Here is a 144,179-nt window from a genome sequence, read left to right on the forward strand (position 1 = left end):
ATTTTATCTTAAAATACAAGAACTTTTCGTGGTTCTTGTCAATTTTTGTTGGTTTTGATCGAATGAACTTATTTCAACCGTCGAGATCTTTCTTCTTCAAAGCAAAAAGATTTTATCTTCAAATACAAGAACTTTTCGTGGTTTTGTTGGTTTTCAGCAAATGAACATATTTCAGCGAGCTGGAAGTTTTTTCTTTAATAGCGTCAGATTTTATCTTAAAATACAAGAACTTTTCGTGGTTCTTGTCAATTTTTGTTAGTTTTCAACCAATGAACTTATTTCAGTCAGCTGGATCTTTCTTCTTCAAAGCAAAAAGATTTTATCTTCAAATACAAGAACTTTTCATGGTTTTGTTCTTTTTCAGCAAATGAACATATTTCATCGAGCAAGAAGTTTTTTCTTCAATAGCGTAAGATTTTATCTTAAAATACAAGAACTTTTCGTGGTTCTTGTCAATTTTTGTTGGTCTTCATCCAATGAACTTATTTCAGTCAGCTGGATCTTTCTTCTTCAAAGCAAAAAGATTTTATCTTCAAATACAAGAACTTTTCGTGGTTTTGTTGGTTTTCAGCAAATGAACATATTTCATCGAGCAAGAAGTTTTTTCTTTAATAGCGTAAGATTTTATCTTAAAATACAAGAACTTTTCGTGGTTCTTGTCAATTTTTGTTGGTTTTGATCGAATGAACTTATTTCAGTCAGCTAGATCTTTCTTCTTCAAAGCAAAAAGATTTTATCTTCAAATACAAGAACTTTTTGTGATTTTGTTGATTTTCAGCAAATGAACATATTTCAGCGAGCTGGAAGTTTTTTCTTTAATGGCGACAGATTTTACCTTAAAATACAAGAACTTTTCATGGTTCTTGTCAATTTTTGTTGGTTTTCATCTTATGAACTTATTTCAGTCAGCGAGATCTTTCTTCTTGAAAGCAAAAAGATTTTATCTTCAAATACAAGAACTTTTCGTGATTTTGTTGATTTTCAGCAAATGAACATATTTCAGCAAGCGAGAAGTTTTTTCTTTAATAGCGTAAGATTTTATCTTAAAATACAAGAACTTTTCGTGGTTCTTGTCAATTTTTGTTGGTTTTGATCGAATGAACTTATTTCAGTCAGCTGGATCCTTCATCTTCAAAGCAAAAAGATTTTATCTTCAAAAACAAGAACTTTTCGTGATTTTGTTGATTTTCAGCAAATGAACATATTTCAGCAAGCGAGAAGTTTTTTCTTTAATAGCGTAAGATTTTATCTTAAAATACAAGAACTTTTCGTGGTTCTTGTCAATTTTTGTTGGTTTTGATCGAATGAACTTATTTCAGTCAGCTGGATCCTTCATCTTCAAAGCAAAAAGATTTTATCTTCAAATACAAGAACTTTTCGTGGTTTTGTTGGTTTTCAGCAAATGAACATATTTCAGCGAGCTGGAAGGTTTTTCTTTAATACCGTCAGATTTTATCTTAAAATACAAGAACTTTTCGTGGTTCTTGTCAATTTTTGTTAGTTTTCAACCAATGAACTTATTTCAGTCAGCTAGATCTTTCTTCTTCAAAGCAAAAAGATTTTATCTTCAAATACAAGAACTTTTCATGGTTTTGTTGGTTTTCAGCAAATGCACATGTTTCAGCGAGCGAGAAGTTTTTTCTTTAATAGCGTCAGATTTTATCTTAAAATACAAGAACTTTTCGTGGTTCTTGTCAATTTTTGTTGGTTTTCATCTAATGAACTTATTTCAGTGAGCTAGATCTTGCTTCTTCAAAGCAAAAAGATTTTATCTTCAAATACAAGAACTTTTCGTGGTTTTGTTGGTTTTCAGCAAATGAACATATTTCAGCGAGCTGGAAGTTTTTTCTTTAATAGCGTCAGATTTTATCTTAAAATACAAGAACTTTTCGTGGTTCTTGTCAATTTTTGTTAGTTTTCAACCAATGAACTTATTTCAGTCAGCTGGATCTTTCTTCTTCAAAGCAAAAAGATTTTATCTTCAAATACAAGAACTTTTCATGGTTTTGTTCTTTTTCAGCAAATGAACATATTTCATCGAGCAAGAAGTTTTTTCTTCAATAGCGTAAGATTTTATCTTAAAATACAAGAACTTTTCGTGGTTCTTGTCAATTTTTGTTGGTCTTCATCCAATGAACTTATTTCAGTCAGCTGGATCTTTCTTCTTCAAAGCAAAAAGATTTTATCTTCAAATACAAGAACTTTTCGTGGTTTTGTTGGTTTTCAGCAAATGAACATATTTCATCGAGCAAGAAGTTTTTTCTTTAATAGCGTAAGATTTTATCTTAAAATACAAGAACTTTTCGTGGTTCTTGTCAATTTTTGTTGGTTTTGATCGAATGAACTTATTTCAGTCAGCTAGATCTTTCTTCTTCAAAGCAAAAAGATTTTATCTTCAAATACAAGAACTTTTTGTGATTTTGTTGATTTTCAGCAAATGAACATATTTCAGCGAGCTGGAAGTTTTTTCTTTAATGGCGACAGATTTTACCTTAAAATACAAGAACTTTTCATGGTTCTTGTCAATTTTTGTTGGTTTTCATCTTATGAACTTATTTCAGTCAGCGAGATCTTTCTTCTTGAAAGCAAAAAGATTTTATCTTCAAATACAAGAACTTTTCGTGATTTTGTTGATTTTCAGCAAATGAACATATTTCAGCAAGCGAGAAGTTTTTTCTTTAATAGCGTAAGATTTTATCTTAAAATACAAGAACTTTTCGTGGTTCTTGTCAATTTTTGTTGGTTTTGATCGAATGAACTTATTTCAGTCAGCTGGATCCTTCATCTTCGAAGCAAAAAGATTTTATCTTCAAAAACAAGAACTTTTCGTGATTTTGTTGATTTTCAGCAAATGAACATATTTCAGCAAGCGAGAAGTTTTTTCTTTAATAGCGTAAGATTTTATCTTAAAATACAAGAACTTTTCGTGGTTCTTGTCAATTTTTGTTGGTTTTGATCGAATGAACTTATTTCAGTCAGCTGGATCCTTCATCTTCAAAGCAAAAAGATTTTATCTTCAAATACAAGAACTTTTCGTGGTTTTGTTGGTTTTCAGCAAATGAACATATTTCAGCGAGCTGGAAGGTTTTTCTTTAATACCGTCAGATTTTATCTTAAAATACAAGAACTTTTCGTGGTTCTTGTCAATTTTTGTTAGTTTTCAACCAATGAACTTATTTCAGTCAGCTAGATCTTTCTTCTTCAAAGCAAAAAGATTTTATCTTCAAATACAAGAACTTTTCATGGTTTTGTTGGTTTTCAGCAAATGCACATGTTTCAGCGAGCGAGAAGTTTTTTCTTTAATAGCGTCAGATTTTATCTTAAAATACAAGAACTTTTCGTGGTTCTTGTCAATTTTTGTTGGTTTTCATCTAATGAACTTATTTCAGTGAGCTAGATCTTGCTTCTTCAAAGCAAAAAGATTTTATCTTCAAATACAAGAACTTTTCGTGATTTTGTTGATTTTCAGCAAATGAACATATTTCAGCGAGCTAGAAGTTTTTTCTTTAATAGCGTCAGATTTTATCTTAAAATACAAAAACTTTTCGTGGTTCTTGTCAATTTTTGTTGATTTTCATAAAATGAACTTATTTCAGTCAGCGAGATCTTTCTTCTTCAAAGCAAAAATATTTTCTCCACAAATACAAGAACTTTTCGTGGTTTTGTTGGTTTTCAGCAAATGAACATATTTCAGCGAGCTCGAAGTTTTTTCTTTAATAGCGTCAGATTTTATCATAAAATACAAGAACTTTTCGTGGTTCTTGTCAATTTTTGTTAGTTTTCAACCAATGAACTTATTTCAGTCAGCTAGATCTTTCTTCTTCAAAGCAAAAAGATGTTATCTTCAAATACAAGAACTTTTCGTGGTTTTGTTGGTTTTCAGCAAATGAACGTATTTCAGCGAGCTCGAAGTTTTTTCTTTAATCGCGTCAGATTTTATCTTAAAATACAAGAACTTTTCGTGGTTCTTGTCAATTTTTGTTGGTTTTCATCTTATGAACTTATTTCAGTCAGCTAGATCTTGCTTCTTCAAAGCAAAAAGATTTTATCTTCAAATACAAGAACTTTTCGTGATTTTGTTGATTTTCAGCAAATGAACATATTTCAGCGAGGGCGAAGTTTTTTCTTTAATAGCGTCAGATTTTATCTTAAAATACAAGAACTTTTCGTGGTCCTTGTCAATTTTTGTTGGTTTTCATCCAATGAACTTATTTCAGTCAGCTGGATCTTGCTTCTTCAAAGCAAAAAGATTTTATCTTCAAATACAAGAACTTTTCGTGATTTTGTTGATTTTCAGCAAATGAACATATTTCAGCGAGCTAGAAGTTTTTTCTTTAATAGCGTCAGATTTTATCTTAAAATACAAAAACTTTTCGTGGTTCTTGTCAATTTTTGTTGATTTTCATAAAATGAACTTATTTCAGTCAGCGAGATCTTTCTTCTTCAAAGCAAAAATATTTTCTCTACAAATACAAGAACTTTTCGTGGTTTTGTTGGTTTTCAGCAAATGAACATATTTCAGCGAGCTCGAAGTTTTTTCTTTAATAGCGTCAGATTTTATCATAAAATACAAGAACTTTTCGTGGTTCTTGTCAATTTTTGTTAGTTTTCAACCAATGAACTTATTTCAGTCAGCTAGATCTTTCTTCTTCAAAGCAAAAAGATGTTATCTTCAAATACAAGAACTTTTCGTGGTTTTGTTGGTTTTCAGCAAATGAACGTATTTCAGCGAGCTCGAAGTTTTTTCTTTAATCGCGTCAGATTTTATCTTAAAATACAAGAACTTTTCGTGGTTCTTGTCAATTTTTGTTGGTTTTCATCTTATGAACTTATTTCAGTCAGCTAGATCTTGCTTCTTCAAAGCAAAAAGATTTTATCTTCAAATACAAGAACTTTTCGTGATTTTGTTGATTTTCAGCAAATGAACATATTTCAGCGAGCTAGAAGTTTTTTCTTTAATAGCGTCAGATTTTATCTTAAAATACAAAAACTTTTCGTGGTTCTTGTCAATTTTTGTTGATTTTCATAAAATGAACTTATTTCAGTCAGCGAGATCTTTCTTATTCAAAGCAAAAATATTTTCTCTACAAATACAAGAACTTTTCGTGGTTTTGTTGATTTTCAGCAAATGAACATATTTCAGCGAGGGAGAAGTTTTTTCTTCAATAGCGTCAGATTTTATCTTAAAATACAAGAACTTTTCGTGGTCCTTGTCAATTTTTGTTGGTTTTCATCCAATGAACTTATTTCAGTCAGCTGGATCTTTCTTCTTGAAAGCAAAAAGATTTTATCTTCAAATACAAGAACTTTTCGTGGTTTTGTTGACTTACAGCAAATGAACATATTTCAGCGAGCTGGAAGTTTTTTCTTTAATAGCGAAAGATTTTATCTTAAAATACAAGAACTTTTCGTGGTTCTTGACAATTTTTGTTGGTTTTCATCTCATGAACTTATTTCAGTCAGCTAGATCTTTCTTCTTCAAAGCAAAAAGATTTTATCTTCAAATACAAGAACTTTTTGTGGTTTTGTTGGTTTTCAGCAAATGAACATATTTCAGCGAGCTGGAAGTTTTTTCTTTAATGGCGACAGATTTTACCTTAAAATACAAGAACTTTTCATGGTTCTTGTCAATTTTTGTTGGTTTTCATCTTATGAACTTATTTCAGTCAGCGAGATCTTTCTTCTTAAAGCAAAAAGATTTTATCTTCAAATACAAGAACTTTTCGTGGTTTTGTTGATTTTCAGCAAATGAACATATTTCAGCCAGCTCGAAGTTTTTTCTTTAATCGCGTAAGATTTTATCTTAAAATACAAGAACTTTTCGTGGTTCTTGTCAATTTTTGTTGGTTTTGATCGAATGAACTTATTTCAGTCAGCTGGATCTTTCTTCTTCAAAGCAAAAAGATTTTATATTCAAAAACAAGAACTGTTCGTGATTTTGTTGATTTTCAGCAAATGAACATATTTCAGCGAGCAAGAAGTTTTTTCTTTAATAGCGTCAGATTTTATCTTAAAATAATAAACCTTTTCGTGGTTCTTGTCAATTTTTGTTGATTTTCATCAAATGAACTTATTTCAGTCAGCTGGATCTTACTTCTTGAAAGCAAAAAGATTTTATCTTCAAATACAAGAACTTTTCGTGGTTTTGTTGATTTTCAGCAAATGAACATATTTCAGCGAGCTGGAAGTTTTTTCTTCAATGGCGACAGATTTTATCTTAAAATACAATAACTTTTCATGGTTCTTGTCAATTTTTGTTGGTTTTCATCTTATGAACTTATTTCAGTCAGCTGGATCTTTCTTCTTCAAAGCAAAAAGATTTTATCTTCAAATACAAGAACTTTTCGTGGTTTTATTGATTTTCAGCAAATGAACATATTTCAGTGAGGTCGAAGTTTTTTCTTTGATAGCGTAAGATTTTATCTTAAAATACAAGAACTTTTCATGGTTTTGTTCTTTTTCAGCAAATGAACATATTTCATCGAGCAAGAAGTTTTTTCTTTAATCGCGTCAGATTTTATCTTAAAATACAAGAACTTTTCGTGGTTCTTGTCAATTTTTGTTGGTTTTGATCGAATGAACTTATTTCAACCGTCGAGATCTTTCTTCTTCAAAGCAAAAAGATTTTATCTTCAAATACAAGAACTTTTCGTGGTTTTGTTGGTTTTCAGCAAATGAACGTATTTCAGCGAGCAAGAAGTTTTTTCTTTAATAGCGTCAGATTTTATCTTAAAATACATGAACTTTTCGTGGTTCTTGTCAATGTTTGTTGATTTTCATCCAATGAACTTATTTCAGTCAGCTAGATCTTGCTTCTTCAAAGCAAAAAGATTTTGTCTTCAAATACAAGAACTTTTCGTGGTTTTGTTGGTTTTCAGCAAATGAACATATTTCATCGAGCAAGAAGTTTTTTCTTTAATAGCGTAAGATTTTATCTTAAAATACAAGAACTTTTCGTGGTTCTTGTCAATTTTTGTTGGTTTTGATCGAATGAACTTATTTCAACCGTCGAGATCTTTCTTCTTCAAAGCAAAAAGATTTTATCTTCAAATACAAGAACTTTTCGTGGTTTTGTTGGTTTTCAGCAAATGAACGTAATTCAGCGAGCAAGAAGTTTTTTCTTTAATAGCGTCAGATTTTATCTTAAAATACATGAACTTTTCGTGGTTCTTGTCAATGTTTGTTGATTTTCATCCAATGAACTTATTTCAGTCAGCGAGATCTTGCTTCTTCAAAGCAAAAAGATTTTGTCTTCAAATACAAGAACTTTTCGTGGTTTTGTTGGTTTTCAGCAAATGAACATATTTCATCGAGCAAAAGTTTTTTCTTTAATAGCGTAAGATTTTATCTTAAAATACAAGAACTTTTCGTGGTTCTTGTCAATTTTTGTTGGTTTTGATCGAATGAACTTATTTCAACCGGCGAGATCTTTCTTCTTCAAAGCAAAAAGATTTTCTCTTCAAATACAAGAACTTTTCGTGGTTTTGTTGAATTTCAGCAAATGAACATATTTCAGCGAGGGAGAAGTTTTTTCTTTAACAGCGTCAGATTTTATCTTAAAGTACAAGAACTTTTCGTGGTTCTTGTTAATTTTTGTTGGTTTTCATCCAATGAACTTATTTCAGTCAGCTGGATCTTTCTTCTTGAAAGCAAAAAGATTTTATCTTCAAATACAAGAACTTTTCGTGGTTTTGTTGATTTTCAGCAAATGAACATATTTCAGTGAGTGAGAAATTTTTTCTTTAATAGCGTAAGATTTTATCCTAAAATGCAAGAACTTTTCGTGGTTCTTGACAATTTTTGTTGGTTTTCATCTAATGAACTTATTTCAGTCAGCTGGATCTTTCTTCTTCAAAGCAAAAAGATTTTATCTTCAAACACAGGAACTTTTCGTGGTTTTGTTGGTTTTCAGCCAATGAACATATTTCAGCGAGCTGGAAGGTTTTTCTTTTATATTTTCAGATTTTATCTTAAAATACAAGAACTTTTCGTGGTTCTTGTCAATTTTTGTTAGATTTCAACCAATGAACTTATTTCAGTCAGCTCGATCTTTCTTCTTCAAAGCAAAAAGATTTTATCTTCAAATACAAGAACTTTTCATGGTTTTGTTGGTTTTCAGCAAATGCACATGTTTCAGCGAGCGAGAAGTTTTTTCTTTAATAGCGTCAGATTTTATCTTAAAATACAAGAACTTTTCGTGGTTCTTGTCAATTTTTGTTGGTTTTCATCTAATGAACTTATTTCAGTGAGCTAGATCTTTATTCTTGAAAGCAAAAAGATTTTCTCTTCAAATACAAGAACTTTTCGTGGTTTTGTTGATTTTCAGCAAATGAACATATTTCAGCGAGCGAGAAGTTTTTTCTTTAATAGCGTCAGATTTTATCATAAAATACAAGAACTTTTCGTGGTTCTTGTCAATTTTTGTTAGTTTTCAACCAATGAAATTATTTCAGTCAGCGAGATCTTTCTTCTTCAAAGCAAAAAGATTTTATCTTCAAATCCAAGAAATTTTCGTGGTTTTGTTGGTTTTCAGCAAATGAACGTATTTCAGCGAGCTCGAAGTTTTTTCTTTAATCGCGTCAGATTTTATCTTAAAATACAAGAACTTCTCGTGGTTCTTGTCAATTTTTGTTGATTTTCATCCAATGAACTTATTTCAGTCAGCTGGATCTTTCTTCTTCAAAGCAAAAAGATTTTATCTTCAAATACAAGAACTTTTCGTGGTTTTGTTGATTTTCAGCAAATGAACATATTTCAGCCAGGTTGAGGTTTTTTCTTTAATAGCGGCAGATTTTATCTTAAAATACAAGAACTTTTCGTGGTTCTTGTCAATTTTTGTTGGTTTTCATCAAATGAACTTATTTCAGTCAGCTGGATCTTTCTTCTTCAAAGCGAAAAGATTTTATCTTCAAAAACAAGAACTTTTCGTGATTGTGTTGGATTTCAGCAAATGAACATATTTCAGCGAGCTGGAAGTTTTTTCTTTAATAGCGTCAGATTTTATCTTAAAATACAAGAACTTTTCGTGGTTCTTGTCAATTTTTGTTGATTTTCATCAAAAGAACTTATTTCAGTCAGCTGGATCTTTCTTCTTCAAAGCGAAAAGATTTTATCTTCAAATACAAGAACTTTTCGTGGTTTTGTTGATTTTCAGCAAATGAACATATTACAGCGAGCGAGAAGTTTTTTCTTTAATAGCGTCAGATTTTATCTTAAAATACAAGAACTTTTCGTGGTTCTTGTCAATTTTTGTTAGTTTTCAACCAATGAACTTATTTCAGTCAGCTAGATCTTTCTTCTTCAAAGCAAAAAGATTTTATCTTCAAATACAAGAACTTTTCATGGTTTTGTTCTTTTTCAGCAAATGAACATATTTCATCGAGCAAGAAGTTTTTTTCTTCAATAGCGTAAGATTTTATCTTGAAATACAAGAACTTTTCGTGGTTCTTGTCAATTTTTGTTGGTTTTCATCCAATGAACTTATTTCAGTCAGCGAGATCTTTCTTCTTCAAAGCAAAAAGATTTTATCTTCAAATACAAGAACTTTTCGTGGTTTTGTTGGTTTTCAGCAAATGAACATATTTCATCGAGCAAGAAGTTTTTTCTTTAATAGCGTAAGATTTTATCTTAAAATACAAGAACTTTTCGTGGTTCTTGTCAATTTTTGTTGGTTTTGATCGAATGAACTTATTTCAACCGTCGAGATCTTTCTTCTTCAAAGCAAAAAGATTTTATCTTCAAATACAAGAACTTTTCGTGGTTTTGTTGGTTTTCAGCAAATGAACGTATTTCAGCGAGCAAGAAGTTTTTTCTTTGATAGCGTCAGATTTTATCTTAAAATACATGAACTTTTCGTGGTTCTTGTCAATGTTTGTTGATTTTCATCCAATGAACTTATTTCAGTCAGCGAGATCTTGCTTCTTCAAAGCAAAAAGATTTTGTTTTCAAATACAAGAACTTTTCGTGGTTTTGTTGGTTTTCAGCAAATGAACATATTTCATCGAGCAAAAGTTTTTTCTTTAACAGCGTAAGATTTTATCTTAAAATACAAGAACTTTTCGTGGTTCTTGTCAATTTTTGTTGGTTTTGATTGAAAGAACTTATTTCAACCGGCGAGATCTTTCTTCTTCAAAGCAAAAAGATTTTCTCTTCAAATACAAGAACTTTTCGTGGTTTTGTTGAATTTCAGCAAATGAACATATTTCAGCGAGGGAGAAGTTTTTTCTTTAATAGCGTCAGATTTTATCTTAAAGTACAAGAACTTTTCGTGGTTCTTGTCAATTTTTGTTGGTTTTCATCCAATGAACTTATTTCAGTCAGCTCGATCTTTCTTCTTGAAAGCAAAAAGATTTTATCTTCAAATACAAGAACTTTTCGTGGTTTTGTTGATTTTCAGCAAATGAACATATTTCAGCGAGCGAGAAATTTTTTCTTTAATAGCGTAAGATTTTACCTAAAATACAAGAACTTTTCGTGGTTCTTGACAATTTTTGTTGGTTTTCATCTAATGAACTTATTTCAGTCAGCTAGATCTTTCTTCTTCAAAGCAAAAAGATTTTATCTTCAAATACAAGAACTTTTCATGGTTTTGTTGGTTTTCAGCAAATGCACATGTTTCAGCGAGCGAGAAGTTTTTTCTTTAATAGCGTCAGATTTTATCTTAAAATACAAGAACTTTTCGTGGTTCTTGTCAATTTTTGTTGGTTTTCATCTAATGAACTTATTTCAGTGAGCTAGATCTTTATTCTTGAAAGCAAAAAGATTTTCTCTTCAAATACAAGAACTTTTCATGGTTTTGTTGATTTTCAGCAAATGAACATATTTCAGCGAGCGAGAAGTTTTTTCTTTAATAGCGAAAGATTTTATCTTAAAATACAAGAACTTTTCGTGGTTCTTGTCAATTTTTGTTGGTTTTGAGAAAATGAACTTATTTCAGTCAGCTCGATCTTTCTTCTTCAAAGCAAAAAGATTTTCTCTTCAAAAACAAGAACTTTTCGTGATTGTGTTGGATTTCAGCAAATGAACATATTTCAGCGAGCTGGAAGTTTTTTCTTTAATAGCGTCAGATTTTATCTTAAAGTACAAGAACTTTTCGTGGTTCTTGTCAATTTTTGTTGATTTTCATCAAATGAACTTATTTCAGTCAGCTAGATCTTTCTTCTTCAAAGCAAAAAGATTTTATCTTCAAATACAAGAACTTTTCGTGGTTTTGTTGATTTTCAGCAAATGAACATATTTCAGCGAGCGAGAAATTTTTTCTTTAATAGCGTAAGATTTTATCCTAAAATACAAGAACTTTTCGTGGTTCTTGACAATTTTTGTTGGTTTTCATCTAATGAACTTATTTCAGTCAGCTGGATCTTTCTTCTTCAAAGCAAAAAGATTTTATCTTCAAACACAAGAACTTTTCGTGGTTTTGTTGGTTTTCAGCCAATGAACATATTTCAGCGAGCTGGAAGGTTTTTCTTTAATATTTTCAGATTTTATCTTAAAATACAAGAACTTTTCGTGGTTCTTGTCAATTTTTGTTAGATTTCAACCAATGAACATATTTCAGTCAGCTAGATCTTTCTTCTTCAAAGCAAAAAGATTTTATCTTCAAATACAAGAACTTTTCGTGGTTTTGTTGGTTTTCAGCAAATGCACATGTTTCAGCGAGCTCGAAGTTTTTTCTTTCATAGCGTCAGATTTTATCTTAAAATACAAGAACTTCTCGTGGTTCTTGTCAATTTTTGTTGATTTTCATCCAATGAACTTATTTCAGTCAGCTAGATCTTTCTTCTTCAAAGCAAAAAGATTTTATCTTCAAATACAAGAACTTTTCGTGGTTTTGTTGGTTTTCAGCAAATGCACATGTTTCAGCGAGCTCGAAGTTTTTTCTTTCATAGCGTCAGATTTTATCTTAAAATACAAGAACTTCTCGTGGTTCTTGTCAATTTTTGTTGATTTTCATCCAATGAACTTATTTCAGTCAGCTAGATCTTTCTTCTTCAAAGCAAAAAGATTTTATATTCAAATACAAGAACTTTTCATGGTTTTGTTGATTTTCAGCAAATGAACATATTTCAGCGAGCGAGAAGTTTTTTCATTAATAGCGAAAGATTTTATCTTAAAATACAAGAACTTTTCGTGGTTCTTGTCAATTTTTGTTGGTTTTCATCTTATGAACTTATTTCAGTCAGCTAGATCTTGCTTCTTCAAAGCAAAAAGATTTTATCTTCAAATACAAGAACTTTTCGTGCTTTTGTTGATTTACAGCAAATGAACATATTTCAGCGAGCTGGAAGTTTTTTCTTTAATAGCGAAAGACTTTATCTTAAAATACAAGAACTTTTCGTGGTTCTTGTCAATTTTTGTTGGTTTTGATCGAATGAACTTATTTCAGTCAGCGAGATCCTTCTTCTTCAAAGCAAAAAGATTTTATCTTCAAATACAAGAACTTTTTGTGATTTTGTTGATTTTCAGCAAATGAACATATTTCAGCGAGAGAGAAGTTTTTTCTTTAATAGCGTCAGATTTTATCTTAAAATAATAAAACTTTTCGTGGTTCTTGTCAATTTTTGTTGATTTCATCAAATGAACTTATTTCAGTCAGCTGGATCTTTCTTCTTCAAAGCAAAAAGATTTTATCTTCAAATACAAGAACTTTTCGTGGTTTTGTTGGTTTTCAGCAAATGAACATATTTCAGCGAGCTGGAAGTTTTTTCTTTAATGGCGACAGATTTTACCTTAAAATACAAGAACTTTTCATGGTTCTTGTCAATTTTTGTTGGTTTTCATCTTATGAACTTATTTCAGTCAGCGAGATTTTTCTTCTTGAAAGCAAAAAGATTTTATCTTCAAATACAAGAACTTTTCGTGGTTTTGTTGATTTTCAGCAAATGAACATATTTCAGCCAGCTAGAAGTTTTTTCTTTAATCGCGTAAGATTTTATCTTAAAATACAAGAACTTTTCGTGGTTCTTGTCAATTTTTGTTGGTTTTGATCGAATGAACTTATTTCAGTCAGCAAGATCTTTCTTCTTCAAAGCAAAAAGATTTTATCTTCAAATACAAGAACTTTTCGTGATTTTGTTGATTTTCAGCAAATGAACATATTTCAGCGAGCAAGAAGTTTTTTCTTCAATAGCGTAAGATTTTATCTTAAAATACAAGAACTTTTCGTGGTTCTTGTCAATTTTTGTTGGTTTTGATCGAATGAACTTATTTCAGTCAGCTGGATCCTTCATCTTCAAAGCAAAAAGATTTTATCTTCAAAAACAAGAACTTTTCGTGATTTTGTTGATTTTCAGCAAATGAACATATTTCAGCGAGCAAGAAGTTTTTTCTTTAATAGCGTAAGATTTTATCTTAAAATAATAAACCTTTTCGTGGTTCTTGTCAATTTTTGTTGATTTTCATCAAATGAACTAATTTCAGTCAGCTGGATCTTACTTCTTGAAAGCAAAAAGATTTTATCTTCAAATACAAGAACTTTTCGTGGTTTTGTTGATTTTCAGCAAATGAACATATTTCAGCGAGCTGGAAGTTTTTTCATCAATGGCGACAGATTTTATCTTAAAATACAATAACTTTTCATGGTTCTTGTCAATATTTGTTGGTTTTCATCTTATGAACTTATTTCAGTCAGCTGGATCTTTCTTCTTCAAAGCAAAAAGATTTTATCTTCAAATACAAGAACTTTTCGTGGTTTTGTTGATTTTCAGCAAATGAACATATTTCAGCCAGGTGGAGGTTTTTTCTTTAATAGCGGCAGATTTTATCTTAAAATACAAGAACTTTTCGTGGTTCTTGTCAATTTTTGTTGGTTTTGATCGAATGAACTTATTTCATTCAGCTAGATCTTTCTTCTTCAAAGCAAAAAGATTTTATCTTCAAATACAAGAACTTTTCGTGGTTTTGTTGATTTTCAGCAAATGAACATATTTCAGCGAGCTGGAAGTTTTTTCTTTAATAGCGTCAGATTTTATCTTAAAATACAAGAACTTTTCGTGGTTCTTGTCAATTTTTGTTAGTTTTCAACCAATGAACTTATTTCAGTCAGCTAGATCTTTCTTCTTCAAAGCAAAAAGATTTTATCTTCAAATACAAGAACTTTTCATGGTTTTGTTCTTTTTCAGCAAATGAACATATTTCATCGAGCAAGAAGTTTTTTCCTCAATAGCGTAAGATTTTATCTTAAAATACAAGAACTTTTCGTGGTTCTTGTCAATTTTTGTTGGTTTTGATCGAAAAAACTTATTTCAGCCGGCGAGATCTTTCTTCTTCAAAGCAAAAATATTTTATCTTCAAATACAAGAACTTTTCGTGATTTTGTTGATTTTCAGCAAATTAACATATTTCAGCGAGCTAGAAGATTTTTCTTTAATAGCGTCAGATTTTATCTTAAAATACAAGAATTTTTCGTGGTTCTTGTCAATTTTTGTTGGTTTTCATCCAATGAACTTATTTCAGTCAGCTAGATCTTTCTTCTTCAAAGCAAAAAGATTTTATCTTCAAATACAAGAACTTTTCATGGTTTTGTTGGTTTTCAGCAAATGCACATATTTCAGCGAGCGAGAAGTTCATTCTTTAATAGCGTCAGATTTTATCTTAAAATACAAGAACTTTTCGTGGTTCTTGTCAATTTTTGTTGGTTTTCATCGAATGAACTTATTTCAGTCAGCTCGATCTTTATTCTTGAAAGCAAAAAGATTTTATCTTCAAATACAAGAACTTTTCGTGGTTTTGTTGATTTTCAGCAAATGAACATATTTCATCGAGCAAGAAGTTTTTTCTTTAATAGCGTCAGATTTTATCTTAAAATACAAGAACTTTTCGTGGTTCTTGTCAATTTTTGTTGGTTTTGATCGAATAAACTTATTTCAGCCGGCGAGATCTTTCTTCTTCAAAGCAAAAAGATTTTATCTTCAAATACAAGAACTTTTCGTGATTTTGTTGATTTTCAGCAAATGAACATATTTCAGAGAGCGAGAAGTTTTTTCTTTATTAGCGTCAGATTTTTTCTTAAAATACAAGAATTTTTCGTGGTTCTTGTCAATTTTTGTTGGTTTTCATCCAATGAACTTATTTCAGTCAGCTCGATCTTTCTTCTTGAAAGCAAAAAGATTTTATCTTCAAATACAAGAACTTTTCGTGGTTTTGTTGATTTTCAGCAAATGAACATATTTCAGCGAGCAAGAAGTTTTTTCTTTAATAGCGTCAGATTTTATCTTAAAATACAAGAACTTTTCGTGGTTCTTGTCAATTTTTGTTGGTTTTCATCTCATGAACTTATTTCAGTCAGCTAGATCTTTCTTCTTCAAAGCAAAAAGATTTTATCTTCAAATACAAGAACTTTTCGTGATTTTGTTGATTTTCAGCAAATGAACATATTTCAGAGAGCTAGAAGTTTTTTCTTTATTAGCGTCAGATTTTTTCTTAAAATACAAGAATTTTTCGTGGTTCTTGTCAATTTTTGTTGGTTTTCATCCAATGAACTTATTTCAGTCAGCAAGATCTTTCTTCTTGAAAGCAAAAAGATTTTATCTTCAAATACAAGAACTTTTCGTGGTTTTGTTGATTTTCAGCAAATGAACATATTTCAGCGAGCAAGAAGTTTTTTCTTTAATAGCGTCAGATTTTATCTTAAAATACAAGAACTTTTCGTGGTTCTTGTCAATTTTTGTTGGTTTTCATCTCATGAACTTATTTCAGTCAGCTAGATCTTTCTTCATCAAAGCAAAAAGATTTTATCTTCAAATACAAGAACTTTTCATGGTTTTGTTCTTTTTCAGCAAATGAACATATTTCATCGAGCAAGAAGTTTTTTCCTCAATAGCGTAAGATTTTATCTTAAAATACAAGAACTTTTCGTGGTTCTTGTCAATTTTTGTTGGTTTTGATCGAAAAAACTTATTTCAGCCGGCGAGATCTTTCTTCTTCAAAGCAAAAATATTTTATCTTCAAATACAAGAACTTTTCGTGATTTTGTTGATTTTCAGCAAATTAACATATTTCAGCGAGCTGGAAGATTTTTCTTTAATAGCGTCAGATTTTATCTTAAAATACAAGAATTTTTCGTGGTTCTTGTCAATTTTTGTTGGTTTTCATCCAATGAACTTATTTCAGTCAGCTAGATCTTTCTTCTTCAAAGCAAAAAGATTTTATCTTCAAATACAAGAACTTTTCATGGTTTTGTTGGTTTTCAGCAAATGCACATATTTCAGCGAGCGAGAAGTTCATTCTTTAATAGCGTCAGATTTTATCTTAAAATACAAGAACTTTTCGTGGTTCTTGTCAATTTTTGTTGGTTTTCATCGAATGAACTTATTTCAGTCAGCTCGATCTTTATTCTTGAAAGCAAAAAGATTTTATCTTCAAATACAAGAACTTTTCGTGGTTTTGTTGATTTTCAGCAAATGAACATATTTCATCGAGCAAGAAGTTTTTTCTTTAATAGCGTCAGATTTTATCTTAAAATACAAGAACTTTTCGTGGTTCTTGTCAATTTTTGTTGGTTTTGATCGAATAAACTTATTTCAGCCGGCGAGATCTTTCTTCTTCAAAGCAAAAAGATTTTATCTTCAAATACAAGAACTTTTCGTGATTTTGTTGATTTTCAGCAAATGAACATATTTCAGAGAGCTAGAAGTTTTTTCTTTATTAGCGTCAGATTTTTTCTTAAAATACAAGAATTTTTCGTGGTTCTTGTCAATTTTTGTTGGTTTTCATCCAATGAACTTATTTCAGTCAGCTAGATCTTTCTTCTTGAAAGCAAAAAGATTTTATCTTCAAATACAAGAACTTTTCGTGGTTTTGTTGATTTTCAGCAAATGAACATATTTCAGCGAGCAAGAAGTTTTTTCTTTAATAGCGTCAGATTTTATCTTAAAATACAAGAACTTTTCGTGGTTCTTGTCAATTTTTGTTGGTTTTCATCTCATGAACTTATTTCAGTCAGCTAGATCTTTCTTCTTCAAAGCAAAAAGATTTTATCTTCAAATACAAGAACTTTTCGTGATTTTGTTGATTTTCAGCAAATGAACATATTTCAGAGAGCTCGAAGTTTTTTCTTTATTAGCGTCAGATTTTTTCTTAAAATACAAGAATTTTTCGTGGTTCTTGTCAATTTTTGTTGGTTTTCATCCAATGAACTTATTTCAGTCAGCTAGATCTTTCTTCTTGAAAGCAAAAAGATTTTATCTTCAAATACAAGAACTTTTCGTGGTTTTGTTGATTTTCAGCAAATGAACATATTTCAGCGAGCAAGAAGTTTTTTCTTTAATAGCGTCAGATTTTATCTTAAAATACAAGAACTTTTCGTGGTTCTTGTCAATTTTTGTTGGTTTTCATCTCATGACCTTATTTCAGTCAGCTAGATCTTTCTTCATCAAAGCAAAAAGATTTTATCTTCAAATACAAGAACTTTTCATGGTTTTGTTGGTTTTCAGCAAATGCACATATTTCAGCGAGCGAGAAGCTCATTCTTTAATAGCGTCAGATTTTATCTTAAAATACAAGAACTTTTCGTGGTTCTTGTCAATTTTTGTTGGTTTTCATCGAATGAACTTATTTCAGTCAGCTACATCTTTATTCTTGAAAGCAAAAAGATTTTCTCTTCAAATACAAGAACTTTTCGTGGTTTTGTTGATTTTCAGCAAATGAACATATTTCATCGAGCAAGAAGTTTTTTCTTTAATAGCGTCAGATTTTATCTTAAAATACAAGAACTTTTCGTGGTTCTTGTCAATTTTTGTTGGTTTTGATCGAATAAACTTATTTCAGGGGGCGAGATCTTTCTTCTTCAAAGCAAAAAGATTTTATCTTCAAATACAAGAACTTTTCGTGATTTTGTTGATTTTCAGCAAATGAACATATTTCAGAGAGCAAGAAGTTTTTTCTTTATTAGCGTCAGATTTTATCTTAAAATACAAGAATTTTTCGTGGTTCTTGTCAATTTTTGTTGGTTTTCATCCAATGAACTTATTTCAGTCAGCTCGATCTTTCTTCTTGAAAGCAAAAAGATTTTATCTTCAAATACAAGAACTTTTCGTGGTTTTGTTGATTTTCAGCAAATGAACATATTTCAGCGAGCGAGAAGTTTTTTCTTTCATAGCGTCAGATTTTATCTTAAAATACAAAAACTTTTCGTGGTTCTTGTCAATTTTTGTTGGTTTTGATCGAATGAACTTATTTCAGTCAGCTAGATCTTTCTTCTTCAAAGCAAAAAGATTTTATCTTCAAATACAAGAAATTTCGTGATTTTGTTGATTTTCAGCAAATGAACATATTTCAGCGAGCGAGAAGATTTTCTTTAATAGCGTAAGATTTTATCTTAAAATACAAGGACTTTTCGTGGTTCTTGTCAATTTTTGTTGGTTTTCATCCAATGAACTTATTTCAGTCAGCTAGATCCTTCTTCTTCAAAGCAAAAAGATTTTATCTTCAAATACAAGAACTTTTCGTGGTTTTGTTGATTTTCAGCAAATGAACATATTTCAGCGAGCGAGAAGTTTTTTCTTTCATAGCGTCAGATTTTATCTTAAAATACAAAAACTTTTCGTGGTTCTTGTCAATTTTTGTTGGTTTTGATCGAATGAACTTATTTCAGTCAGCTAGATCTTTCTTCTTCAAAGCAAAAAGATTTTATCTTCAAATACAAGAACTTTTCGTGGTTTTGTTGATTTTCAGCAAATGAACATATTTCAGCGAGCGAGAAGTTTTTTCTTTCATAGCATCAGATTTTATCTTAAAATACAAACACTTTTCGTGGTTCTTGTCAATTTTTGTTGATTTTCATCAAATGAACTTATTTCAGTCAGCTGGATCTTTCTTCTTGAAAGCAAAAAGATTTTATCTTCAAATACAAGAACTTTTCGTGGTTTTATTGATTTTCAGCAAATCAACATATTTCAGTGAGGTAGAAGTTTTTTCTTTGATAGCGTAAGATTTTATCTTAAAATACAAGAACTTTTCGTGGCTCTTGTCAATTTTTGTTGGTATTGATCGAATGAACTTATTTCAGTCAGCTAGATCTTTCTTCTTGAAAGCAAAAAGATTTTATCTTCAAATACAAGAACTTTTCGTGGTTTTGTTGATTTTCAGCAAATGAACATATTTCAGCCAGGTGGAGGTTTTTTCTTTAATAGCGGAAGATTTTATCTTAAAATACAAGAACTTTTCATGGTTCTTGTCAATTTTTGTCGGTTTTCATCGAATGAACTTATTTCAGTCAGCTAGATCTTTCTTCTTCAAAGCAAAAAGATTTTATCTTCAAAAACAAGAACTTTTCGTGATTGTGTTGGTTTTCAGCAAATGAACATATTTCAGCGAGCTGGAAGTTTTTTCTTTAATAGCGTCAGATTTTATCTTAAAATACAAGAACTTTTCGTGGTTCTTGTCAATTTTTGTTGATTTTCATCAAATGAACTTATTTCAGTCAGCTGGATCTTTCTTCTTCAAAGCGAAAAGATTTTATCTTCAAATACAAGAACTTTTCGTGGTTTTATTGATTTTCAGCAAATGAACATATTTCAGTGAGGTCGAAGTTTTTTCTTTGATAGCGTAAGATTTTATCTTAAAATACAAGAACTTTTCGTGGTTCTTGTCAATTTTTGTTAGTTTTCAACCAATGAACTTATTTCAGTCAGCTGGACCTTTCTTCTTCAAAGCAAAAAGATTTTATCTTCAAATACAAGAACTTTTCATGGTTTTGTTCTTTTTCAGCAAATGAACATATTTCATCGAGCAAGAAGTTTTTTCCTCAATAGCGTAAGATTTTATCTTAAAATACAAGAACTTTTCGTGGTTCTTGTCAATTTTTGTTGGTTTTGATCGAAAAAACTTATTTCAGCCGGCGAGATCTTTCTTCTTCAAAGCAAAAATATTTTATCTTCAAATACAAGAACTTTTCGTGATTTTGTTGATTTTCAGCAAATTAACATATTTCAGCGAGCTAGAAGATTTTTCTTTAATAGCGTCAGATTTTATCTTAAAATACAAGAATTTTTCGTGGTTCTTGTCAATTTTTGTTGGTTTTCATCCAATGAACTTATTTCAGTCAGCTAGATCTTTCTTCTTCAAAGCAAAAAGATTTTATCTTCAAATACAAGAACTTTTCATGGTTTTGTTGGTTTTCAGCAAATGCACATATTTCAGCGAGCGAGAAGTTCATTCTTTAATAGCGTCAGATTTTATCTTAAAATACAAGAACTTTTCGTGGTTCTTGTCAATTTTTGTTGGTTTTCATCGAATGAACTTATTTCAGTCAGCTCGATCTTTATTCTTGAAAGCAAAAAGATTTTATCTTCAAATACAAGAACTTTTCGTGGTTTTGTTGATTTTCAGCAAATGAACATATTTCATCGAGCAAGAAGTTTTTTCTTTAATAGCGTCAGATTTTATCTTAAAATACAAGAACTTTTCGTGGTTCTTGTCAATTTTTGTTGGTTTTGATCGAATAAACTTATTTCAGCCGGCGAGATCTTTCTTCTTCAAAGCAAAAAGATTTTATCTTCAAATACAAGAACTTTTCGTGATTTTGTTGATTTTCAGCAAATGAACATATTTCAGAGAGCTAGAAGTTTTTTCTTTATTAGCGTCAGATTTTTTCTTAAAATACAAGAATTTTTCGTGGTTCTTGTCAATTTTTGTTGGTTTTCATCCAATGAACTTATTTCAGTCAGCTAGATCTTTCTTCTTGAAAGCAAAAAGATTTTATCTTCAAATACAAGAACTTTTCGTGGTTTTGTTGATTTTCAGCAAATGAACATATTTCAGCGAGCAAGAAGTTTTTTCTTTAATAGCGTCAGATTTTATCTTAAAATACAAGAACTTTTCGTGGTTCTTGTCAATTTTTGTTGGTTTTCATCTCATGAACTTATTTCAGTCAGCTAGATCTTTCTTCTTCAAAGCAAAAAGATTTTATCTTCAAATACAAGAACTTTTCGTGATTTTGTTGATTTTCAGCAAATGAACATATTTCAGAGAGCTCGAAGTTTTTTCTTTATTAGCGTCAGATTTTTTCTTAAAATACAAGAATTTTTCGTGGTTCTTGTCAATTTTTGTTGGTTTTCATCCAATGAACTTATTTCAGTCAGCTAGATCTTTCTTCTTGAAAGCAAAAAGATTTTATCTTCAAATACAAGAACTTTTCGTGGTTTTGTTGATTTTCAGCAAATGAACATATTTCAGCGAGCAAGAAGTTTTTTCTTTAATAGCGTCAGATTTTATCTTAAAATACAAGAACTTTTCGTGGTTCTTGTCAATTTTTGTTGGTTTTCATCTCATGACCTTATTTCAGTCAGCTAGATCTTTCTTCATCAAAGCAAAAAGATTTTATCTTCAAATACAAGAACTTTTCATGGTTTTGTTGGTTTTCAGCAAATGCACATATTTCAGCGAGCGAGAAGCTCATTCTTTAATAGCGTCAGATTTTATCTTAAAATACAAGAACTTTTCGTGGTTCTTGTCAATTTTTGTTGGTTTTCATCGAATGAACTTATTTCAGTCAGCTACATCTTTATTCTTGAAAGCAAAAAGATTTTCTCTTCAAATACAAGAACTTTTCGTGGTTTTGTTGATTTTCAGCAAATGAACATATTTCATCGAGCAAGAAGTTTTTTCTTTAATAGCGTCAGATTTTATCTTAAAATACAAGAACTTTTCGTGGTTCTTGTCAATTTTTGTTGGTTTTGATCGAATAAACTTATTTCAGGGGGCGAGATCTTTCTTCTTCAAAGCAAAAAGATTTTATCTTCAAATACAAGAACTTTTCGTGATTTTGTTGATTTTCAGCAAATGAACATATTTCAGAGAGCAAGAAGTTTTTTCTTTATTAGCGTCAGATTTTATCTTAAAATACAAGAATTTTTCGTGGTTCTTGTCAATTTTTGTTGGTTTTCATCCAATGAACTTATTTCAGTCAGCTCGATCTTTCTTCTTGAAAGCAAAAAGATTTTATCTTCAAATACAAGAACTTTTCGTGGTTTTGTTGATTTTCAGCAAATGAACATATTTCAGCGAGCGAGAAGTTTTTTCTTTCATAGCGTCAGATTTTATCTTAAAATACAAAAACTTTTCGTGGTTCTTGTCAATTTTTGTTGGTTTTGATCGAATGAACTTATTTCAGTCAGCTAGATCTTTCTTCTTCAAAGCAAAAAGATTTTATCTTCAAATACAAGAAATTTCGTGATTTTGTTGATTTTCAGCAAATGAACATATTTCAGCGAGCGAGAAGATTTTCTTTAATAGCGTAAGATTTTATCTTAAAATACAAGGACTTTTCGTGGTTCTTGTCAATTTTTGTTGGTTTTCATCCAATGAACTTATTTCAGTCAGCTAGATCCTTCTTCTTCAAAGCAAAAAGATTTTATCTTCAAATACAAGAACTTTTCGTGGTTTTGTTGATTTTCAGCAAATGAACATATTTCAGCGAGCGAGAAGTTTTTTCTTTCATAGCGTCAGATTTTATCTTAAAATACAAAAACTTTTCGTGGTTCTTGTCAATTTTTGTTGGTTTTGATCGAATGAACTTATTTCAGTCAGCTAGATCTTTCTTCTTCAAAGCAAAAAGATTTTATCTTCAAATACAAGAACTTTTCGTGGTTTTGTTGATTTTCAGCAAATGAACATATTTCAGCGAGCGAGAAGTTTTTTCTTTCATAGCATCAGATTTTATCTTAAAATACAAACACTTTTCGTGGTTCTTGTCAATTTTTGTTGATTTTCATCAAATGAACTTATTTCAGTCAGCTGGATCTTTCTTCTTGAAAGCAAAAAGATTTTATCTTCAAATACAAGAACTTTTCGTGGTTTTATTGATTTTCAGCAAATCAACATATTTCAGTGAGGTAGAAGTTTTTTCTTTGATAGCGTAAGATTTTATCTTAAAATACAAGAACTTTTCGTGGCTCTTGTCAATTTTTGTTGGTATTGATCGAATGAACTTATTTCAGTCAGCTAGATCTTTCTTCTTGAAAGCAAAAAGATTTTATCTTCAAATACAAGAACTTTTCGTGGTTTTGTTGATTTTCAGCAAATGAACATATTTCAGCCAGGTGGAGGTTTTTTCTTTAATAGCGGAAGATTTTATCTTAAAATACAAGAACTTTTCATGGTTCTTGTCAATTTTTGTCGGTTTTCATCGAATGAACTTATTTCAGTCAGCCAGATCTTTCTTCTTCAAAGCAAAAAGATTTTATCTTCAAAAACAAGAACTTTTCGTGATTGTGTTGGTTTTCAGCAAATGAACATATTTCAGCGAGCTGGAAGTTTTTTCTTTAATAGCGTCAGATTTTATCTTAAAATACAAGAACTTTTCGTGGTTCTTGTCAATTTTTGTTGATTTTCATCAAATGAACTTATTTCAGTCAGCTGGATCTTTCTTCTTCAAAGCGAAAAGATTTTATCTTCAAATACAAGAACTTTTCGTGGTTTTATTGATTTTCAGCAAATGAACATATTTCAGTGAGGTCGAAGTTTTTTCTTTGATAGCGTAAGATTTTATCTTAAAATACAAGAACTTTTCGTGGTTCTTGTCAATTTTTGTTAGTTTTCAACCAATGAACTTATTTCAGTCAGCTGGACCTTTCTTCTTCAAAGCAAAAAGATTTTATCTTCAAATACAAGAACTTTTCATGGTTTTGTTCTTTTTCAGCAAATGAACATATTTCATCGAGCAAGAAGTTTTTTCTTCAATAGCGTAAGATTTTATCTTAAAATACAAGAATTTTTCGTGGTTCTTGTCAATTTTTGTTGGTTTCGATCGAATAAACTTATTTCAGCCGGCGAGATCTTTCTTCTTCAAAGCAAAAAGATTTTATCTTCAAATACAAGAACTTTTCGTGATTTTGTTGATTTTCAGCAAATTAACATATTTCAGCGAGCTTGAAGATTTTTCTTTAATAGCGTCAGATTTTGTCTTAAAATACAAGAATTTTTCGTGGTTCTTGTCAATTTTTGTTGGTTTTCATCCAATGAACTTATTTCAGTCAGCTAGATCTTTCTTCTTCAAAGCAAAAAGATTTTATCTTCAAATACAAGAACTTTTCATGGTTTTGTTGGTTTTCAGCAAATGCACATATTTCAGCGAGCGAGAAGTTCATTCTTTCATAGCGTCAGATTTTATCTTAAAATACAAGAACTTTTCGTGGTTCTTGTCAATTTTTGTTGGTTTTGATCGAATGAACTTATTTCATTCAGCTGGATCTTTCTTCTTCAAAGCAAAAAGATTTTATCTTCAAATACAAGAACTTTTCGTGGTTTTGTTGATTTTCAGCAAATGAACATATTTCAGCGAGCGAGAAGTTTTTTCTTTAATAGCGTCAGATTTTTTCCTAAAATACAAGAACTTTTCGTGGTTCTTGTCAATTTTTGTTGGTTTTCATCCAATGAACTTATTTCAGTCAGCGGGATCTTTCTTCTTCAAAGCAAAAAGATTTTATCTTCAAATACAAGAACTTTTCGTGGTTTTGTTGGTTTTCAGCAAATGAACATATTTCAGCGAGCTGGAAGTTTTTTCTTTAATAGCGTCAGATTTTATCTTAAAATACAAGAACTTTTCGTGGTTCTTGTCAATTTTTGTTAGTTTTCAACCAATGAACTTATTTCAGTCAGCTGGATCTTTCTTCTTCAAAGCAAAAAGATTTTATCTTCAAATACAAGAACTTTTCGTGGTTTTGTTGGTTTTCAGCAAATTAACATATTTCAGCGAGCTGGAAGTTTTTTCTTTAATAGCGTCAGATTTTATCTTAAAATCAAGAACTTTTCGTGGTTCTTGTCAATTTTTGTTAGTTTTCAACCAATGAACTTATTTCAGTCAGCTGGATCTTTCTTCTTCAAAGCAAAAAGATTTTATCTTCAAATACAAGAACTTTTCATGGTTTTGTTCTTTTTCAGCAAATGAACATATTTCATCGAGCAAGAAGTTTTTTCTTCAATAGCGTAAGATTTTATCTTAAAATACAAGAACTTTTCGTGGTTCTTGTCAATTTTTGTTGGTTTTGATCGAATAAACTTATTTCAGCCGGCGAGATCTTTCTTCTTCAAAGCAAAAAGATTTTATCTTCAAATACAAGAACTTTTCGTGATTTTGTTGATTTTCAGCAAATTAACATATTTCAGCGAGCTAGAAGATTTTTCTTTCATAGCGTCAGATTTTATCTTAAAATACAAGAATTTTTCGTGGTTCTTGTCAATTTTTGTTGGTTTTCATCAAATGAACTTATTTCAGTCAGCTAGATCTTTCTTCTTCAAAGCAAAAAGATTTTATCTTCAAATACAAGAACTTTTCGTGGTTTTGTTGATTTTCAGCAAATGAACATATTTCATCGAGCAAGAAGTTTTTTCTTTAATAGCGTCAGATTTTATCTTAAAATACAAGAACTTTTCGTGGTTCTTGTCAATTTTTGTTGGTTTTGATCGAATAAACTTATTTCAGCCGGCGAGATCTTTCTTCTTCAAAGCAAAAAGATTTTATCTTCAAATACAAGAACTTTTCGTGATTTTGTTGATTTTCAGCAAATGAACATATTTCAGCGAGCTAGAAGTTTTTTCTTTATTAGCGTCAGATTTTATCTTAAAATACAAGAATTCTTCGTGGTTCTTGTCAATTTTTGTTGGTTTTCATCCAATGAACTTATTTCAGTCAGCTAGATCTTTCTTCTTGAAATCAAAAAGATTTTATCTTCAAATACAAGAACTTTTCGTGGTTTTGTTGGTTTTCAGCAAATGAACATATTTCTTCGAGCAAGAAGTTTTTTCTTTAATAGCGTCAGATTTTATCTTAAAATACAAGAACTTTTCGTGGTTCTTGTCAATTTTTGTTGGTTTTGATCGAATGAACTTATTTCAGTCAGCTAGATCTTTCTTCTTCAAAGCAAAAAGATTTTATCTTCAAATACAAGAACTTTTTGTGATTTTGTTGATTTTCAGCAAATGAACATATTTCAGTGAGGTAGAAGTTTTTTCTTTGATAGCGTAAGATTTTATCTTAAAATACAAGAACTTTTCGTGGTTCTTGTCAATTTTTGTTGGTTTTGATCGAATGAACTTATTTCATTCAGCGAGATCTTTCTTCTTCAAAGCAAAAAGATTTTATCTTCAAATACAAGAACTTTTCGTGGTTTTGTTGATTTTCAGCAAATGAACATATTTCAGCGAGCGAGAAGTTTTTTCTTTAATAGCGTCAGATTTTATCCTAAAATACAAGAACTTTTCGTGGTTCCTGTCAATTTTTGTTGGTTTTCATCCAATGAACTTATTTCAGTCAGCGAGATCTTTCTTCTTCAAACAAAAAGATTTTATCTTCAAATACAAGAACTTTTCGTGGTTTTGTTGGTTTTCAGCAAATGCACATATTTCAGCGAGCGAGAAGTTCATTCTTTAATAGCGTCAGATTTTATCTTAAAATACAAGAACTTTTCGTGGTTCTTGTCAATTTTTGTTGGTTTTCATCGAATGAACTTATTTCAGTCAGCAAGATCTTTATTCTTGAAAGCAAAAAGATTTTATCTTCAAATACAAGAACTTTTCGTGGTTTTGTTGATTTTCAGCAAATGAACATATTTCAGCGAGCGAGAAGTTTTTTCTTTAATAGCGTCAGATTTTATCCTAAAATACAAGAACTTTTCGTGGTTCCTGTCAATTTTTGTTGGTTTTCATCCAATGAACTTATTTCAGTCAGCGAGATCTTTCTTCTTCAAACAAAAAGATTTTATCTTCAAATACAAGAACTTTTCGTGGTTTTGTTGGTTTTCAGCAAATGCACAGAATTCAGCGAGCGAGAAGTTCATTCTTTAATAGCGTCAGATTTTATCTTAAAATACAAGAACTTTTCGTGGTTCTTGTCAATTTTTGTTGGTTTTGATCGAATAAACTTATTTCAGCCGGCGAGATCTTTCTTCTTCAAAGCAAAAAGATTTTATCTTCAAATACAAGAACTTTTCGTGATTTTGTTGATTTTCAGCAAATGAACATATTTCAGCGAGCAAGAAGTTTTTTCTTTATTAGCGTCAGATTTTATCTTAAAATACAAGAATTTTTCGTGGTTCTTGTCAATTTTTGTTGGTTTTCATCCAATGAACTTATTTCAGTCAGCTAGATCTTTCTTCTTGAAAGCAAAAAGATTTTATCTTCAAATACAAGAACTTTTCGTGGTTTTGTTGATTTTCAGCAAATGAACATATTTCAGCGAGCTAGAAGTTTTTTCTTTAATAGCGTAAGATTTTATCTTAAAATACAAAAACTTATCGTGGTTCTTGTCAATTTTTGTTGGTTTTCATCTTATGAACTTATTTCAGTCAGCTGGATCTTTCTTCTTCAATGCAAAAAGATTTTATCTTCAAATACAAGAACTTTTCGTGGTTTTGTTGATTTTCAGCAAATGAACATATTTCAGCCAGGTGGAGGTTTTTTCTTTAATAGCGGCAGATTTTATCTTAAAATACAAGAACTTTTCATGGTTCTTGTCAATTTTTGTTGGTTTTCATCCAATGAACTTATTTCAGTCAGCTCGATCTTTCTTCTTCAAAGCGAAAAGATTTTATCTTCAAAAACAAGAACTTTTCGTGGTTTTATTGATTTTCAGCAAATGAACATATTTCAGTGAGGTCGAAGTTTTTTCTTTGATAGCGTAAGATTTTATCTTAAAATACAAGAACTTTTCGTGGTTCTTGTCAATTTTTGTTGGTTTTGATCGAATGAACTTATTTCATTCAGCTAGATCTTTCTTCTTCAAAGCAAAAAGATTTTATCTTCAAATACAAGAACTTTTCGTGGTTTTGTTGATTTTCAGCAAATGAACATATTTCAGCGAGCGAGAAGTTTTTTCTTTAATAGCGTCAGATTTTATCCTAAAATACAAGAACTTTTCGTGGATCTTGTCAATTTTTGTTAGTTTTCAACCAATGAACTTATTTCAGTCAGCTAGATCTTTCTTCTTCAAAGCAAAAAGATTTTATCTTCAAATACAAGAACTTTTCATGGTTTTGTTCTTTTTCAGCAAATGAACATATTTCATCGAGCAAGAAGTTTTTTCTTCAATAGCGTAAGATTTTATCTTAAAATACAAGAACTTTTCGTGGTTCTTGTCAATTTTTGTTGGTTTTGATCGAATAAACTTATTTCAGTCAGCTGGATCTTTCTTCTTCAAAGCAAAAAGATTTTATCTTCAAATACAAGAACTTTTCATGGTTTTGTTGGTTTTCAGCAAATGCACATATTTCAGCGAGCGAGAAGTTCATTCTTTAATAGCGTCAGATTTTATCTGAAAGTACAAAAACTTTTCGTGCTTCTTGTCAATTTTTGTTGGTTTTGATCGAATGAACTTATTTCATTCAGCTAGATCTTTCTTCTTCAAAGCAAAAAGATTTTATCTTCAAATACAAGAACTTTTCGTGGTTTTGTTGATTTTCAGCAAATGAACATATTTCAGCGAGCGAGAAGTTTTTTCTTTAATAGCGTCAGATTTTATCCTAAAATACAAGAACTTTTCGTGGTTCTGGTCAATTTTTGTTGGTTTTCATCCAATGAACTTATTTCAGTCATCGAGATCTTTCTTCTTCAAAGCAAAAAGATTTTATCTTCAAATACAAGAACTTTTCGTGGTTTTGTTGGTTTTCAGCAAATGAACATATTTCAGCGAGCTGGAAGTTTTTTCTTTAATAGCGTCAGATTTTATCTTAAAATACAAGAACTTTTCGTGGTTCTTGTCAATTTTTGTTGGTTTTGATCGAATAAACTTATTTCAGCCGGCGAGATCTTTCTTCTTCAAAGCAAAAAGATTTTATCTTCAAATACAAGAACTTTTCGTGATTTTGTTGATTTTCAGCAAATGAACATATTTCAGCGAGCTAGAAGTTTTTTCTTTATTAGCGTCAGATTTTATCTTAAAATACAAGAATTTTTCGTGGTTCTTGTCAATTTTTGTTGGTTTTCATCCAATGAACTTATTTCAGTCAGCTGGATCTTTCTTCTTCAAAGCAAAAAGATTTTATCTTCAAAAACAAGAACTTTTCGTGGTTTTGTTGATTTTCAGCAAATGAACATATTTCAGCGAGCGAGAAGTTTTTTCTTTAATAGCGTCAGATTTTATCTTAAAATACAAGAACTTTTTGTGGTTCTTGTCAATTTTTGTTGGTTTTCATCTCATGAACTTATTTCAGTCAGCTAGATCTTTCTTCTTCAAAGCAAAAAGATTTTATCTTCAAATACAAGAACTTTTCGTGGTTTTGTTGGTTTTCAGCAAATGCACATATTTCAGCGAGCGAGAAGTTCATTCTTTAATAGCGTCAGATTTTATCTTAAAATACAAAAACTTTTCGTGGTTCTGGTCAATTTTTGTTGGTTTTCATCCAATGAACTTATTTCAGTCATCGAGATCTTTCTTCTTCAAAGCAAAAAGATTTTATCTTCAAATACAAGAACTTTTCGTGGTTTTGTTGGTTTTCAGCAAATGAACATATTTCAGCGAGCTGGAAGTTTTTTCTTTAATAGCGTCAGATTTTATCTTAAAATACAAGAACTTTTCGTGGTTCTTGTCAATTTTTGTTGGTTTTGATCGAATAAACTTATTTCAGCCGGCGAGATCTTTCTTCTTCAAAGCAAAAAGATTTTATCTTCAAATACAAGAACTTTTCGTGATTTTGTTGATTTTCAGCAAATGAACATATTTCAGCGAGCTAGAAGTTTTTTCTTTATTAGCGTCAGATTTTATCTTAAAATACAAGAATTTTTCGTGGTTCTTGTCAATTTTTGTTGGTTTTCATCCAATGAACTTATTTCAGTCAGCTGGATCTTTCTTCTACAAAGCAAAAAGATTTTATCTTCAAAAACAAGAACTTTTCGTGGTTTTGTTGATTTTCAGCAAATGAACATATTTCAGCGAGCGAGAAGTTTTTTCTTTAATAGCGTCAGATTTTATCTTAAAATACAAGAACTTTTTGTGGTTCTTGTCAATTTTTGTTGGTTTTCATCTCATGAACTTATTTCAGTCAGCTAGATCTTTCTTCTTCAAAGCAAAAAGATTTTATCTTCAAATACAAGAACTTTTCGTGGTTTTGTTGGTTTTCAGCAAATGAACATATTTAATTGAGCAAGAAGTTTTTTCTTTAATAGCGTAATATTTTATCTTAAAATACAAGAACTTTTCGTTTTTCTTGTCAATTTTTGTTGGTTTTCATCCAATGAACTTATTTCAGTCAGCTGGATCCTTCTTCTTCAAAGCAAAAAGATTTTATCTTCAAATACAAGACCTTTTCGTGGTTTTGTTGATTTTCAGCAAATGAACATATTTCAGCGAGCGAGAAGTTTTTTCTTTAATAGCGTCAGATTTTATCTTAAAATACAAAAACTTTTCGTGGTTCTTGTCAATTTTTGTTGATTTTCATCAAATGAACTTATTTCAGTCAGCTGGATCTTTCTTCTTGAAAGCAAAAAGATTTTATCTTCAAATACTAGAACTTTTCGTGGTTTTATTGATTTTCAGCAAATGAACATATTTCAGTGAGGTGGAAGTTTTTTCTTTGATAGCGTAAGATTTTATCTTAAAATACAAGAACTTTTCGTGGTTCTTGTCAATTTTTGTTGGTTTTCATCTGATGAACTTATTTCAGTCAGCTGGATCTTTATTCTTGAAAGCAAAAAGATTTTATCTTCAAATACAAGAACTTTTCGTGCTTTTGTTGTTTTTCAGCAAATGAACATATTTCATCGAGCAAGAAGTTTTTTCTTCAACAGCGTAAGATTTTATCTTAAAATACAAGAACTTTTCGTGGTTCTTGTCAATTTTTGTTGGTTTTGATCGAATAAACTTATTTCAGCCGGCGAGATCTTTCTTCATCAAAGCAAAAAGATTTTGTCTTCAAATACAAGAACTTTTCGTGATTTTGTTGATTTTCAGCAAATTAACATATTTCAGCGAGCGAGAAGTTTTTTCTTTAATAGCATCAGATTTTATCTTAAAATACAAGAACTTTTCGTGGTTCTTGTCAATTTTTGTTGGTTTTCATCCAATGAACTTATTTCAGTCAGCTAGATCTTTCTTCTACAAAGCAAAAAGATTTTATCTTCAAATACAAGAACTTTTCGTGGTTTTGTTGGTTTTCAGCAAATGAACATATTTCAGCGAGGTAGAAGTTTTTTCTTTGATAGCGTCAGATTTTATCTTAAAATACAAGAACTTTTCGTGGTTCTTGTCAATTTTTGTTGATTTTCGTCAAATGAACTTATTTCAGTCAGCTGGATCTTTCTTCTTCAAAGCAAAAAGATTTTATCTTCAAATACAAGAACTTTTCGTGGTTTTGTTTGGTTTTCAGCAAATGAACATATTTAATTGAGCAAGAAGTTTTTTCTTTAATAGCGTAATATTTTATCTTAAAATACAAGAACTTTTCGTGGTTCTTGTCAATTTTTGTTGGTTTTGATCGAATGAACTTATTTCATTCAGCTAGATCTTTCTTCTTCAAAGCAAAAAGATTTTATCTTCAAATACAAGAACTTTTCGTGGTTTTGTTGATTTTCAGCAAATGAACATATTTCAGCGAGCGAGAAGTTTTTTCTTTAATAGCGTCAGATTTTATCCTAAAATACAAGAACTTTTCGTGGATCTTGTCAATTTTTGTTAGTTTTCAACCAATGAACTTATTTCAGTCAGCTAGATCTTTCTTCTTCAAAGCAAAAAGATTTTATCTTCAAATACAAGAACTTTTCATGGTTTTGTTCTTTTTCAGCAAATGAACATATTTCATCGAGCAAGAAGTTTTTTCTTCAATAGCGTAAGATTTTATCTTAAAATACAAGAACTTTTCGTGGTTCTTGTCAATTTTTGTTGGTTTTGATCGAATAAACTTATTTCAGTCAGCTGGATCTTTCTTCTTCAAAGCAAAAAGATTTTATCTTCAAATACAAGAACTTTTCATGGTTTTGTTGGTTTTCAGCAAATGCACATATTTCAGCGAGCGAGAAGTTCATTCTTTAATAGCGTCAGATTTTATCTTAAAATACAAAAACTTTTCGTGCTTCTTGTCAATTTTTGTTGGTTTTGATCGAATGAACTTATTTCATTCAGCTAGATCTTTCTTCTTCAAAGCAAAAAGATTTTATCTTCAAATACAAGAACTTTTCGTGGTTTTGTTGATTTTCAGCAAATGAACATATTTCAGCGAGCGAGAAGTTTTTTCTTTAATAGCGTCAGATTTTATCCTAAAATACAAGAACTTTTCGTGGTTCTGGTCAATTTTTGTTGGTTTTCATCCAATGAACTTATTTCAGTCATCGAGATCTTTCTTCTTCAAAGCAAAAAGATTTTATCTTCAAATACAAGAACTTTTCGTGGTTTTGTTGGTTTTCAGCAAATGAACATATTTCAGCGAGCTGGAAGTTTTTTCTTTAATAGCGTCAGATTTTATCTTAAAATACAAGAATTTTTCGTGGTTCTTGTCAATTTTTGTTGGTTTTCATCCAATGAACTTATTTCAGTCAGCTGGATCTTTCTTCTTCAAAGCAAAAAGATTTTATCTTCAAAAACAAGAACTTTTCGTGGTTTTGTTGATTTTCAGCAAATGAACATATTTCAGCGAGCGAGAAGTTTTTTCTTTAATAGCGTCAGATTTTATCTTAAAATACAAGAACTTTTTGTGGTTCTTGTCAATTTTTGTTGGTTTTCATCTCATGAACTTATTTCAGTCAGCTAGATCTTTCTTCTTCAAAGCAAAAAGATTTTATCTTCAAATACAAGAACTTTTCGTGGTTTTGTTGGTTTTCAGCAAATGAACATATTTAATTGAGCAAGAAGTTTTTTCTTTAATAGCGTAATATTTTATCTTAAAATACAAGAACTTTTCGTTTTTCTTGTCAATTTTTGTTGGTTTTCATCCAATGAACTTATTTCAGTCAGCTAGATCCTTCTTCTTCAAAGCAAAAAGATTTTATCTTCAAATACAAGACCTTTTCGTGGTTTTGTTGATTTTCAGCAAATGAACATATTTCAGCGAGCGAGAAGTTTTTTCTTTAATAGCGTCAGATTTTATCTTAAAATACAAAAACTTTTCGTGGTTCTTGTCAATTTTTGTTGATTTTCATCAAATGAACTTATTTCAGTCAGCTGGATCTTTCTTCTTGAAAGCAAAAAGATTTTATCTTCAAATACTAGAACTTTTCGTGGTTTTATTGATTTTCAGCAAATGAACATATTTCAGTGAGGTGGAAGTTTTTTCTTTGATAGCGTAAGATTTTATCTTAAAATACAAGAACTTTTCGTGGTTCTTGTCAATTTTTGTTGGTTTTCATCTGATGAACTTATTTCAGTCAGCTGGATCTTTATTCTTGAAAGCAAAAAGATTTTATCTTCAAATACAAGAACTTTTCGTGCTTTTGTTGTTTTTCAGCAAATGAACATATTTCATCGAGCAAGAAGTTTTTTCTTCAACAGCGTAAGATTTTATCTTAAAATACAAGAACTTTTCGTGGTTCTTGTCAATTTTTGTTGGTTTTGATCGAATAAACTTATTTCAGCCGGCGAGATCTTTCTTCATCAAAGCAAAAAGATTTTGTCTTCAAATACAAGAACTTTTCGTGATTTTGTTGATTTTCAGCAAATTAACATATTTCAGCGAGCGAGAAGTTTTTTCTTTAATAGCGTCAGATTTTATCTTAAAATACAAGAACTTTTCGTGGTTCTTGTCAATTTTTGTTGGTTTTCATCCAATGAACTTATTTCAGTCAGCTAGATCTTTCTTCTACAAAGCAAAAAGATTTTATCTTCAAATACAAGAACTTTTCGTGGTTTTGTTGGTTTTCAGCAAATGAACATATTTCAGCGAGGTAGAAGTTTTTTCTTTGATAGCGTCAGATTTTATCTTAAAATACAAGAGCTTTTCGTGGTTCTTGTCAATTTTTGTTGATTTTCGTCAAATGAACTTATTTCAGTCAGCTGGATCTTTCTTCTTCAAAGCAAAAAGATTTTATCTTCAAATACAAGAACTTTTCGTGGTTTTGTTTGGTTTTCAGCAAATGAACATATTTAATTGAGCAAGAAGTTTTTTCTTTAATAGCGTCAGATTTTATCTTAAAATACAAAAACTTTTCGTGGTTCTTGTCAATTTTTGTTGATTTTCATCAAATGAACTTATTTCAGTCAGCTAGATCTTTATTCTTGAAAGCAAAAAGATTTTATCTTCAAATACAAGAACTTTTCGTGCTTTTGTTGTTTTTCAGCAAATGAACATATTTCATCGAGCAAGAAGTTTTTTCTTCAACAGGGTAAGATTTTATCTTAAAATACAAGAACTTTTCGTGGTTCTTGTCAATTTTTGTTGGTTTTCATCTCATGAACTTATTTCAGTCAGCTAGATCTTTCTTCTACAAAGCAAAAAGATTTTATCTTCAAATACAAGAACTTTTCGTGGTTTTATTGATTTTCAGCAAATGAACATATTTCAGTGAGGCAGAAGTTTTTTCTTTGATAGCGTAAGATTTTATCTTAAAATACAAGAACTTTTCGTGGTTCTTGTCAATTTTTGTTGGTTTTCATCTGATGAACTTATTTCAGTCAGCTAGATCTTTATTCTTGAAAGCAAAAATATTTTATCTTCAAATACAAGAACTTTTCGTGCTTTTGTTGTTTTTCAGCAAATGAACATATTTCATCGAGCAAGAAGTTTTTTCTTCAACAGCGAAAGATTTTATCTTAAAATACAAGAACTTTTCGTGGTTCTTGTCAATTTTTGTTGGTTTTGATCGAATAAACTTATTTCAGCCGGCAAGATCTTTCTTCATCAAAGCAAAAAGATTTTGTCTTCAAATACAAGAACTTTTCGTGATTTTGTTGATTTTCAGCAAATGAACATATTTCAGCGAGCGAGAAGTTTTTTCTTTAATAGCGTCAGATTTTATCTTAAAATACAAGAACTTTTTGTGGTTCTTGTCAATTTTTGTTGGTTTTCATCTCATGAACTTATTTCAGTCAGCTAGATCTTTCTTCTTCAAAGCAAAAAGATTTTATCTTCAAATACAAGAACTTTTCGTGGTTTTGTTTGGTTTTCAGCAAATCAACATATTTAATTGAGCAAGAAGTTTTTTCTTTAATAGCGTAATATTTTATCTTAAAATACAAGAACTTTTCGTTTTTCTTGTCAATTTTTGTTGGTTTTCATCCAATGAACTTATTTCAGTCAGCTAGATCCTTCTTCTTCAAAGCAAAAAGATTTTATCTTCAAATACAAGAACTTTTCGTGGTTTTGTTGATTTTCAGCAAATGAACATATTTCAGCGAGCGAGAAGTTTTTTCTTTAATAGCGTCAGATTTTATCTTAAAATACAAAAACTTTTCGTGGTTCTTGTCAATTTTTGTTGATTTTCATCCAATGAACTTATTTCAGTCAGCTGGATCTTTCTTCTACAAAGCAAAAAGATTTTATCTTCAAATACAAGAACTTTTCGTGGTTTTGTTTATTTTCAGCAAATGAACATATTTCAGCGAGGTAGAAGTTTTTTCTTTCAAAGCGTCAGATTTTATCTTAAAATACAAGAACTTTTCGTGGTTCTTGTCAATTTTTGTTGATTTTCGTCAAATGAACTTATTTCAGTCAGCTGGATCTTTCTTCTTCAAAGCAAAAATATTTTATCTTCAAATACAAGAACTTTTCGTGGTTTTGTTGATTTTCAGCAAATGAACATATTTCAGCGAGCGAGAAGTTTTTTCTTTAATAGCGTCAGATTTTATCTTCAAATACAAAAACTTTTCGTGGTTCTTGTCAATTTTTGTTGGTTTTGATCGAATCAACTTATTTCAGCCGGCGAGATCTTTCTTCATCAAAGCAAAAAGATTTTATCTTCAAATACAAGAACTTTTCGAGATTTTGTTGATTTTCAGCAAATTTACATATTTCAGCGAGCTAGAAGTTTTTTCTTTAATTGCGTCAGATTTTATCTTAAAATACAAGAATTTTTCGTGGTTCTTGTCAATTTTTGTTGGTTTTCATCCAATGAACTTATTTCAGTCAGCTAGATCTTTCTTCTTCAAAGCAAAAAGATTTTATCTTCAAATACAAGAACTTTTTGTGGTTTTGTTGGTTTTCAGCAAATGAACATATTTCAGCGAGGTCGAAGTTTTTTCTTTGATAGCGTCAGATTTTATCTTAAAATTCAAGAACTTTTCGTGGTTCTTTTCAATTTTTGTTGATTTTCGTTAAATGAACTTATTTCAGTCAGCTGGATCTTTCTTCTTCAAAGCAAAAAGATTTTATCTTCAAATACAAGAACTTTTCGTGGTTTCGTTGATTTTCAGCAAATGAACATATTTCAGCGAGGGAGAAGTTTTCTCTTTGATAGCGTCAGATTTTATCTTAAAATACAAGAACTTTTCGTGGTTCTTGTCAATTTTTTTTGGTTTTGATCTCATGAACTTATTTCAGTCAGCCAGATCTTTCTTCTTCAAAGCAAAAAGATTTTATCTTCAAATACAAAAACTTTTCGTGGTTTTGTTGATTTTCATCAAATTAACATATTTCAGCGAGCGAGAAGTTTTTTCTTCAATCGCGTCACATTTTATCCTAAAATACAAGAACTTTTCGTGGTTCTTGTCAATTTTTGTTGGTTTTGATCGAATAAACTTATTTCAGCCGGCGATATCTTTCTTCATCAAAGCAAAAAGATTTTATCTTTAAATACAAGAACTTTTCGTGTTTTTGTTGATTTTCAGCAAATTAACATATTTCTTCGAGCAAGAATTTTTTTCTTTAATAGCGTAAGATTTTATCTTAAAATACAAGAACTTTTCGTGGTTCTTGTCAATTTTTGTTGGTTTTGATCTCATGAACTTATTTCAGTCAGCGAGATCTTTCTTCTTCAAAGCAAAAAGATTTTATCTTCAAATACAAGAACTTTTCGTGGTTTTGTTGATTTTCAGCAAATGAACATATTTCAGTGAGGTAGAAGTTTTTTCTTTGATAGCGTCAGATTTTATCTTAAAATACAAAAACTTTTCGTGGTTCTTGTCAATTTTTGTTGGTTTTCATCCAATGAACTTATTTCAGTCAGCTGGATCTTTCTTCTTCAAAGCAAAAAGATATTATCTTCAAACACAAGAACTTTTCGTGGTTTTGTTGATTTTCAGCAAATGAACATATTTCAGTGAGGTAGAAGTTTTTTCTTTGATAGCGTCAGATTTTATCTTAAAATTCAAGAACTTTTCGTGGTTCTTTTCAATTTTTGTTGATTTTCGTCAAATGAACTTATTTCAGTCAGCTGGATCTTTCTTCTTCAAAGCAAAAAGATTTTATCTTCAAATACAAGAACTTTTCGTGGTTTCGTTGATTTTCAGCAAATGAACATATTTCAGCGAGGGAGAAGTTTTCTCTTTGATAGCGTCAGATTTTATCTTAAAATACAAGAACTTTTCGTGGTTCTTGTCAATTTTTGTTGGTTTTGATCTCATGAACTTATTTCAGTCAGCCAGATCTTTCTTCTTCAAAGCAAAAAGATTTTATCTTCAAATACAAAAACTTTTCGTGGTTTTGTTGATTTTCATCAAATTAACATATTTCAGCGAGCGAGAAGTTTTTTCTTCAATCGCGTCAGATTTTATCCTAAAATACAAGAACTTTTCGTGGTTCTTGTCAATTTTTGTTGGTTTTCATCCAATGAACTTATTTCAGTCAGCAAGATCTTTCTTCTTCAAAGCAAAAAGATTTTATTTTCAAATACAAGAACTTTTCGTGCTTTTGTTGTTTTTCAGCAAATGAACATATTTCATCGAGCAAGAAGTTTTTTCTTCAATAGCGTAAGATTTTATCTTAAAATACAAGAACTTTTCGTGGTTCTTGTCAATTTTTGTTGGTTTTGATCGAATAAACTTATTTCAGCCGGTGATATCTTTCTTCATCAAAGCAAAAAGATTTTATCTTTAAATACAAGAACTTTTCGTTTTTTTGTTGATTTTCAGCAAATGAACATATTTCAGCGAGCGAGAAGTTTTTTCTTTAATAGCGTCAGATTTTATCTTAAAATACAAGAACTTTTCGTGGTTCTTGTCAATTTTTGTTGGTTTTCATCCAATGAACTTATTTCAGTCAGCTAGATCTTTCTTCTACAAAGCAAAAAGATTTTATCTTCAAATACAAGAACTTTTCGTGGTTTTGTTGGTTTTCAGCAAATGAACATATTTCTTCGAGCAAGAATTTTTTTCTTTAATAGCGTAAGATTTTATCTTAAAATACAAGAACTTTTCGTGGTTCTTGTCAATTTTTGTTGGTTTTGATCTCATGAACTTATTTCAGTCAGCGAGATCTTTCTTCTTCAAAGCAAAAAGATTTTATCTTCAAATACAAGAACTTTTCGTGGTTTTGTTGATTTTCAGCAAATGAACATATTTCAGTGAGGTAGAAGTTTTTTCTTTGATAGCTTCAGATTTTATCTTAAAATACAAGAACTTTTCGTGGTTCTTGTCAATTTTTGTTGATTTTCGTCAAATGAACTTATTTCAGTCAGCTGGATCTTTCTTCTTCAAAGCAAAAATATTTTATCTTCAAATACAAGAACTTTTCGTGGTTTTGTTGATTTTCAGCAAATGAACATATTTCAGCGAGCGAGAAGTTTTTTCTTTAATAGCGTCAGATTTTATCTTAAAATACAAAAACTTTTCGTGGTTCTTGTCAATTTTTGTTGGTTTTGATCGAATAAACTTATTTCAGCCGGCGAGATCTTTCTTCATCAAAGCAAAAAGATTTTATCTTCAAATACAAGAACTTTTCGAGATTTTGTTGATTTTCAGCAAATTAACATATTTCAGCGAGCTAGAAGTTTTTTCTTTAATAGCGTCAGATTTTATCCTAAAATGCAAGAACTTTTCGTGGTTCTTGTCAATTTTTGTTGGTTTTCATCCAATGAACTTATTTCAGTCAGCTCGATCTTTCTTCTTCAAAGCAAAAAGATTTTATCTTCAAATACAAGAACTTTTCGTGATTTTGTTGGTTTTCAGCAAATGAACATATTTCTTCGAGCAAGAATTTTTTTCTTTAATAGCGTAAGATTTTATCTTAAAATACAAGAACTTTTCGTGGTTCTTGTCAATTTTTGCTGATTTTGATCTCATGAACTTATTTCAGTCAGCTAGATCTTTCTTCTTCAAAGCAAAAAGATTTTATCTTCAAATACAAGAACTTTTTGTGGTTTTGTTGATTTTCAGCAAATGAACAAATTTCAGCGAGCGCGAAGTTTTTTCTTCAATCGCGTCAGATTTTATCCTAAAATACAAGAACTTTTCGTGGTTCTTGTCAATTTTTGTTGGTTTTCATCCAATGAACTTATTTCAGTCAGCAAGATCTTTCTTCTTCAAAGCAAAAAGATTTTATCTTCAAATACAAGAACTTTTCGTGGTTTTGTTGATTTTCAGCAAATGAACATATTTCAGCGAGGTAGAAGTTTTTTCTTTGATAGCGTCAGATGTTATCTTAAAATACAAGAACTTTTCCTGGTTCTTGTCAATTTTTGTTGGTTTTGATCTCATGAACTTATTTCAGTCAGCAAGATCTTTCTTCTTCACAGCAAAAAGATTTAATCTTCAAATACAAGAACTTTTCGTGGTATTGTTGATTTTCAGCAAATGAACATATTTCAGCGATCGAGAAGTTTTTTCTTTAATAGCGTCAGATTTTATCTTAAAATACAAGAACTTTTCGTGGTTCTTGTCAATTTTTGTTGATTTTCATCAAATGAACTTATTTCAGTCAGCTGGATCTTTCTTCTTCAAAGCAAAAAGATATTATCTTCAAACACAAGAACTTTTCGTGGTTTTGTTGTTTTTCAGCAAATGAACATATTTCAGCGAGGTAGAAGTTTTTTCTTTGATAGCGTCAGATTTTATCTTAAAATTCAAGAACTTTTCGTGGTTCTTGTCAATTTTTGTTGATTTTCGTCAAATGAACTTATTTCAGTCAGCTGGATCTTTCTTCTTCAAAGCAAAAAGATTTTATCTTCAAATACAAGAACTTTTCGTGGTTTCGTTGATTTTCAGCAAATGAACATATTTCAGCGAGGGAGAAGTTTTCTCTTTGATCGCGTCAGATTTTATCTTAAAATACAAGAACTTTTCGTGGTTCTTGTCAATTTTTGTTGGTTTTGATCTCATGAACTTATTTCAGTCAGCTAGATCTTTCTTCTTCAAAGCAAAAAGATTTTATCTTCAAATACAAAAACTTTTCGTGGTTTTGTTGATTTTCATCAAATTAACATATTTCAGCGAGCGAGAAGTTTTTTCTTCAATCGCGTCAGATTTTATCCTAAAATACAAGAACTTTTCGTGGTTCTTGTCAATTTTTGTTGGTTTTCATCCAATGAACTTATTTCAGTCAGCAAGATCTTTCTTCTTCAAAGCAAAAAGATTTTACCTTCAAATACAAGAACTTTTCGTGCTTTTGTTGTTTTTCAGCAAATGAACATATTTCAGCGAGCGAGAAGTTTTTTCTTCAATCGCGTCAGATTTTATCCTAAAATACAAGAACTTTTCGTGGTTCTTGTCAATTTTTGTTGGTTTTCATCCAATGAACTTATTTCAGTCAGCAAGATCTTTCTTCTTCAAAGCAAAAAGATTTTATCTTCAAATACAAGAACTTTTCGTGGTTTTGTTGATTTTCAGCAAATGAACATATTTCAGCGAGGTAGAAGTTTTTTCTTTGATAGCGTCAGATTTTATCTTAAAATACAAGAACTTTTCCTGGTTCTTGTCAATTTTTGTTGGTTTTGATCTCATGAACTTATTTCAGTCAGCAAGATCTTTCTTCTTCAAAGCAAAAAGATTTTATCTTCAAATACAAGAACTTTTTGTGGTTTTGTTGATTTTCAGCAAATGAACAAATTTCAGCGAGCGCGAAGTTTTTTCTTTAATAGTGTCAGATTTTATCTTAAAGTACAAAAACTTTTCGTGGTCCTTGTCAATTTTTGTTGATTTTCGTCAAATGAACTTATTTCAGTCAGCTGGATCTTTCTTCTTCAAAGCAAAAAGATTTTATCTTCAAATACAAGAACTTTTCGTGGTTTTGTTGATTTTCAGCAAATGAACATATTTCAGCGAGGTAGAAGTTTTTTCTTTGATAGCGTCAGATTTTATCTTAAAATACAAGAACTTTTCCTGGTTCTTGTCAATTTTTGTTGGTTTTGATCTCATGAACTTATTTCAGTCAGCAAGATCTTTCTTCTTCAAAGCAAAAAGATTTTATCTTCAAATACAAGAAATTTTCGGGGTTTTGTTGATTTTCAGCTGATGAACATATTTCAGCGAGCAAGAAGTTTTTTCTTTAATAGCGTAAGATTTTATCTTAAAATACAAGAACTTTTCGTGGTTCTTGTCAATTTTTGTTGGTTTTCATCAAATGAACTTATTTCAGTCAGCTGGATCTTTCTTCTTCAAAGCAAAAAGATTTTATCTTCAAATACAAAATCTTCTCGTGGTTTTGTTGATTTTCAGCAAATGAACATATTTCAGCGAGCGAGAAGTTTTTTCTTTAATCGCGTCAGATTTTATCCTAATATACAAGAACTTTTCGTGGTTCTTGTCAATTTTTGTTGGTTTTCATCCAATGAACTTATTTCAGTCAGCAAGATCTTTCTTCTTCAAAGCAAAAAGATATTATCTTCAAACACAAGAACTTTTCGTGGTTTTGTTGATTTTCAGCAAATGAACATATTTCAGCGAGGTAGAAGTTTTTTCTTTGATAGCGTCAGATTTTATCTTAAAATTCAAGAACTTTTCGTGGTTCTTGTCAATTTTTGTTGATTTTCGTCAAATCAACTTATTTCAGTCAGCTGGATCTTTCTTCTTCAAAGCAAAAAGATTTTATCTTCAAATACAAGAACTTTTCGTGGTTTTGTTGGTTTTCAGCAAATGAACATATTTCTTCGAGCAAGAATTTTTTTCTTTAATAGCGTAAGATTTTATCTTAAAATACAAGAACTTTTCGTGGTTCTTGTCAATTTTTGCTGATTTTGATCTCATGAACTTATTTCAGTCAGCTAGATCTTTCTTCTTCAAAGCAAAAAGATATTATCTTCAAACACAAGAACTTTTCGTGGTTTTGTTGATTTTCAGCAAATGAACATATTTCAGTGAGGTAGAAGTTTTTTCTTTGATAGCGTCAGATTTTATCTTAAAATTCAAGAACTTTTCGTGGTTCTTTTCAATTTTTGTTGATTTTCGTCAAATGAACTTATTTCAGTCAGCTGGATCTTTCTTCTTCAAAGCAAAAAGATTTTATCTTCAAATACAAGAACTTTTCGTGGTTTCGTTGATTTTCAGCAAATGAACATATTTCAGCGAGGGAGAAGTTTTCTCTTTGATAGCGTCAGATTTTATCTTAAAATACAAGAACTTTTCGTGGTTCTTGTCAATTTTTGTTGGTTTTGATCTCATGAACTTATTTCAGTCAGCCAGATCTTTCTTCTTCAAAGCAAAAAGATTTTATCTTCAAATACAAAAACTTTTCGTGGTTTTGTTGATTTTCATCAAATTAACATATTTCAGCGAGCGAGAAGTTTTTTCTTCAATCGCGTCAGATTTTATCCTAAAATACAAGAACTTTTCGTGGTTCTTGTCAATTTTTGTTGGTTTTCATCCAATGAACTTATTTCAGTCAGCTAGATCTTTCTTCTACAAAGCAAAAAGATTTTATCTTCAAATACAAGAACTTTTCGTGGTTTTGTTGGTTTTCAGCAAATGAACATATTTCTTCGAGCAAGAATTTTTTTCTTTAATAGTGTAAAATTTTATCTTAAAATACAAGAACTTTTCGTGGTTCTTGTCAATTTTTGTTGGTTTTGATCTCATGAACTTATTTCAGTCAGCGAGATCTTTCTTCTTCAAAGCAAAAAGATTTTATCTTCAAATACAAGAACTTTTCGTGGTTTTGTTGATTTTCAGCAAATGAACATATTTCAGTGAGGTAGAAGTTTTTTCTTTGATAGCGTCAGATTTTATCTTAAAATACAAGAACTTTTCGTGGTTCTTGTCAATTTTTGTTGATTTTCGTCAAATGAACTTATTTCAGTCAGCTGGATCTTTCTTCTTCAAAGCAAAAATATTTTATCTTCAAATACAAGAACTTTTCGTAGTTTTGTTGATTTTCAGCAAATGAACATATTTCAGCGAGCGAGAAGTTTTTTCTTTAATAGCGTCAGATTTTATCTTAAAATACAAAAACTTTTCGTGGTTCTTGTCAATTTTTGTTGGTTTTGATCGAATAAACTTATTTCAGCCGGCGAGATCTTTCTTCATCAAAGCAAAAAGATTTTATCTTCAAATACAAGAACTTTTCGAGATTTTGTTGATTTTCAGCAAATTAACATATTTCAGCGAGCTAGAAGTTTTTTCTTTAATAGCGTCAGATTTTATCCTAAAATGCAAGAACTTTTCGTGGTTCTTGTCAATTTTTGTTGGTTTTCATCCAATGAACTTATTTCAGTCAGCTCGATCTTTCTTCTTCAAAGCAAAAAGATTTTATCTTCAAATACAAGAACTTTTCGTGGTTTTGTTGGTTTTCAGCAAATGAACATATTTCTTCGAGCAAGAATTTTTTTCTTTAATAGCGTCAGATTTTATCTTAAAATACAAAAACTTTTCGTGGTTCTTGTCAATTTTTGTTGGTTTTGATCGAATAAACTTATTTCAGTCAGCTCGATCTTTCTTCTTCAAAGCAAAAAGATTTTATCTTCAAATACAAGAACTTTTTGTGGTTTTGTTGATTTTCAGCAAATGAACAAATTTCAGCGAGCGCGAAGTTTTTTCTTTAATAGTGTCAGATTTTATCTTAAAAGACAAAAACTTTTCGTGGTTCTTGTCAATTTTTGTTGATTTTCATCAAATGAACTTATTTCAGTCAGCTGGATCTTTCTTCTTCAAAGCAAAAAGATTTTATCTTCAAATACAAGAACTTTTCGTGGTTTCGTTGATTTTCAGCAAATGAACATATTTCAGCGAGGGAGAAGTTTTCTCTTTGATAGCGTCAGATTTTATCTTAAAATACAAGAACTTTTCGTGGTTCTTGTCAATTTTTGTTGGTTTTGATCTCATGAACTTATTTCAGTCAGCCAGATCTTTCTTCTTCAAAGCAAAAAGATTTTATCTTCAAATACAAAAACTTTTCGTGGTTTTGTTGATTTTCATCAAATTAACATATTTCAGCGAGCGAGAAGTTTTTTCTTCAATCGCGTCAGATTTTATCCTAAAATACAAGAACTTTTCGTGGTTCTTGTCAATTTTTGTTGGTTTTCATCCAATGAACTTATTTCAGTCAGCAAGATCTTTCTTCTTCAAAGCAAAAAGATTTTATCTTCAAATACAAGAACTTTTCGTGGTTTTGTTGATTTTCAGCAAATGAACATATTTCAGCGAGGTAGAAGTTTTTTCTTTGATAGCGTCAGATGTTATCTTAAAATACCAGAACTTTTCCTGGTTCTTGTCAATTTTTGTTGGTTTTGATCTCATGAACTTATTTCAGTCAGCAAGATCTTTCTTCTTCATAGCAAAAAGATTTAATCTTCAAATACAAGAACTTTTCGTGGTATTGTTGATTTTCAGCAAATGAACATATTTCAGCGATCGAGAAGTTTTTTCTTTAATAGCGTCAGATTTTATCCTAAAATACAAGAACTTTTCGTGGTTCTTGTCAATTTTTGTTGGTTTTGATCTCATGAACTTATTTCAGTCAGCCAGATCTTTCTTCTTCAAAGCAAAAAGATTTTATCTTCAAACACAAGAACTTTTCGTGGTTTTGTTGATTTTCAGCAAATGAACATATTTCAGCGAGCGAGAAGTTTTTTCTTTGATAGCGTCAGATTTTATCTTAAAATACAAGAACTTTTCGTTGTTCTTGTCAATTTTTGTTGATTTTCATCAAATGAACTTATTTCAGTCAGCTGGATCTTTCTTCTTCAAAGCAAAAAGATATTATCTTCAAACACAAGAACTTTTCGTGGTTTTGTTGTTTTTCAGCAAATGAACATATTTCAGCGAGGTAGAAGTTTTTTCTTTGATAGCGTCAGATTTTATCTTAAAATTCAAGAACTTTTCGTGGTTCTTGTCAATTTTTGTTGATTTTCGTCAAATGAACTTATTTCAGTCAGCTGGATCTTTCTTCTTCAAAGCAAAAAGATTTTATCTTCAAATACAAGAACTTTTCGTGGTTTCATTGATTTTCAGCAAATGAACATATTTCAGCGAGGGAGAAGTTTTCTCTTTGATCGCGTCAGATTTTATCTTAAAATACAAGAACTTTTCGTGGTTCTTGTCAATTTTTGTTGGTTTTGATCTCATGAACTTATTTCAGTCTGCTAGATCTTTCTTCTTCAAAGCAAAAAGATTTTATCTTCAAATACAAAAACTTTTCGTGGTTTTGTTGATTTTCATCAAATTAACATATTTCAGCGAGCGAGAAGTTTTTTCTTCAATCGCGTCAGATTTTATCCTAAAATACAAGAACTTTTCGTGGTTCTTGTCAATTTTTGTTGGTTTTCATCCAATGAACTTATTTCAGTCAGCAAGATCTTTCTTCTTCAAAGCAAAAAGATTTTACCTTCAAATACAAGAACTTTTCGTGCTTTTGTTGTTTTTCAGCAAATGAACATATTTCATCGAGCAAGAAGTTTTTTCTTCAATAGCGTCAGATTTTATCTTAAAATACAAGAACTTTTCGTGGTTCTTGTCAATTTTTGTTGGTTTTCATCCAATGAACTTATTTCAGTCAGCTAGATCTTTCTTCTACAAAGCAAAAAGATTTTATCTTCAAATACAAGAACTTTTCGTGGTTTTGTTGATTTTCAGCAAATGAACATATTTCAGTGAGGTAGAAGTTTTTTCTTTGATAGCGTCAGATTTTATCTTAAAATACAAGAACTTTTCGTGGTTCTTGTCAATTTTTGTTGATTTTCGTCAAATGAACTTATTTCAGTCAGCTGGATCTTTCTTCTTCAAAGCAAAAATATTTTATCTTCAAATACAAGAACTTTTCGTGGTTTTGTTGATTTTCAGCAAATGAACATATTTCAGCGAGCGAGAAGTTTTTTCTTTAATAGCGTCAGATTTTATCTTAAAATACAAAAACTTTTCGTGGTTCTTGTCAATTTTTGTTGGTTTTGATCGAATAAACTTATTTCAGCCGGCGAGATCTTTCTTCATCAAAGCAAAAAGATTTTATCTTCAAATACAAGAACTTTTCGAGATTTTGTTGATTTTCAGCAAATTAACAAATTTCAGCGAGCTAGAAGTTTTTTCTTTCATAGCGTCAGATTTTATCCTAAAATGCAAGAACTTTTCGTGGTTCTTGTCAATTTTTGTTGGTTTTCATCCAACGAACTTATTTCAGTCAGCTCGATCTTTCTTCTTCAAAGCAAAAAGATTTTATCTTCAAATACAAGAACTTTTCGTGGTTTTGTTGGTTTTCAGCAAATGAACATATTTCTTCGAGCAAGAATTTTTTTCTTTAATAGCGTAAGATTTTATCTTAAAATACAAGAACTTTTCGTGGTTCTTGTCAATTTTTGCTGATTTTGATCTCATGAACTTATTTCAGTCAGCAAGATCTTTCTTCTTCAAAGCAAAAAGATTTTATCTTCAAATACAAGAACTTTTTGTGGTTTTGTTGATTTTCAGCAAATGAACAAATTTCAGCGAGCGCGAAGTTTTTTCTTTAATAGTGTCAGATTTTATCTTAAAGTACAAAAACTTTTCGTGGTCCTTGTCAATTTTTGTTGATTTTCGTCAAATGAACTTATTTCAGTCAGCTGGATCTTTCTTCTTCAAAGCAAAAAGATTTTATCTTCAAATACAAGAACTTTTCGTGGTTTTGTTGATTTTCAGCAAATGAACATATTTCAGCGAGGTAGAAGTTTTTTCTTTGATAGCGTCAGATTTTATCTTAAAATACAAGAACTTTTCCTGGTTCTTGTCAATTTTTGTTGGTTTTGATCTCATGAACTTATTTCAGTCAGCAAGATCTTTCTTCTTCAAAGCAAAAAGATTTTATCTTCAAATACAAGAACTTTTCGGGGTTTTGTTGATTTTCAGCTGATGAACATATTTCAGCGAGCAAGAAGTTTTTTCTTTAATAGCGTAAGATTTTATGTTAAAATACAAGAACTTTTCGTGGTTCTTGTCAATTTTTGTTGGTTTTCATCCAATGAACTTATTTCAGTCAGCTAGATCCTTCTTCTTCAAAGCAAAAAGATTTTATCTTCAAATACAAGAACTTTTCGGGGTTTTGTTGATTTTCAGCTGATGAACGTATTTCAGCGAGCAAGAAGTTTTTTCTTTAATAGCGTAAGATTTTATCTTAAAATACAAGAACTTTTCGTGGTTCTTGTCAATTTTTGTTGGTTTTCATCCAATGAACTTATTTCAATCAGCTGGATCTTTCTTCTTCAAAGCAAAAAGATTTTATCTTCAAATACAAAAACTTCTCGTGGTTTTGTTGATTTTCAGCAAATGAACATATTTCAGCGATCGAGAAGTTTTTTCTTTAATCGCGTCAGATTTTATCCTAATATACAAGAACTTTTCGTGGTTCTTGTCAATTTTTGTTGGTTTTCATCCAATGAACTTATTTCAGTCAGCAAGATCTTTCTTCTTCAAAGCAAAAAGATTTTATCTTCAAATAGAAGAAGTTTTCGTGGTTTCGTTGATTTTCAGCAAATGAACATATTTCAGCGAGCGAGAAGTTTTTTCTTTGATAGCGTCAGATTTTATCTTAAAATACAAGAACTTTTCGTGGTTCTTGTCAATTTTTGTTGGTTTTGATCTCATGAACTTATTTCAGTCAGCTAGATCTTTCTTCTTCAAAGCAAAAAGATTTTATCTTCAAATACAAGAACTTTTCGTGGTTTTGTTGGTTTTCAGCAAATGAACATATTTCTTCGAGCAAGAATTTTTTTCTTTAATAGCGTAAGATTTTATCTTGAAATACAAGAACTTTTCGTGGTTCTTATCAATTTTTGTTGATTTTCATCAAATGAACTTATTTCAGTCATCTAGATCTTTCTTCTTCAAAGCAAAAAGATTTTATCTTCAAATACAAGAACTTTTTGTGGTTTTGTTGATTTTCAGCAAATGAACAAATTTCAGCGAGCGCGAAGTTTTTTCTTTAATAGTGTCAGATTTTATCTTAAAAGACAAAAACTTTTCGTGGTTCTTGTCAATTTTTGTTGATTTTCATCAAATGAACTTATTTCAGTCAGCTGGATCTTTCTTCTTCAAAGCAAAAAGATATTATCTTCAAACACAAGAACTTTTTGTGGTTTTGTTGATTTTCAGCAAATGAACATATTTCAGCGAGGTAGAAGTTTTTTCTTTGATAGCGTCAGATTTTATCTTAAAATTCAAGAACTTTTCGTGGTCCTTGTCAATTTTTGTTGATTTTCGTCAAATGAACTTATTTCAGTCAGCTGGATCTTTCTTCTTCAAAGCAAAAAGATTTTATCTTCAAATACAAGAACTTTTCGTGGTTTTGTTGATTTTCATCAAATTAACATATTTCAGCGAGCGAGAAGTTTTTTCTTCAATCGCGTCAGATTTTATCCTAAAATACAAGAACTTTTCGTGGTTCATGTCAATTTTTGTTGGTTTTCATCCAATGAACTTATTTCAGTCAGCAAGATCTTTCTTCTTCAAAGCAAAAAGATTTTATCTTCAAATACAAGAACTTTTCGTGGTTTTGTTGATTTTCAGCAAATGAACATATTTCAGCGAGGTAGAAGTTTTTTCTTTGATAGCGTCAGATTTTATCTTAAAATACAAGAACTTTTCCTGGTTCTTGTCAATTTTTGTTGGTTTTGATCTCATGAACTTATTTCAGTCAGCAAGATCTTTCTTCTTCAAAGCAAAAAGATTTTATCTTCAAATACAAGAACTTTTCGGGGTTTTGTTGATTTTCAGCTGATGAACATATTTCAGCGAGCAAGAAGTTTTTTCTTTAATAGCGTAAGATTTTATCTTAAAATACAAGAACTTTTCGTGGTTCTTGTCAATTTTTGTTGGTTTTCATCAAATGAACTTATTTCAGTCAGCTGGATCTTTCTTCTTCAAAGCAAAAAGATTTTATCTTCAAATACAAAATCTTCTCGTGGTTTTGTTGATTTTCAGCAAATGAACATATTTCAGCGAGCGAGAAGTTTTTTCTTTAATCGCGTCAGATTTTATCCTAATATACAAGAACTTTTCGTGGTTCTTGTCAATTTTTGTTGGTTTTCATCCAATGAACTTATTTCAGTCAGCAAGATCTTTCTTCTTCAAAGCAAAAAGATATTATCTTCAAACACAAGAACTTTTTGTGGTTTTGTTGATTTTCAGCAAATGAACATATTTCAGCGAGGTAGAAGTTTTTTCTTTGATAGCGTCAGATTTTATCTTAAAATTCAAGAACTTTTCGTGGTTCTTGTCAATTTTTGTTGATTTTCGTCAAATCAACTTATTTCAGTCAGCTGGATCTTTCTTCTTCAAAGCAAAAAGATTTTATCTTCAAATACAAGAACTTTTCGTGGTTTTGTTGATTTTCAGCAAATGAACATATTTCAGCGAGCGAGAAGTTTTTTCTTTGATAGCGTCAGATTTTATCTTAAAATACAAGAACTTTTCGTGGTTCTTGTCAATTTTTGTTGGTTTTGATCTCATGAACTTATTTCAGTCAGCGAGATCTTTCTTCTTCAAAGCAAAAAGTTTTTATCTTCAAGTACAAGAACTTTTTGTGGTTTTGTTGATTTTCAGCAAATGAACATATTTCAGCGAGCGAGAAGTTTTTTCCTTAATAGCGTCAGATTTTATCCTAAAATACAAGAACTTTTCGTGGTTCTTGTCAATTTTTGTTGGTTTTCATCCAATGAACTTATTTCAGTCATCTAGATCCTTCTTCTTCAAAGCAAAAAGATTTTATCTTCAAATACAAGAACTTTTCGGGGTTTTGTTGATTTTCAGCTGATGAACATATTTCAGCGAGCAAGAAGTTTTTTCTTTAATAGCGTAAGATTTTATCTTAAAATACAAGAACTTTTCGTGGTTCTTGTCAATTTTTGTTGGTTTTCATCCAATGAACTTATTTCAGTCAGCTGGATCTTTCTTCTTCAAAGCAAAAAGGTTTTATCTTCAAATACAAAAACTTCTCGTGGTTTTGTTGATTTTCAGCAAATGAACATATTTCAGCGAGCGAGAAGTTTTTTCTTTAATCGCGTCAGATTTTATCCTAATATACAAGAACTTTTCGTGGTTCTTGTCAATTTTTGTTCGTTTTCATCCAATGAACTTATTTCAGTCAGCAAGATCTTTCTTCTTCAAAGCAAAAAGATTTTATCTTCAAATACAAGAAGTTTTCGTGGTTTTGTTGATTTTCAGCAAATGAACATATTTCAGCGAGCGAGAAGTTTTTTCTTTGATAGCGTCAGATTTTATCTTAAAATACAAGAACTTTTCGTGGTTCTTGTCAATTTTTGTTGGTTTTCATCCAATGAACTTATTTCAGTCAGCTGGATCTTTCTTCTTCAAAGCAAAAAGGTTTTATCTTCAAATACAAAAACTTCTCGTGGTTTTGTTGATTTTCAGCAAATGAACATATTTCAGCGAGCGAGAAGTTTTTTCTTTAATCGCGTCAGATTTTATCCTAATATACAAGAACTTTTCGTGGTTCTTGTCAATTTTTGTTGGTTTTCATCCAATGAACTTATTTCAGTCAGCAAGATCTTTCTTCTTCAAAGCAAAAAGATTTTATCTTCAAATACAAGAAGTTTTCGTGGTTTTGTTGATTTTCAGCAAATGAACATATTTCAGCGAGCGAGAAGTTTTTTCTTTGATAGCGTCAGATTTTATCTTAAAATACAAGAACTTTTCGTGGTTCTTGTCAATTTTTGTTGGTTTTGATCTCATGAACTTATTTCAGTCAGCTCGATCTTTCTTCTTCAAAGCAAAAAGATTTTATCTTCAAATACAAGAACTTTTCGTGGTTTTGTTGATTTTCAGCAAATGAACATATTTCAGCGAGCGCGAAGTTTTTTCTTTGATAGCGTCAGATTTTATCTTAAAATACAAGAACTTTTCGTGGTTCTTGTCAATTTTTGTTGGTTTTGATCTCATGAACTTATTTCAGTCAGCCAGATCTTTCTTCTACAAAGCAAAAAGATTTTATCTTCAAATACAAGAACTTTTCGTGGTTTTGTTGATTTTCAGCAAATGAACATATTTCAGCGAGCGAGAAGTTTTTTCTTTAATAGTGTCAGATTTTATCTTAAAATACAAGAACTTTTCGTGGTTCTTGTCAATTTTTGTTGGTTTTGATCTCATGAACTTATTTCAGTCAGCTGGATAATTCTCCTTGAAAGCAAAAAGATTTTATCTTAAAATACAAGAACTTTTCGTGGTTCTTGTCAATTTTTGTTGGTTTTCATCCAATGAACTTATTTCAGTCAGCTGGATCTTTCTTCTTGAAAGCAAAAAGATTTTATCTTCAAATACAAGAACTTTTCGTGGTTTTGCTGATTTTCAGCAAATGAACATATTTCAGCGAGCAAAAACTTTTTTTCTTTAATAGCGTAAGATTTTATCCTAAAATACAAGAACTTTTCGTGGTTCTTGTCAATTTTTGTTCGTTTTCAACCAATGAACTTATTTCAGTCAGCAAGATCTTTCTTCTTCAAAGCAAAAAGATTTTATCTTCAAATACAAGAACTTTTCGTGGTTTTGTTGTTTTTCAGCAAATGAACATATTTCAGCGAGCGAGAAGTTTTTTCTTTAATAGCGTCAGATTTTATCCTAAAATACAAGAACTTTTCGTGGTTCTTGTCAATTTTTGTTGGTTTTCATCCAATGAACTTATTTCAGTCAGCTCGATCTTTCTTCTTCAAAGCAAAAAGATTTTATCTTCAAATACAATAACTTTTCGTGGTTTTGTTGATTTTCAGCAAATGAACATATTTCAGCGAGCGAGAAGTTTTTTCTTTAATAGCGTCAGATTTTATCTTAAAATACAAGAACTTTTCGTGGTTCTTGTCAATTTTTGTTGGTTTTGATCTCATGAACTTCTTTCAGTCAGCGAGATCTTTCTTCTTCAAAGCAAAAAGATTTTATCTTCAAATACAAGAACTTTTTGTGGTTTTGTTGATTTTCAGCAAATGAACATATTTCAGCGAGCGAGAAGTTTTTTCTTTAATAGCGTCAGATTTTATCTTAAAATACAAGAACTTTTCATGGTTCTTGTAAATTTTTGTTGGTTTTCATCCAATGAACTTATTTCAGTCAGCAAGATCTTTCTTCTTCAAAGCAAAAACATTTTATCTTCAAATACAAGAACTTTTCGTGGTTTTGTTGATTTTCAGCAAATGAACATATTTCAGCGAGCGAGAAGTTTTTTCTTCAACAGCGTCAGATTTTATCTTAAAATACAAGAACTTTTCGTGGTTCTTGTCAATTTTTGTTGGTTTTCATCCAATGAACTTATTTCACTCAGCAAGATCTTTCTTCTTCAAAGCAAAAAGATTTTATCTTCAAATACAAGAAATTTTCGGGGTTTTGTTGATTTTCAGCTGATGAACATATTTCAGCGAGCAAGAAGTTTTTTCTTTAATATCGTAAGATTTTATCTTAAAATACAAGAACTTTTCGTGGTTCTTGTCAATTTTTGTTGGTTTTCATCCAATGAACTTATTTCAGTCAGCTGGATCTTTCTTCTTCAAAGCAAAAAGATTTTATCTTCAAATACAAAAACTTCTCGTGGTTTTGTTGATTTTCAGCAAATGAACATATTTCAGCGAGCGAGAAGTTTTTTCTTTAATCGCGTCAGATTTTATCCTAATATACAAGAACTTTTCGTGGTTCTTGTCAATTTTTCTTGGTTTTCATCCAATGAACTTATTTCAGTCAGCAAGATCTTTCTTCTTCAAAGCAAAAAGATTTTATCTTCAAATACAAGAAGTTTTCGTGGTTTTGTTGATTTTCAGCAAATGAACATATTTCAGCGAGCAAGAAGTTCTTTCTTTGATAGCGTCAGATTTTATCTTAAAGTACAAGAACTTTTCGTGGTTCTTGTCAATTTTTGTTGGTTTTGATCTCATGAACTTATTTCAGTCAGCTAGATCTTTCTTCTTCAAAGCAAAAAGATTTTATCTTCAAATACAAGAACTTTTCGTGGTTTTGTTGATTTTCAGCAAATGAACATATTTCAGCGAGCGCGAAGTTTTTTCTTTCATAGTGTCAGATTATATCTTAAAAGACAAAAACTTTTCGTGGTTCTTGTCAATTTTTGTTGATTTTCATCAAATGAACTTATTTCAGTCAGCTGGATCTTTCTTCTTCAAAGCAAAAAGATTTTATCTTCAAACACAAGAACTTTTCGTGGTTTTGTTGATTTTCAGCAAATGAACATATTTCAGCGAGGTAGAAGTTTTTTCTTTGATAGCGTCAGAATTTATCTTAAAATACAAGAACTTTTCGTGGTTCTTGTCAATTTTTGTTGGTGTTGATCTCATGAACTTATTTCAGTCAGCCAGATCTTTCTTCAACAAAGCAAAAAGATTTTATCTTCAAATACAAGAACTTATCGTGGTTTTGTTGATTTTCAGCAAATGAACATATTTCAGCGAGCGAGAAGTTTTTTCTTTAATAGTGTCAGATTTTATCTTAAAATACAAGAACTTTTCGTGGTTCTTGTCAATTTTTGTTGGTTTTCATCCTATGAACTTATTTCAGTCAGCTAGATCTTTCTTCTTGAAAGCAAAAAGATTTTATCTTCAAATACAAGAACTTTTCGTGGTTTTGCTGATTTTCAGCAAATGAACATATTTCAGCGAGCGAGAAGTTTTTTCTTTAATAGCGTCAGATTTTATCCTAAAATACAAGAACTTTTCGTGGTTCTTGTCAATTTTTGTTCGTTTTCAACCAATGAACTTATTTCAGTCAGCAAGATCTTTCTTCTTCAAAGCAAAAAGATTTTATCTTCAAATACAATAACTTTTCGTGGTTTTGTTGATTTTCAGCAAATGAACATATTTCAGCGAGCGAGAAGTTTTTTCTTTAATAGCGTCAGATTTTATCTTAAAATACAAGAACTTTTCGTGGTTCTTGTCAATTTTTGTTGGTTTTGATCTCATGAACTTCTTTCAGTCAGCTCGATCTTTCTTCTTCAAAGCAAACAGATTTTATCTTCAAATACAAGAACTTTTCGTGGTATTGTTGATTTTCTGCAAATGAACATATTTCAGCGAGCGAGAAGTTTTTTCTTTGATAACGTCAGATTTTATCCTAAAATACAAGAACTTTTCGTGGTTCTTGGCAATTTTTGTTGGTTTTCATCCAATGAACTTATTTCAGTCAGCAAGATCTTTCTTCGACAAAGCAAAAAGATTTTATCTTCAAATACAAGAACTTTTTGTGGTTTTGTTGATTTTCAGCAAATGAACATATTTCAGCGAGCGAGAAGTTGTTTCTTTAATAGCGTCAGATTTTATCTTAAAATACAAGAACTTTTCATGGTTCTTGTAAATTTTTGTTGGTTTTCATCCAATGAACTTATTTCAGTCAGCAAGATCTTTCTTCTTCAAAGCAAAAACATTTTATCTTCAAATACAAGAACTTTTTGTGGTTTTGTTGATTTTCAGCAAATGAACATATTTCAGCGAGCGAGAAGTTTTTTCTTTAACAGCGTCAGATTTTATCTTAAAATACAAGAACTTTTCGTGGTTCTTGTCAATTTTTGTTGGTTTTCATCCAATGAACTTATTTCACTCAGCAAGATCTTTCTTCTTCAAAGCAAAAAGATTTTATCTTCAAATACAAGAACTTTTCGTGGTTTTGTTGATTTTCAGCAAATGAACATATTTCAGCGAGCGAGAAGTTTTTTCTTTAATAGCGTCAGATTTTATCCTAAAATACAAGAACTTTTCGTGGTTTTGTTGATTTTCAGCAAATGAACATATTTCAGCGAGCGAGAAGTTTTTTCTTTAATAGCGTCAGATTTTATCCTAAAATACAAGAACTTTTCGTGGTTCTTGTCAATTTTTGTTGGTTTTCATCCAATGAACTTATTTCAGTCAGCTCGATCTTTCTTCTTCAAAGCAAAAAGATTTTATCTTCAAATACAATAACTTTTCGTGGTTTTGTTGATTTTCAGCAAGTGAACATATTTCAGCGAGCGAGAAGTTTTTTCTTTAATAGCGTCAGATTTTATCTTAAAATACAAGAACTTTTCGTGGTTCTTGTCAATTTTTGTTGGTTTTCATCCTATGAAATTATTTCAGTCAGCTCGATCTTTCTTCTTGAAAGCAAAAACATTTTATCTTCAAATACAAGAACTTTTCGTGGTTTTGCTGATTTTCAGCAAATGAACATATTTCAGCGAGCAAAAAGTTTTTTTCTTTAATAGCGTAAGATTTTATCTTAAAATACAAGAACTTTTCGTGGTTCTTGTCAATTTTTGTTGGTTTTCATCCAATGAACTTATTTCAGTCAGCTAGAAAATTCTTCTTGAAAGCAAAAAGATTTTATCTTCAAATACAAGAACTTTTCGTGGTTTTGTTGATTTTCAGCAAATGAACATATTTCAGCGAGCGAGAAGTTTTTTCTTTAATAGCGTCAGATTTTATCCTAAAATCCAAGAACTTTTCGTGGTTCTTGTCAATTTTTGTTCGTTTTCAACCAATGACTTATTTCAGTCAGCAAGATCTTTCTTCTTCAAAGCAAAAAGATTTTATCTTCAAATACAAGAACTTTTCGTGGTTTTGTTGTTTTTCAGCAAATGAACATATTTCAGCGAGCGAGAAGTTTTTTCTTTAATAGCGTCAGATTTTATCCTAAAATACAAGAACTTTTCGTGGTGCTTGTCAATTTTTGTTGGTATTCATCCAATGAACTTATTTCAGTCAGCTCGATCTTTCTTCTTCAAAGCAAAAAGATTTTATCTTCAAATACAATAACTTTTCGTGGTTTTGTTGATTTTCAGCAAATGAACATATTTCAGCGAGCGAGAAGTTTTTTCTTTAATAGCGTCAGATTTTATCTTAAAATACAAGAACTTTTCGTGGTTCTTGTCAATTTTTGTTGGTTTTGATCTCATGAACTTATTTCAGTCAGCAAGATCTTTCTTCTTCAAAGCAAAAAGATTTTATCTTCAAATACAAGAACTTTTCGGGGTTTTGTTGATTTTCAGCTGATGAACATATTTCAGCGAGCAAGAAGTTTTTTCTTTAATAGCGTAAGATTTTATCTTAAAATACAAGAACTTTTCGTGGTTCTTGTCAATTTTTGTTGGTTTTCATCAAATGAACTTATTTCAGTCAGCTGGATCTTTCTTCTTCAAAGCAAAAAGATTTTATCTTCAAATACAAAATCTTCTCGTGGTTTTGTTGATTTTCAGCAAATGAACATATTTCAGCGAGCGAGAAGTTTTTTCTTTAATCGCGTCAGATTTTATCCTAATATACAAGAACTTTTCGTGGTTCTTGTCAATTTTTGTTGGTTTTCATCCAATGAACTTATTTCAGTCAGCAAGATCTTTCTTCTTCAAAGCAAAAAGATATTATCTTCAAACACAAGAACTTTTTGTGGTTTTGTTGATTTTCAGCAAATGAACATATTTCAGCGAGGTAGAAGTTTTTTCTTTGATAGCGTCAGATTTTATCTTAAAATTCAAGAACTTTTCGTGGTTCTTGTCAATTTTTGTTGATTTTCGTCAAATCAACTTATTTCAGTCAGCTGGATCTTTCTTCTTCAAAGCAAAAAGATTTTATCTTCAAATACAAGAACTTTTCGTGGTTTTGTTGATTTTCAGCAAATGAACATATTTCAGCGAGCGAGAAGTTTTTTCTTTGATAGCGTCAGATTTTATCTTAAAATACAAGAACTTTTCGTGGTTCTTGTCAATTTTTGTTGGTTTTGATCTCATGAACTTATTTCAGTCAGCGAGATCTTTCTTCTTCAAAGCAAAAAGTTTTTATCTTCAAGTACAAGAACTTTTTGTGGTTTTGTTGATTTTCAGCAAATGAACATATTTCAGCGAGCGAGAAGTTTTTTCCTTAATAGCGTCAGATTTTATCCTAAAATACAAGAACTTTTCGTGGTTCTTGTCAATTTTTGTTGGTTTTCATCCAATGAACTTATTTCAGTCATCTAGATCCTTCTTCTTCAAAGCAAAAAGATTTTATCTTCAAATACAAGAACTTTTCGGGGTTTTGTTGATTTTCAGCTGATGAACATATTTCAGCGAGCAAGAAGTTTTTTCTTTAATAGCGTAAGATTTTATCTTAAAATACAAGAACTTTTCGTGGTTCTTGTCAATTTTTGTTGGTTTTCATCCAATGAACTTATTTCAGTCAGCTGGATCTTTCTTCTTCAAAGCAAAAAGGTTTTATCTTCAAATACAAAAACTTCTCGTGGTTTTGTTGATTTTCAGCAAATGAACATATTTCAGCGAGCGAGAAGTTTTTTCTTTAATCGCGTCAGATTTTATCCTAATATACAAGAACTTTTCGTGGTTCTTGTCAATTTTTGTTCGTTTTCATCCAATGAACTTATTTCAGTCAGCAAGATCTTTCTTCTTCAAAGCAAAAAGATTTTATCTTCAAATACAAGAAGTTTTCGTGGTTTTGTTGATTTTCAGCAAATGAACATATTTCAGCGAGCGAGAAGTTTTTTCTTTGATAGCGTCAGATTTTATCTTAAAATACAAGAACTTTTCGTGGTTCTTGTCAATTTTTGTTGGTTTTCATCCAATGAACTTATTTCAGTCAGCTGGATCTTTCTTCTTCAAAGCAAAAAGGTTTTATCTTCAAATACAAAAACTTCTCGTGGTTTTGTTGATTTTCAGCAAATGAACATATTTCAGCGAGCGAGAAGTTTTTTCTTTAATCGCGTCAGATTTTATCCTAATATACAAGAACTTTTCGTGGTTCTTGTCAATTTTTGTTGGTTTTCATCCAATGAACTTATTTCAGTCAGCAAGATCTTTCTTCTTCAAAGCAAAAAGATTTTATCTTCAAATACAAGAAGTTTTCGTGGTTTTGTTGATTTTCAGCAAATGAACATATTTCAGCGAGCGAGAAGTTTTTTCTTTGATAGCGTCAGATTTTATCTTAAAATACAAGAACTTTTCGTGGTTCTTGTCAATTTTTGTTGGTTTTGATCTCATGAACTTATTTCAGTCAGCTCGATCTTTCTTCTTCAAAGCAAAAAGATTTTATCTTCAAATACAAGAACTTTTCGTGGTTTTGTTGATTTTCAGCAAATGAACATATTTCAGCGAGCGCGAAGTTTTTTCTTTGATAGCGTCAGATTTTATCTTAAAATACAAGAACTTTTCGTGGTTCTTGTCAATTTTTGTTGGTTTTGATCTCATGAACTTATTTCAGTCAGCCAGATCTTTCTTCTACAAAGCAAAAAGATTTTATCTTCAAATACAAGAACTTTTCGTGGTTTTGTTGATTTTCAGCAAATGAACATATTTCAGCGAGCGAGAAGTTTTTTCTTTAATAGTGTCAGATTTTATCTTAAAATACAAGAACTTTTCGTGGTTCTTGTCAATTTTTGTTGGTTTTGATCTCATGAACTTATTTCAGTCAGCTGGATAATTCTCCTTGAAAGCAAAAAGATTTTATCTTAAAATACAAGAACTTTTCGTGGTTCTTGTCAATTTTTGTTGGTTTTCATCCAATGAACTTATTTCAGTCAGCTGGATCTTTCTTCTTGAAAGCAAAAAGATTTTATCTTCAAATACAAGAACTTTTCGTGGTTTTGCTGATTTTCAGCAAATGAACATATTTCAGCGAGCAAAAACTTTTTTTCTTTAATAGCGTAAGATTTTATCCTAAAATACAAGAACTTTTCGTGGTTCTTGTCAATTTTTGTTCGTTTTCAACCAATGAACTTATTTCAGTCAGCAAGATCTTTCTTCTTCAAAGCAAAAAGATTTTATCTTCAAATACAAGAACTTTTCGTGGTTTTGTTGTTTTTCAGCAAATGAACATATTTCAGCGAGCGAGAAGTTTTTTCTTTAATAGCGTCAGATTTTATCCTAAAATACAAGAACTTTTCGTGGTTCTTGTCAATTTTTGTTGGTTTTCATCCAATGAACTTATTTCAGTCAGCTCGATCTTTCTTCTTCAAAGCAAAAAGATTTTATCTTCAAATACAATAACTTTTCGTGGTTTTGTTGATTTTCAGCAAATGAACATATTTCAGCGAGCGAGAAGTTTTTTCTTTAATAGCGTCAGATTTTATCTTAAAATACAAGAACTTTTCGTGGTTCTTGTCAATTTTTGTTGGTTTTGATCTCATGAACTTCTTTCAGTCAGCGAGATCTTTCTTCTTCAAAGCAAAAAGATTTTATCTTCAAATACAAGAACTTTTTGTGGTTTTGTTGATTTTCAGCAAATGAACATATTTCAGCGAGCGAGAAGTTTTTTCTTTAATAGCGTCAGATTTTATCTTAAAATACAAGAACTTTTCATGGTTCTTGTAAATTTTTGTTGGTTTTCATCCAATGAACTTATTTCAGTCAGCAAGATCTTTCTTCTTCAAAGCAAAAACATTTTATCTTCAAATACAAGAACTTTTCGTGGTTTTGTTGATTTTCAGCAAATGAACATATTTCAGCGAGCGAGAAGTTTTTTCTTCAACAGCGTCAGATTTTATCTTAAAATACAAGAACTTTTCGTGGTTCTTGTCAATTTTTGTTGGTTTTCATCCAATGAACTTATTTCACTCAGCAAGATCTTTCTTCTTCAAAGCAAAAAGATTTTATCTTCAAATACAAGAAATTTTCGGGGTTTTGTTGATTTTCAGCTGATGAACATATTTCAGCGAGCAAGAAGTTTTTTCTTTAATATCGTAAGATTTTATCTTAAAATACAAGAACTTTTCGTGGTTCTTGTCAATTTTTGTTGGTTTTCATCCAATGAACTTATTTCAGTCAGCTGGATCTTTCTTCTTCAAAGCAAAAAGATTTTATCTTCAAATACAAAAACTTCTCGTGGTTTTGTTGATTTTCAGCAAATGAACATATTTCAGCGAGCGAGAAGTTTTTTCTTTAATCGCGTCAGATTTTATCCTAATATACAAGAACTTTTCGTGGTTCTTGTCAATTTTTCTTGGTTTTCATCCAATGAACTTATTTCAGTCAGCAAGATCTTTCTTCTTCAAAGCAAAAAGATTTTATCTTCAAATACAAGAAGTTTTCGTGGTTTTGTTGATTTTCAGCAAATGAACATATTTCAGCGAGCAAGAAGTTCTTTCTTTGATAGCGTCAGATTTTATCTTAAAGTACAAGAACTTTTCGTGGTTCTTGTCAATTTTTGTTGGTTTTGATCTCATGAACTTATTTCAGTCAGCTAGATCTTTCTTCTTCAAAGCAAAAAGATTTTATCTTCAAATACAAGAACTTTTCGTGGTTTTGTTGATTTTCAGCAAATGAACATATTTCAGCGAGCGCGAAGTTTTTTCTTTCATAGTGTCAGATTATATCTTAAAAGACAAAAACTTTTCGTGGTTCTTGTCAATTTTTGTTGATTTTCATCAAATGAACTTATTTCAGTCAGCTGGATCTTTCTTCTTCAAAGCAAAAAGATTTTATCTTCAAACACAAGAACTTTTCGTGGTTTTGTTGATTTTCAGCAAATGAACATATTTCAGCGAGGTAGAAGTTTTTTCTTTGATAGCGTCAGAATTTATCTTAAAATACAAGAACTTTTCGTGGTTCTTGTCAATTTTTGTTGGTGTTGATCTCATGAACTTATTTCAGTCAGCCAGATCTTTCTTCAACAAAGCAAAAAGATTTTATCTTCAAATACAAGAACTTATCGTGGTTTTGTTGATTTTCAGCAAATGAACATATTTCAGCGAGCGAGAAGTTTTTTCTTTAATAGTGTCAGATTTTATCTTAAAATACAAGAACTTTTCGTGGTTCTTGTCAATTTTTGTTGGTTTTCATCCTATGAACTTATTTCAGTCAGCTAGATCTTTCTTCTTGAAAGCAAAAAGATTTTATCTTCAAATACAAGAACTTTTCGTGGTTTTGCTGATTTTCAGCAAATGAACATATTTCAGCGAGCGAGAAGTTTTTTCTTTAATAGCGTCAGATTTTATCCTAAAATACAAGAACTTTTCGTGGTTCTTGTCAATTTTTGTTCGTTTTCAACCAATGAACTTATTTCAGTCAGCAAGATCTTTCTTCTTCAAAGCAAAAAGATTTTATCTTCAAATACAATAACTTTTCGTGGTTTTGTTGATTTTCAGCAAATGAACATATTTCAGCGAGCGAGAAGTTTTTTCTTTAATAGCGTCAGATTTTATCTTAAAATACAAGAACTTTTCGTGGTTCTTGTCAATTTTTGTTGGTTTTGATCTCATGAACTTCTTTCAGTCAGCTCGATCTTTCTTCTTCAAAGCAAACAGATTTTATCTTCAAATACAAGAACTTTTCGTGGTATTGTTGATTTTCTGCAAATGAACATATTTCAGCGAGCGAGAAGTTTTTTCTTTGATAACGTCAGATTTTATCCTAAAATACAAGAACTTTTCGTGGTTCTTGGCAATTTTTGTTGGTTTTCATCCAATGAACTTATTTCAGTCAGCAAGATCTTTCTTCGACAAAGCAAAAAGATTTTATCTTCAAATACAAGAACTTTTTGTGGTTTTGTTGATTTTCAGCAAATGAACATATTTCAGCGAGCGAGAAGTTGTTTCTTTAATAGCGTCAGATTTTATCTTAAAATACAAGAACTTTTCATGGTTCTTGTAAATTTTTGTTGGTTTTCATCCAATGAACTTATTTCAGTCAGCAAGATCTTTCTTCTTCAAAGCAAAAACATTTTATCTTCAAATACAAGAACTTTTTGTGGTTTTGTTGATTTTCAGCAAATGAACATATTTCAGCGAGCGAGAAGTTTTTTCTTTAACAGCGTCAGATTTTATCTTAAAATACAAGAACTTTTCGTGGTTCTTGTCAATTTTTGTTGGTTTTCATCCAATGAACTTATTTCACTCAGCAAGATCTTTCTTCTTCAAAGCAAAAAGATTTTATCTTCAAATACAAGAACTTTTCGTGGTTTTGTTGATTTTCAGCAAATGAACATATTTCAGCGAGCGAGAAGTTTTTTCTTTAATAGCGTCAGATTTTATCCTAAAATACAAGAACTTTTCGTGGTTTTGTTGATTTTCAGCAAATGAACATATTTCAGCGAGCGAGAAGTTTTTTCTTTAATAGCGTCAGATTTTATCCTAAAATACAAGAACTTTTCGTGGTTCTTGTCAATTTTTGTTGGTTTTCATCCAATGAACTTATTTCAGTCAGCTCGATCTTTCTTCTTCAAAGCAAAAAGATTTTATCTTCAAATACAATAACTTTTCGTGGTTTTGTTGATTTTCAGCAAGTGAACATATTTCAGCGAGCGAGAAGTTTTTTCTTTAATAGCGTCAGATTTTATCTTAAAATACAAGAACTTTTCGTGGTTCTTGTCAATTTTTGTTGGTTTTCATCCTATGAAATTATTTCAGTCAGCTCGATCTTTCTTCTTGAAAGCAAAAACATTTTATCTTCAAATACAAGAACTTTTCGTGGTTTTGCTGATTTTCAGCAAATGAACATATTTCAGCGAGCAAAAAGTTTTTTTCTTTAATAGCGTAAGATTTTATCTTAAAATACAAGAACTTTTCGTGGTTCTTGTCAATTTTTGTTGGTTTTCATCCAATGAACTTATTTCAGTCAGCTAGAAAATTCTTCTTGAAAGCAAAAAGATTTTATCTTCAAATACAAGAACTTTTCGTGGTTTTGTTGATTTTCAGCAAATGAACATATTTCAGCGAGCGAGAAGTTTTTTCTTTAATAGCGTCAGATTTTATCCTAAAATCCAAGAACTTTTCGTGGTTCTTGTCAATTTTTGTTCGTTTTCAACCAATGACTTATTTCAGTCAGCAAGATCTTTCTTCTTCAAAGCAAAAAGATTTTATCTTCAAATACAAGAACTTTTCGTGGTTTTGTTGTTTTTCAGCAAATGAACATATTTCAGCGAGCGAGAAGTTTTTTCTTTAATAGCGTCAGATTTTATCCTAAAATACAAGAACTTTTCGTGGTGCTTGTCAATTTTTGTTGGTATTCATCCAATGAACTTATTTCAGTCAGCTCGATCTTTCTTCTTCAAAGCAAAAAGATTTTATCTTCAAATACAATAACTTTTCGTGGTTTTGTTGATTTTCAGCAAATGAACATATTTCAGCGAGCGAGAAGTTTTTTCTTTAATAGCGTCAGATTTTATCTTAAAATACAAGAACTTTTCGTGGTTCTTGTCAATTTTTGTTGGTTTTGATCTCATGAACTTCTTTCAGTCAGCTAGATCTTTCTTCTTCAAAGCAAAAAGATTTTATCTTCAAATACAAGAACTTTTCGTGGTATTGTTGATTTTCTGCAAATGAACATATTTCAGCGAGCGAGAAGTTTTTTCTTTAATAGCGTCAGATTTTATCCTAAAATACAAGAACTTTTCGTGGTTCTTGTCAATTTTTGTTGGTTTTCATCCAATGAACTTATTTCAGTCAGCAAGATCTTTCTTCGACAAAGCAAAAAGATTTTATCTTCAAATACAAGAACTTTTTGTGGTTTTGTTGATTTTCAGCAAATGAACATATTTCAGCGAGCGAGAAGTTTTTTCTTTAATAGCGTCAGATTTTATCTTAAAATACAAGAACTTTTCATGGTTCTTGTAAATTTTTGTTGGTTTTCATCCAATGAACTTATTTCAGTCAGCAAGATCTTTCTTCTTCAAAGCAAAAACATTTTATCTTCAAATACAAGAACTTTTTGTGGTTTTGTTGATTTTCAGCAAATGAACATATTTCAGCGAGCGAGAAGTTTTTTCTTTAACAGCGTCAGATTTTATCTTAAAATACAAGAACTTTTCGTGGTTCTTGTCAATTTTTGTTGGTTTTCATCCAATGAACTTATTTCACTCAGCAAGATCTTTCTTCTTCAAAGCAAAAAGATTTTATCTTCAAATACAAGAACTTTTCGTGGTTTTGTTGATTTTCAGCAAATGAACATATTTCAGCGAGCGAGAAGTTTTTTCTTTAATAGCGTCAGATTTTATCTTAAAATACAAGAACTTTTCGTGGTTCTTGTCAATTTTTGTTGATTTTCATCAAATGAACTTATTTCAGTCAGCTGGATCTTTCTTCTTCAAAGCAAAAAGATTTTATCTTCAAATACAAGAACTTTTCGTGGTTTTGTTGATGTTAAGCAAATGAACATATTTCAGCGAGCAAGCAGTTTTTTCTTTAATAGCGTCAGATTTTATCCTAAAATACAAGAACTTTTCGTGGTTCTTGTCAATTTTTGTTCTTTTTCAACCAATGAATTTATTTCAGTCAGCAAGATCTTTCTTCTTCAAAGCAAAAAGATTTTATCTTCAAATACAAGAACTTTTCGTGGTTTTTTTGTTTTTCAGCAAATGAACATATTTCAGCGAGCGAGAAGTTTTTTCTTTAATAGCGTCAGATTTTATCCTAAAATACAAGAACTTTTCGTGGTTCTTGTCAATTTTTGTTGGTTTTCATCCAATGAACTTATTTCAGTCAGCTCGATCTTTCTTCTTCAAAGCAAAAAGATTTTATCTTCAAATACAATAACTTTTCGTGGTTTTGTTGATTTTCAGCAAGTGAACATATTTCAGCGAGCGAGAAGTTTTTTCTTTAATAGCGTCAGATTTTATCTTAAAATACAAGAACTTTTCGTGGTTCTTGTCAATTTTTGTTGGTTTTGATCTCATGAACTTCTTTCAGTCAGCAAGATCTTTCTTCTTCAAAGCAAAAACATTTTATCTTCAAATACAAGAACTTTTTGTGGTTTTGTTGATTTTCAGCAAATGAACATATTTCAGCGAGCGAGAATTTTTTTCTTTAACAGCGTCAGATGTTATCTTAAAATACAAGAACTTTTCGTGGTTCTTGTCAATTTTTGTTGGTTTTCATCCAATGAACTTATTTCACTCAGCAAGGTCTTTCTTCTTCAAAGCAAAAAGATTTTATCTTCAAATACAAGAACTTTTCGTGGTTTTGTTGATTTTCAGCAAATGAACATATTTCAGCGAGCGAGAAGTTTTTTCTTCAATAGCGTCAGATTTTATCTTAAAATACAAGAACTTTTCGTGGTTCTTGTCAAATTTTGTTGGTTTTCATCCAATGAACTTATTTCAGTCAGCTAGATCTTTCTTCTTGAAAGCAAAAAGATTTTATCTTCAAATACAAGAACTTTTCGTGGTTTTGTTGATTTTCAGCAAATGAACATATTTCAGCGAGCGAGAAGTTTTTTCTTCAATAGCGTCAGATTTTATCTTAAAATACAAGAACTTTTCGTGGTTCTTGTCAATTTTTGTTCGTTTTCAACCAATGAATTTATTTCAGTCAGCAAGATCTTTCTTCTTCAAAGCAAAAAGATTTTATCTTCAAATACAAGAACTTTTCGTGGTTTTTTTGTTTTTCAGCAAATGAACATATTTCAGCGAGCGAGAAGTTTTTTCTTTAATAGCGTCAGATTTTATCCTAAAATACAAGAACTTTTCGTGGTTCTTGTCAATTTTTGTTGGTTTTCATCCAATGAACTTATTTCAGTCAGCTCGATCTTTCTTCTTCAAAGCAAAAAGATTTTATCTTCAAATACAATAACTTTTCGTGGTTTTGTTGATTTTCAGCAAGTGAACATATTTCAGCGAGCGAGAAGTTTTTTCTTTAATAGCGTCAGATTTTATCTTAAAATACAAGAACTTTTCGTGGTTCTTGTCAATTTTTGTTGGTTTTGATCTCATGAACTTCTTTCAGTCAGCTGGATCTTTCTTCTTCAAAGCAAAAAGATTTTATCTTCAAATACAAGGACTTTTCGTGGTATTGTTGATTTTCTGCAAATGAACATATTTCAGCGAGCGAGAAGTTTTTTCTTTAATAGCGTCAGATTTTATCCTAAAATACAAGAACTTTTCGTGGTTCTTGTCAATTTTTGTTGGTTTTCATCCAATGAACTTATTTCAGTCAGCAAGATCTTTCTTCTACAAAGCAAAAAGATTTTATCTTCAAATACAAGAACTTTTTGTGGTTTTGTTGATTTTCAGCAAATGAACATATTTCAGCGAGCGAGAAGTTTTTTCTTTAATAGCGTCAGATTTTATCTTAAAATACAAGAACTTTTCATGGTTCTTGTAAATTTTTGTTGGTTTTCATCCAATGAACTTATTTCAGTCAGCAAGATCTTTCTTCTTCAAAGCAAAAACATTTTATCTTCAAATACAAGAACTTTTCGTGGTTTTGTTGATTTTCAGCAAATGAACATATTTCAGCGAGCGAGAAGTTTTTTCTTTAACAGCGTCAGATTTTATCTGAAAATACAAGAACTTTTCGTGGTTCTTGTCAATTTTTGTATGTTTTCATCCAATGAACTTATTTCAGTCAGCAAGATCTTTCTTCTTCAAATCAAAAACATTTTATCTTCAAATACAAGAACTTTTCGTGGTTTTGTTGATTTTCAGCAAATGAACATATTTCAGCGAGCGAGAAGTTTTTTCTTCAATAGCGTCAGATTTTATCTTAAAATACAAGAACTTTTCGTGGTTCTTGTCAATTTTTGTTGATTTTCATCAAATGAACTTATTTCAGTCAGCTGGATCTTTCTTCTTCAAAGCAAAAAGATTTTATCTTCAAATACAAGAACTTTTCGTGGTTTTGTTGATGTTCAGCAAATGAACATATTTCAGCGAGCGAGCAGTTTTTTCTTTAATAGCGTCAGATTTTATCCTAAAATACAAGAACTTTTCGTGGTTCTTGTCAATTTTTGTTGGTTTTCATCCAATGAACTTATTTCAGTCAGCAAGATCTTTCTTCTTCAAAGCAAAAAGATTTTATCTTCAAATACAAGAACTTTTCGTGGTTTTGTTGATTTTCAGCAAATGAACATATTTCAGCGAGGTAGAAGTTTTTTCTTTGATAGCGTCAGATTTTATCTTAAAATACAAGAACTTTTCGTGGTTCTTGTCAATTTTTGTTGGTGTTGATCTCATGAACTTATTTCAGTCAGCCAGATCTTTCTTCTACGAAGCAAAAAGATTTTATCTTCAAATACAAGAACTTTTCGTGGTTTTGTTGATTTTCAGCAAATGAACATATTTCAGCGAGCGAGAAGTTTTTTCTTTAATAGTGTCAGATTTTATCTTAAAATACAAGAACTTTTCGTGGTTCTTGTCAATTTTTGTTGGTTTTCATCCTATGAACTTATTTCAGTCAGCTAGATCTTTCTTCTTGAAAGCAAAAAGATTTTATCTTCAAATACAAGAACTTTTCGTGGTTTTGCTGATTTTCAGCAAATGAACATATTTCAGCGAGCAAAAAGTTTTTTTCTTTAATAGCGTAAGATTTTATCTTAAAATACAAGAACTTTTCGTGGTTCTTGTCAATTTTTGTTGGTTTTCATCCAATGAACTTATTTCAGTCAGCTGGATCTTTCTTCTTCAAAGCAAAAAGATTTTATCTTCAAATACAAGAACTTTTCGTGGTTTTGTTGATTTTCAGCAAATGAACATATTTCAGCGAGCGAGAAGTTTTTTCTTTAATAGCGTCAGATTTTATCCTAAAATACAAGAACTTTTCGTGGTTCTTGTCAATTTTTGTTCGTTTTCAACCAATGAACTTATTTCAGTCAGCAAGATCTTTCTTCTTCAAAGCAAAAAGATTTTATCTTCAAATACAAGAACTTTTCGTGGTTTTGTTGTTTTTCAGCAAATGAACATATTTCAGCGAGCGAGAAGTTTTTTCTTTAATAGCGTCAGATTTTATCCTAAAATACAAGAACTTTTCGTGGTGCTTGTCAATTTTTGTTGGTATTCATCCAATGAACTTATTTCAGTCAGCAAGATCTTTCTTCTTCAAAGCAAAAAGATTTTATCTTCAAATACAAGAACTTTTCGTGGTTTTGTTGATTTTCAGCAAATGAACATATTTCAGCGAGCGAGAAGTTTTTTCTTTAATAGTGTCAGATTTTATCTTAAAATACAAGAACTTTTCGTGGTTCTTGTCAATTTTTGTTGGTTTTCATCCTATGAACTTATTTCAGTCAGCTAGATCTTTCTTCTTGAAAGCAAAAAGATTTTATCTTCAAATACAAGAACTTTTCGTGGTTTTGCTGATTTTCAGCAAATGAACATATTTCAGCGAGCAAAAAGTTTTTTTCTTTAATAGCGTAAGATTTTATCTTAAAATACAAGAACTTTTCGTGGTTCTTGTCAATTTTTGTTGGTTTTCATCCAATGAACTTATTTCAGTCAGCTGGATCTTTCTTCTTCAAAGCAAAAAGATTTTATCTTCAAATACAAGAACTTTTCGTGGTTTTGTTGATTTTCAGCAAATGAACATATTTCAGCGAGCGAGAAGTTTTTTCTTTAATAGCGTCAGATTTTATCCTAAAATACAAGAACTTTTCGTGGTTCTTGTCAATTTTTGTTCGTTTTCAACCAATGAACTTATTTCAGTCAGCAAGATCTTTCTTCTTCAAAGCAAAAAGATTTTATCTTCAAATACAAGAACTTTTCGTGGTTTTGTTGTTTTTCAGCAAATGAACATATTTCAGCGAGCGAGAAGTTTTTTCTTTAATAGCGTCAGATTTTATCCTAAAATACAAGAACTTTTCGTGGTGCTTGTCAATTTTTGTTGGTATTCATCCAATGAACTTATTTCAGTCAGCTCGATCTTTCTTCTTCAAAGCAAAAAGATTTTATCTTCAAATACAAGAACTTTTTGTGGTTTTGTTGATTTTCAGCAAATGAACATATTTCAGCGAGCGAGAAGTTTTTTCTTTAATAGCGTCAGATTTTATCTTAAAATACAAGAACTTTTCGTGGTTCTTGTCAATTTTTGTTGGTTTTGATCTCATGAACTTCTTTCAGTCAGCTAGATCTTTCTTCTTCAAAGCAAAAAGATTTTATCTTCAAATACAAGAACTTTTCGTGGTATTGTTGATTTTCTGCAAATGAACATATTTCAGCGAGCGAGAAGTTTTTTCTTTAATAGCGTCAGATTTTATCCTAAAATACAAGAACTTTTCGTGGTTCTTGTCAATTTTTGTTGGTTTTCATCCAATGAACTTATTTCAGTCAGCAAGATCTTTCTTCGACAAAGCAAAAAGATTTTATCTTCAAATACAAGAACTTTTTGTGGTTTTGTTGATTTTCAGCAAATGAACATATTTCAGCGAGCGAGAAGTTTTTTCTTTAATAGCGTCAGATTTTATCTTAAAATACAAGAACTTTTCATGGTTCTTGTAAATTTTTGTTGGTTTTCATCCAATGAACTTATTTCAGTCAGCAAGATCTTTCTTCTTCAAAGCAAAAACATTTTATCTTCAAATACAAGAACTTTTTGTGGTTTTGTTGATTTTCAGCAAATGAACATATTTCAGCGAGCGAGAAGTTTTTTCTTTAACAGCGTCCGATTTTATCTTAAAATACAAGAACTTTTCGTGGTTCTTGTCAATTTTTGTTGGTTTTCATCCAATCAGCTTATTTCACTCAGCAAGATCTTTCTTCTTGAAAGCAAAAAGATGTTATCTTCAAATACAAGAACTTTTCGTGGTTTTGTTGATTTTCAGCAAATGAACATATTTCAGCGAGCGAGAAGTTTTTTCTTCAATAGCGTCAGATTTTATCTTAAAATACAAGAACTTTTCGTGGTTCTTGTCAATTTTTGTTGATTTTCATCAAATGAACTTATTTCAGTCAGCTGGATCTTTCTTCTTCAAAGCAAAAAGATTTTATCTTCAAATACAAGAACTTTTCGTGGTTTTGTTGATGTTAAGCAAATGAACATATTTCAGCGAGCTAGCAGTTTTTTCTTTAATCGCGTCAGATTTTATCCTAAAATACAAGAACTTTTCGTGGTTCTTGTCAATTTTTGTTCGTTTTCAACCAATGAACTTATTTCAGTCAGCAAGATCTTTCTTCTTCAAAGCAAAAAGATTCTATCTTCAAATACAAGAACTTTTCGTGCTTTTGTTGTTTTTCAGCAAATGAACATATTTCATCGAGCAAGAAGTTTTTTCTTCAATAGCGTAAGATTTTATCTTAAAATACAAGAACTTTTTGTGGTTCTTGTCAATTTTTGTTGGTTTTCATCCAATGAACTTATTTCAGTCAGCTCGATCTTTCTTCTTCAAAGCAAAAAGATTTTATCTTCAAATACAATAACTTTTCGTGGTTTTGTTGATTTTCAGCAAGTGAACATATTTCAGCGAGCGAGAAGTTTTTTCTTTAATAGCGTCAGATTTTATCCTAAAATACAAGAACTTTTCGTGGTTCTTGTCAATTTTTGTTGGTTTTCATCCAATGAACTTATTTCAGTCAGCAAGATCTTTCTTCTACAAAGCAAAAAGATTTTATCTTCAAATACAAGAACTTTTTGTGGTTTTGTTGATTTTCAGCAAATGAACATATTTCAGCGAGCGAGAAGTTTATTCTTTAATAGCGTCAGATTTTATCTTAAAATACAAGAACTTTTCGTGGTTCTTGTCAATTTTTGTTGGTTTTCATCCAATGAACTTATTTCAGTCAGCAAGATCTTTCTTCTTCAAAGCAAAAACATTTTATCTTCAAATACAAGAACTTTTCGTGGTTTTGTTGATTTTCAGCAAATGAACATATTTCAGCGAGCGAGAAGTTTTTTCTTCAATAGCGTCAGATTTTATCTTAAAATACAAGAACTTTTCGTGGTTCTTGTCAATTTTTGTTGATTTTCATCAAATGAACTTATTTCAGTCAGCTGGATCTTTCTTCTTCAAAGCAAAAAGATTTTATCTTCAAATACAAGAACATTTTGTGGTTTTGTTGATGTTCAGCAAATGAACATATTTCAGCGAGCGAGCAGTTTTTTCTTTAATAGCGTCAGATTTTATCCTAAAATACAAGAACTTTTCGTGGTTCTTGTCAATTTTTGTTGGTTTTCATCCAATGAACTTATTTCAGTCAGCAAGATCTTTCTTCTTCAAAGCAAAAAGATTTTATCTTCAAATACAAGAACTTTTCGTGGTTTTGTTGATTTTCAGCAAATGAACATATTTCAGCGAGGTAGAAGTTTTTTCTTTGATAGCGTCAGATTTTATCTTCAAATACAAGAACTTTTCGTGGTTTTGTTGATTTTCAGCAAATGAACATATTTCAGCGAGCGAGAAGTTTTTTCTTTAATAGTGTCAGATTTTATCTTAAAATACAAGAACTTTTCGTGGTTCTTGTCAATTTTTGTTGGTTTTGATCTCATGAACTTCTTTCAGTCAGCTAGATCTTTCTCCTTGAAAGCAAAAAGATTTTATCTTAAAATACAAGAACTTTTCGTGGTTCTTGTCAATTTTTGTTGGTTTTCATCCAATCAGCTTATTTCACTCAGCAAGATCTTTCTTCTTGAAAGCAAAAAGATGTTATCTTCAAATACAAGAACTTTTCGTGGTTTTGTTGATTTTCAGCAAATGAACATATTTCAGCGAGCGAGAAGTTTTTTCTTCAATAGCGTCAGATTTTATCTTAAAATACAAGAACTTTTCGTGGTTCTTGTCAATTTTTGTTGATTTTCATCAAATGAACTTATTTCAGTCAGCTGGATCTTTCTTCTTCAAAGCAAAAAGATTTTATCTTCAAATACAAGAACTTTTCGTGGTTTTGTTGATTTTCTGCAAATGAACATATTTCAGCGAGCGAGAAGTTTTTTCTTTAATAGCGTCAGATTTTATCCTAAAATACAAGAACTTTTCGTGGTTCTTGTCAATTTTTGTTCGTTTTCAACCAATGAACTTATTTCAGTCAGCAAGATCTTTCTTCTTCAAAGCAAAAAGATTTTATCTTCAAATACAATAACTTTTCGTGGTTTTGTTGTTTTTCAGCAAATGAACATATTTCATCGAGCAAGAAGTTTTTTCTTCAATAGCGTAAGATTTTATCTTAAAATACAAGAACTTTTCGTGGTTCTTGTCAATTTTTGTTGGTTTTCATCCAATGAACTTATTTCAGTCAGCTCGATCTTTCTTCTTCAAAGCAAAAAGATTTTATCTTCAAATACAATAACTTTTCGTGGTTTTGTTGATTTTCAGCAAGTAAACATATTTCAGCGAGCGAGAAGTTTTTTCTTTAATAGCGTCAGATTTTATCCTAAAATACAAGAACTTTTCGTGGTTCTTGTCAATTTTTGTTGGTTTTCATCCAATGAACTTATTTCAGTCAGCAAGATCTTTCTTCTTCAAAGCAAAAAGATTTTATCTTCAAATACAAGAACTTTTTGTGGTTTTGTTGATTTTCAGCAAATGAACATATTTCAGCGAGCGAGAAGTTTATTCTTTAATAGCGTCAGATTTTATCTTAAAATACAAGAACTTTTCGTGGTTCTTGTCAATTTTTGTTGGTTTTCATCCAATGAACTTATTTCAGTCAGCAAGATCTTTCTTCTTCAAAGCAAAAACATTTTATCTTCAAATACAAGAACTTTTCGTGGTTTTGTTGATTTTCAGCAAATGAACATATTTCAGCGAGCGAGAAGTTTTTTCTTCAATAGCGTCAGATTTTATCTTAAAATACAAGAACTTTTCGTGGTTCTTGTCAATTTTTGTTGATTTTCATCAAATGAACTTATTTCAGTCAGCTGGATCTTTCTTCTTCAAAGCAAAAAGATTTTATCTTCAAATACAAGAACATTTTGTGGTTTTGTTGATGTTCAGCAAATGAACATATTTCAGCGAGCGAGCAGTTTTTTCTTTAATAGCGTCAGATTTTATCCTAAAATACAAGAACTTTTCGTGGTTCTTGTCAATTTTTGTTGGTTTTCATCCAATGAACTTATTTCAGTCAGCAAGATCTTTCTTCTTCAAAGCAAAAAGATTTTATCTTCAAATACAAGAACTTTTCGTGGTTTTGTTGATTTTCAGCAAATGAACATATTTCAGCGAGGTAGAAGTTTTTTCTTTGATAGCGTCAGATTTTATCTTAAAATACAAGAACATTTCGTGGTTCTTGTCAATTTTTGTTGGTTTTGATCTCATGAACTTATTTCAGTCAGCCAGATCTTTCTTCGACAAAGCAAAAAGATTTTATCTTCAAATACAAGAACTTTTCGTGGTTTTGTTGATTTTCAGCAAATGAACATATTTCAGCGAGCGAGAAGTTTTTTCTTTAATAGTGTCAGATTTTATCTTAAAATACAAGAACTTTTCGTGGTTCTTGTCAATTTTTGTTGGTTTTGATCTCATGAACTTCTTTCAGTCAGCTAGATCTTTCTCCTTGAAAGCAAAAAGATTTTATCTTAAAATACAAGAACTTTTCGTGGTTCTTGTCAATTTTTGTTGGTTTTCATCCAATGAACTTATTTCAGTCAGCTGGATCTTTCTTCTTGAAAGCAAAAAGATTTTATCTTCAAATACAAGAACTTTTCGTGGTTTTGCTGATTTTCAGCAAATGAACATATTTCAGCGAGCAAAAAGTTTTTTTCTTTAATAGCGTAAGATTTTATCTTAAAATACAAGAACTTTTCGTGGTTCTTGTCAATTTTTGTTGGTTTTCATCCAATGAACTTATTTCAGTCAGCTAGAAAATTCTTCTTGAAAGCAAAAAGATTTTATCTTCAAATACAAGAACTTTTCGTGGTTTTGTTGATTTTCTGCAAATGAACATATTTCAGCGAGCGAGAAGTTTTTTCTTTAATAGCGTCAGATTTTATCCTAAAATACAAGAACTTTTCGTGGTTCTTGTCAATTTTTGTTCGTTTTCAACCAATGAACTTATTTCAGTCAGCAAGATCTTTCTTCTTCAAAGCAAAAAGATTTTATCTTCAAATACAAGAACTTTTCGTGGTTTTGTTGTTTTTCAGCAAATGAACATATTTCAGCGAGCGAGAAGTTTTTTCTTTGATAGCGTCAGATTTTATCCTAAAATACAAGAACTTTTCGTGGTTCTTGTCAATTTTTGTTGGTTTTCATCCAATGAACTTATTTCAGTCAGCTCGATCTTTCTTCTTCAAAGCAAAAAGATTTTATCTTCAAATACAATAACTTTTCGTGGTTTTGTTGATTTTCAGCAAATGAACATATTTCAGCGAGCGAGAAGTTTTTTCTTTAATAGTGTCAGATTTTATCTTAAAATACAAGAACTTTTCGTGGTTCTTGTCAATTTTTGTTGGTTTTGATCTCATGAACTTCTTTCAGTCAGCTAGATCTTTCTTCTTCAAAGCAAAAAGATTTTATCTTCAAAGACAAGAACTTTTCGTGGTATTGTTGATTTTCTGCAAATGAACATATCTCAGCGAGCGAGAAGTTTTTTCTTTAATAGCGTCAGATTTTATCCTAAAATACAAGAACTTTTCGTGGTTCTTGTCAATTTTTGTTGGTTTTCATCCAATGAACTTATTTCAGTCAGCAAGATCTTTCTTCCACAAAGCAAAAAGATTTTATCTTCAAATACAAGAACTTTTTGTGGTTTTGTTGATTTTCAGCAAATGAACATATTTCAGCGAGCGAGAAGTTTTTTCTTTAATAGTGTCAGATTTTATCTTAAAATACAAGAACTTTTCATGGTTCTTGTAAATTTTTGTTGGTTTTCATCCAATGAACTTATTTCAGTCAGCAAGATCTTTCTTCTTCAAAGCAAAAACATTTTATCTTCAAATACAAGAACTTTTCGTGGTTTTGTTGATTTTCAGCAAATGAACATATTTCAGCGAGCGAGAAGTTTTTTCTTTAACAGCGTCAGATTTTATCTTAAAATACAAGAACTTTTCGTGGTTCTTGTCAATTTTTGTTGGTTTTCATCCAATGAACTTATTTCACTCAGCAAGATCTTTCTTCTTCAAAGCAAAAAGATTTTATCTTCAAATACAAGAACTTTTCGGGGTTTTGTTGATTTTCAGCTGATGAACATATTTCAGCGAGCAAGAAGTTTTTTCTTTAATAGCGTAAGATTTTATCTTAAAATACAAGAACTTTTCGTGGTTCTTGTCAATTTTTGTTGGTTTTCATCCAATGAACTTATTTCAGTCAGCTGGATCTTTCTTCTTCAAAGCAAAAAGATTTTATCTTCAAATACAAAAACTTCTCGTGGTTTTGTTGATTTTCAGCAAATGAACATATTTCAGCGAGCAAGAAGTTTTTTCTTTGATAGCGTCAGATTTTATCTTAAAATACAAGAACTTTTCGTGGTTCTTGTCAATTTTTGTTGGTTTTGATCTCATGAACTTATTTCAGTCAGCTAGATCTTTGTTCTTCAAAGCAAAAAGATTTTATCTTCAAACACAAGAACTTTTCGTGGTTTTGTTGATTTTCAGCAAATGAACATATTTCAGCGAGGTAGAAGTTTTTTCTTTGATAGCGTCAGATTTTATCTTAAAATACAAGAACTTTTCGTGGTTCTTGTCAATTTTTGTTGATTTTCATCAAATGAACTTATTTCAGTCAGCTGGATCTTTCTTCTTCAAAGCAAAAAGATTTTATCTTCAAATACAAGAACTTTTCGTGGTTTTGTTGATGTTCAGCAAATGAACATATTTCAGCGAGCGAGCAGTTTTTTCTTTAATAGCGTCAGATTTTATCCTAAAATACAAGAACTTTTCGTGGTTCTTGTCAATTTTTGTTGGTTTTCATCCAATGAACTTATTTCAGTCAGCAAGATCTTTCTTCTTCAAAGCAAAAAGATTTTATCTTCAAATACAAGAACTTTTCGTGGTTTTGTTGATTTTCAGCAAATGAACATATTTCAGCGAGGTAGAAGTTTTTTCTTTGATAGCGTCAGATTTTATCTTAAAATACAAGAACATTTCGTGGTTCTTGTCAATTTTTGTTGGTTTTGATCTCATGAACTTATTTCAGTCAGCCAGATCTTTCTTCGACAAAGCAAAAAGATTTTATCTTCAAATACAAGAACTTTTCGTGGTTTTGTTGATTTTCAGCAAATGAACATATTTCAGCGAGCGAGAAGTTTTTTCTTTAATAGTGTCAGATTTTATCTTAAAATACAAGAACTTTTCGTGGTTCTTGTCAATTTTTGTTGGTTTTGATCTCATGAACTTATTTCAGTCAGCTGGATCTTTCTTCTTCAAAACAAAAAGATTTTATCTTCAAATACAAGAACTTTTCGTGGTTTTGTTGATTTTCAGCAAATGAACATATTTCAGCGAGCGAGAAGTTTTTTCTTTAATAGCGTAAGATTTTATCCTAAAATACAAGAACTTTTCGTGGTTCTTGTCAATTTTTGTTGGTTTTCATCGAATGAACATATTTCAGTCAGCTAGATAATTCTCCTTGAAAGCAAAAAGATTTTATCTTAAAATACAAGAACTTTTCGTGGTTCTTGTCAATTTTTGTTGGTTTTCATCCAATGAACTTATTTCAGTCAGCTGGATCTTTCTTCTTGAAAGCAAAAAGATTTTATCTTCAAATACAAGAACTTTTCGTGGTTTTGCTGATTTTCAGCAAATGAACATATTTCAGCGAGCAAAAAGTTTTTTTCTTTAATAGCGTAAGATTTTATCTTAAAATACAAGAACTTTTCGTGGTTCTTGTCAATTTTTGTTGGTTTTCATCCAATGAACTTATTTCAGTCAGCAAGATCTTTCTTCTACAAAGCAAAAAGATTTTATCTTCAAATACAAGAACTTTTTGTGGTTTTGTTGATTTTCAGCAAATGAACATATTTCAGCGAGCGAGAAGTTTATTCTTTAATAGCGTCAGATTTTATCTTAAAATACAAGAACTTTTCGTGGTTCTTGTCAATTTTTGTTGGTTTTCATCCAATGAACTTATTTCAGTCAGCAAGATCTTTCTTCTTCAAAGCAAAAACATTTTATCTTCAAATACAAGAACTTTTCGTGGTTTTGTTGATTTTCAGCAAATGAACATATTTCAGCGAGCGAGAAGTTTTTTCTTCAATAGCGTCAGATTTTATCTTAAAATACAAGAACTTTTCGTGGTTCTTGTCAATTTTTGTTGATTTTCATCAAATGAACTTATTTCAGTCAGCTGGATCTTTCTTCTTCAAAGCAAAAAGATTTTATCTTCAAATACAAGAACATTTTGTGGTTTTGTTGATGTTCAGCAAATGAACATATTTCAGCGAGCGAGCAGTTTTTTCTTTAATAGCGTCAGATTTTATCCTAAAATACAAGAACTTTTCGTGGTTCTTGTCAATTTTTGTTGGTTTTCATCCAATGAACTTATTTCAGTCAGCAAGATCTTTCTTCTTCAAAGCAAAAAGATTTTATCTTCAAATACAAGAACTTTTCGTGGTTTTGTTGATTTTCAGCAAATGAACATATTTCTGCGAGGTAGAAGTTTTTTCTTTGATAGCGTCAGATTTTATCTTAAAATACAAGAACATTTCGTGGTTCTTGTCAATTTTTGTTGGTTTTGATCTCATGAACTTATTTCAGTCAGCCAGATCTTTCTTCGACAAAGCAAAAAGATTTTATCTTCAAATACAAGAACTTTTCGTGGTTTTGTTGATTTTCAGCAAATGAACATATTTCAGCGAGCGAGAAGTTTTTTCTTTAATAGTGTCAGATTTTATCTTAAAATACAAGAACTTTTCGTGGTTCTTGTCAATTTTTGTTGGTTTTGATCTCATGAACTTATTTCAGTCAGCTGGATCTTTCTTCTTCAAAACAAAAAGATTTTATCTTCAAATACAAGAACTTTTCGTGGTTTTGTTGATTTTCAGCAAATGAACATATTTCAGCGAGCGAGAAGTTTTTTCTTTAATAGAGTAAGATTTTATCCTAAAATACAAGAACTTTTCGTGGTTCTTGTCAATTTTTGTTGGTTTTCATCGAATGAACATATTTCAGTCAGCTAGATAATTCTCCTTGAAAGCAAAAAGATTTTATCTTAAAATACAAGAACTTTTCGTGGTTCTTGTCAATTTTTGTTGGTTTTCATCCAATGAACTTATTTCAGTCAGCTGGATCTTTCTTCTTGAAAGCAAAAAGATTTTATCTTCAAATACAAGAACTTTTCGTGGTTTTGCTGATTTTCAGCAAATGAACATATTTCAGCGAGCAAAAAGTTTTTTTCTTTAATAGCGTAAGATTTTATCTTAAAATACAAGAACTTTTCGTGGTTCTTGTCAATTTTTGTTGGTTTTCATCCAATGAACTTATTTCAGTCAGCTAGAAAATTCTTCTTGAAAGCAAAAAGATTTTATCTTCAAATACAAGAACTTTTCGTGGTTTTGTTGATTTTCTGCAAATGAACATATTTCAGCGAGCGAGAAGTTTTTTCTTTAATAGCGTCAGATTTTATCCTAAAATACAAGAACTTTTCGTGGTTCTTGTCAATTTTTGTTCGTTTTCAACCAATGAACTTATTTCAGTCAGCAAGATCTTTCTTCTTCAAAGCAAAAAGATTTTATCTTCAAATACAAGAACTTTTCGTGGTTTTGTTGTTTTTCAGCAAATGAACATATTTCAGCGAGCGAGAAGTTTTTTCTTTGATAGCGTCAGATTTTATCCTAAAATACAAGAACTTTTCGTGGTTCTTGTCAATTTTTGTTGGTTTTCATCCAATGAACTTATTTCAGTCAGCTCGATCTTTCTTCTTCAAAGCAAAAAGATTTTATCTTCAAATACAATAACTTTTCGTGGTTTTGTTGATTTTCAGCAAATGAACATATTTCAGCGAGCGAGAAGTTTTTTCTTTAATAGTGTCAGATTTTATCTTAAAATACAAGAACTTTTCGTGGTTCTTGTCAATTTTTGTTGGTTATGATCTCATGAACTTCTTTCAGTCAGCTAGATCTTTCTTCTTCAAAGCAAAAAGATTTTATCTTCAAATACAAGAACTTTTCGTGGTATTGTTGATTTTCTGCAAATGAACATATCTCAGCGAGCGAGAAGTTTTTTCTTTAATAGCGTCAGATTTTATCCTAAAATACAAGAACTTTTCGTGGTTCTTGTCAATTTTTGTTGGTTTTCATCCAATGAACTTATTTCAGTCAGCAAGATCTTTCTTCTACAAAGCAAAAAGATTTTATCTTCAAATACAAGAACTTTTTGTGGTTTTGTTGATTTTCAGCAAATGAACATATTTCAGTGAGCGAGAAGTTTTTTCTTTAATAGTGTCAGATTTTATCTTAAAATACAAGAACTTTTCATGGTTCTTGTAAATTTTTGTTGGTTTTCATCCAATGAACTTATTTCAGTCAGCAAGATCTTTCTTCTTCAAAGCAAAAACATTTTATCTTCAAATACAAGAACTTTTCGTGGTTTTGTTGATTTTCAGCAAATGAACATATTTCAGCGAGCGAGAAGTTTTTTCTTTAACAGCGTCAGATTTTATCTTAAAATACAAGAACTTTTCGTGGTTCTTGTCAATTTTTGTTGGTTTTCATCCAATGAACTTATTTCACTCAGCAAGATCTTTCTTCTTCAAAGCAAAAAGATTTTATCTTCAAATACAAGAACTTTTCGGGGTTTTGTTGATTTTCAGCTGATGAACATATTTCAGCGAGCAAGAAGTTTTTTCTTTAATAGCGTAAGATTTTATCTTAAAATACAAGAACTTTTCGTGGTTCTTGTCAATTTTTGTTGGTTTTCATCCAATGAACTTATTTCAGTCAGCTGGATCTTTCTTCTTCAAAGCAAAAAGATTTTATCTTCAAATACAAAAACTTCTCGTGGTTTTGTTGATTTTCAGCAAATGAACATATTTCAGCGAGCAAGAAGTTTTTTCTTTGATAGCGTCAGATTTTATCTTAAAATACAAGAACTTTTCGTGGTTCTTGTCAATTTTTGTTGGTTTTGATCTCATGAACTTATTTCAGTCAGCTAGATCTTTGTTCTTCAAAGCAAAAAGATTTTATCTTCAAACACAAGAACTTTTCGTGGTTTTGTTGATTTTCAGCAAATGAACATATTTCAGCGAGGTAGAAGTTTTTTCTTTGACAGCGTCAGATTTTATCTTAAAATACAAGAACTTTTCGTGGTTCTTGTCAATTTTTGTTGATTTTCATCAAATGAACTTATTTCAGTCAGCTGGATCTTTCTTCTTCAAAGCAAAAAGATTTTATCTTCAAATACAAGAACTTTTCGTGGTTTTGTTGATGTTCAGCAAATGAACATATTTCAGCGAGCGAGCAGTTTTTTCTTTAATAGCGTCAGATTTTATCCTAAAATACAAGAACTTTTCGTGGTTCTTGTCAATTTTTGTTGGTTTTCATCCAATGAACTTATTTCAGTCAGCAAGATCTTTCTTCTTCAAAGCAAAAAGATTTTATCTTCAAATACAAGAACTTTTCGTGGTTTTGTTGATTTTCAGCAAATGAACATATTTCAGCGAGGTAGAAGTTTTTTCTTTGATAGCGTCAGATTTTATCTTAAAATACAAGAACATTTCGTGGTTCTTGTCAATTTTTGTTGGTTTTGATCTCATGAACTTATTTCAGTCAGCCAGATCTTTCTTCGACAAAGCAAAAAGATTTTATCTTCAAATACAAGAACTTTTCGTGGTTTTGTTGATTTTCAGCAAATGAACATATTTCAGCGAGCGAGAAGTTTTTTCTTTAATAGTGTCAGATTTTATCTTAAAATACAAGAACTTTTCGTGGTTCTTGTCAATTTTTGTTGGTTTTGATCTCATGAACTTATTTCAGTCAGCTGGATCTTTCTTCTTCAAAACAAAAAGATTTTATCTTCAAATACAAGAACTTTTCGTGGTTTTGTTGATTTTCAGCAAATGAACATATTTCAGCGAGCGAGAAGTTTTTTCTTTAATAGCGTAAGATTTTATCCTAAAATACAAGAACTTTTCGTGGTTCTTGTCAATTTTTGTTGGTTTTCATCCAATGAACTTATTTCAGTCAGCTAGAAAATTCTTCTTGAAAGCAAAAAGATTTTATCTTCAAATACAAGAACTTTTCGTGGTTTTGTTGATTTTCAGCAAATGAACATATTTCAGCGAGCGAGAAGTTTTTTCTTTAATAGCGTCAGATTTTATCCTAAAATACAAGAACTTTTCGTGGTTCTTGTCAATTTTTGTTCGTTTTCAACCAATGAACTTATTTCAGTCAGCAAGATCTTTCTTCTTCAAAGCAAAAAGATTTTATCTTCAAATACAAGAACTTTTCGTGGTTTTGTTGTTTTTCAGCAAATGAACATATTTCAGCGAGCGAGAAGTTTTTTCTTTGATAGCGTCAGATTTTATCCTAAAATACAAGAACTTTTCGTGGTTCTTGTCAATTTTTGTTGGTTTTCATCCAATGAACTTATTTCAGTCAGCTCGATCTTTCTTCTTCAAAGCAAAAAGATTTTATCTTCAAATACAATAACTTTTCGTGGTTTTGTTGATTTTCAGCAAATGAACATATTTCAGCGAGCGAGAAGTTTTTTCTTTAATAGTGTCAGATTTTATCTTAAAATACAAGAACTTTTCGTGGTTCTTGTCAATTTTTGTTGGTTTTGATCTCATGAACTTCTTTCAGTCAGCTCGATCTTTCTTCTTCAAAGCAAAAAGATTTTATCTTCAAATACAAGAACTTTTCGTGGTATTGTTGATTTTCTGCAAATGAACATATTTCAGCGAGCGAGAAGTTTTTTCTTTAATAGCGTCAGATTTTATCCTAAAATACAAGAACTTTTCGTGGTTCTTGTCAATTTTTGTTGGTTTTCATCCAATGAACTTATTTCAGTCAGCAAGATCTTTCTTCTTCAAAGCAAAAAGATTTTATCTTCAAATACAAGAACTTTTCGGGGTTTTGTTGATTTTCAGCTGATGAACATATTTCAGCGAGCAAGAAGTTTTTTCTTTAATAGCGTAAGATTTTATCTTAAAATACAAGAACTTTTCGTGGTTCTTGTCAATTTTTGTTGGTTTTCATCCAATGAACTTATTTCAGTCAGCTGGATCTTTCTTCTTCAAAGCAAAAAGATTTTATCTTCAAATACAAAAACTTCTCGTGGTTTTGTTGATTTTCAGCAAATGAACATATTTCAGCGAGCAAGAAGTTTTTTCTTTGATAGCGTCAGATTTTATCTTAAAATACAAGAACTTTTCGTGGTTCTTGTCAATTTTTGTTGGTTTTGATCTCATGAACTTATTTCAGTCAGCTAGATCTTTGTTCTTCAAAGCAAAAAGATTTTATCTTCAAACACAAGAACTTTTCGTGGTTTTGTTGATTTTCAGCAAATGAACATATTTCAGCGAGCGAGAAGTTTTTTCTTTGATAGCGTCAGATTTTATCTTAAAATACAAGAACTTTTCGTGGTTCTTGTCAATTTTTGTTGGTGTTGATCTCATGAACTTATTTCAGTCAGCTAGATCTTTGTTCTTCAAAGCAAAAAGATTTTATCTTCAAACACAAGAACTTTTCGTGGTTTTGTTGATTTTCAGCAAATTAACATATTTCAGCGAGGTAGAAGTTTTTTCTTTGATAGCGTCAGATTTTATCTTAAAATACAAGAACTTTTCGTGGTTCTTGTCAATTTTTGTTGGTGTTGATCTCATGAACTTATTTCAGTCAGCCAGATCTTTCTTCTACAAAGCAAAAAGATTTTATCTTCAAATACAAGAACTTTTCGTGGTTTTGTTGATTTTCAGCAAATGAACATATTTCAGCGAGCGAGAAGTTTTTTCTTTAATAGCGTCAGATTTTATCCTAAAATACAAGAACTTTTCGTGGTTCTTGTCAATTTTTGTTCGTTTTCAACCAATGAACTTATTTCAGTCAGCAAGATCTTTCTTCTTCAAAGCAAAAAGATTTTATCTTCAAATACAAGAACTTTTCGTGGTTTTGTTGTTTTTCAGCAAATGAACATATTTCAGCGAGCGAGAAGTTTTTTCTTTGATAGCGTCAGATTTTATCCTAAAATACAAGAACTTTTCGTGGTTCTTGTCAATTTTTGTTGGTTTTCATCCAATGAACTTATTTCAGTCAGCTCGATCTTTCTTCTTCAAAGCAAAAAGATTTTATCTTCAAATACAATAACTTTTCGTGGTTTTGTTGATTTTCAGCAAATGAACATATTTCAGCGAGCGAGAAGTTTTTTCTTTAATAGTGTCAGATTTTATCTTAAAATACAAGAACTTTTCGTGGTTCTTGTCAATTTTTGTTGGTTTTGATCTCATGAACTTCTTTCAGTCAGCTCGATCTTTCTTCTTCAAAGCAAAAAGATTTTATCTTCAAATACAAGAACTTTTCGTGGTATTGTTGATTTTCTGCAAATGAACATATTTCAGCGAGCGAGAAGTTTTTTCTTTAATAGCGTCAGATTTTATCCTAAAATACAAGAACTTTTCGTGGTTCTTGTCAATTTTTGTTGGTTTTCATCCAATGAACTTATTTCAGTCAGCAAGATCTTTCTTCTTCAAAGCAAAAAGATTTTATCTTCAAATACAAGAACTTTTCGGGGTTTTGTTGATTTTCAGCTGATGAACATATTTCAGCGAGCAAGAAGTTTTTTCTTTAATAGCGTAAGATTTTATCTTAAAATACAAGAACTTTTCGTGGTTCTTGTCAATTTTTGTTGGTTTTCATCCAATGAACTTATTTCAGTCAGCTGGATCTTTCTTCTTCAAAGCAAAAAGATTTTATCTTCAAATACAAAAACTTCTCGTGGTTTTGTTGATTTTCAGCAAATGAACATATTTCAGCGAGCAAGAAGTTTTTTCTTTGATAGCGTCAGATTTTATCTTAAAATACAAGAACTTTTCGTGGTTCTTGTCAATTTTTGTTGGTTTTGATCTCATGAACTTATTTCAGTCAGCTAGATCTTTGTTCTTCAAAGCAAAAAGATTTTATCTTCAAATACAAGAACTTTTCGTGGTTTTGTTGATTTTTGTTCGTTTTCAACCAATGAACTTATTTCAGTCAGCAAGATCTTTCTTCTTCAAAGCAAAAAGATTTTATCTTCAAATACAAGAACTTTTCGTGGTTTTGTTGTTTTTCAGCAAATGAACATATTTCAGCGAGCGAGAAGTTTTTTCTTTGATAGCGTCAGATTTTATCCTAAAATACAAGAACTTTTCGTGGTTCTTGTCAATTTTTGTTGGTTTTCATCCAATGAACTTATTTCAGTCAGCTCGATCTTTCTTCTTCAAAGCAAAAAGATTTTATCTTCAAATACAATAACTTTTCGTGGTTTTGTTGATTTTCAGCAAATGAACATATTTCAGCGAGCGAGAAGTTTTTTCTTTAATAGCGTCAGATTTTATCTTAAAATACAAGAACTTTTCGTGGTTCTTGTCAATTTTTGTTGGTTTTGATCTCATGAACTTCTTTCAGTCAGCTAGATCTTTCTTCTTCAAAGCAAAAAGATTTTATCTTCAAATACAAGAACTTTTCGTGGTATTGTTGATTTTCTGCAAATGAACATATTTCAGCGAGCGAGAAGTTTTTTCTTTAATAGCGTCAGATTTTATCCTAAAATACAAGAACTTTTCGTGGTTCTTGTCAATTTTTGTTGGTTTTCATCCAATGAACTTATTTCAGTCAGCAAGATCTTTCTTCTACAAAGCAAAAAGATTTTATCTTCAAATACAAGAACTTTTTGTGGTTTTGTTGATTTTCAGCAAATGAACATATTTCAGCGAGCGAGAAGTTTTTTCTTTAATAGTGTCAGATTTTATCTTAAAATACAAGAACTTTTCATGGTTCTTGTAAATTTTTGTTGGTTTTCATCCAATGAACTTATTTCAGTCAGCAAGATCTTTCTTCTTCAAAGCAAAAAGATTTTATCTTCAAACACAAGAACTTTTCGTGGTTTTGTTGATTTTCAGCAAATGAACATATTTCAGCGAGGTAGAAGTTTTTTCTTTGATAGCGTCAGATTTTATCTTAAAATACAAGAACTTTTCGTGGTTCTTGTCAATTTTTGTTGGTGTTGATCTCATGAACTTATTTCAGTCAGCCAGATCTTTCTTCGACAAAGCAAAAAGATTTTATCTTCAAATACAAGAACTTTTCGTGGTTTTGTTGATTTTCGGCAAATGAACATATTTCAGCGAGCGAGAAGTTTTTTCTTTAATAGTGTCAGATTTTATCTTAAAATACAAGAACTTTTCGTGGTTCTTGTCAATTTTTGTTGGTTTTGATCTCATGAACTTACTTCAGTCAGCTAGATCTTTCTTCTTCAAAACAAAAAGATTTTATCTTCAAATACAAGAACTTTTCGTGGTTTTGTTGATTTTCAGCAAATGAACATATTTCAGCGAGCGAGAAGTTTTTTCTTTAATAGCGTAAGATTTTATCCTAAAATACAAGAACTTTTCGTGGTTCTTGTCAATTTTTGTTGGTTTTCATCCAATGAACATATTTCAGTCAGCTGGATAATTCTCCTTGAAAGCAAAAAGATTTAATCTTAAAATACAAGAACTTTTCGTGGTTCTTGTCAATTTTTGTTGGTTTTCATCCTATGAACTTATTTCAGTCAGCTAGATCTTTCTTCTTGAAAGCAAAAAGATTTTATCTTCAAATACAAGAACTTTTCGTGGTTTTGCTGATTTTCAGCAAATGAACATATTTCAGCGAGCAAAAAGTTTTTTTCTTTAATAGCGTAAGATTTTATCTTAAAATACAAGAACTTTTCGTGGTTCTTGTCAATTTTTGTTGGTTTTCATCCAATGAACTTATTTCAGTCAGCTCGAAAATTCTTCTTGAAAGCAAAAAGATTTTATCTTCAAATACAAGAACTTTTCGTGGTTCTTGTCAATTTTTGTTCGTTTTCAACCAATGAACTTATTTCAGTCAGCAAGATCTTTCTTCTTCAAAGCAAAAAGATTTTATCTTCAAATACAAGAACTTTTCGTGGTATTGTTGATTTTCTGCAAATGAACATATTTCAGCGAGCGAGAAGTTTTTTCTTCAATAGCGTCAGATTTTATCCAAAAATACAAGAACTTTTCGTGGTTCTTGTCAATTTTTGTTGGTTTTCATCCAATGAACTTATTTCAGTCAGCAAGATCTTTCTTCTACAAAGCAAAAAGATTTTATCTTCAAATACAAGAACTTTTTGTGGTTTTGTTGATTTTCAGCAAATGAACATATTTCAGCGAGCGAGAAGTTTTTTCTTTAACATCGTCAGATTTTATCTTAAAATACAAGAACTTTTCGTGGTTCTTATCAATTTTTGTTGGTTTTCATCCAATGAACTTATTTCACTCAGCAAGATCTTTCTTCTTCAAAGCAAAAAGATTTTATCTTCAAATACAAGAACTTTTCGTGGTTTTGTTGATTTTCAGCAAATGAACATATTTCAGCGAGCGAGAAGTTTTTTCTTTAATAGCGTCAGATTTTATCTTAAAATACAAGAACTTTTCGTGGTTCTTGTCAAATTTTGTTGGTTTTCATCCAATGAACTTATTTCAGTCAGCTAGATCTTTTTTCTTGAAAGCAAAAAGATTTTATCTTCAAATACAAGAACTTTTCGTGGTTTTGTTGATTTTCAGCAAATGAACATATTTCAGCGAGCGAGAAGTTTTTTCTTCAATAGCGTCAGATTTTATCCTAAAATACAAGAACTTTTCGTGGTTCTTGTCAATTTTTGTTGGTTTTCATCCAATGAACTTATTTCAGTCAGCAAGATCTTTCTTCTTCAAAGCAAAAAGATTTTATCTTCAAATACAAGAACTTTTCGTGGTTTTGTTGATTTTCAGCAAATGAACATATTTCAGCGAGCGAGAAGTTTTTTCTTTAATAGGGTCAGATTTTACCTTAAAATACAAGAACTTTTCGTGGTTCTTGTCAATTTTTGTTGGTTTTGATCTCATGAACTTCTTTCAGTCAGCTCGATCTTTCTTCTTCAAAGCAAAAAGATTTTATCTTCAAATGCAAGAACTTTTCGTGGTATTGTTGATTTTCTGCAAATGAACATATTTCAGCGAGCGAGAAGTTTTTTCTTTAATAGCGTCAGATTTTATCCGAAAATACAAGAACTTTTCGTGGTTCTTGTCAATTTTTGTTGGTTTTCATCCAATGAACTTATTTCAGTCAGCAAGATCTTTCTTCTACAAAGCAAAAAGATTTTATCTTCAAATACAAGAACTTTTTGTGGTTTTGTTGATTTTCAGCAAATGAACATATTTCAGCGAGCGAGAAGTTTTTTCTTTAATAGCGTCAGATTTTATCTTAAAATACAAGAACTTTTCGTGGTTCTTGTCAATTTTTGTTGGTTTTCATCCAATGAACTTATTTCACTCACCAAGATCTTTCTTCTTCAAAGCAAAAAGATTTTATCTTCAAATACAAGAACTTTTTGTGGTTTTGTTGATTTTCAGCAAATGAACATATTTCAGCGAGCGAGCAGTTTTTTCTTTAATAGCGTCAGATTTTATCTTAAAATACAAGAACTTTTCGTGGTTCTTGTCAAATTTTGTTGGTTTTCATCCAATGAACTTATTTCAGTCAGCTAGATCTTTCTTCTTCAAAGCAAAAAGATTTTATCTTAAAATACAAGAACTTTTCGTGGTTCTTGTCAATTTTTGTTGGTTTTCATCCAATGAACTTTTTTCAGTCAGCTAGATCTTTCTTCTTGAAAGCAAAAAGATTTTATCTTCAAATACAAGAACTTTTTGTGGTTTTGTTGATTTTCAGCAAATGAACATATTTCAGCGAGCGAGAAGTTTTTTCTTGAATAGCGTCAGATTTTATCTTAAAATACAAGAACTTTTCGTGGTTCTTGTCAATTTTTGTTGGTTTTCATCCAATGAACTTATTTCAGTCAGCAAGATCTTTCTTCTTCAAAGCAAAAACATTTTATCTTCAAATACAAGAACTTTTCGTGGTTTTGTTGATTTTCAGCAAATGAACATATTTCAGCGAGCGAGAAGTTTTTTCTTTAATAGCGTCAGATTTTATCATAAAATACAAGAACTTTTCGTGGTTCTTGTCAATTTTTGTTGGTTTTCATCCAATGAACTTATTTCACTCAGCAAGATCTTTCTTCTTGAAAGCAAAAAGATTTTATCTTCAAATACAAGAACTTTTCGTGGTTTTGTTGATTTTCAGCAAATGAACATATTTCAGCGAGCGAGAAGTTTTTTCTTCAATAGCGTCAGATTTTATCTTAAAATACAAGAACTTTTCGTGGTTCTTGTCAATTTTTGTTGATTTTCATCAAATGAACTTATTTCAGTCAGCTGGATCTTTCTTCTTCAAAGCAAAAAGATTTTATCTTCAAATACAAGAACTTTTCGTGGTTTTGTTGATTTTCAGCAAATGAACATATTTCAGCGAGCGAGCAGTTTTTTCTTTAATAGCGTCAGATTTTATCCTAAAATACAAGAACTTTTCGTGGTTCTTGTCAATTTTTGTTGGTTTTCATCCAATGAACTTATTTCAGTCAGCAAGATCTTTCTTCTTCAAAGCAAAAAGATTTTATCTTCAAATACAAGTACTTTTCATGGTTTTGTTGATTTTCAGCAAATGAACATATTTCAGCAAGCGACAAGTTTTTTCTTTAATCGCGTCAGATTTTATCTTAAAATACGAAAACGTTTCGTGGTTTTTGACAATTTTTGTTGATTTTCATCAAATTAACTTATTTCAGTCAGCTGGATCTTTCTTCTTCAAAGCAAAAGATTTTATCTTCAAATACAAGAACTTTTTGTGGTTTTGTTGATTTTCAGCAAATGAACATATTTCAGCGAGCGGGTAGTTTTTTCTTTAATAGCGTCAGATTTATCCTAAACTACAAGAACTTTTCGTGGTTCTTGTCAATTTTTCTTGTTTTTCATCCAATGAACTTATTTCAGTCAGCTAGATCTTTCTTCTTCAAAGCAAAAAGATTTTATCTTCAAATACAAGAACTTTTCGTGGTTTTGTTGATTTTCAGCAAATGAACACATTTCAGCGAGCGAGAAGTTTTTTCTTTAATAGCGTCAGATTTTATCTTAAAATACAAGAACTTTTTGTGGTTCTTGTCAATTTTTGTTGGTTTTGATCTCATGAACGTATTTCAGTCAGCTGGATCTTTCTTCTTCAAAGCAAAAAGATTTTAACTTCAAATGCAAGAACTTTTTGTGGTTTTGTTGATTTTCAGCAAATGAACATATTTCAGCGAGCGAGAAGTTTTTTCTTTAATAGCGTCAGATTTTATCTTAAAATACAAGAACTTTTCGTGGTTCTTGTGAATTTTTGTCGGTTTTCATCCAATGAACTTATTTCACTCAGCAAGATCTTTCTTCTTCAAAGCAAAAAGATTTTATCTTCAAATTCAAGAACTTTTCGTGGTTTTGTTTATTTTCAGCAAATGAACATATTTCAGCGAGCGAGAAGTTTTTTCTTTAATAGCGTCAGATTTTATCTTAAAATACAAGAACTTTTCGTGGTTCTTGTCAATTTTTGTTAGTTTTCATCTTATGAACTTATTTCAGTCAGCAAGATCTTTCTTCTTCAAAGCAAAAAGATTTTATCTTCAAATACAAGAACTTTTTGTGGTTTTGTTGATTTTCAGCAAATGAACATATTTCAGCGAGGCAGAAGTTTTTTCTTTAATAGCACAAGATTTTATCTTAAAATACAAGAACTTTTCGTGGTTCTTGTCAATTTTTGTTGGTTTTCATCTTATGAACTTATTTCAGTCAGCTAGATCTTTCTTCTTCAAAGCAAAAAGATTTTATCTTCAAATACAAGAACTTTTCGTGGTTTTGTTGATTTTCAGCAAATGAACATATTTCAGCGAGCGAGAAGTTTTTTCTTTCATAGCGTCAGATTTTATCCTAAAATACAAGAACTTTTCGTGGTTCTTGTGAATTTTTGTTGGTTTTCATCCAATGAACTTATTTCACTCAGCAAGATCTTTCTTCTTCAAAGCAAAAAGATTTTATCTTCAAATACAAGAACTTTTCGTGGTTTTGTTGTTTTTCAGCAAATGAACATATTTCAGCGAGCGAGAAGTTTTTTCTTTAATAGCGTCAGATTTTATCTTAAAATACAAGAACTTTTCGTGGTTCTTGTCAATTTTTGTTGGTTTTCATCCAATGAACTTATTTCACTCAGCAAGATCTTTCTTCTTCAAAGCAAAAAGATTTTATCTTCAAATACAAGAACTTTTCGTGGTTTTGTTGATTTTCAGCAAATGAACATATTTCAGCGAGCGAGAAGTTTTTTCTTTAATAGCGTCAGATTTTATCTTAAAATACAAGAACTTTTCGTGGTTCTTGTCAAATTTTGTTGGTTTTCATCCAATGAACTTATTTCAGTCAGCTAGATCTTTCTTCTTGAAAGCAAAAAGATTTTATCTTCAAATACAAGAACTTTTCGTGGTTTTGTTGATTTTCAGCAAATGAACATATTTCAGCGAGGCAGAAGTTTTTTCTTTAATAGCATAAGATTTTATCTTAAAATACAAGAACTTTTCTTGTTTCTTGTCAATTTTTGTTAGTTTTCATCTTATGAACTTATTTCAGTCAGCTAGATCTTTCTTCTTCAAAGCAAAAAGATTTTATCTTCAAATACAAGAAATTTTCGTGGTTTTGTTGATTTTCAGCAAATGAACATATTTCAGCGAGCGAGAAGTTTTTTCTTTAATAGCGTCAGATTTTATCTTAAAATACAAAAACTTTTCGTGGTTCTTGTCAATTTTTGTTGGTTTTCATCCAATGAACTTATTTCAGTCAGCAAGATCTTTCTTCTTCAAATCAAAAAGATTCTATCTTCAAATACAAGAACTTTTCGTGGTTTTGTTGATTTTCAGCAAATGAACATATTTCAGCAAGCGAGAAGTTTTTTCTTTAATCGCGTCAGATTTTATCTTAAAATACAAAAACTTTTTGTGGTTCTTGTCAATTTTTGTTGGTTTTAATCCAATGAACTTATTTCAGTCAGCAAGATCTTTCTTCTTCAAATACAAGAACTTTTCGTGGTTTTGTTGATTTTCAGCAAATGAACATATTTCAGCGAGCGAGAAGTTTTTTCTTTAATAGCGTCAGATTTTATCCTAAAATACAAGAACTTTTCGTGGTTATTGTCAATTTTTGTTGGTTTTCATCCAATGAACTTATTTCAGTCAACAAGATCTTTCTTCTTCAAAGCAAAAACATTTTATCTTCAAATACAAGAACTTTTCGTGGTTTTGTTGATTTTCAGCAAATGAACATATTTCAGCGAGCTTGAAGTTTTTTCTTTAACAGCGTCAGATTTTATCTTAAAATACAAGAACTTTTCGTGGTTCTTGTATTTGAAGATAAAATCTTTTTGCTTTGAAGAAGAAAGATCCAGCTGACTGAAATAAGTTCATTGGATGAAAACCAACAAAATTTGACAAGAACCACGAAACGTTTTTGTATTTTAATTTAAAATCTGACGCTATTAAAGAAAAAACTTCTCGCTCGCTGAAATATGTTCATTTGCTGAAAATCAACAAAACCACGAAAAGTTCTTGTATTTGAAGATAAAATGTTTTTGCTTTGAAGAAGAAAGATCTTGCTGACTGAAATAAGTTCATTGGATGAAAACCAACAAAAATTGACAAGAACCACGAAAAGTTCTTGTATTTTAGGATAAAATCAGACGCTATTAAAGAAAAAACTTCTCGCTCGCTGAAATATGTTCATTTGCTGAAAATCAACAAAACCACGAAAAGTTCTTGTATTTGAAGATAAAATCTTTTTGCTTTGAAGAAGAAAGATCCAGCTGACTGAAATAAGTTCATTGGATGAAAATCAACAAAAATTGACAAGAACCACGAAAAGTTCTTGTATTTTAAGATAAAATCTGACGCTATTAAAGAAAAAACTTCTCGCTCGCTGAAATATGTTCATTTGCTGAAAATCAACAAAACCACCAAAAGTTCTTGTATTTGAAGATAAAATCTTTTTGCTTTGAAGAAGAAAGATCTTGCTGAGTGAAATAAGTTCATTGGATGAAAACCAACAAAAATTGACAAGAACCACGAAAAGTTCTTGTATTTTAGGATAAAATCTGGCGCAATTAAAGAAAAAACATATCGCTCGCTGAAATATGTTCATTTGCTGAAAATCAACAAAACCACGAAAAGTTCTTGTATTTGAAGATAAAATCTTTTTGCTTTGAAGAAGAAAGATCCAGCTGACTGAAATAAGTTCATTTGATGAAAATCAACAAAAATTGACAAGAACCACGAAAAGTTCTTGTATTTTAAAATAAAATCTGACGCTATTGAAGAAAAAACTTCTCGCTCGCTGAAATATGTTCATTTGCTGAAAATCCACAAAACCACGAAAAGTTCTTGTATTTGAAGATGAAATCTTTTTGCTTTGAAGAAGAAAGATCCAGCTGACTGAAATAAGTTCATTGGATGAAAACCAACAAAATTTGACAAGAACCATGAAAAGTTCTTGTATTTGAAGAGAAAATCTTTTTGCTTTGAAGAAGAAAGATCCAGCTGACTGAAATACGTTCATGAGATCAAAACCAACAAAAATTGACAAGAACCACGAAAAGTTCTTGTATTTTAAGATAAAATCTGACGCGATTAAAGAAAAAACTTCTTGCTTGCTGAAATATGTTCATTTGCTGAAAATCAACAAAACCACGAAAAGTTCTTGTATTTGAAGATAAAATCTTTTTGCTTTGAAGAAGAAAGATCTTGCTGACTGAAATAAGTTCATTGGATGAAAACCAACAAAAATTGACAAGAACCACGAAAAGTTCTTGTATTTTAGGATAAAATCTGACGCTATTAAAGAAAAAACTTCTAGCTCGCTGAAATATGTTCATTTGCTGAAAATCAACAAAACCACGAAAAGTTCTTGTATTTGAAGATAAAATCTTTTTGCTTTGAAGAAGAAAGATCCAGCTGACTGAAATAAGTTCATTTGATGAAAATCAACAAAAATTGACAAGAACCACAAAAAGTTCTTGTATTTTAAGATAAAATCTGACGCTATTAAAGAAAAAACTTCTCGCTCGCTGAAGTATGTTCATTTGCTGAAAATCAACAAAACCACGAAAAGTTCTTGTATTTGAAGATAAAATCTTTTTGCTTTGAAGAAGAAAGATCTTGCTGAGTGAAATAAGTTCATTGGATGAAAACCAACAAAAATTGACAAGAACCACGAAAAGTTCTTGTATTTTAGGATAAAATCTGACGCAATTAAAGAAAAAACATATCGCTCGCTGAAATATGTTCATTTGCTGAAAATCAACAAAACCACGAAAGGTTCTTGTATTTGAAGATAAAATCTTTTTGCTTTGAAGAAGAAAGATCCAGCTGACTGAAATAAGTTCATTTGATGAAAATCAACAAAAATTGACAAGAACCACGAAAAGTTCTTGTATTTTAAGATAAAATCTGACGCTCTTAATGAAAAAACTTCTGCCTCGCTGAAATATGTTCATTTGCTGAAAATCAACAAAACCACGAAAAGTTCTTGTATTTGAAGATAAAATCTTTTTGCTTTGAAGAAAGATCCAGCTGACTGAAATAAGTTCATTGGATGAAAACCAACAAAAATTGACAAGAACCACGAAAAGTTCTTGTATTTTAAAATAAAATCTGACGCTATTGAAGAAAAAACTGCTCGCTCGCTGAAATATGTTCATTTGCTGAAAATCAACAAAACCACGAAAAGTTCTTGTATTTGAAGATAAAATCTTTTTGCTTTGAAGAAGAAAGATCTAGCTGACTGAAATAAGTTCATTGGATGAAAACCAACAAAATTTGACAAGAACCATGAAAAGTTCTTGTATTTGAAGATAAAATCTTTTTGCTTTGAAGAAGAAAGATCCAGCTGACTGAAATACGTTCATGACATCAAAACCAACAAAAATTGACAAGAACCACGAAAAGTTCTTGTATTTTAAGATAAAATCTGACGCGATGAAAGAAAAAACTTCTCGCTTGCTGAAATATGTTCATTTGCTGAAAATCAACAAAACCATGAAAAGTTCTTGTATTTGAAGATAAAATCTTTTTGCTTTGAAGAAGAAAGATCTTGCTGACTGAAATAAGTTCATTGGATGAAAACCAACAAAAATTGACAAGAACCACGAAAAGTTCTTGTATTTTAGGATAAAATCTGACGCTATTAAAGAAAAAACTTCTCGCTCGCTGAAATATGTTCATTTGCTGAAAATCAACAAAACCACGAAAAGTTCTTGTATTTGAAGATAAAATCTTTTTGCTTTGAAGAAGAAAGATCCAGCTGACTGAAATAAGTTCATTTGATGAAAATCAACAAAAATTGACAAGAACCACGAAAAGTTCTTGTATTTTAAGATAAAATCTGACGCTATTAAAGAAAAAACTTCTCGCTCGCTGAAATATGTTCATTTGCTGAAAATCAACAAAACCACGAAAAGTTCTTGTATTTGAAGATAAAATCTTTTTGCTATGAAGAAGAAAGATCTTGCTGAGTGAAATAAGTTCATTGGATGAAAACCAACAAAAATTGACAAGAACCACGAAAAGTTCTTGTATTTTAGGATAAAATCTGACGCAATTAAAGAAAAAACATATCGCTCGCTGAAATATGTTCATTTGCTGAAAATCAACAAAACCACGAAAAGTTCTTGTATTTGAAGATAAAATCTTTTTGCTTTGAAGAAGAAAGATCTAGCTGACTGAAATAAGTTAATTGGATGAAAACCAACAAAATTTGACAAGAACCATGAAAAGTTCTTGTATTTGAAGATAAAATCTTTTTGCTTTGAAGAAGAAAGATCCAGCTGACTGAAATACGTTCATGACATCAAAACCAACAAAAATTGACAAGAACCACGAAAAGTTCTTGTATTTTAAGATAAAATCTGACGCGATGAAAGAAAAAACTTCTCGCTTGCTGAAATATGTTCATTTGCTGAAAATCAACAAAACCACGAAAAGTTCTTGTATTTGAAGATAAAATCTTTTTGCTTTGAAGAAGAAAGATCTTGCTGACTGAAATAAGTTCATTGGATGAAAACCAACAAAAATTGACAAGAACCACGAAAAGTTCTTGTATTTTAAGATAAAATCTGACGCTATTAATGAAAAAACTTCTGCCTCGCTGAAATATGTTCATTTGCTGAAAATCAACAAAACCACGAAAAGTTCTTGTATTTGAAGATAAAATCTTTTTGCTTTGAAGAAGAAAGATCCAGCTGACTGAAATAAGTTCATTTGATGAAAATCAACAAAAATTGACAAGAACCACGAAAAGTTCTTGTATTTTAAAATAAAATCTGACGCTATTGAAGAAAAAACTTCTCGCTCGCTGAAATATGTTCATTTGCTGAAAATCCACAAAACCACGAAAAGTTCTTGTATTTGAAGATGAAATCTTTTTGCTTTGAAGAAGAAAGATCCAGCTGACTGAAATAAGTTCATTGGATGAAAACCAACAAAATTTGACAAGAACCATGAAAAGTTCTTGTATTTGAAGAGAAAATCTTTTTGCTTTGAAGAAGAAAGATCCAGCTGACTGAAATACGTTCATGAGATCAAAACCAACAAAAATTGACAAGAACCACGAAAAGTTCTTGTATTTTAAGATAAAATCTGACGCGATTAAAGAAAAAACTTCTTGCTTGCTGAAATATGTTCATTTGCTGAAAATCAACAAAACCACGAAAAGTTCTTGTATTTGAAGATAAAATCTTTTTGCTTTGAAGAAGAAAGATCTTGCTGACTGAAATAAGTTCATTGGATGAAAACCAACAAAAATTGACAAGAACCACGAAAAGTTCTTGTATTTTAGGATAAAATCTGACGCTATTAAAGAAAAAACTTCTAGCTCGCTGAAATATGTTCATTTGCTGAAAATCAACAAAACCACGAAAAGTTCTTATATTTGAAGATAAAATCTTTTTGCTTTGAAGAAGAAAGATCCAGCTGACTGAAATAAGTTCATTTGATGAAAATCAACAAAAATTGACAAGAACCACAAAAAGTTCTTGTATTTTAAGATAAAATCTGACGCTATTAAAGAAAAAACTTCTCGCTCGCTGAAGTATGTTCATTTGCTGAAAATCAACAAAACCACGAAAAGTTCTTGTATTTGAAGATAAAATCTTTTTGCTTTGAAGAAGAAAGATCTTGCTGAGTGAAATAAGTTCATTGGATGAAAACCAACAAAAATTGACAAGAACCACGAAAAGTTCTTGTATTTTAGGATAAAATCTGACGCAATTAAAGAAAAAACATATCGCTCGCTGAAATATGTTCATTTGCTGAAAATCAACAAAACCACGAAAAGTTCTTGTATTTGAAGATAAAATCTTTTTGCTTTGAAGAAAGATCCAGCTGACTGAAATAAGTTCATTGGATGAAAACCAACAAAAATTGACAAGAACCACGAAAAGTTCTTGTATTTTAAAATAAAATCTGACGCTATTGAAGAAAAAACTGCTCGCTCGCTGAAATATGTTCATTTGCTGAAAATCAACAAAACCACGAAAAGTTCTTGTATTTGAAGATAAAATCTTTTTGCTTTGAAGAAGAAAGATCTAGCTGACTGAAATAAGTTCATTGGATGAAAACCAACAAAATTTGACAAGAACCATGAAAAGTTCTTGTATTTGAAGATAAAATCTTTTTGCTTTGAAGAAGAAAGATCCAGCTGACTGAAATACGTTCATGACATCAAAACCAACAAAAATTGACAAGAACCACGAAAAGTTCTTGTATTTTAAGATAAAATCTGACGCGATGAAAGAAAAAACTTCTCGCTTGCTGAAATATGTTCATTTGCTGAAAATCAACAAAACCATGAAAAGTTCTTGTATTTGAAGATAAAATCTTTTTGCTTTGAAGAAGAAAGATCTTGCTGACTGAAATAAGTTCATTGGATGAAAACCAACAAAAATTGACAAGAACCACGAAAAGTTCTTGTATTTTAGGATAAAATCTGACGCTATTAAAGAAAAAACTTCTCGCTCGCTGAAATATGTTCATTTGCTGAAAATCAACAAAACCACGAAAAGTTCTTGTATTTGAAGATAAAATCTTTTTGCTTTGAAGAAGAAAGATCCAGCTGACTGAAATAAGTTCATTTGATGAAAATCAACAAAAATTGACAAGAACCACGAAAAGTTCTTGTATTTTAAGATAAAATCTGACGCTATTAAAGAAAAAACTTCTCGCTCGCTGAAATATGTTCATTTGCTGAAAATCAACAAAACCACGAAAAGTTCTTGTATTTGAAGATAAAATCTTTTTGCTATGAAGAAGAAAGATCTTGCTGAGTGAAATAAGTTCATTGGATGAAAACCAACAAAAATTGACAAGAACCACGAAAAGTTCTTGTATTTTAGGATAAAATCTGACGCAATTAAAGAAAAAACATATCGCTCGCTGAAATATGTTCATTTGCTGAAAATCAACAAAACCACGAAAAGTTCTTGTATTTGAAGATAAAATCTTTTTGCTTTGAAGAAGAAAGATCTAGCTGACTGAAATAAGTTAATTGGATGAAAACCAACAAAATTTGACAAGAACCATGAAAAGTTCTTGTATTTGAAGATAAAATCTTTTTGCTTTGAAGAAGAAAGATCCAGCTGACTGAAATACGTTCATGACATCAAAACCAACAAAAATTGACAAGAACCACGAAAAGTTCTTGTATTTTAAGATAAAATCTGACGCGATGAAAGAAAAAACTTCTCGCTTGCTGAAATATGTTCATTTGCTGAAAATCAACAAAACCACGAAAAGTTCTTGTATTTGAAGATAAAATCTTTTTGCTTTGAAGAAGAAAGATCTTGCTGACTGAAATAAGTTCATTGGATGAAAACCAACAAAAATTGACAAGAACCACGAAAAGTTCTTGTATTTTAGGATAAAATCTGACGCTATTAAAGAAAAAACTTCTCGCTCGCTGAAATATGTTCATTTGCTGAAAATCAACAAAACCACGAAAAGTTCTTGTATTTGAAGATAAAATCTTTTTGCTTTGAAGAAGAAAGATCCAGCTGACTGAAATAAGTTCATTTGATGAAAATCAACAAAAATTGACAAGAACCACGAAAAGTTCTTGTATTTTAAGATAAAATCTGACGCTATTAAAGAAAAAACTTCTCGCTCGCTGAAATATGTTCATTTGCTGAAAATCAACAAAACCACGAAAAGTTATTGTATTTGAAGATAAAATCTTTTTGCTTTGAAGAAGAAAGATCGAGCTGACTGAAATAAGTTCATTGGATGAATACCAACAAAAATTGACAAGCACCACGAAAAGTTCTTGTATTTTCGGATAAAATCTGACGCTATTAATGAAAAAACTTCTGCCTCGCTGAAATATGTTCATTTGCTGAAAATCAACAAAACCACGAAAAGTTCTTGTATTTGAAGATAAAATCTTTTTGCTTTGAAGAAGAAAGATCCAGCTGACTGAAATAAGTTCATTTGATGAAAATCAACAAAAATTGACAAGAACCACGAAAAGTTCTTGTATTTTAAAATAAAATCTGACGCTATTGAAGAAAAAACTTCTCGCTCGCTGAAATATGTTCATTTGCTGAAAATCCACAAAACCACGAAAAGTTCTTGTATTTGAAGATGAAATCTTTTTGCTTTGAAGAAGAAAGATCCAGCTGACTGAAATAAGTTCATTGGATGAAAACCAACAAAATTTGACAAGAACCATGAAAAGTTCTTGTATTTGAAGAGAAAATCTTTTTGCTTTGAAGAAGAAAGATCCAGCTGACTGAAATACGTTCATGAGATCAAAACCAACAAAAATTGACAAGAACCACGAAAAGTTCTTGTATTTTAAGATAAAATCTGACGCGATTAAAGAAAAAACTTCTTGCTTGCTGAAATATGTTCATTTGCTGAAAATCAACAAAACCACGAAAAGTTCTTGTATTTGAAGATAAAATCTTTTTGCTTTGAAGAAGAAAGATCTTGCTGACTGAAATAAGTTCATTGGATGAAAACCAACAAAAATTGACAAGAACCACGAAAAGTTCTTGTATTTTAGGATAAAATCTGACGCTATTAAAGAAAAAACTTCTAGCTCGCTGAAATATGTTCATTTGCTGAAAATCAACAAAACCACGAAAAGTTCTTATATTTGAAGATAAAATCTTTTTGCTTTGAAGAAGAAAGATCCAGCTGACTGAAATAAGTTCATTTGATGAAAATCAACAAAAATTGACAAGAACCACAAAAAGTTCTTGTATTTTAAGATAAAATCTGACGCTATTAAAGAAAAAACTTCTCGCTCGCTGAAGTATGTTCATTTGCTGAAAATCAACAAAACCACGAAAAGTTCTTGTATTTGAAGATAAAATCTTTTTGCTTTGAAGAAGAAAGATCTTGCTGAGTGAAATAAGTTCATTGGATGAAAACCAACAAAAATTGACAAGAACCACGAAAAGTTCTTGTATTTTAGGATAAAATCTGACGCAATTAAAGAAAAAACATATCGCTCGCTGAAATATGTTCATTTGCTGAAAATCAACAAAACCACGAAAGGTTCTTGTATTTGAAGATAAAATCTTTTTGCTTTGAAGAAGAAAGATCCAGCTGACTGAAATACGTTCATGAGATCAAAACCAACAAAAATTGACAAGAACCACGAAAAGTTCTTGTATTTTAAGATAAAATCTGACGCTCTTAATGAAAAAACTTCTGCCTCGCTGAAATATGTTCATTTGCTGAAAATCAACAAAACCACGAAAAGTTCTTGTATTTGAAGATAAAATCTTTTTGCTTTGAAGAAAGATCCAGCTGACTGAAATAAGTTCATTGGATGAAAACCAACAAAAATTGACAAGAACCACGAAAAGTTCTTGTATTTTAAAATAAAATCTGACGCTATTGAAGAAAAAACTGCTCGCTCGCTGAAATATGTTCATTTGCTGAAAATCAACAAAACCACGAAAAGTTCTTGTATTTGAAGATAAAATCTTTTTGCTTTGAAGAAGAAAGATCTAGCTGACTGAAATAAGTTCATTGGATGAAAACCAACAAAATTTGACAAGAACCATGAAAAGTTCTTGTATTTGAAGATAAAATCTTTTTGCTTTGAAGAAGAAAGATCCAGCTGACTGAAATACGTTCATGACATCAAAACCAACAAAAATTGACAAGAACCACGAAAAGTTCTTGTATTTTAAGATAAAATCTGACGCGATGAAAGAAAAAACTTCTCGCTTGCTGAAATATGTTCATTTGCTGAAAATCAACAAAACCATGAAAAGTTCTTGTATTTGAAGATAAAATCTTTTTGCTTTGAAGAAGAAAGATCTTGCTGACTGAAATAAGTTCATTGGATGAAAACCAACAAAAATTGACAAGAACCACGAAAAGTTCTTGTATTTTAGGATAAAATCTGACGCTATTAAAGAAAAAACTTCTCGCTCGCTGAAATATGTTCATTTGCTGAAAATCAACAAAACCACGAAAAGTTCTTGTATTTGAAGATAAAATCTTTTTGCTTTGAAGAAGAAAGATCCAGCTGACTGAAATAAGTTCATTTGATGAAAATCAACAAAAATTGACAAGAACCACGAAAAGTTCTTGTATTTTAAGATAAAATCTGACGCTATTAAAGAAAAAACTTCTCGCTCGCTGAAATATGTTCATTTGCTGAAAATCAACAAAACCACGAAAAGTTCTTGTATTTGAAGATAAAATCTTTTTGCTATGAAGAAGAAAGATCTTGCTGAGTGAAATAAGTTCATTGGATGAAAACCAACAAAAATTGACAAGAACCACGAAAAGTTCTTGTATTTTAGGATAAAATCTGACGCAATTAAAGAAAAAACATATCGCTCGCTGAAATATGTTCATTTGCTGAAAATCAACAAAACCACGAAAAGTTCTTGTATTTGAAGATAAAATCTTTTTGCTTTGAAGAAGAAAGATCTAGCTGACTGAAATAAGTTAATTGGATGAAAACCAACAAAATTTGACAAGAACCATGAAAAGTTCTTGTATTTGAAGATAAAATCTTTTTGCTTTGAAGAAGAAAGATCCAGCTGACTGAAATACGTTCATGACATCAAAACCAACAAAAATTGACAAGAACCACGAAAAGTTCTTGTATTTTAAGATAAAATCTGACGCGATGAAAGAAAAAACTTCTCGCTTGCTGAAATATGTTCATTTGCTGAAAATCAACAAAACCACGAAAAGTTCTTGTATTTGAAGATAAAATCTTTTTGCTTTGAAGAAGAAAGATCTTGCTGACTGAAATAAGTTCATTGGATGAAAACCAACAAAAATTGACAAGAACCACGAAAAGTTCTTGTATTTTAGGATAAAATCTGACGCTATTAAAGAAAAAACTTCTCGCTCGCTGAAATATGTTCATTTGCTGAAAATCAACAAAACCACGAAAAGTTCTTGTATTTGAAGATAAAATCTTTTTGCTTTGAAGAAGAAAGATCCAGCTGACTGAAATAAGTTCATTTGATGAAAATCAACAAAAATTGACAAGAACCACGAAAAGTTCTTGTATTTTAAGATAAAATCTGACGCTATTAAAGAAAAAACTTCTCGCTCGCTGAAATATGTTCATTTGCTGAAAATCAACAAAACCACGAAAAGTTATTGTATTTGAAGATAAAATCTTTTTGCTTTGAAGAAGAAAGATCGAGCTGACTGAAATAAGTTCATTGGATGAATACCAACAAAAATTGACAAGCACCACGAAAAGTTCTTGTATTTTCGGATAAAATCTGACGCTATTAAAGAAAAAACTTCTCGCTCGCTGAAATATGTTCATTTGCTGAAAAACAACAAAACCACGAAAAGTTCTTGTATTTGAAGATAAAATCTTTTTGCTTTGAAGAAGAAAGATCTTGCTGACTGAAATAAGTTCATTGGTTGAAAACGAACAAAAATTGACAAGAACCACGAAAAGTTCTTGTATTTTTGGATAAAATCTGACGCTATTAAAGAAAAAACTTCTCGCTCGCTGAAATATGTTCATTTGCTGAAAATCAACAAAACCACGAAAAGTTCTTGTATTTGAAGATAAAATCTTTTTGCTTTGAAGAAGAAAGATCTTGCTGACTGAAATAAGTTCATTGGTTGAAAACGAACAAAAATTGACAAGAACCACGAAAAGTTCTTGTATTTTAAGATAAAATCTTATGCTATTAAAGAAAAAACTTCTGCCTCGCTGAAATATGTTCATTTGCTGAAAATCAACAAAACCACGAAAAGTTCTTGTATTTGAAGATAAAATCATTTTGCTTTGAAGAAGAAAGATCCAGCTGACTGAAATAAGTTCATTTGATGAAAGTCAACAAAAATTGACAAGAACCACGAAAAGTTCTTGTATTTTAGGATAAAATCTGACGCTATTAAAGAAAAAACATCTCACTCGCTGAAATATGTTTATTTGCTGAAAATCAACAAAACCACGAAAAGTTCTTGTATTTGAAGATAAAATATTTTTGCTTTCAAGAATAAAGATCTAGCTGACTGAAATAAGTTCATTGGATGAAAACCAACAAAATTTGACAAGAACCACAAAAAGTTCTTGTATTTTAAGATAAAATCTGACGCTATCAAAGAAAAAACTTCTCGCTTGCTGAGATATGTTCATTGCTGAAAATCAACAAAACCACGAAAAGTTCTTGTATTTGAAGATAAAATCTTTTTGCTTTGAAGAAGAAAGATCTTGCTGAGTGAAATAAGTTCATTGGATGAAAACCAACAAAAATTGACAAGAACCACGAAAAGTTCTTGTATTTTATGATAAAATCTGACGCTATTAAAGAAAAAACTTCTCGCTCGCTGAAATATGTTCATTTGCTGAAAATCAACAGAACCACGAAAAGTTCTTGTATTTGAAGATAAAATCTTTTTGCTTTGAAGAAAAAAGATCTTGCTGACTGAAATAAGTTCATTGGATGAAAACCAACAAAAATTGACAAGAACCACGAAAAGTTCTTGTATTTTAGGATAAAATCTGACGCTATTAAAGAAAAAACATCTCGCTCGCTGAAATATGTTTGTTTGCTGAAAATCAACAAAACCACGAAAAGTTCTTGTATTTGAAGATAAAATCTTTTTGCTTTGAAGAAGAAAGATCCAGCTGACTGAAATACGTTCATGAGATCAAAACCAACAAAAATTGACAAGAACCACGAAAAGTTCTTGTATTTTAAGATAAAATCTGACGCTATTAAAGAAAAAACTTCTCGCTCGCTGAAATATGTTCATTTGCTGAAAATCAACAAAACCACGAAAAGTTCTTGTATTTGAAGATAAAATCTTTTTGCTTTGAAGAAGAAAGATCCAGATGACTGAAATAAGTTCATTTGATGAAAATCAACAAAAATTGTCAAGAACCACGAAAAGTATTTGTATTTTAAGATAAAATCTGACGCGATTAAAGAAAAAACTTCTCGCTTGCTGAAATATGTTCATTTGCTGAAAATCAACAAAACCACGAAAAGTTCTTGTATTTGAAGATAGAATCTTTTTGCTTTGAAGAAGAAAGATCTTGCTGACTGAAATAAGTTCATTGGATGAAAACCAACAAAAATTGACAAGAACCACGAAAAGTTCTTGTATTTTAGGATAAAATCTGACGCTATTAAAGAAAAAACTTCTCGCTCGCTGAAATATGTTCATTTGCTGAAAATCAACAGAACCACGAAAAGTTCTTGTATTTGAAGATAAAATCTTTTTGCTTTGAAGAAAAAAGATCTTGCTGACTGAAATAAGTTCATTGGATGAAAACCAACAAAAATTGACAAGAACCACGAAAAGTTCTTGTATTTTAGGATAAAATCTGACGCTATTAAAGAAAAAACATCTCGCTCGCTGAAATATGTTTGTTTGCTGAAAATCAACAAAACCACGAAAAGTTCTTGTATTTGAAGATAAAATCTTTTTGCTTTGAAGAAGAAAGATCCAGATGACTGAAATAAGTTCATTTGATGAAAATCAACAAAAATTGTCAAGAACCACGAAAAGTATTTGTATTTTAAGATAAAATCTGACGCTATTAAAGAAAAAACATCTCGCTCGCTGAAATATGTTTGTTTGCTGAAAATCAACAAAACCACGAAAAGTTCTTGTATTTGAAGATAAAATCTTTTTGCTTTGAAGAAGAAAGATCTAGCTGACTGAAATAAGTTCATTTGATGAAAATCAACAAAAATTGTCAAGAACCACGAAAAGGTTTTGTATTTTAAGATAAAATCTGACGCGATTAAAGAAAAAACTTCTCGCTTGCTGAAATATGTTCATTTGCTGAAAATCAACAAAACCACGAAAAGTTCTTGTATTTGAAGATAAAATATTTTTGCTTTGAAGAAGAAAGATCGAGCTGACTGAAATAAGTTCATGAGATCAAAACCAACAAAAATTGACAAGAACCACGAAAAGTTCTTGTATTTTATGATAAAATCTGACGCTGTTGAAGAAAAAACTTCTCGCTCGCTGTAATATGTTCATTTGCTGAAAATCAACAAAACCACGAAAAGTTCTTGTATTTGAAGATAAAATCTTTTTGCTTTGAAGAAGAAAGATCTTGCTGACTGAAATAAGTTCATTGTATGAAAACCAACAAAAATTGACAAGAACCACGAAAAGTTCTTGTATTTTAGGATAAAATCTGACGCTATTAAAGAAAAAACATCTCACTCGCTGAAATATGTTTATTTGCTGAAAATCAACAAAACCACGAAAAGTTCTTGTATTTGAAGATAAAATCTTTTTGCTTTCAAGAAGAAAGTTCTAGCTGACTGAAATAAGTTCATTGGATGAAAACCAACAAAATTTGACAAGAACCACAAAAAGTTCTTGTATTTTAAGATAAAATCTGATGCTATCAAAGAAAAAACTTCTCGCTTGCTGAAATATGTTCATTGCTGAAAATCAACAAAACCACGAAAAGTTCTTGTATTTGAAGATAAAATCTTTTTGCTTTGAAGAAGAAAGATCTTGCTGAGTGAAATAAGTTCATTGGATGAAAACCAACAAAAATTGACAAGAACCACGAAAAGTTCTTGTATTTTATGATAAAATCTGACGCTATTAAAGAAAAAACTTCTCGCTCGCTGAAATATGTTCATTTGCTGAAAATCAACAGAACCACGAAAAGTTCTTGTATTTGAAGATAAAATCTTTTTGCTTTGAAGAAAAAAGATCTTGCTGACTGAAATAAGTTCATTGGATGAAAACCAACAAAAATTGACAAGAACCACGAAAAGTTCTTGTATTTTAGGATAAAATCTGACGCTATTAAAGAAAAAACATCTCGCTCGCTGAAATATGTTTGTTTGCTGAAAATCAACAAAACCACGAAAAGTTCTTGTATTTGAAGATAAAATCTTTTTGCTTTGAAGAAGAAAGATCCAGCTGACTGAAATACGTTCATGAGATCAAAACCAACAAAAATTGACAAGAACCACGAAAAGTTCTTGTATTTTAAGATAAAATCTGACGCTATTAAAGAAAAAACTTCTCGCTCGCTGAAATATGTTCATTTGCTGAAAATCAACAAAACCACGAAAAGTTCTTGTATTTGAAGATAAAATCTTTTTGCTTTGAAGAAGAAAGATCCAGATGACTGAAATAAGTTCATTTGATGAAAATCAACAAAAATTGTCAAGAACCACGAAAAGTATTTGTATTTTAAGATAAAATCTGACGCGATTAAAGAAAAAACTTCTCGCTTGCTGAAATATGTTCATTTGCTGAAAATCAACAAAACCACGAAAAGTTCTTGTATTTGAAGATAGAATCTTTTTGCTTTGAAGAAGAAAGATCTTGCTGACTGAAATAAGTTCATTGGATGAAAACCAACAAAAATTGACAAGAACCACGAAAAGTTCTTGTATTTTAGGATAAAATCTGACGCTATTAAAGAAAAAACATCTCGCTCGCTGAAATATGTTTGTTTGCTGAAAATCAACAAAACCACGAAAAGTTCTTGTATTTGAAGATAAAATCTTTTTGCTTTGAAGAAGAAAGATCCAGCTGACTGAAATACGTTCATGAGATCAAAACCAACAAAAATTGACAAGAACCACGAAAAGTTCTTGTATTTTAAGATAAAATCTGACGCTATTAAAGAAAAAACTTCTCGCTCGCTGAAATATGTTCATTTGCTGAAAATCAACAAAACCACGAAAAGTTCTTGTATTTGAAGATAAAATCTTTTTGCTTTGAAGAAGAAAGATCCAGATGACTGAAATAAGTTCATTTGATGAAAATCAACAAAAATTGTCAAGAACCACGAAAAGTATTTGTATTTTAAGATAAAATCTGACGCGATTAAAGAAAAAACTTCTCGCTTGCTGAAATATGTTCATTTGCTGAAAATCAACAAAACCACGAAAAGTTCTTGTATTTGAAGATAGAATCTTTTTGCTTTGAAGAAGAAAGATCTTGCTGACTGAAATAAGTTCATTGGATGAAAACCAACAAAAATTGACAAGAACCACGAAAAGTTCTTGTATTTTAGGATAAAATCTGACGCTATTAAAGAAAAAACTTCTCGCTCGCTGAAATATGTTCATTTGCTGAAAATCAACAGAACCACGAAAAGTTCTTGTATTTGAAGATAAAATCTTTTTGCTTTGAAGAAAAAAGATCTTGCTGACTGAAATAAGTTCATTGGATGAAAACCAACAAAAATTGACAAGAACCACGAAAAGTTCTTGTATTTTAGGATAAAATCTGACGCTATTAAAGAAAAAACATCTCGCTCGCTGAAATATGTTTGTTTGCTGAAAATCAACAAAGCCACGAAAAGTTCTTGTATTTGAAGATAAAATCTTTTTGCTTTGAAGAAGAAAGATCCAGCTGACTGAAATACGTTCATGAGATCAAAACCAACAAAAATTGACAAGAACCACGAAAAGTTCTTGTATTTTAAGATAAAATCTGACGCTATTAATGAAAAAACTTCTCGCTCGCTGAAATATGTTCATTTGCTGAAAATCAACAAAACCACGAAAAGTTCTTGTATTTGAAGATAAAATCTTTTTGCTTTGAAGAAGAAAGATCCAGATGACTGAAATAAGTTCATTTGATGAAAATCAACAAAAATTGTCAAGAACCACGAAAAGTATTTGTATTTTAAGATAAAATCTGACGCGATTAAAGAAAAAACTTCTCGCTTGCTGAAATATGTTCATTTGCTGAAAATCAACAAAACCACGAAAAGTTCTTGTATTTGAAGATAGAATCTTTTTGCTTTGAAGAAGAAAGATCTTGCTGACTGAAATAAGTTCATTGGATGAAAACCAACAAAAATTGACAAGAACCACGAAAAGTTCTTGTATTTTAGGATAAAATCTGAAGCTATTAAAGAAAAAACTTCTCGCTCGCTGAAATATGTTCATTTGCTGAAAATCAACAAAACCACGAAAAGTTCTTGTATTTGAAGATAAAATCTTTTTGCTTTGAAGAAGAAAGATCTAGCTGACTGAAATAAGTTCATTTGATGAAAATCAACAAAAATTGTCAAGAACCACGAAAAGGTTTTGTATTTTAAGATAAAATCTGACACGATTAAAGAAAAAACTTCTCGCTTGCTGAAATATGTTCATTTGCTGAAAATCAACAAAACCACGAAAAGTTCTTGTATTTGAAGATAAAATATTTTTGCTTTGAAGAAGAAAGATCGAGCTGACTGAAATAAGTTCATGAGATCAAAACCAACAAAAATTGACAAGAACCACGAAAAGTTCTTGTATTTTATGATAAAATCTGACGCTGTTGAAGAAAAAACTTCTAGCTCGCTGTAATATGTTCATTTGCTGAAAATCAACAAAACCACGAAAAGTTCTTGTATTTGAAGATAAAATCTTTTTGCTTTGAAGAAGAAAGATCTTGCTGACTGAAATAAGTTCATTGTATGAAAACCAACAAAAATTGACAAGAACCACGAAAAGTTCTTGTATTTTAGGATAAAATCTGACGCTATTAAAGAAAAAACATCTCACTCGCTGAAATATGTTTATTTGCTGAAAATCAACAAAACCACGAAAAGTTCTTGTATTTGAAGATAAAATCTTTTTGCTTTCAAGAAGAAAGTTCTAGCTGACTGAAATAAGTTCATTGGATGAAAACCAACAAAATTTGACAAGAACCACAAAAAGTTCTTGTATTTTAAGATAAAATCTGACGCTATCAAAGAAAAAACTTCTCGCTTGCTGAAATATGTTCATTGCTGAAAATCAACAAAACCACGAAAAGTTCTTGTATTTGAAGATAAAATCTTTTTGCTTTGAAGAAGAAAGATCTTGCTGAGTGAAATAAGTTCATTGGATGAAAACCAACAAAAATTGACAAGAACCACGAAAAGTTCTTGTATTTATTGATAAAATCTGACGCTATTACAGAAAAAACTTCTCGCTCGCTGAAATATGTTCATTTGCTGAAAATCAACAGAACCACGAAAAGTTCTTGTATTTGAAGATAAAATCTTTTTGCTTTGAAGAAAAAAGATCTTGCTGACTGAAATAAGTTCATTGGATGAAAACCAACAAAAATTGACAAGAACCACGAAAAGTTCTTGTATTTTAGGATAAAATCTGACGCTATTAAAGAAAAAACATCTCGCTCGCTGAAATATGTTTGTTTGCTGAAAATCAACAAAACCACGAAAAGTTCTTGTATTTGAAGATAAAATCTTTTTGCTTTGAAGAAGAAAGATCCAGCTGACTGAAATACGTTCATGAGATCAAAACCAACAAAAATTGACAAGAACCACGAAAAGTTCTTGTATTTTAAGATAAAATCTGACGCTATTAAAGAAAAAACTTCTCGCTCGCTGAAATATGTTCATTTGCTGAAAATCAACAAAACCACGAAAAGTTCTTGTATTTGAAGATAAAATCTTTTTGCTTTGAAGAAGAAAGATCCAGATGACTGAAATAAGTTCATTTGATGAAAATCAACAAAAATTGTCAAGAACCACGAAAAGTATTTGTATTTTAAGATAAAATCTGACGCGATTAAAGAAAAAACTTCTCGCTTGCTGAAATATGTTCATTTGCTGAAAATCAACAAAACCACGAAAAGTTCTTGTATTTGAAGATAGAATCTTTTTGCTTTGAAGAAGAAAGATCTTGCTGACTGAAATAAGTTCATTGGATGAAAACCAACAAAAATTGACAAGAACCACGAAAAGTTCTTGTATTTTAGGATAAAATCTGACGCTATTAAAGAAAAAACATCTCGCTCGCTGAAATATGTTTGTTTGCTGAAAATCAACAAAACCACGAAAAGTTCTTGTATTTGAAGATAAAATCTTTTTGCTTTGAAGAAGAAAGATCCAGCTGACTGAAATACGTTCATGAGATCAAAACCAACAAAAATTGACAAGAACCACGAAAAGTTCTTGTATTTTAAGATAAAATCTGACGCTATTAAAGAAAAAACTTCTCGCTCGCTGAAATATGTTCATTTGCTGAAAATCAACAAAACCACGAAAAGTTCTTGTATTTGAAGATAAAATCTTTTTGCTTTGAAGAAGAAAGATCCAGATGACTGAAATAAGTTCATTTGATGAAAATCAACAAAAATTGTCAAGAACCACGAAAAGTATTTGTATTTTAAGATAAAATCTGACGCGATTAAAGAAAAAACTTCTCGCTTGCTGAAATATGTTCATTTGCTGAAAATCAACAAAACCACGAAAAGTTCTTGTATTTGAAGATAGAATCTTTTTGCTTTGAAGAAGAAAGATCTTGCTGACTGAAATAAGTTCATTGGATGAAAACCAACAAAAATTGACAAGAACCACGAAAAGTTCTTGTATTTTAGGATAAAATCTGACGCTATTAAAGAAAAAACTTCTCGCTCGCTGAAATATGTTCATTTGCTGAAAATCAACAGAACCACGAAAAGTTCTTGTATTTGAAGATAAAATCTTTTTGCTTTGAAGAAAAAAGATCTTGCTGACTGAAATAAGTTCATTGGATGAAAACCAACAAAAATTGACAAGAACCACGAAAAGTTCTTGTATTTTAGGATAAAATCTGACGCTATTAAAGAAAAAACATCTCGCTCGCTGAAATATGTTTGTTTGCTGAAAATCAACAAAGCCACGAAAAGTTCTTGTATTTGAAGATAAAATCTTTTTGCTTTGAAGAAGAAAGATCCAGCTGACTGAAATACGTTCATGAGATCAAAACCAACAAAAATTGACAAGAACCACGAAAAGTTCTTGTATTTTAAGATAAAATCTGACGCTATTAATGAAAAAACTTCTCGCTCGCTGAAATATGTTCATTTGCTGAAAATCAACAAAACCACGAAAAGTTCTTGTATTTGAAGATAAAATCTTTTTGCTTTGAAGAAGAAAGATCCAGATGACTGAAATAAGTTCATTTGATGAAAATCAACAAAAATTGTCAAGAACCACGAAAAGTATTTGTATTTTAAGATAAAATCTGACGCGATTAAAGAAAAAACTTCTCGCTTGCTGAAATATGTTCATTTGCTGAAAATCAACAAAACCACGAAAAGTTCTTGTATTTGAAGATAGAATCTTTTTGCTTTGAAGAAGAAAGATCTTGCTGACTGAAATAAGTTCATTGGATGAAAACCAACAAAAATTGACAAGAACCACGAAAAGTTCTTGTATTTTAGGATAAAATCTGAAGCTATTAAAGAAAAAACTTCTCGCTCGCTGAAATATGTTCATTTGCTGAAAATCAACAAAACCACGAAAAGTTCTTGTATTTGAAGATAAAATCTTTTTGCTTTGAAGAAGAAAGATCTAGCTGACTGAAATAAGTTCATTTGATGAAAATCAACAAAAATTGTCAAGAACCACGAAAAGGTTTTGTATTTTAAGATAAAATCTGACGCGATTAAAGAAAAAACTTCTCGCTTGCTGAAATATGTTCATTTGCTGAAAATCAACAAAACCACGAAAAGTTCTTGTATTTGAAGATAAAATATTTTTGCTTTGAAGAAGAAAGATCGAGCTGACTGAAATAAGTTCATGAGATCAAAACCAACAAAAATTGACAAGAACCACGAAAAGTTGTTGTATTTTAAGATAAAATCTGACGCTATTAAAGAAAATACTTCTCGCTCGCTGAAATATGTTCATTTGCTGAAAATCAACAAAACCACGAAAAGTTCTTGTATTTGAAGATAAAATCTTTTTGCTTTGAAGAAGAAAGATCTTGCTGACTGAAATAAGTTCATTGGATGAAAAACAACAAAATTGACAAGAACCACGAAAAGTTCTTGTATTTTAGGATAAAATCTGACGCTATTAAAGAAAAAACTTCTCGCTCGCTGAAATATGTTCATTTGCTGAAAATCAACAAAACCACGAAAAGTTCTTGTATTTGAAGATAAAATCTTTTTGCTTTGAAGAAGAAAGATCCAGCTGACTGAAATAAGTTCATTTGATGAAAATCAACAAAAATTGACAAGAACCACGAAAAGTTCTTGTATTTTAAGATAAAATCTGACGCTATTAAAGAAAAAACTTCTCGCTCGCTGAAATATGTTCATTTGCTGAAAATCAACAAAACCACGAAAAGTTCTTGTATTTGAAGATAAAATCTTTTTGCTTTGAAGAAGAAAGATCTTGCTGAGTGAAATAAGTTCATTGGATGAAAACCAACAAAAATTGACAAGAACCACGAAAAGTTCTTGTATTTTATGATAAAATCTGACGCTGTTGAAGAAAAAACTTCTAGCTCGCTGTAATATGTTCATTTGCTGAAAATCAACAAAACCACGAAAAGTTCTTGTATTTGAAGATAAAATCTTTTTGCTTTGAAGAAGAAAGATCTTGCTGACTGAAATAAGTTCATTGGATGAAAACCAACAAAAATTGACAAGAACCACGAAAAGTTCTTGCATTTTAGGATAAAATCTGACGCTATTAAAGAAAAAACATCTCGCTCGCTGAAATATGTTTATTTGCTGAAAATCAACAAAACCACGAAAAGTTCTTGTATTTGAAGATAAAATCTTTTTGCTTTGAAGAAGAAAGATCCAGCTTACTGAAATACGTTCATGAGATCAAAACCAACAAAAATTGACAAGAACCACGAAAATTTCTTGTATTTTAAGATAAAATCTGACGCTATGAATGAAAAAACTTCTCGCTCGCTGAAATATGTTCATTTGCTGAAAATCAACAAAACCACGAAAAGTTCTTGTATTTGAAGATGAAATCTTTTTGCTTTGAAGAAGAAAGATCCAGATGACTGAAATAAGTTCATTTGATGAAAATCAACAAAAATTGTCAAGAACCACGAAAAGTATTTGTATTTTAAGATAAAATCTGACTCGATTAAAGAAAAAACTTCTCGCTTGCTGAAATATGTTCATTTGCTGAAAATCAACAAAACCACGAAAAGTTCTTGTATTTGAAGATGGAATCTTTTTGATTTGAAGAAGAAAGATCTTGCTGACTGAAATAAGTTCATTGGATGAAAACCAACAAAAATTGACAAGAACCACGAAAAGTTCTTGTATTTTAGGATAAAATCTGACGCTATTAAAGAAAAAACTTCTCGCTCGCTGAAATATGTTCATTTGCTGAAAATCAACAAAACCACGAAAAGTTCTTGTATTTTAAGATAAAATCTTTTTGCTTTCAAGGAGAATTTTCTTGCTGACTGAAATAAGTTCATTGGATGAAAACCAACAAAAATTGACAAGAACCACGAAAAGTTCTTGTATTTTAGGATAAAATCTTACGCTATTGAAGAAAAAACTTCTTGCTCGCTGAAATATGTTCATTTGCTGAAAATCAACAAAACCACGAAAAGTTCTTGTATTTGAAGATAAAATCGTTTTGCTTTCAAGAAGAAAGATCTTGCTGACTGAAATAAGTTCATTGGATGAAAACCAACAAAAATTGACAAGAACCACGAAAAGTTCTTGTATTTTAAGATAAAATCTGACGCTATGAAAGAAAAAACTTCTCGCTCGCTGAAATATGTTCATTTGCGAAAAATCAACAAAACCACGAAAAGTTCTTGTATTTGACGATAAAATCTTTTTGCTTTGTAGAAGAAAGATCTTGCTGATTGAAATAAGTTCATTGGATGAAAACCAACAAAAATTGACAAGAACCACGAAAAGTTCTTTTATTTTAGGATAAATTCTGACGCTATTAAAGAAAAAACTTCTCGCTCGCTGAAATATGTTCATTTGCTGAAAAACAACAAAACCACGAAAAGTTCTTGTAGTTGAAGATAAAATCTTTTTGCTTTCAAGAAGAAAGATCTTGCTGACTGAAATAAGTTCATTGGATGAAAACCAACAAAAATTGACAAGAACCACGAAAAGATCTTGTATTTTAGGATAAAACCTTACGCGATTAAAGAAAAAACTTCTCGCTCGCTGAAATATGTTCATTTGCTGAAAATCAACAAAACCACGAAAAGTTCTTGTATTTGAAGATAAAATCTTTTTGCTTTGAAGAAGAAAGATCCAGCTGACTGAAATAAGTTCATTTGATGAAAATCAACAAAAATTGACAAGAACCACGAAAAGTTCTTGTATTTTAAGATAAAATCTGACGCTATTAAAGAAAAAACTTCTCGCTCGCTGAAATATGTTCATTTGCTGAAAATCAACAAAACCACGAAAAGTTCTTGTATTTGAAGATAAAATCTTTTTGCTTTGAAGAAGAAAGATCTTGCTGAGTGAAATAAGTTCATTGGATGAAAACCAACAAAAATTGACAAGAACCACGAAAAGTTCTTGTATTTTATGATAAAATCTGACGCTGTTGAAGAAAAAACTTCTAGCTCGCTGTAATATGTTCATTTGCTGAAAATCAACAAAACCACGAAAAGTTCTTGTATTTGAAGATAAAATCTTTTTGCTTTGAAGAAGAAAGATCTTGCTGACTGAAATAAGTTCATTGGATGAAAACCAACAAAAATTGACAAGAACCACGAAAAGTTCTTGCATTTTAGGATAAAATCTGACGCTATTAAAGAAAAAACATCTCGCTCGCTGAAATATGTTTATTTGCTGAAAATCAACAAAACCACGAAAAGTTCTTGTATTTGAAGATAAAATCTTTTTGCTTTGAAGAAGAAAGATCCAGCTTACTGAAATACGTTCATGAGATCAAAACCAACAAAAATTGACAAGAACCACGAAAATTTCTTGTATTTTAAGATAAAATCTGACGCTATGAATGAAAAAACTTCTCGCTCGCTGAAATATGTTCATTTGCTGAAAATCAACAAAACCACGAAAAGTTCTTGTATTTGAAGATGAAATCTTTTTGCTTTGAAGAAGAAAGATCCAGATGACTGAAATAAGTTCATTTGATGAAAATCAACAAAAATTGTCAAGAACCACGAAAAGTATTTGTATTTTAAGATAAAATCTGACTCGATTAAAGAAAAAACTTCTCGCTTGCTGAAATATGTTCATTTGCTGAAAATCAACAAAACCACGAAAAGTTCTTGTATTTGAAGATGGAATCTTTTTGATTTGAAGAAGAAAGATCTTGCTGACTGAAATAAGTTCATTGGATGAAAACCAACAAAAATTGACAAGAACCACGAAAAGTTCTTGTATTTTAGGATAAAATCTGACGCTATTAAAGAAAAAACTTCTCGCTCGCTGAAATATGTTCATTTGCTGAAAATCAACAAAACCACGAAAAGTTCTTGTATTTTAAGATAAAATCTTTTTGCTTTCAAGGAGAATTTTCTTGCTGACTGAAATAAGTTCATTGGATGAAAACCAACAAAAATTGACAAGAACCACGAAAAGTTCTTGTATTTTAGGATAAAATCTTACGCTATTGAAGAAAAAACTTCTTGCTCGCTGAAATATGTTCATTTGCTGAAAATCAACAAAACCACGAAAAGTTCTTGTATTTGAAGATAAAATCGTTTTGCTTTCAAGAAGAAAGATCTTGCTGACTGAAATAAGTTCATTGGATGAAAACCAACAAAAATTGACAAGAACCACGAAAAGTTCTTGTATTTTAAGATAAAATCTGACGCTATGAAAGAAAAAACTTCTCGCTCGCTGAAATATGTTCATTTGCGAAAAATCAACAAAACCACGAAAAGTTCTTGTATTTGACGATAAAATCTTTTTGCTTTGTAGAAGAAAGATCTTGCTGATTGAAATAAGTTCATTGGATGAAAACCAACAAAAATTGACAAGAACCACGAAAAGTTCTTTTATTTTAGGATAAATTCTGACGCTATTAAAGAAAAAACTTCTCGCTCGCTGAAATATGTTCATTTGCTGAAAAACAACAAAACCACGAAAAGTTCTTGTAGTTGAAGATAAAATCTTTTTGCTTTCAAGAAGAAAGATCTTGCTGACTGAAATAAGTTCATTGGATGAAAACCAACAAAAATTGACAAGAACCACGAAAAGATCTTGTATTTTAGGATAAAACCTTACGCGATTAAAGAAAAAACTTCTCGCTCGCTGAAATATGTTCATTTGCTGAAAATCAACAAAACCACGAAAAGTTCTTGTATTTGAAGATAAAATCGTTTTGCTTTGTAGAAGAAAGATCTTGCTGACTGCAATAAGTTCATTGGATGAAAACCAACAAAAATTGACAAGAACCACGAAAAGATCTTGTATTTTAGGATAAAACCTTACGCTATTGAAGAAAAAACTTCTCGCTCGCTGAAATATGTTCATTTGCTGAAAATCAACAAAACCACGAAAAGTTCTTGTATTTGAAGATAAAATCGTTTTGCTTTGTAGAAGAAAAATCTTGCTGACTGAAATAAGTTCATTGGATGAAAACCAACAAAAATTGACAAGAACCACGAAAAGTTCTTGTATTTTAGGATAAAATCTGACGCTATTAAAGAAAAAACTTCTCGCTCGCTGAAATATGTTCATTTGCTGAAAATCAACAATACCACGAAAAGTTCTTGTATTTGAAGATAAAATCTTTTTGCTTTGAAGAAGAAAGATCTAGCTGAATGAAATAAGTTCATGAGATCAAAACCAACAAAAATTGACAAGAACCATGAAAAGTTCTTATATTTTAAGATAAAATCTGACGCTATTAAAGAAAAAACTTCTCGCTCGCTCAAATATGTTCATTTGCTGAAAATCAACAAAACCACGAAAAGTTATTGTATTTGAAGATAAAATCTTTTTGCTTTGAAGAAGAAAGATCGAGCTGACTGAAATAAGTTCATTGGATGAAAACCAACAAAAATTGACAAGAACCACGAAAAATTCTTGTATTTTAGGATAAAATCTGACGCTATTAAAGAAAAAACTTCTCGCTCGCTGAAATATGTTCATTTGCTGAAAATCAACAAAACCACGAAAAGTTCTTGTATTTGAAGATAAAATCTTTTTGCTTTGAAGAAGAAAGATCCAGCTGACTGAAATAAGTTCATTTGATGAAAATCAACAAAAATTGACAAGAACCACGAAAAGTTTTTGTATTTTAAGATAAAATCTGACGCTATTAAAGAAAAAACTTCTCGCTCGCTGAAATATTTTCATTTGCTGAAAATCCACAAAAACAACGAAAAGTTCTTGTATTTGAAGATAAAATCTTTTTGCTTTGAAGAAGAAAGATCTTGCTGACTGAAATAAGTTCATTGGTTGAAAACCAACAAAAATTGACAAGAACCACGAAAAGTTCTTGTATTTTAGGATAAAATCTGACGCTATTAAAGAAATAACTTCTGGCTCGCTGAAATATGTTCATTTGCTGAAAATCAACAAAACCACGAAAAGTTCTTGTATTTGAAGATAAAATCATTTTGCTTTGAAGAAGAAAGATCTTGCTGACTGAAATAAGTTCATTGGTTGAAAACCAACAAAAATTGACAAGAACCACGAAAAGTTCTTGTATTTTAGGATAAAATCTGACGCTATTAAAGAAAAAACTTCTCGCTCGCTGAAATATGTTCATTTGCTGAAAATCAACAAAACCACGAAAAGTTCTTGTATTTGAAGATAAAATATTTTTGCTTTGAAGAAGAAAGATCCAGCTGACTGAAATAAGTTCATTGGATGAAAATCAACAAAAATTGACAAGAACCACGAAAAGTTTTTGTATTTTAAGATAAAATCTGACGCTATTAAAGAAAAAACTTCTCGCTCGCTGAAATATTTTCATTTGCTGAAAATCCACAAAAACAACGAAAAGTTCTTGTATTTGAAGATAAAATCTTTTTGCTTTGAAGAAGAAAGATCTTGCTGACTGAAATAAGTTCATTGGTTGAAAACCAACAAAAATTGACAAGAACCACGAAAAGTTCTTGTATTTTAGGATAAAATCTGACGCTATTAAAGAAATAACTTCTGGCTCGCTGAAATATGTTCATTTGCTGAAAATCAACAAAACCACGAAAAGTTCTTGTATTTGAAGATAAAATCATTTTGCTTTGAAGAAGAAAGATCTTGCTGACTGAAATAAGTTCATTGGTTGAAAACCAACAAAAATTCACAAGAACCACGAAAAGTTCTTGTATTTTCGGATAAAATCTGACGCTATTAAAGAAAAAACTTTTTGCTCGCTGAAATATGTTCATTTGCTGAAAATCAACAAAACCACGAAAAGTTCTTGTATTTGAAGATAAAATATTTTGCTTTCAAGAAGAAAGATCGAGCTGACTGAAATAAGTTCATTGGATGAAAACCAACAAAAATTGACAAGAACCACGAAAAGTTCTTGTATTTTAAGATAAAATCTGACGCTATTAAAGAAAAGACTTCTCGCTCGCTGAAATATGTTCATTTGCTGAAAATCAACAAAACCACGAAAAGTTCTTGTATTTGAAGATAAAATCTTTTTGCTTTGTAGAAGAAAGATCTTGCTGTCTGAAATAAGTTAATTGGATGAAAACCAACAAAAATTGACAAGAACCACGAAAAGTTCTTGCATTTTAGGATAAAATCTGACACTATTAAAGAAAAAACTTCTCGCTCGCTGAAATATGTTCATTTGCTGAAAATCAACAATACCACGAAAAGTTATTGTATTTGAAGATAAAATCTTTTTGCTTTGAAGAAGAAAGATCCAGCTTACTGAAATACGTTCATGAGATCAAAACCAACAAAAATTGACAAGAACCACGAAAAGTTCTTGTATTTTAAGATAAAATCTGACGCTATTAATGAAAAAACTTCTCGCTCGCTGAAATATGTTCATTTGCTGAAAATCAACAAAACCACGAAAAGTTCTTCTATTTGAAGATAAAATCTTTTTGCTTTGAAGAAGAAAGATCCAGATGACTGAAATAAGTTCATTTGATGAAAATCAACAAAAATTGTCAAGAACCACGAAAAGTATTTGTATTTTAAGATAAAATCTGACGCGATTAAAGAAAAAACTTCTCGCTTGCTGAAATATGTTCATTTGCTGAAAATCAACAAAACCACGAAAAGTTCTTGTATTTGAAGATAGAATCTTTTTGATTTGAAGAAGAAAGATCTTGCTGACTGAAATAAGTTCATTGGATGAAAACCAACAAAAATTGACAAGAACCACGAAAAGTTCTTGTATTTTAGGATAAAATCTGACGCTATTAAAGAAAAAACTTCTCGCTCGCTGAAATATGTTCATTTGCTGAAAATCAACAAAACCACGAAAAGTTCTTGTATTTGAAGATAAAATCTTTTTGCTTTGAAGAAGAAAGATCCAGCTGACTGAAATAAGTTCATTTGATGAAAATCAACAAAAATTGACAAGAACCACGAAAAGTTTTTGTATTTTAAGATAAAATCTGACGCTATTAAAGAAAAAACTTATCGCTCGCTGAAATATTTTCATTTGCTGAAAATCCACAAAAACAACGAAAAGTTCTTGTATTTGAAGATAAAATCGTTTTGCTTTGTAGAAGAAAGATCTTGCTGACTGAAATAAGTTCATTGGATGAAAACCAACAAAAATTGACAAGAACCACGAAAAGTTCTTGTATTTTAGGATAAAATCTGACGCTATTAAAGAAAAAACTTGTCGCTCGCTGAAATATGTTCATTTGCTGAAAATCAACAATACCATGAAAAGTTCTTGTATTTGAAGATAAAATCTTTTTGCTTTGAAGAAGAAAGATCTAGCTGAATGAAATAAGTTCATGAGATCAAAACCAACAAAAATTGACAAGAACCATGAAAAGTTCTTGTATTTTAAGATAAAATCTGACGCTATTAAAGAAAAAACTTCTCGCTCGCTCAAATATGTTCATTTGCTGAAAATCAACAAAACCACGAAAAGTTCTTGTATTTGAAGATAAAATCATTTTGCTTTGAAGAAGAAAGATCCAGCTGACTGAAATAAGTTCATTTGATGAAAATCAACAAAAATTGACAAGAACCACGAAAAGTTTTTGTATTTTAAGATAAAATCTGACGCTATTAAAGAAAAAACTTCTCGCTCGCTGAAATATTTTCATTTGCTGAAAATCCACAAAAACAACGAAAAGTTCTTGTATTTGAAGATAAAATCTTTTTGCTTTGAAGAAGAAAGATCTTGCTGACTGAAATAAGTTCATTGGTTGAAAACCAACAAAAATTGACAAGAACCACGAAAAGTTCTTGTATTTTAGGATAAAATCTGACGCTATTAAAGAAATAACTTCTGGCTCGCTGAAATATGTTCATTTGCTGAAAATCAACAAAACCACGAAAAGTTCTTGTATTTGAAGATAAAATCATTTTGCTTTGAAGAAGAAAGATCTTGCTGACTGAAATAAGTTCATTGGTTGAAAACCAACAAAAATTCACAAGAACCACGAAAAGTTCTTGTATTTTAGGATAAAATCTGACGCTATTAAAGAAAAAACTTTTTGCTCGCTGAAATATGTTCATTTGCTGAAAATCAACAATACCACGAAAAGTTCTTGTATTTGAAGATAAAATCTTTTTGCTTTGAAGAAGAAAGATCTAGCTGAATGAAATAAGTTCATGAGATCAAAACCAACAAAAATTGACAAGAACCATGAAAAGTTCTTGTATTTTAAGATAAAATCTGACGCTATTAAAGAAAAAACTTCTCGCTCGCTCAAATATGTTCATTTGCTGAAAATCAACAAAACCACGAAAAGTTATTGTATTTGAAGATAATATCTTTTTGCTTTGAAGAAGAAAGATCGAGCTGACTGAAATAAGTTCATTGGATGAAAACCAACAAAAATTGACAAGAACCACGAAAAATTCTTGTATTTTAGGATAAAATCTGACGCTATTAAAGAAAAAACTTCTCGCTCGCTGAAATATGTTCATTTGCTGAAAATCAACAAAACCACGAAAAGTTCTTGTATTTGAAGATAAAATCTTTTTGCTTTGAAGAAGAAAGATCCAGCTGACTGAAATAAGTTCATTTGATGAAAATCAACAAAAATTGACAAGAACCACGAAAAGTTTTTGTATTTTAAGATAAAATCTGACGCTATTAAAGAAAAAACTTCTCGCTCGCTGAAATATTTTCATTTGCTGAAAATCCACAAAAACAACGAAAAGTTCTTGTATTTGAAGATAAAATCTTTTTGCTTTGAAGAAGAAAGATCTTGCTGACTGAAATAAGTTCATTGGTTGAAAACCAACAAAAATTGACAAGAACCACGAAAAGTTCTTGTATTTTAGGATAAAATCTGACGCTATTAAAGAAATAACTTCTGGCTCGCTGAAATATGTTCATTTGCTGAAAATCAACAAAACCACGAAAAGTTCTTGTATTTGAAGATAAAATCATTTTGCTTTGAAGAAGAAAGATCTTGCTGACTGAAATAAGTTCATTGGTTGAAAACCAACAAAAATTGACAAGAACCACGAAAAGTTCTTGTATTTTAGGATAAAATCTGACGCTATTAAAGAAAAAACTTCTCGCTCGCTGAAATATGTTCATTTGCTGAAAATCAACAAAACCACAAAAAGTTCTTGTATTTGAAGATAAAATCTTTTTGCTTTGAAGAAGAAAGATCCAGCTGACTGAAATAAGTTCATTTGATGAAAATCAACAAAAATTGACAAGAACCACGAAAAGTTTTTGTATTTTAAGATAAAATCTGACGCTATTAAAGAAAAAACTTCTCGCTCGCTGAAATATTTTCATTTGCTGAAAATCCACAAAAACAACGAAAAGTTCTTGTATTTGAAGATAAAATCTTTTTGCTTTGAAGAAGAAAGATCTTGCTGACTGAAATAAGTTCATTGGTTGAAAACCAACAAAAATTGACAAGAACCACGAAAAGTTCTTGTATTTTAGGATAAAATCTGACGCTATTAAAGAAATAACTTCTGGCTCGCTGAAATATGTTCATTTGCTGAAAATCAACAAAACCACGAAAAGTTCTTGTATTTGAAGATAAAATCATTTTGCTTTGAAGAAGAAAGATCTTGCTTACTGAAATAAGTTCATTGGTTGAAAACCAACAAAAATTCACAAGAACCACGAAAAGTTCTTGTATTTTAGGATAAAATCTGACGCTATGAAAGAAAAAACTTTTTGCTCGCTGAAATATGTTCATTTGCTGAAAATCAACAAAACCACGAAAAGTTCTTGTATTTGAAGATAAAATCTTTTTGCTTTCAAGAAGAAAGATCTAGCTGACTGAAATAAGTTCATTGGATGAAAACCAACAAAAATTGACAAGAACCACGAAAAGTTCTTGTATTTTAAGATAAAATCTTTTTGCTTTCAAGGAGAATTTTCTAGCTGACTGAAATAAGTTCATTGGATGAAAGCCAACAAAAATTGACAAGAACCACGAAAAGTTCTTGTATTTTAGGATAAAATCATACGCTATTAAAGAAAAAACTTCTTGCTCGCTGAAATATGTTCATTTGCTGAAAATCAACAAAACCACGAAAAGTTCTTGTATTTGAAGATAAAATCGTTTTGCTTTGAAGAACAAAGATCTTGCTGACTGAAATAAGTTCATTGGATGAAAACCAACAAAAATTGACAAGAACCACGAAAAGTTCTTGTATTTTAAGATAAAATCTGACGCTATTAAAGAAAAGACTTTTCGCTCGCTGAAATATGTTCATTTGCTGAAAATCAACAAAACCACGAAAAGTTCTTGTATTTGAAGATAAAATCTTTTTGCTTTGGAGAAGAAAGATCTTGCTGTCTGAAATAATTTCATTGGATGAAAACCAACAAAAATTGACAAGAACCACGAAAAGTTCTTGTATTTTAGGATAAAATCTGACACTATTAAAGAAAAAACTTCTCGCTCGCTGAAATATGTTCATTTGCTGAAAATCAACAATACCACGAAAAGTTATTGTATTTGAAGATAAAATCTTTTTGCTTTGAAGAAGAAAGATCCAGCTTACTGAAATACGTTCATGAGATCAAAACCAACAAAAATTGACAAGAACCACGAAAAGTTCTTGTATTTTAAGATAAAATCTGACGCTATTAATGAAAAAACTTCTCGCTCGCTGAAATATGTTCATTTGCTGAAAATCAACAAAACCACGAAAAGTTCTTCTATTTGAAGATAAAATCTTTTTGCTTTGAAGAAGAAAGATCCAGATGACTGAAATAAGTTCATTTGATGAAAATCAACAAAAATTGTCAAGAACCACGAAAAGTATTTGTATTTTAAGATAAAATCTGACGCGATTAAAGAAAAAACTTCTCGCTTGCTGAAATATGTTCATTTGCTGAAAATCAACAAAACCACGAAAAGTTCTTGTATTTGAAGATAGAATCTTTTTGATTTGAAGAAGAAAGATCTTGCTGACTGAAATAAGTTCATTGGATGAAAACCAACAAAAATTGACAAGAACCACGAAAAGTTCTTGTATTTTAGGATAAAATCTGACGCTATTAAAGAAAAAACTTCTCGCTCGCTGAAATATGTTCATTTGCTGAAAATCAACAAAACCACGAAAAGTTCTTGTATTTGAAGATAAAATCTTTTTGCTTTGAAGAAGAAAGATCCAGCTGACTGAAATAAGTTCATTTGATGAAAATCAACAAAAATTGACAAGAACCACGAAAAGTTCTTGTATTTTAAGATAAAATCTGACGCTATTAAAGAAAAGACTTCTCGCTCGCTGAAATATGTTCATTTGCTGAAAATCAACAAAACCACGAAAAGTTCTTGTATTTGAAGATAAAATCTTTTTGCTTTGAAGAAGAAAGATCCAGCTTACTGAAATACGTTCATGAGATCAAAACCAACAAAAATTGACAAGAACCACGAAAAGTTCTTGTATTTTAAGATAAAATCTGACGCTATTAATGAAAAAACTTCTCGCTCGCTGAAATATGTTCATTTGCTGAAAATCAACAAAACCACGAAAAGTTCTTCTATTTGAAGATAAAATCTTTTTGCTTTGAAGAAGAAAGATCCAGATGACTGAAATAAGTTCATTTGATGAAAATCAACAAAAATTGTCAAGAACCACGAAAAGTATTTGTATTTTAAGATAAAATCTGACGCGATTAAAGAAAAAACTTATCGCTCGCTGAAATATTTTCATTTGCTGAAAATCCACAAAAACAACGAAAAGTTCTTGTATTTGAAGATAAAATCGTTTTGCTTTGTAGAAGAAAGATCTTGCTGACTGAAATAAGTTCATTGGATGAAAACCAACAAAAATTGACAAGAACCACGAAAAGTTCTTGTATTTTAGGATAAAATCTGACGCTATTAAAGAAAAAACTTGTCGCTCGCTGAAATATGTTCATTTGCTGAAAATCAACAATACCATGAAAAGTTCTTGTATTTGAAGATAAAATCTTTTTGCTTTGAAGAAGAAAGATCTAGCTGAATGAAATAAGTTCATGAGATCAAAACCAACAAAAATTGACAAGAACCATGAAAAGTTCTTGTATTTTAAGATAAAATCTGACGCTATTAAAGAAAAAACTTCTCGCTCGCTCAAATATGTTCATTTGCTGAAAATCAACAAAACCACGAAAAGTTCTTGTATTTGAAGATAAAATCATTTTGCTTTGAAGAAGAAAGATCCAGCTGACTGAAATAAGTTCATTTGATGAAAATCAACAAAAATTGACAAGAACCACGAAAAGTTTTTGTATTTTAAGATAAAATCTGACGCTATTAAAGAAAAAACTTCTCGCTCGCTGAAATATTTTCATTTGCTGAAAATCCACAAAAACAACGAAAAGTTCTTGTATTTGAAGATAAAATCTTTTTGCTTTGAAGAAGAAAGATCTTGCTGACTGAAATAAGTTCATTGGTTGAAAACCAACAAAAATTGACAAGAACCACGAAAAGTTCTTGTATTTTAGGATAAAATCTGACGCTATTAAAGAAATAACTTCTGGCTCGCTGAAATATGTTCATTTGCTGAAAATCAACAAAACCACGAAAAGTTCTTGTATTTGAAGATAAAATCATTTTGCTTTGAAGAAGAAAGATCTTGCTGACTGAAATAAGTTCATTGGTTGAAAACCAACAAAAATTCACAAGAACCACGAAAAGTTCTTGTATTTTAGGATAAAATCTGACGCTATTAAAGAAAAAACTTTTTGCTCGCTGAAATATGTTCATTTGCTGAAAATCAACAATACCACGAAAAGTTCTTGTATTTGAAGATAAAATCTTTTTGCTTTGAAGAAGAAAGATCGAGCTGAATGAAATAAGTTCATGAGATCAAAACCAACAAAAATTGACAAGAACCATGAAAAGTTCTTGTATTTTAAGATAAAATCTGACGCTATTAAAGAAAAAACTTCTCGCTCGCTCAAATATGTTCATTTGCTGAAAATCAACAAAACCACGAAAAGTTATTGTATTTGAAGATAATATCTTTTTGCTTTGAAGAAGAAAGATCGAGCTGACTGAAATAAGTTCATTGGATGAAAACCAACAAAAATTGACAAGAACCACGAAAAATTCTTGTCTTTTCGGATAAAATCTGACGCTATTAAAGAAAAAACTTCTCGCTCGCTGAAATATGTTCATTTGCTGAAAATCAACAAAACCACGAAAAGTTCTTGTATTTGAAGATAAAATCTTTTTGCTTTGAAGAAGAAAGATCCAGCTGACTGAAATAAGTTCATTTGATGAAAATCAACAAAAATTGACAAGAACCACGAAAAGTTTTTGTATTTTAAGATAAAATCTGACGCTATTAAAGAAAAAACTTCTCGCTCGCTGAAATATTTTCATTTGCTGAAAATCCACAAAAACAACGAAAAGTTCTTGTATTTGAAGATAAAATCTTTTTGCTTTGAAGAAGAAAGATCTTGCTGACTGAAATAAGTTCATTGGTTGAAAACCAACAAAAATTGACAAGAACCACGAAAAGTTCTTGTATTTTAGGATAAAATCTGACGCTATTAAAGAAATAACTTCTGGCTCGCTGAAATATGTTCATTTGCTGAAAATCAACAAAACCACGAAAAGTTCTTGTATTTGAAGATAAAATCATTTTGCTTTGAAGAAGAAAGATCTTGCCGACTGAAATAAGTTCATTGGTTGAAAACCAACAAAAATTGACAAGAACCACGAAAAGTTCTTGTATTTTAGGATAAAATCTGACGCTATTAAAGAAAAAACTTCTCGCTCGCTGAAATATGTTCATTTGCTGAAAATCAACAAAACCACAAAAAGTTCTTGTATTTGAAGATAAAATCTTTTTGCTTTGAAGAAGAAAGATCCAGCTGACTGAAATAAGTTCATTTGATGAAAATCAACAAAAATTGACAAGAACCACGAAAAGTTTTTGTATTTTAAGATAAAATCTGACGCTATTAAAGAAAAAACTTCTCGCTCGCTGAAATATTTTCATTTGCTGAAAATCCACAAAAACAACGAAAAGTTCTTGTATTTGAAGATAAAATCTTTTTGCTTTGAAGAAGAAAGATCTTGCTGACTGAAATAAGTTCATTGGTTGAAAACCAACAAAAATTGACAAGAACCACGAAAAGTTCTTGTATTTTAGGATAAAATCTGACGCTATTAAAGAAATAACTTCTGGCTCGCTGAAATATGTTCATTTGCTGAAAATCAACAAAACCACGAAAAGTTCTTGTATTTGAAGATAAAATCATTTTGCTTTGAAGAAGAAAGATCTTGCTTACTGAAATAAGTTCATTGGTTGAAAACCAACAAAAATTCACAAGAACCACGAAAAGTTCTTGTATTTTAGGATAAAATCTGACGCTATTAAAGAAAAAACTTTTTGCTCGCTGAAATATGTTCATTTGCTGAAAATCAACAAAACCACGAAAAGTTCTTGTATTTGAAGATAAAATCTTTTTGCTTTCAAGAAGAAAGATCTAGCTGACTGAAATAAGTTCATTGGATGAAAACCAACAAAAATTGACAAGAACCACGAAAAGTTCTTGTATTTTAAGATAAAATCTTTTTGCTTTCAAGGAGAATTTTCTAGCTGACTGAAATAAGTTCATTGGATGAAAGCCAACAAAAATTGACAAGAACCACGAAAAGTTCTTGTATTTTAGGATAAAATCATACGCTATTAAAGAAAAAACTTCTTGCTCGCTGAAATATGTTCATTTGCTGAAAATCAACAAAACCACGAAAAGTTCTTGTATTTGAAGATAAAATCGTTTTGCTTTGAAGAACAAAGATCTTGCTGACTGAAATAAGTTCATTGGATGAAAACCAACAAAAATTGACAAGAACCACGAAAAGTTCTTGTATTTTAAGATAAAATCTGACGCTATTAAAGAAAAGACTTTTCGCTCGCTGAAATATGTTCATTTGCTGAAAATCAACAAAACCACGAAAAGTTCTTGTATTTGAAGATAAAAGCTTTTTGCTTTGTAGAAGAAAGATCTTGCTGTCTGAAATAATTTCATTGGATGAAAACCAACAAAAATTGACAAGAACCACGAAAAGTTCTTGTATTTTAGGATAAAATCTGACACTATTAAAGAAAAAACTTCTCGCTCGCTGAAATATGTTCATTTGCTGAAAATCAACAATACCACGAAAAGTTATTGTATTTGAAGATAAAATCTTTTTGCTTTGAAGAAGAAAGATCCAGCTTACTGAAATACGTTCATGAGATCAAAACCAACAAAAATTGACAAGAACCACGAAAAGTTCTTGTATTTTAAGATAAAATCTGACGCTATTAATGAAAAAACTTCTCGCTCGCTGAAATATGTTCATTTGCTGAAAATCAACAAAACCACGAAAAGTTCTTCTATTTGAAGATAAAATCTTTTTGCTTTGAAGAAGAAAGATCCAGATGACTGAAATAAGTTCATTTGATGAAAATCAACAAAAATTGTCAAGAACCACGAAAAGTATTTGTATTTTAAGATAAAATCTGACGCGATTAAAGAAAAAACTTCTCGCTTGCTGAAATATGTTCATTTGCTGAAAATCAACAAAACCACGAAAAGTTCTTGTATTTGAAGATAGAATCTTTTTGATTTGAAGAAGAAAGATCTTGCTGACTGAAATAAGTTCATTGGATGAAAACCAACAAAAATTGACAAGAACCACGAAAAGTTCTTGTATTTTAGGATAAAATCTGACGCTATTAAAGACAAAACTTCTCGCTCGCTGAAATATGTTCATTTGCTGAAAATCAACAAAACCACGAAAAGTTCTTGTATTTGAAGATAAAATCTTTTTGCTTTGAAGAAGAAAGATCCAGCTGACTGAAATAAGTTCTTTTGATGAAAATCAACAAAAATTGACAAGAACCACGAAAAGTTTTTGTATTTTAAGATAAAATCTGACGCTATTAAAGAAAAAACTTCTCGCTCGCTGAAATATTTTCATTTGCTGAAAATCAACAATACCACGAAAAGTTCTTGTATTTGAAGATAAAATCTTTTTGCTTTGAAGAAGAAAGATCTAGCTGAATGAAATAAGTTCATGAGATCAAAACCAACAAAAATTGACAAGAACCATGAAAAGTTCTTGTATTTTAAGATAAAATCTGACGCTATTAAAGAAAAAACTTCTCGCTCGCTCAAATATGTTCATTTGCTGAAAATCAACAAAACCACGAAAAGTTATTGTATTTGAAGATAATATCTTTTTGCTTTGAAGAAGAAAGATCGAGCTGACTGAAATAAGTTCATTGGATGAAAACCAACAAAAATTGACAAGAACCACGAAAAATTCTTGTATTTTAGGATAAAATCTGACGCTATTAAAGAAAAAACTTCTCGCTCGCTGAAATATGTTCATTTGCTGAAAATCAACAAAACCACGAAAAGTTCTTGTATTTGAAGATAAAATCTTTTTGCTTTGAAGAAGATAGATCCAGCTGACTGAAATAAGTTCATTTGATGAAAATCAACAAAAATTGACAAGAACCACGAAAAGTTTTTGTATTTTAGGATAAAATCTGACGCTATTAAAGAAATAACTTCTGGCTCGCTGAAATATGTTCATTTGCTGAAAATCCACAAAAACAACGAAAAGTTCTTGTATTTGAAGATAAAATCTTTTTGCTTTGAAGAAGAAAGATCTTGCTGACTGAAATAAGTTCATTGGTTGAAAACCAACAAAAATTGACAAGAACCACGAAAAGTTCTTGTATTTTAGGATAAAATCTGACGCTATTAAAGAAAAAACTTCTCGCTCGCTGAAATATGTTCATTTGCTGAAAATCAACAAAACCACGAAAAGTTCTTGTATTTGAAGATAAAATCTTTTTGCTTTGAAGAAGAAAGATCCAGCTGACTGAAATAAGTTCATTTGATGAAAATCAACAAAAATTGACAAGAACCACGAAAAGTTTTTGTATTTTAAGATAAAATCTGACGCTATTAAAGAAAAAACTTCTCGCTCGCTGAAATATTTTCATTTGCTGAAAATCCACAAAAACAACGAAAAGTTCTTGTATTTGAAGATAAAATCTTTTTGCTTTGAAGAAGAAAGATCTTGCTGACTGAAATAAGTTCATTGGTTGAAAACCAACAAAAATTGACAAGAAACACGAAAAGTTCTTGTATTTTAGGATAAAATCTGACGCTATTAAAGAAATAACTTCTGGCTCGCTGAAATATGTTCATTTGCTGAAAATCAACAAAACCACGAAAAGTTCTTGTATTTGAAGATAAAATCATTTTGCTTTGAAGAAGAAAGATCTTGCTGACTGAAATAAGTTCATTGGTTGAAAACCAACAAAAATTCACAAGAACCACGAAAAGTTCTTGTATTTTAGGATAAAATCTGACGCTATTAAAAAAAAAATTTTTGCTCGCTGAAATATGTTCATTTGCTGAAAATCAACAAAACCACGAAAAGTTCTTGTATTTGAAGATAAAATCTTTTTGCTTTCAAGAAGAAAGATCTAGCTGACTGAAATAAGTTCATTGGATGAAAACCAACAAAAATTGACAAGAACCACGAAAAGTTCTTGTATTTTAAGATAAAATCTTTTTGCTTTCAAGGAGAATTTTCTAGCTGACTGAAATAAGTTCATTGGATGAAAGCCAACAAAAATTGACAAGAACCACGAAAAGTTCTTGTATTTTAGGATAAAATCTTACGCTATTAAAGAAAAAACTTCTTGCTCGCTGAAATATGTTCATTTGCTGAAAATCAACAAAACCACGAAAAGTTCTTGTATTTGAAGATAAAATCGTTTTGCTTTGAAGAACAAAGATCTTGCTGACTGAAATAAGTTCATTGGATGAAAACCAACAAAAATTGACAAGAACCACGAAAAGTTCTTGTATTTTAAGATAAAATCTGACGCTATTAAAGAAAAGACTTTTCGCTCGCTGAAATATGTTCATTTGCTGAAAATCAACAAAACCACGAAAAGTTCTTGTATTTGAAGATAAAATCTTTTTGCTTTGTAGAAGAAAGATCTTGCTGTCTGAAATAATTTCATTGGATGAAAACCAACAAAAATTGACAAGAACCACGAAAAGTTCTTGTATTTTAGGATAAAATCTGACACTATTAAAGAAAAAACTTCTCGCTCGCTGAAATATGTTCATTTGCTGAAAATCAACAATACCACGAAAAGTTATTGTATTTGAAGATAAAATCTTTTTGCTTTGAAGAAGAAAGATCCAGCTTACTGAAATACGTTCATGAGATCAAAACCAACAAAAATTGACAAGAACCACGAAAAGTTCTTGTATTTTAAGATAAAATCTGACGCTATTAAAGAAAAAACTTCTCGCTCGCTGAAATATGTTCATTTGCTGAAAATCAACAAAACCACGAAAAGTTCTTGTATTTGAAGATAGAATCTTTTTGATTTGAAGAAGAAAGATCTTGCTGACTGAAATAAGTTCATTGGATGAAAACCAACAAAAATTGACAAGAACCACGAAAAGTTCTTGTATTTTAGGATAAAATCTGACGCTATTAAAGAAAAAACTTCTCGCTCGCTGAAATATGTTCATTTGCTGAAAATCAACAAAACCACGAAAAGTTCTTGTATTTGAAGATAAAATCTTTTTGCTTTGAAGAAGAAAGATCCAGCTGACTGAAATAAGTTCATTTGATGAAAATCAACAAAAATTGACAAGAACCACGAAAAGTTTTTGTATTTTAAGATAAAATCTGACGCTATTAAAGAAAAAACTTCTCGCTCGCTGAAATATTTTCATTTGCTGAAAATCCACAAAAACAACGAAAAGTTCTTGTATTTGAAGATAAAATCGTTTTGCTTTGTAGAAGAAAGATCTTGCTGACTGAAATAAGTTCATTGGATGAAAACCAACAAAAATTGACAAGAACCACGAAAAGTTCTTGTATTTTAGGATAAAATCTGACGCTATTAAAGAAAAAACTTGTCGCTCGCTGAAATATGTTCATTTGCTGAAAATCAACAATACCATGAAAAGTTCTTGTATTTGAAGATAAAATCTTTTTGCTTTGAAGAAGAAAGATCTAGCTGAATGAAATAAGTTCATGAGATCAAAACCAACAAAAATTGACAAGAACCATGAAAAGTTCTTGTATTTTAAGATAAAATCTGACGCTATTAAAGAAAAAACTTCTCGCTCGCTCAAATATGTTCATTTGCTGAAAATCAACAAAACCACGAAAAGTTATTGTATTTGAAGATAAAATCTTTTTGCTTTGAAGAAGAAAGATCGAGCTGACTGAAATAAGTTCATTGGATGAAAACCAACAAAAATTGACAAGAACCACGAAAAGTTCTTGTATTTTAGGATAAAATCTGACGCTATTAAAGAAAAAACTTCTCGCTCGCTGAAATATGTTCATTTGCTGAAAATCAACAAAACCACGAAAAGTTCTTGTATTTGAAGATAAAATCTTTTTGCTTTGAAGAAGAAAGATCCAGCTGACTGAAATAAGTTCATTTGATGAAAATCAACAAAAATTGACAAGAACCACGAAAAGTTTTTGTATTTTAAGATAAAATCTGACGCTATTAAAGAAAAAACTTCTCGCTCGCTGAAATATTTTCATTTGCTGAAAATCCACAAAAACAACGAAAAGTTCTTGTATTTGAAGATAAAATCTTTTTGCTTTGAAGAAGAAAGATCTTGCTGACTGAAATAAGTTCATTGGTTGAAAACCAACAAAAATTGACAAGAACCACGAAACGTTCTTGTATTTTAGGATAAAATCTGACGCTATTAAAGAAATAACTTCTGGCTCGCTGAAATATGTTCATTTGCTGAAAATCAACAAAACCACGAAAAGTTCTTGTATTTGAAGATAAAATCATTTTGCTTTGAAGAAGAAAGATCTTGCTGACTGAAATAAGTTCATTGGTTGAAAACCAACAAAAATTCACAAGAACCACGAAAAGTTCTTGTATTTTAGGATAAAATCTGACGCTATTAAAGAAAAAACTTTTTGCTCGCTGAAATATGTTCATTTGCTGAAAATCAACAAAACCACGAAAAGTTCTTGTATTTGAAGATAAAATCTTTTTGCTTTCAAGAAGAAAGATCTAGCTGACTGAAATAAGTTCATTGGATGAAAACCAACAAAAATTGACAAGAACCACGAAAAGTTCTTGTATTTTAAGATAAAATCTTTTTGCTTTCAAGGAGAATTTTCTAGCTGACTGAAATAAGTTCATTGGATGAAAGCCAACAAAAATTGACAAGAACCACGAAAAGTTCTTGTATTTTAGGATAAAATCTTACGCGATTAAAGAAAAAACTTCTCGCTCGCTGAAATATGTTCATTTGCTGAAAATCAACAAAACCACGAAAAGTTCTTGTATTTGAAGATAAAATTTTTTGCTTTGAAGAAGAAAGATCTAGCTGACTGAAATAAGTTCATGAGATCAAAACCAACAAAAATTGACAAGAACCACGAAAAGTTCTTGTATTTTAAGATAAAATCTGACACTATTAAAGAAAAAACTTCTCGCTCGCTGAAATATGTTCATTTGCTGAAAATCAACAAAACCACGAAAAGTTCTTGTATTTGAAGATAAAATCGTTTTGCTTTGAAGAACAAAGATCTTGCTGACTGAAATAAGTTCATTGGATGAAAACCAACAAAAATTGACAAGAACCAGGAAAAGTTCTTGTATTTTAAGATAAAATCTGACGCTATTAAAGAAAAAACTTCTCGCTCGCTGAAATATGTTCATTTGCTGAAAATCAACAAAACCACGAAAAGTTCTTGTATTTGAAGATAAAATCTTTTTGCTTTGTAGAAGAAAGATCTTGCTGTCTGAAATAAGCTCATTGGATGAAAACCAACAAAAATTGACAAGAACCACGAAAAGTTCTTGTATTTTAGGATAAAATCTGACACTATTAAAGACAAAACTTCTCGCTCGCTGAAATATGTTCATTTGCTGAAAATCAACAATACCACGAAAAGTTATTGTATTTGAAGATAAAATCTTTTTGCTTTGAAGAAGAAAGATCCAGCTTACTGAAATACGTTCATGAGATCAAAACCAACAAAAATTGACAAGAACCACGAAAAGTTCTTGTATTTTAAGATAAAATCTGACGCTATTGATGAAAAAACTTCTCGCTCGCTGAAATATGTTCATTTGCTGAAAATCAACAAAACCACGAAAAGTTCTTCTATTTGAAGATAAAATCTTTTTGCTTTGAAGAAGAAAGTTCCAGATGACTGAAATATGTTCATTTGATGAAAATCAACAAAAATTGTCAAGAACCACGAAAAGTATTTGTATTTTAAGATAAAATCTGACGCGATTAAAGAAAAAACTTCTCGCTTGCTGAAATATGTTCATTTGCTGAAAATCAACAAAACCACGAAAAGTTCTTGTATTTGAAGATAGAATCTTTTTGATTTGAAGAAGAAAGATCTTGCTGACTGAAATAAGTTCATTGGATGAAAACCAACAAAAATTGACAAGAACCACGAAAAGTTCTTGTATTTTAGGATAAAATCTGACGCTATTAATGAAAAAACTTCTCGCTCGCTGAAATATGTTCATTTGCTGAAAATCAACAAAACCACGAAAAGTTCTTGTATTTGAAGATAAAATATTTTTGCTTTGAAGAAGAAAGATCTAGCTGACTGAAATAAGTTCATTTGATGAAAATCAACAAAAATTGTCAAGAACCACGAAAAGTTTTTGTATTTTAAGATAAAATCTGACGCGATTAAAGAAAAAACTTCTCGCTTGCTGAAATATGTTCATTTGCTGAAAATCAACAAAAGCACGAAAAGTTCTTGTATTTGAAGATGAAATCTTTTTGCTTTGTAGAAGAAAGATCTTGCTGTCTGAAATAAGTTCATTGGATGAAAACCAACAAAAATTGACAAGAACCACGAAAAGATCTTGTATTTTAGGATAAAACCTTACGCTATTGAAGAAAAAACTTCTCGCTCGCTGAAATATGTTCATTTGCTGAAAATCAACAAAACCACGAAAAGTTCTTGTATTTGAAGATAAAATCGTTTTGCTTTGTAGAAGAAAGATCTTGCTGACTGAAATAAGTTCATTGGATGAAAACCAACAAAAATTGACAAGAACCACGAAAAGTTCTTGTATTTTAGGATAAAATCTGACGCTATTAAAGAAAAAACTTCTCGCTCGCTGAAATATGTTCATTTGCTGAAAATCAACAATACCACGAAAAGTTCTTGTATTTGAAGATAAAATCTTTTTGGTTTGAAGAAGAAAGATCTAGCTGAATGAAATAAGTTCATGAGATCAAAACCAACAAAAATTGACAAGAACCATGAAAAGTTCTTGTATTTTAAGATAAAATCTGACGCTATTAAAGAAAAAACTTCTCGCTTGCTCAAATATGTTCATTTGCTGAAAATCAACAAAACCACGAAAAGTTATTGTATTTGAAGATAAAATCTTTTTGCTTTGAAGAAGAAAGATCGAGCTGACTGAAATAAGTTCATTGGATGAAAACCAACAAAAATTGACAAGAACGACGAAAAGTTCTTGTATTTTAGGATAAAATCTGACGCTATTAAAGAAAAAACTTCTCGCTCGCTGAAATATGTTCATTTGCTGAAAATCAACAAAACCACGAAAAGTTCTTGTATTTGAAGATAAAATATTTTTGCTTTGAAGAAGAAAGATCCAGCTGACTGAAATAAGTTCATTTGATGAAAATCAACAAAAATTGACAAGAACCACGAAAAGTTTTTGTATTTTAAGATAAAATCTGACGCTATTAAAGAAAAAACTTCTCGCTCGCTGAAATATTTTCATTTGCTGAAAATCCACAAAAACAACGAAAAGTTCTTGTATTTGAAGATAAAATCTTTTTGCTTTGAAGAAGAAAGATCTTGCTGACTGAAATAAGTTCATTGGTTGAAAACCAACAAAAATTGACAAGAACCACGAAAAGTTCTTGTATTTTAGGATAAAATCTGACGCTATTAAAGAAATAACTTCTGGCTCGCTGAAATATGTTCATTTGCTGAAAATCAACAAAAACCACGAAAAGTTCTTGTATTTGAAGATAAAATCATTTTGCTTTGAAGAAGAAAGATCTTGCTGACTGAAATAAGTTCATTGGTTGAAAACCAACAAAAATTCACAAGAACCACGAAAAGTTCTTGTATTTTAGGATAAAATCTGACGCTATTAAAGAAAAAACTTTTTGCTCGCTGAAATATGTTCATTTGCTGAAAATCAACAAAACCACGAAAAGTTCTTGTATTTGAAGATAAAATCTTTTTGCTTTCAAGAAGAAAGATCCAGCTGACTGAAATAAGTTCATTGGATGAAAACCAACAAAAATTGACAAGAACCACGAAAAGTTCTTGTATTTTAAGATAAAATTTTTTGCTTTCAAGGAGAATTTTCTAGCTGACTGAAATAAGTTCATTGGATGAAAGCCAACAAAAATTGACAAGAACCACGAAAAGTTCTTGTATTTTAGGATAAAATCTTACGCTATTAAAGAAAAAACTTCTCGCTCGCTGAAATATGTTAATTTGCTGAAAATCAACAAAACCACGAAAAGTTCTTGTATTTGAAGATAAAATCTTTTTGCTTTGAAGAAGAAAGATCTAGCTGAATGAAATAAGTTCATGAGATCAAAACCAACAAAAATTGACAAGAACCATGAAAAGTTCTTGTATTTTAAGATAAAATCTGACGCTATTAAAGAAAAAACTTCTCGCTCGCTCAAATATGTTCATTTGCTGAAAATCAACAAAACCACGAAAAGTTATTGTATTTGAAGATAAAATCTTTTTGCTTTGAAGAAGAAAGATCGAGCTGACTGAAATAAGTTCATTGGATGAAAACCAACAAAAATTGACAAGAACGACGAAAAGTTCTTGTATTTTAGGATAAAATCTTACGCTATTAAAGAAAAAACTTCTCGCTCGCTGAAATATGTTCATTTGCTGAAAATCAACAAAACCACGAAAAGTTCTTGTATTTGAAGATAAAATATTTTTGCTTTGAAGAAAGATCCAGCTGACTGAAATAAGTTCATTTGATGAAAATCAACAAAAATTGACAAGAACCACGAAAAGTTTTTGTATTTTAAGATAAAATCTGACGCTATTAAAGAAAAAACTTCTCGCTCGCTGAAATATTTTCATTTGCTGAAAATCCACAAAAACAACGAAAAGTTCTTGTATTTGAAGATAAAATCTTTTTGCTTTGAAGAAGAAAGATCTTGCTGACTGAAATAAGTTCATTGGTTGAAAACCAACAAAAATTGACAAGAACCACGAAAAGTTCTTGTATTTTAGGATAAAATCTGACGCTATTAAAGAAATAACTTCTGGCTCGCTGAAATATGTTCATTTGCTGAAAATCAACAAAACCACGAAAAGTTCTTGTATTTGAAGATAAAATCATTTTGCTTTGAAGAAGAAAGATCTTGCTGACTGAAATAAGTTCATTGGTTGAAAACCAACAAAAATTCACAAGAACCACGAAAAGTTCTGGTATTTTAGGATAAAATCTGACGCTATTAAAGAAAAAACTTTTTGCTCGCTGAAATATGTTCATTTGCTGAAAATCAACAAAACCACGAAAAGTTCTTGTATTTGAAGATAAAATCTTTTTGCTTTCAAGAAGAAAGATCTAGCTGACTGAAATAAGTTCATTGGATGAAAACCAACAAAAATTGACAAGAACCACGAAAAGTTCTTGTATTTTAAGTTAAAATCTTTTTGCTTTCAAGGAGAATTTTCTAGCTGACTGAAATAAGTTCATTGGATGAAAGCCAACAAAAATTGACAAGAACCACGAAAAGTTCTTGTATTTTAGGATAAAATCTTACGCTATTAAAGAAAAAACTTCTCGCTCGCTGAAATATGTTCATTTGCTGAAAATCAACAAAACCACGAAAAGTTCTTGTATTTGAAGATAAAATTTTTTGCTTTGAAGAAGAAAGATCTTGCTGACTGAAATAAGTTCATGAGATCAAAACCAACAAAAATTGACAAGAACCACGAAAAGTTCTTGTATTTTAGGATAAAATCTGACGCTATTAAAGAAAAAACTTCTCGCTCGCTCAAATATGTTCATTTGCTGAAAATCAACAAAACCACAAAAAGTTATTGTATTTGAAGATAAAATCTTTTTGCTTTGAAGAAGAAAGATCGAGCTGACTGAAATAAGTTCATTGGATGAAAACCAACAAAAATTGACAAGAACGACGAAAAGTTCTTGTATTTTAGGATAAAATCTGACGCTATTAAAGAAAAAACTTTTTGCTCGCTGAAATATGTTCATTTGCTGAAAATCAACAAAACCACGAAAAGTTCTTGTATTTGAAGATAAAATCTTTTTGCTTTCAAGAAGAAAGATCTAGCTGACTGAAATAAGTTCATTGGATGAAAACCAACAAAAATTCACAAGAACCACGAAAAGTTCTTGTATTTTAGGATAAAATCTGACGCTATTAAAGAAAAAACTTTTTGCTCGCTGAAATATGTTCATTTGCTGAAAATCAACAAAACCACGAAAAGTTCTTGTATTTGAAGATAAAATCTTTTTGCTTTCAAGAAGAAAGATCTAGCTGACTGAAATAAGTTCATTGGATGAAAACCAACAAAAATTGACAAGAACCACGAAAAGTTCTTGTATTTTAAGATAAAATTTTTTGCTTTCAAGGAGAATTTTCTAGCTGACTGAAATAAGTTCATTGGATGAAAGCCAACAAAAATTGACAAGAACCACGAAAAGTTCTTGTATTTTAGGATAAAATCTTACGCTATTAAAGAAAAAACTTCTCGCTCGCTGAAATATGTTAATTTGCTGAAAATCAACAAAACCACGAAAAGTTCTTGTATTTGAAGATAAAATCTTTTTGCTTTGAAGAAGAAAGATCTAGCTGAATGAAACAAGTTCATGAGATCAAAACCAACAAAAATTGACAAGAACCATGAAAAGTTCTTGTATTTTAAGATAAAATCTGACGCTATTAAAGAAAAAACTTCTCGCTCGCTGAAATATGTTCATTTGCTGAAAATCAACAAAACCACGAAAAGTTCTTGTATTTGAAGATAAAATATTTTTGCTTTGAAGAAGAAAGATCCAGCTGACTGAAATAAGGTCATTTGATGAAAATCAACAAAAATTGACAAGAACCACGAAAAGTTTTTGTATTTTAAGATAAAATCTGACGCTATTAAAGAAAAAACTTCTCGCTCGCTGAAATATTTTCATTTGCTGAAAATCCACAAAAACAACGAAAAGTTCTTGTATTTGAAGATAAAATCTTTTTGCTTTGAAGAAGAAAGATCTTGCTGACTGAAATAAGTTCATTGGTTGAAAACCAACAAAAATTGACAAGAACCACGAAAAGTTCTTGTATTTTAGGATAAAATCTGACGCTATTAAAGAAATAACTTCTGGCTCGCTGAAATATGTTCATTTGCTGAAAATCAACAAAACCACGAAAAGTTCTTGTATTTGAAGATAAAATCATTTTGCTTTGAAGAAGAAAGATCTTGCTGACTGAAATAAGTTCATTGGTTGAAAACCAACAAAAATTCACAAGAACCACGAAAAGTTCTTGTATTTTAGGATAAAATCTGACGCTATTAAAGAAAAAACTTTTTGCTCGCTGAAATATGTTCATTTGCTGAAAATCAACAAAACCACGAAAAGTTCTTGTATTTGAAGATAAAATCTTTTTGCTTTCAAGAAGAAAGATCGAGCTGACTGAAATAAGTTCATTGGTTGAAAACCAACAAAAATTGACAAGAACCACGAAAAGTTCTTGTATTTTAAGATAAAATCTTTTTGCTTTCAAGAAGAATTTTCTAGCTGACTGAAATAAGTTCATTGGATGAAAACCAACAAAAATTGACAAGAACCACGAAAAGTTCTTGTATTTTAGGATAAAATCTGACGCTATTAAAGAAAAAACTTCTCGCTCGCTGAAATATGTTCATTTGCTGAAAATCAACAAAAACAACGAAAAGTTCTTGTATTTGAAGATAAAATCTTTTTGCTTTGAAGAAGAAAGATCTTGCTGACTGAAATAAGTTCATTGGTTGAAAACCAACAAAAATTGACCAGAACCACGAAAAGTTCTTGTATTTTAAGATAAAATCTGACACTATTAAAGAAAAAACTTCTCGCTGGCTGAAATATGTTCATTTGCTGAAAATCAACAAAACCACGAAAAGTTCTTGTATTTGAAGATAAAATCGTTTTGCTTTGAAGAAGAAAGATCTTGCTGACTGAAATAAGTTCATTGGATGAAAACCAACAAAAATTGACAAGAACCACGAAAAGTTCTTGTATTTTAAGATAAAATCTGACGCGATTAAAGAAAAAACTTCTCGCTCGCTGAAATATGTTCATTTGCTGAAAATCAACAAAACCACGAAAAGTTCCTGTATTTGAAGATAAAATCTTTTTGCTTTGAAGTAGAAAGATATTGCTGACTGAAATAAGTTCATTGGATGAAAACCAACAAAAATTGACAAGAACCACGAAAAGTTCTTGTATTTTAGGATAAAATCTGACGCTATTAAAGAAAAAACTTCTCGCTCGCTGAAATATGTTCATTTGCTGAAAATCAACAATACCACGAAAAGTTCTTGTATTTGAAGATAAAATCTTTTTGCTTTGAAGAAGAAAGACCTAGCTGACTGAAATAAGTTCATGAGATCAAAACCAACAAAAATTGACAAGAACCACGAAAAGTTCTTGTATTTTAAGATAAAATCTGACGCTATTAAAGAAAAAACTTCTCGCTCGCTGAAATATTTTCATTTGCTGAAAATCCACAAAAACCACGAAAAGTTCTTGTATTTGAAGATAAAATCTTTTTGATCTGAAGAAGAAAGATCTTGCTGACTGAAATAAGTTCATTGGTTGAAAACCAACAAAAATTGACAAGAACCACGAAAAGTTCTTGTATTTTAGGATAAAATCTGACGCTATTAAAGAAATAACTTCTGGCTCGCTGAAATATGTTCATTTGCTGAAAATCAACAAAACCACGAAAAGTTCTTGTATTTGAAGATAAAATCTTTTTGCTTTGAAGAAGAAAGATCTTGCTGACTGAAATAAGTTCATTGGATGAGAACCAACAAAAATTGACAAGAACCACGAAAAGTTCTTGTATTTTAAGATAAAATCTGACGCTATTAAAGAAAAAACTTCTGACTCGCTGAAATATGTTCATTTGCTGAAAATCAACAAAACCACGAAAAGTTCTTGTATTTGAAGATAAAATCTTTTTGCTTTCAAGAAGAAAGATCTAGCTGACTGAAATAAGTTCATTGGATGAAAACCAACAAAAATTGACAAGAAACACGAAAAGTTCTTGTATTTTAAGATAAAATCTTTTTTCTTTCAAGAAGAATTTTCTAGCTGACTGAAATAAGTTCATTGGATGAAAACCAACAAAAATTCACAAGAACCACGAAAAGATCTTGTATTTTAGGATAAAATCTTACGCTATTAAAGAAAAAACTTCTCGCTCGCTGAAATATGTTCATTTGTTGAAAATCAACAAAACCACGAAAAGTTCTTGTATTTGAAGATAAAATCGTTTTGCTTTGAAGAAGAAAGATCTTGCTGACTGAAATAAGTTCATTGGATGAAAACCAACAAAAATTGACAAGAACCACGAAAAGTTCTTGTATTTTAGGATAAAATCTGACGCTATTAAAGATAAAACTTCTCGCTCGCTGAAATATGTTCATTTGCTGAAAATCAACAAAACCACGAAAATTATTGTATTTGAAGATAAAATCTTTTTGCTTTCTAGAAGAAAGATCTTGCTGACTGAAAAAAGTTCATTGGATGAAAACCAACAAAAATTGACAAGAACCACGAAAAGTTCTTGTATTTTAGGATAAAATCTGACGCTATTAAAGAAAAAACTTCTCGCTCGCTGAAATATGTTTATTTGTGTAAAATCAACAATACCACGAAAAGTTCTTGTATTTAAAGATAAAATCTTTTTGCTTTGAAGAAGAAAGATCGAGCTGACTGAAATAAGTTCATTGGATGAAAACCAACAAAAATTGACAAGAACTACGAAAAGTTCTTGTATTTTAGGTTAAAATCTGACGCTATTAAAGAAAAAACTTCTCGCTCGCTGAAATATGTTCATTTGCTGAAAATCAACAAAACCACGAAAAGTTATTGTATTTGAAGATAAAATCTTTTTGCTTTGAAGAAGAAAGATCGAGCTGACTGAAATAAGTTCATTGGATGGAAACCAACAAAAATTGACAAGAACCACGAAAAGTTCTTGAATTTTAAGATAAAATCTGACACTATTAAAGAAAAAACTTCTCGCTCACTGAAATATGTTCATTTGCTGAAAATCAACAAAACCACGAAAAGTTCTTGTATTTGAAGATAAAATCGTTTTTCTTTGAAGAAGAAAGATCTTGCTGACTGAAATAAGTACATTGGATGAAAACCAACAAAAATTGACAAGAACCACGAAAAGTTCTTGTATTTTAGGATAAAATCTGACGCTGTTAAAGGAAAAACTTCTCGCTCGCTGAAATATGTTCATTTGCTGAAAATCAACAATACCACGAAAAGTTCTTGTATTTGAAGATAAAATCTTTTTGCTTTGAAGAAGAAAGATCGAGCTGACTGAAATAAGTTCATGAGATCAAAACCAACAAATATTGACAAGAACCACGAAAAGTTTTTGTATTTTAAGATAAAATCTGATGCTATTAAAGAAAAAACTTCTCGCTCGCTGAAATATTTTCATTTGCTGAAAATCCACAAAACCACGAAAAGTTCTTGTATTTGAAGATAAAATCTTTTTGCTTTGAAGAAGAAAGATCTTGCTGACTGAAATAAGTTCATGGGTTGAAAACCAACAAAAATTGAAAAGAACCACGAAAAGTTCTTGTATTTTAGGATAAAATCTGACGCTATTAAAGAAAAAACTTCTGGCTCGCTGAAATATGTTCATTTGCTGAAAATCAACAAAACCACGAAAAGTTCTTGTATTTGAAGATAAAATCTTTTTGCTTTGAAGAAGAAAGATCTTGCTGACTGAAATAAGTTCATTGGATGAAAACCAACAAAAATTGACAAGAACCACGAAAAGTTCTTGTATTTGAAGATAAAATCTTTTTGCTTTGAAGAAGAAAGATCGAGCTGACTGAAATAAGTTCATTGGATGAAAACCAACAAAAATTGACAATAACCACGAAAAGTTCTTGTATTTTCGGATAAAATCTGACGCTATTAAAGAAAAAACTTCTCGCTTGCTGAAATATGTTCATTTGCTGAAAATCAACAAAACCGCGAAAAGTTCTTGTATTTGAAGATAAAATCTTTTTGCATTGAAGAAGAAAGATCCAGCTGACTGAAATAAGTTCATTTGATGAAAATCAACAAAAATTGACAAGAACCACGAAAAGTTTTTGTATTTTAAGATAAAATCTGACGCTATTAAAGAAAAAACTTCTTGCTCGCTGAAATATTTTCATTTGCTGAAAATCCACAAAACCACGAAAAGTTCTTGTATTTGAAGATAAAATCTTTTTTGCTTTGAAGAAGAAAGATCTTGCTGACTGAAATAAGTTCATAAGATGAAAACCAACAAAAATTGACAAGAACCACGAAAAGTTCTTGTATTTTAAGATAAAATCTTATGTTATTAAAGAAAAAACTTCTGGCTCGCTGAAATATGTTCATTTGCTGAAAATCAACAAAACCACGAAAAGTTCTTGTATTTGAAGATAAAATCTTTTTGCTTTCAAGAAGAATTTTCTAGCTGACTGAAATAAGTTCATTGGATGAAAACCAACAAAAATTGACAATAACCACGAAAAGTTCTTGTATTTTCGGATAAAATCTGACGCTATTAAAGAAAAAACTTCTCGCTTGCTGAAATATGTTCATTTGCTGAAAATCAACAAAACCGCGAAAAGTTCTTGTATTTGAAGATAAAATCTTTTTGCATTGAAGAAGAAAGATCCAGCTGACTGAAATAAGTTCATTTGATGAAAATCAACAAAAATTGACAAGAACCACGAAAAGTTTTTGTATTTTAAGATAAAATCTGACGCTATTAAAGAAAAAACTTCTTGCTCGCTGAAATATTTTCATTTGCTGAAAATCCACAAAACCACGAAAAGTTCTTGTATTTGAAGATAAAATCTTTTTTGCTTTGAAGAAGAAAGATCTTGCTGACTGAAATAAGTTCATAAGATGAAAACCAACAAAAATTGACAAGAACCACGAAAAGTTCTTGTATTTTAAGATAAAATCTTATGTTATTAAAGAAAAAACTTCTGGCTCGCTGAAATATGTTCATTTGCTGAAAATCAACAAAACCACGAAAAGTTCTTGTATTTGAAGATAAAATCTTTTTGCTTTCAAGAAGAATTTTCTAGCTGACTGAAATAAGTTCATTGGATGAAAACCAACAAAAATTGACAAGAACCACGAAAAGTTCTTGTATTTTAAGATAAAATCTTACGCTATTAAAGAAAAAACTTCTGGCTCGCTGAAATATGTTCATTTGCTGAAAATCAACAAAACCACAAAAAGTTCTTGTATTTGAAGATAAAATCTTTTTGCTTTCAAGAAGAAAGATCTAGCTGACTGAAATAAGTTCATTGGATGAAAACCAACAAAAATTGACAAGAACCACGAAAAGTTCTTGTATTTTAAGATAAAATCTTTTTGCTTTCAAGAAGAATTTTCTAGCTGACTGAAATAAGTTCATTGGATGAAAATCAACAAAAATTGACAAGAACCACGAAAATTCTTGTATTTTAAGATAAATTCTGACGCTGTTAAAGAAAAAACTTCTCGCTCGCTGAAATATGTTCATTTGCTGAAAACCAACAAAACCTCGAAAAGTTCTTGTATTTGAAGATAAAATCTTTTTGATCTGAAGAAGAAAGATCTTGCTGACTGAAATAAGTTCATAAGATGAAAACCAACAAAAATTGACAAGAACCACGAAAAGTTCTTATATTTTAAGATAAAATCTTGTGCTATCAAAGAAAAAACTTCTGGCGCGCTGAAATATGTTCATTTGCTGAAAATCAACAAAACCACGAAAAATTCTTGTATTTGAAGATAAAATCTTTTTGCTTTGTAGAAGAAAGATCTTGCTGACTGAAATAATTTCATTGGATGAAAACCAACAAAAATTGACAAGAACCACGAAAAGTTCTTGTATTTTAGGATAAAATCTTACGCTATTGAAGAAAAAAATTTTGCTCGCTGAAATATGTTCATTTGCTGAAAATCAACAAAACCACGAAAAGTTCTTGTATTTTAAGATAAAATCTTTTTGCTTTCAAGAAGAATTTTCTAGCTGACTGAAATAAGTTCATTGGATGAAAACCAACAAAAATTGACAAGAACCACGAAAAGTTCTTGTATTTTAAGATAAAATCTGACGCTATTAAAGAAAAAACTTCTCACTCGCTGAAATATGTTCATTTGCTGAAAACCAACAAAACCACGAAAAGTTCTTGTATTTGAAGATAAAATCTTTTTGCTTTGAAGAAGAAAGATCCAGCTGACTGAAATAAGTTCATTTGATGAAAATCAACAAAAATTGACAAGAACCACGAAAAGTTCTTGTATGTTAGGATAAAATCTGACGCTATTGAAGAAAAAACTTCTCGCTCGCTGA

This window comes from Heptranchias perlo, chromosome 4 (genome assembly GCF_035084215.1).
Source record: "Heptranchias perlo isolate sHepPer1 chromosome 4, sHepPer1.hap1, whole genome shotgun sequence".
NCBI classification, from domain to species: Eukaryota; Metazoa; Chordata; class Chondrichthyes; order Hexanchiformes; family Hexanchidae; genus Heptranchias; species Heptranchias perlo.